This window comes from Peromyscus maniculatus, chromosome 22 (genome assembly GCF_049852395.1).
Source record: "Peromyscus maniculatus bairdii isolate BWxNUB_F1_BW_parent chromosome 22, HU_Pman_BW_mat_3.1, whole genome shotgun sequence".
NCBI classification, from domain to species: domain Eukaryota; kingdom Metazoa; phylum Chordata; class Mammalia; order Rodentia; family Cricetidae; genus Peromyscus; species Peromyscus maniculatus.
Window position 1 is genome coordinate 4,341,794 of NC_134873.1, and position 105,365 is coordinate 4,447,158.

Genomic DNA, 105,365 nt, shown 5'->3' on the forward strand with positions numbered 1-105,365 from the left:
GTGATTCAAACTTTTACAGTCGTTTTCTTTCCCTTCTTGAGTCACTCTCGCCCTGGAACTCGCGGCGGTTCTCCTGCCTCAGCTTCCTGCCTGCTGCGGTGACAACCGCGTGTCACCATGGCCAGCTTACTTTTTAAACTTTGTTTTAAGGCAAAAAATATAAACAACTGACCTTTATGCTTTATTTAGACCCAAGGAAATTAGTTACTGCTTGTAAGATCAGGCTGCACGCACACGTCTGGCCGGGGCGTCGCTCGTGGCGATTCAACGCTTACGGATCGACCCACGTCCTGTATCGATTTGCCTCCTCTTTGACCTTTCCTCTTTGGAGTCATAAATTTCAAATTTGTATTTGGTTCACTCGGTGCAGACCCAACAAGTCAATCTCTAGCCAAACAACCTTTAGCCTCGAGTCACAGCCTGCTGGCCACGGGCCAGATCTAAAACCAAGGGGTTTTGCTTTTCACCAGATGCGTTGTTAGCAAAGGACAATGGACGCAAGTGTTGAATCTTGCAGCCGCGGATGTGGCCGCCGGGAGCATTGCACCAGCCCGGGCTGCAGGGCTGGACGCCGGGTGAGGTTCTGAGCTGGGTCTAGGAGGGGACGAGGGAGGGAGGGAGGTGCACGCTTGGTGCCCGTGACAGGTAGTGGAGAGTGCCACTCGGTGTGGCCACCAGATGGCAGGCGCAGGCTGCGGGGACAGGGAGGGCGGCTGTAGAGAAGCACACACTTTGAACAAGAAAAGGGCACAGGCAGTGGTCCTGGGGCAGAGCAGAGGATGTGGAGCTCGGCTTGAAAGCATCGGAGGACACAGCCTGTTACTTTGTCATGGGAGGGAGGGAGTCCGTCTCCCAGGAATCGTGTGACCCAGGTCGTCCTTACTACACTCCAGATTCTCCCGCCTCAACTTCCTGAGACCTAGGTCACAGCTACTTTTAATGCTAAAGTGTGACTGAGAAACGGCAGGCTGCGGAGACTCGGTGGGTAATAGCTCTTGCTACTCTTGCTGAGGACCCAGGTTCAGTTCCCAGCACCCACACCAGCGTGGCTCACAATCACCAGTAACTCCAGCTCCAGGGATCTGACACCTTTGGCACTCAAAGGCACCTGCATGCAAGCAAATGTCACCCACACAGATACATGCAGATAAAATTAAAAATAATTAAAATAAGGGACACAGGACCGGGCTGGAGAGACGGCTCAGAGGTTGAGAGCACTGGCTGCTCTTCCAGAGGTCCTGAGTTCAATTCCCAGCAGCCGCATGATGGTTTACAGCCATCTGTAATGAGATCTGGTGCCCTCTTCTGTCCTGCAGGGATACAGACAGAACACTGTATACATAATAAATAAATAAAATTAAGAGAGAGAGAGAGAGAGAGAGAGAGAGAGAGAGAGAGAGAGAGAGACAGACAGGACCTGGGCTCAGAACAAGAGAAATGGGATTGGGGACAGTTGGTAGAGGGTTGGCCTCGCATGCACCAAGCCCTGGGGTCCACCCCTAGCACCCCAGAAAACAGGTATGGTGACCTGGGTGTCATCCCAAGCACATGGGATCTGGAGTTGGAGGTCATCCTGGGCTACTTGGTGAGCTCAAGGCCAGCCTGGGCTACATGAGACCCTGTGTCAAATTTTTTTAAAAAATTAAAAAAGAAATAGGTGATAATCTTAAAGCCTGGGTTCGGTCTTCAGCATGAAGGATGGGGTGCCAAGGGTCAACCTGGGGATTGAACTTGGTCGTGAGTCCCTCTTGTTAACTGTGAGCGGTGGGAGAGGCCTTTGTACAACTCCAGGCCTCTGTTTCCCTGATCCCTAAGGGGGTTGCTAGGAAGACCCATGGGTGACAGGTTCATGTGCCTCGGGCCCCATGTACAGCCTTATCTGGGTAGGTCAGGCCCAGAAGTTTCCTCAATCTCCATTCTCGGATGCCGGGCAGGGGCCAAGCCTGCTGGCCAGCAGCTGGGGCAGCCTCCCCCACAGCAGCCCAGCCCTGGAGACTTGGCCACTGTCCTTCCCTGGGGGTGGGGTTAGAGGTCAGCCCGCCCCCAGCGGCCCCTGGAATGAGGACAATCTAGTTGTGTCAGCCACACTTGGGCGTCCAGGACCACCCAGTTACTAGACCTCTGAGAAAGTGGAGGGTACAGCAGGATATGGGGGAGCCAGATCAGGGGAAACTGAGGCACAGATCGGGGGAACTGAGGCATCCCCCATATAGAAACTCCACTGTTCCAGTCTGTCAGTGCCCATTCAACTCCACTTTCTCCCCTGTGGAATCCACAAACCAGCCCACCATCTGGGAACTCCTCAGAGGCTGACAGTGGACCCCCAAGAGGAGGGAGGTCTTGCTGACTCCCCTCAAATTCTGTTCAGAACAGTTTTGTGGGTCACTGGGTGGGACCTTGCTGCAGGGACTCTGAGAAGCAGCGCAGGGCTGTGCAGCCTCAGGGCCACTCAGTTCCCTTCTGAGGCTCTTTGGCTAAGGAATGAAAAGAAACAGGACAGGCCAAGCCAGTTTGCCTGAAAGATGCCTTAAAAAAAAAAATGGCTGGTCTTTGCCCCCCCCCCCGCCCCCCCCCGTCCCCCGCAGTGTTGGGGCGAGTGGGTGACGTCCCTCCCTGGAGCAAGGTTGTTTTCAATTCTGTCAGTAACTTGGGGAGGGACCAGCCAGGGCCAGACTTGGCCAGAGCAGGCAGGACAGAGTCAGTGGCGGAGGACCGGGCCTGTCCACCTGGCCTCAATTACCTTGACTCATTCGGTCTCCTGAGTCCCCTGGGTGTGGGGCTGACATTGTTCAGGGATCCTCTCCACTCCAGTCCTTGAGCTGTCACTGCCCAGGATCCACCCAGCACCCTCTCTCTGGTGCCCACTGAGGCACACCACAGCACCAAGTGGTCAGGCTGGGGGCGGCGGCTGGGCCCACGCCTTGGATCCCAGTTTTCGGGAGGCTGAGCCCCCCCCCCCCCCAGTGCACCTGAGCCTGGGGGTGGGGGAGGGGTGTGTCTGTCTCCAGGACGCCGCCGCCACCGCTGCTGCTGCTGCTGCTGCTGCTGGAGCTCTGGTCCCTGGGGTGACAGGTGGGCAGGACACAGAGCTGGGGTGGGGGTGGGGAGCCCCAGGGAGTTAGCAGGCCTCCACCTGGCTGCTGGGGAGGGAGAGGTGTGAAGGTCACATGCAACTAGCCCAAGGAACAGAGATGGACGATAATGTCCCAGGGTGGGGACAGAGGGAATGAATGGTTCCCAGATGGGAGAGGGGATGGCCTGTGCAAAGGTCCTGGGGCAGGCCAGGCCTGCAGTTCACACCGTTCATCCCTGTGCCTCGGAGGTGTGAGCCACCACAGCCTGGCCTTTTTTTTTTTTTCCTTTTTCCTTTTTTTTCTAAAGCAAGAAAAGCAGCAGCAGCCAGGGAGACGGCTTGGCAGGCAGGACACTCATGCCCCAGTCTGACAACAACCTGAGTTCGATCCCCAGGACTCGCACCGTGGAAGGAGAGAGAACCAACTCCTAACTGTTGTCTTCGGAACCCCACTGGGGCGGCCCTGCACGCAACACACAGACCTGAAGCAGAAGGAAAAACGGACACTGACCGGAGCAGACCTCCTCCACACGCTCCGTGCCTGGGGTCCCCTCCACCCCCACCAGCCCCCCAGGAAACCCCAAGACCACCACAAAGCGGCTCGTCCACAGAAGTGTCTCAACTTTTTAATCTCACCGATTTACAGGGTTACAATCGCATTAAATATGTCTGAGGCTTAAATACAATCCACAATAAGGTCATAAAATGTAAACTTTCAGTGTATTTTTTTTTTAATTTCAAAAATCACACTTCTTTTTTTTTGTCGTTGTTGTGTTTGAGTTTTCCTGTTAGTAGCTGAACTTTCCTGAATATTCCGCACAGCTGTGACCGTTGCAGGCCACAGCCCGGCAGGAACTGACCATGAGGCCTGACCAGAGGTAGAAAGCAGTTTTTACTTTTTTATTGTTTTTTTTTAATCCACTTATTTTTTTCATTTTACCTGAGTTGGTGTGCGACCCACACACAGTCGGACAAGCCCCTCCCGCCCCAAGAAACTAAAAAGTTCACAGGTTCTGAACAAAACAGCTCAGCTCACCTTTACCCAGAAGGAAAAATAAAATCCACAAAAGCCAAAATTAAGTGGGGGTGGGGGAAAAAAGTGTGTAAAAACGATAAAAAAAGGAAAAAAAAAATCCTATAAGACTATACAGATGTGTAACTCTCAGAAAACACTAACTTAGCTGTCCCAAGCCCCAAGCCCACCCACCCACTGCAGCTGGACAGACAGACAGACAGACAGACAGACAGACAGATGGTCTGGTGGCCAGCAGAAGGGCCACCAGGAAGGTTATAGAGACAGCCTGTCCCTGGGAAGGTTCTAGAAGCAGCCTGTGCCTGCCCTTACACCCTCTTTGCCCTGAGTTTGGGGGTCTAACCTGCCCCCACCCCAAGCCCTGAGGTGCTGGGTGGACAGTGACCATGTCCAGCTCCCTCCTTGCTCTAGCTTGCATAACAAACGCCAACTGCACCCAATGCCAAGGGCCGGGTGGGGCAACTGAGGCACAGACAGGCCCGTGGAGGGTTACTGAGTACGTCCAGCAGAGGACAGCCCCCCCCCTTACAATCACAGAGCCCTGGTGGGCAAGGTCCCCTGAGTTAGGATCAGGTGCTTTCTGGCCACTCACAGAGCCCCAGACACAAGTGGACATCAGGACACCCCGCCCCCACCATGGACTCGAGCAGGTGACCAGAAAAATGGGTGACCGGGTGCATTTTTTTTTTTTCTTTTTTGGCATCAAAAGACCTGAGGTAGAAAGAAACGTGCCTTGGATGTGCCCACCAAGGCAACCCCCGTCTCCCCAAGCCAGGTACCCACGGAGGTTGACTTTACACGGGTTGCCAGAGGGGATGAAGACCCTCCACACCCGTGACCAGGAATGATTGTGCGGCTAAGACGGTGACCCCAAAACGGGGCAGGCAGAAGCTTCCAGAAGGAAAAGTTGAGATTCCACCTCCCCCCCAGTGAGCCTTCCCTCCTGGAAGGATGGGAGGGGGGTGTCCCTGAGAGGAAGGAAGAGGGTCTGCTCCCCACAGCCCAGACCGGGAAGTGGGGTGAGAGGGGTCTCAGGACTCCTGGGACCGAAGGACAAGCAGGTCCCCAAGTCCAGGACCGATCCCCCAATCCAGCGGGAGATTACGTCATTTCTGCCCTGGTGGCTCCAGCCAAAATGAAATGCAATTTTCTTTTTTCTTTCTTTTTCTGAGGCAGGGTCTCATGCAGCTTGGAATTGACTGTGTCACCCAGGCTGGCCTACTCACAGAGTGCTGGGATTAAAGGTGTGTGCTACGGCCCCCAGCCTCATCTTACTTTGCTTTGTTGAGACAGGGTTTCAAGTAGCCTAGGCTGGCCTCAACCTCCATAGGTAGCCAAGGATACATCCTCCTGCCTCATCCTCCCAAGAGCCAAGGTGACAGACGCATGCCACCATGCCCGGTTTGGCTGGACCGTGGTATGGAGACACAGACCAGGGACCAGGATCCTTCCTGGTCCTATGGAACTGCTGCCCCAGCAGGGCGTGGCACAAGCGCCAGGCATGTCTCGGTTCGAATCCTTGCCCCGAGGTAGACCTGGTGCACCCCGTGTCCCCTAGAAGCAACCCATCCAGGCAGAGAGTCCAGACCTTCATCCCTGAGACACACGGGGCCACTGTATTCCGTGTGCTGCTCCCCTACCCGTTTCTAGAACATTCCGTGTCCTGGGTAAGCAATCCAGGTCGCTGAACGATGGAGCCCGTGGGCAGAGCCCAGCGTGACAGAACTGTGGAATTTGCTGACAGCCAGCACCATCGGACCCTGTCGTGGTGCCAGGTCAGGGTCACCACGGGACAGGGACTGGGGACTGGGGCTGGTACTTTTGCTTCTTTAAAAACAAAAACAAAAACAAAACAAAACAAACCTGTTTCCCTGAATGAACACAAATATATAATATACAGACAGGACTCTTTCTAAGATCCTATCACCGCCCTCAAGGATAGAACAGAATATTTACAGAATCGGAAACCCCAAAAACTTAAAAAAATTGCATCTGAATGTTGAGATCTTGTTTAAAAAGAAAAAAAATTCATAACTTCCAAGAATGAACACAAAACAATGATCCTGGCTCTGGCGTGGTTGGTTTTCCCAGAAGGAACCACCGTGGTTAAGGACCGAGAACCAAAGAAAAAAAAAAAAGGAGAACACACAGTGCTGGGATTCATGAGGTAAATAGACGTGCTTGAACTGAGCTGCTCAAGCCGGACCCCCATGGAAGCCTCTGGAAAGGTGGCCTCCTTCTGCTTGGAGGTTGCCTTGGTGGCCCTTGTCAAATCCTTTTCTCGGAGTCTCCAAAACCTGAGAGATTCAAGTGTTCTTTGCCCTGATTTATTAAATCTGTTTCTCTATCTATCTATCTCTATATATATGTATATATATAAAATTTTCTCTCCTCGGCGTCAGTGTGGCTCCCTGGAATTCTGCCCGGCCCACTGGGATTCTTCCGACGTCCCAGGTCCTCGTGTGCCTGTGGTCCCTGTGGTGAGTGGGCAGCTATACGACTTGATTTCCTTTAAGGCAAGGAGTTATTTGAGGTAGAAGATGTAGGGGGCGCGGACACCCCGGCCAGCCCCACCTGGCCGCCGCCGGCCCCGCCGCTGGCTCCTGTCCGGCTACCCACGGTGTTGTTGGTACCGAGGCCGCTGATGCCACCTTTGCTGGGGGCGGAGGATGGCGTGGGGGGCGGTGGCTGAGCAAACAGCACTCCTGGGACAAGGACAAAGGGAAGGACGCGTCACAGGTCCGGGCTCGTCAACTGAACAGTAGGATGTGTGGGAGCCAAGCCCAGGCCCGTGACCCCAGCAACTCAGGAAACTGAGGCAGGAGATCACGGGGTGAGGCCAGCCCGGGCGACAGAGGGAGTTTAAGGCCCTGTCTCAGAACATCGGTACGAGGTCTGGCGAGACGGACGCTTGCTGCCAAGCTGGATACCCCGAGTGTGATCCCCGGGACCCGCCGTGGAGGAGAAACCTGAATCCCACAGTTGTCCTTTGACCCCGAGTCGCCCAGGACTTGACGCAGAGCCACCGTGGGGGCTGCGGTGGGGTGGGGGTGGGGACCCTCGTGCTCACCTGTGTACACGATGCCGTTCATCTCCACCGACATGCTAATACTGTTGCTGCCGTTGGCACTGTCCTGGCGGCTCTCGGAGGCTGTGGAAACAAGACTCAGGTCAGAGGTACCCCCGGGGACTGGCTTGCTTCCTGCCTCCTCTATGAGGCCATCTTTGGTGGGGTTATTTTATTTATTCATTTACTATTTATTTTTTATGACTGGGTATCACGACGTAGCCCAGGCTAGCCTTGAACTCACCATCCCCCTGCTTCAATCTCCTGCTGGGATAACAGGTACGCCCCACCATGTGTGATCTCAAGGACCCCATGTGAAACAAATTCTGATGAATGTTAACACCTCCTTGGAACTTGCAGATAGACTCAGTTTTTCACATGAACTAGCCCTGGATGGCCCTTTTCTGATTGATTTGCCAGCACTCTTTACATAGAATGGCTCCAAGGCACTTCTTTTTTGCCCTGCACACATGGAATGTGGGGGATTCCAAGCTCAGGGTACCTTGGCTATTGATCCGGATGTTCATGGGCAGCTGGGCTGTCATGGCCAGGAAGTTCTGCTGCAGAGCTCGCTGCATGAGGCGCTGTTGCTCATCGGCAACCAGGGCCATCTTTTTCTCTGGAGGCTCAGTGGATTCCAGCTTCTCCCGGAGCTGCTCCAGGGCAGCCGCCTGGGCCGCCACAGCCGCCTGGGCTGCGGCCGCTTGCACAGCAGCCGCCTGGGCTGCCACGACGGGATGGCCAGCCAGAGACACGGGCAGACGGCCTGGGACCGTGATGGGGATGGCGGAGTCTTCCTCTAGACAGAAGAAGAGCAGAGGGTCAGGAGGGTCCTGGGGAAACGCTGGCCACCACGGTGGGAGGCGCGCCTGCGAAAACGGTAAAGCCTGTACTCTTTGCTCCCCAGGTTTCTGTTTTAAAGTCTCATGTAGCCCAGGCTGGCCTCACACTCACTCTAAGGATGACTCTGAACTCCTGATCCACCTCCCTCCCACGTGCTGGGGTGACATGTACACCACCTCATCTCGCTCACACGGTGTTGGAGCGGCACCCAGGGCTTCTGGCTCACCGGGGAAGCACTCGCTATCCACTGGGCTGCCGCCTGAGCACCGTGTGTGTGAAGAGAAGAGCCTTGGCAGAGAAGAAGACTGCTGTCAACCCCACCAGGGACATCCACTCAAACGGGGACTTTCCTCTTAAGAACACACGCACCTGGGCCTCCCACTCTGACAGGCAAGCCAGCCTCAGAAAGAATTAACGAGTTGCCCAGGGGTACCCAGCATTGGATTTATGTGGTTCAGGGGTCAAAGCGTCGTGAGGGATACTCTGCCCATGTCTGGTATGAGCCAGAGGTCTCAAGAGCCCAGAAGGAAACAGAAGTGACCAGTTAGTAATGTTTGCCATGCACAAGAGACTGACGCTACATGGATAAGCAATGTTAGATTTAGAAAGGGGTACAGTGCTCAACTGGTAATGTGGCTGTGAAAACCTGGACTCAATTAGTAATGTCTGCTGCAGGCAGAAGAACAGACACATCATACTGCAGAGAGGGGACTGCAGAGCAGGAGTTGACTAGTAATGTCTGCCTTGGGAACAGACAGGGATGGATGGGAGAACTCCTTCCCCCCATAAACCACGTAGGTTTATCATGGTTACCCAGAGAAATAAGAGGATAGCCTCATTCCCTCACATGATTCACCTTTCTTGATCTTGGGTGCCGGGGTGATGGAGCTGCCGTTGGTGCTGGCGGCAAGGCCCAGGGAAGTCACTGGTAGCTTGGGTGAGGACAGCATGTTGTGGGCTCCACTGGGTGAGTAGGCGAAAAGCGAGCCCCCGAAGCTCTGGCGCCGGCCTTCCCTGCGGTTGCTGTCGATGGCGGCCTGGAGCTCATTGGGGCTGCTCAGGCCTCGCCGCTCACACTCGTAGGGGTAAAGATATTTCATGTACCTGTGCACGGGACAGGGTGGCATGGAGACAACCAGGGAGCGTCACCCTGCCGCGGGCATGCTCGGGGAGGGGATGCATTACCTCGGGAGGGAGGAGGTGCGTTATCTCAGGAGGGAGGAGGTGGGCTATCTCAGGAGGAGGCGGGCTATCTCAGGAGGAGATGGGGAGGAGGTGGGCTATCTCAGGAGGAGGTGTCAGGGCTATCTCAGGAGGAGGTGTCAGGCTATCTCAGGAGGAGGTGTCAGGCTATCTCAGGAGGAGATGGGGAGGAGGAGGGCTATCTCAGGAGGAGGCAGGCTATCTCAGGAGGGAAATGGGGAGGTGGTGGTCGATCTCAGGAGGGAGGAGGCAGGCTATCTCAGGAGGTGTCAGGCTATCTCAGAAGGTGGTGGGCTATCTCAGGAGGTGGTGGGCTATCTCAGGAGGAGGTGGGCTATCTCAGGAGGAGGTGGGCTATCTCAGGAGGGAGATGGGGAGGAGGTGAGCTATCTCAGGAGGAGGTGGGCTATCTCAGGAGGTGTCAGGCTATCTCAGGAGGAGGCGGGCTATCTCAGGAGGGAGATGGGGAGGAAGCGGGCTATCTCAGGGCAGCCCTGGCACTCACTGTGTCCGCAGCGTGAAGGCGGCGCTGGTGATGGAGGTGGGCAGGTTGAGCCCCTTGGTGATCTCCCGCCACAGCTTCTTGTTGATGACCTCCACGAGGCCACCCTTCTCGGTCACCAGCACGTACAGCATGAACAGGTCCAGGACCTGCTTGGCCATGATGGGGATCCGGTTCACGGGCGTGCCTGCGGGATGTCAGGGAGGAGCTGCTGAAAGGGGGTGGGGCGGGGGGTCATGGGAGTCATGCAGGGGTCACAGGGGTCAGGCGGGGGCTCTGGTGGCCACACCCTCACTCCCCCTAACATCTTCCAGAGCGGCATCACCCTGAGTGATACCCCTCCTTGCCTCAGTTTCCCCAAGATGTCAGGGCAGGGGAGGGGGTTGGAAGAGAGGCGGGCGGCCATCTTTGGGACACGGGAGGCGTCAGGGCCCTGGTTATTCCCACTCTGGGTCTCCAACAGCAGCGGCTAACAAACAACCGCAGTGCCTCCCTCCCCAGGGCCCTTCCGCTCAGCCCTGTCCTCCTGGCGTCCCTGGAGTGTGGCAGACTCCGGTGGGGGTGGGGACGGCTCACTAACAGGATTTTCAGTTTAAGAAGCAGGAACATCCATCTTGCATCGAGTGACACCCTGGCCTCCTCTTCGTCCCTCAAAACCTCGCCTCCTGTGACATCCACTTCCCAAGCCTGCTACAGATGGGGCCCTGCACCTTTCTGACAACTGGACTCCCGGAGTTTTGTTTTTGTTCTTTCGAGACAGGGTTTCTCTGTGTAGCCCTGGCTGTCCTGGATCTCACTCTGTAGCCCAGGCTGGCCTCGAACTCACAGAGATCCACCTGCCTCTGCCTCCCGAGGGCTGGGAATAGAAATGCCACCACCATGTGGTGACTCCCAGAGATTTTTCATATGTCCCCAACTCTAAGTCCTGTCTGTGAGGTTCTAGGTACGGAGGCCTTCCCCGCCATCCTCATCCTCACCATCAGCAAGCCCTCGACAGAGAAGGCCGGAGACTGCCTGGCCCCCACCCCGGCCACAGATACAGTGACCATTCATCTGTCTCCTGAGAGGGGACACCTCCCCCCTTTACTGATGGGCCTGGCTCCTCTGTCCCAGGGACTCCACGGCCCTAGAAAGCCGCACTGGGAGACCCTCCCCCTATCCCTGGCCACTTCCTGCCTCTCCCAAGTTGGAGTCAAGCGCGGAGCCCAGGGCAGCCGTGGGGTCTCAAACCCACCACCCTGTTCACCCAGCTCAGCCCTACAGGGAGACCAGGAGGTGGGCAGGCCAGCCTCAGCCAGCGGAGGAAGTTTACATGAAGTCTAGGAGCCCAGTGGAGGGCTGAGGCCGGGGTGAAGGAAGGGTGGGGGACCCGGCAGGGGCAGGGCACCTCCCCCCATTTCCCGTCTCCAGAGACTTCTGAGGGAACTTTGTTCCAAGGCCCTTGCTTTCCGATGCCAGGCGTCATCTGTCCACAAGAAGGGACCCAGCCGCGGGCGGTAGGTTGTGCCGGCTGGGCCAGCCTGGCGGTTTGAATACCAGCTCCGAAACACCAAAGACCTCGGGAGAAAGTGCCCGAGGGGGCAGCGGACCAGGGGTTTTGAGGGATACACAGGAGTCTGTTGGTCTGACTGACGGGGGGGGGGGAGGGGGGGAGGGAGGCAGGGTCCCAGGCGGACGGACGGTCCCAGCCCTTTGTGGTCAGCGGCTGCACCGCGGCATGGAGGGCCCTGGCCTCCTCGCTGACCCCATTACGGTGGGGGTGGTGAGCAGGATGGTCAGCTCTGTGGCTGGAGGCAGCTGGGAGCCTCCTGCTGTGGGAGGGACTCAGGCAGGTGGGGACCCCCGATAACAGAGGAGGGCAGATCTCTCCGGCCACGGTGGGGGGGGGCAGCAGGGCTGGACCTCACAGCTGGGCTCTGCGGATAGCACACGGCCACGCCCACAGGGACCCCGGCCCCAACCCGACACCGAGGGGTTAACCCAGAGGCCCCTGGGCTGGGCCGAGGGATCGGGAGGCCACAGTACCCCTTCTCTGTCCGCCTTCCGGTGGGCAGGCCTGGAGGCCTGTGTTTACAGAAGCTGGGCTCAGCCATGGCCGGGCTGGCCTCAGGTCCCCTCTCCGCCCCTTCCTGCTCCGGAGCCGAAGCCTCCACCCTCCTTGGGCCTCAGTTTCCTCCCTTAGAACACGGGATTGTAACCACCCAGGCGGCCCCACCCTGAGGGAGGGCTGGGGACAGTCACAGAGTCTGGGGAGCACTCTCTCACGGGAGGACCGTCCTGCCCCCCACAACCTCCGACCCTGGCAGGCGCTCACCCCGCTTCTGCATGAAGCTGAACAGGTCGTCTAGGAACTCCTTCCTCTTGGGGTCCGCGTCCAGTTCATAGAGCTGCAGACAGAGAGGGATGGGTCAGCGGGGGGCGGGGGGGAGCGCGTCCCCACTGCTGGGGACGGGGCAGCCACAGGCGCTCAGCCAACCCCACGCCGCAGACAAGGCTGACCCCCTCGACGGCACTCGGGGGTCACTAACCAATGCCCCCACCCAGAGGGTCAGAGGGGAGACAGGCATTCTCAGTCCGGGTCCCCAAGTCCCGGGAAGGGTCCTCCCCACCTCTCCCAGCATGAGCAGCTCTGGGTATTTGCCCCATAAGGAAACTGAGGCACAGTGTCACTGACAGCTGCTGACCCCTGAGCACCTGGAGTCCCGTCTCGTCTGCCCACCCAGGCTGCGGTGGTGGGTGATGCGGGCACCGCTGTCGGGGAGGGAGTCCTGGGGGCCCGGATCCTGGGGCTCACTGGCCGGGCCGGGGAAGTGGGGCGGAGATAATTAGAATGCTCAGCTGAATACCAGGCTTCAAATTAACCACCAGGAATGCAGCTGGCCGACGGCGGGGGGCCTCGAAACCACCAATTACACCTGGGTCTGCACAATCCATCATCCAGTCGCCAGGAGCTCGGGGCGCGGGCAGCTGGGCCCCCCAACAGCAGCGCCCCCCCCCAGGACTCAGCTTCTCCATCTGCTCAATGGAGACCTTGGACACCGTGGGCGGCCTTCCCAGACAGGAGCCCGAGTCCAGGCCTCTGCCCGGGTGGCCGTGGCTGTCAGCTGCCCGGCTGCCCGGCTGCCCGGCTTTGTCTGCGCCCCACCCCGGCCGGCCAGCGCCAGACTGGCCAGCCCACATTCCTGAGTCCGGGGAGGCCGCTCTCCCTCCCCAGGCCGCCTGAGGGGTGCGGGGCACTGCAGGTAGCCGGGCCGCCCTCCCTGCTCAGGGCCTCTGGGTGCCACACACAAGCGCCCGGGCCAGCCGAGTCCTCCACACCTTCCCAAGGGGGTCCTGAGTGTGTGCGCCCGGTACACAGCAATCACTTAATAAATGATCAAGGGGCTGCCTGGGCAGGGCATGGATGGGCAAATGATGGGCGGGCAGACGTGTGACCGGGGTGTGGTTAGAGCCCCCAACACTGGAGACACAGGAAGGAGCCCCACCCCTGAGAGGGCCTGAGGCCCTGTGCAGACTCCAGGCCTGGACCCTTTCCCTGACAAGGCGCAGTCTCCAGGGCCCACCCTCTTGGGCTTGGCCCCTCCACAAGACACCGTCAGAGCCTCCTTCCTCAGTTTCCCCATCTTCGTTGGAGAGCACAAGACCGCAGCGCAGCCGTCTGAGGGCCTGGCTCAGTGGGTGGAGCGCACGCCCAACACTCGGCACCCCATAAGCCAGGGATCTCTGTGGTACACACCGGTTATGGCAGCATTCAGGAGGTGGAGGCGGGAGGGTCAGGAGTTCAAAGCCAGCCTGGGTTACATGAGACCCTGCCTCAAAACAAAACTGTTACCCCCAAAACAACCGTTCTAGCTTGAGCTTCAAAGCGTTGGTGTCTTGGGGGAGGGGAAACTGAGGCTCACAAGGGCAGGGCACCGTGGATGCCGTTTTAAAAAAGGAGATGCTGAGGGACCAACCGGTTGGTGGCTCTGCCTGGTCAGACGTCTACAAGGACAGGACATCAATTCAAAGCCATAAATGGGGGACCCACGGGGATCCCCCAGCTGCCTGTGGGGGAGGGTCAACAATAAAGACAGGCCATAAAAGCCCCGTTTTATGGAAATCTGGCCCTCCTTCTGGCTGTCCTCCTCCGGGAGGGGTGCATCCCACCCTGAAGAACAGGCTCTGGGGACAGCGTCCCGCTTCAGCAGCCGCCACAGTGTCCAGGCCCCTTCTAGCCACAGGCCCAGCACCGCGAGAGGCTTTTCCTGCCCGTGTGTCTTGTCTGGAATCAGAGCACACAGCAGCTGTCTAATAAATGCTCGTTAAACACGCACGGCTTCTTCTCAGGCCTCGTGGAGGTGTTCCTCTCTCTGCCATGTGGTCCTGGCCCCCCACAAACACTTTGCTTCGTCTGCAAACTGGCTTCAGGTTGCCAGGACAGAGGCATTCAGCAGGCACTCACTAAGTGTACATTGCCCTTTCTCACCTCCCTCGGCCTCATCCAAACAGTTCCTTCTTAGGAATGTAAACATGTCTCCTGCTCTACAACCCTGTCCAGCCTCCTCTGCTCTCACTGGGGAGACCTTTCTGTTTGGTTTTTCGAGACAGTGTTTCTCTGTAGCCCTGGCTGTCCTGGATCTCGCTCTGTAGCCCAGGCTGGCCTCGAACTCAGAGATCCGCCTGCCTCTGCCTCCCGAGTGCCGGGATTAAAGGCGTGCTGCTGGCTCTTGTTTTTTCCTTCATAGGGACCTTTTGACTGTTTTTGTGGGTGAATTGTCTGCCAACGGTCAAACCTGGAACTCCCGGCGACGCTCTCGCTCCTGAGAGCGACAGGCCTGAGCGGCCACCACAAGCACCCCTTCCAAAGCTGGCTGGCCCTGGGGCCCGGGGGCCCATAGTCACATCCATCTGTAGGTTTCTGTTCTGACCACACCTGGGCAGCCAGGGCCGTTCCCACAAGGGCCCAGGGCGGTGTCCTCAGAGCCGAGGGGCCCCGGCTGTCCCCAGCCGTAAAAAAAAAAAAACCTGCTCTGTGTGTGTGTGCATGTGTGGGAGGCCCCTGAGAAAACCTTTGTCCCCCAGACTGGGGCAGCCCAGGCCCCCTGCTGGCTCCCCAGGGCTCCAAAGTCCACTGGGCCCCACCTGGGACGGGTGCCAGGCGGGGTGGACCCCAGAAACGAAGACTTTCTGGTAGGGCCTGGCCAGCCCCGGCCCCAGCATGGACACGCCCCACAGCCTCCCTGGGGCACAGCAGGAGACAGACAGACCGCCTGTGGCCTGGGTTTGGCACCCTGGGCTCGGTGAGGGGTGCCTGACTAGCTGATGGCGCAGTTGGGGCTTTTCTTTTTGATGGGGGCCCCTGAGCCCAGGCTGGCCTCACCTGAGGCCGTCCTGACTCATCTCTCCCCAGCAGTGCTGGGACCACCGCTCCAGAGCCCGCTGGGAAGGCTTTTTTCAAGGCCTCCACACCTGCTGGGGGGACTCACGCTGTTTTCCTCTCTGGTGCTCAGAAAATTTGGATGGGATTTGAGTCAGCACTCCCGCCCCCAGGTGAGGGGACAACCCAGAAAGCCATCTGGGGACACAGAGACCTTGAAGGCCTTGGGGCGTCTCGGCCGGACCGGCAGGAATGAATGAATGAGTCTCCCAGCACGCACCCTCTCTGTGTGTGTGCAGTTTGTAAAGGGCTTTCTTTGGCTGGGGCTGGGGGTGGTAGGAGGCCAGCACCTTCAATCCCAGAGCTCGGGAGGCAGAGGCAGGAGGATCTCTGTGAGTTCAAGGCCAGCCTGGTCTGCAGAACGAGATCCAGAACAGGCTCCAAAACTACACAGAAACCCTGTCTCAAAACAAACTGGCTGGAGAGATGGCTCAGGGGTTAAGAGCCCTGGCTGCTCTTCCAGAGGTCCTGGGGTTCAGTTCCCAGCACCACGTGGAGGGTCAAAACCACCTGTAACTCCAGTTCCAAGAGACCTGATGCCCTCTTCAGACTCTGGAGATCACACGCGCACACACACACAATTTTAAAAGCCTTTTTTTTGGAAAACGTTATGCATATGAATAAATCTGAGATCACATATACTCACACATCTCTATCTACTTCCAGAACATTCCACCACACGAAAGGAAACAGCCCGTTCCTTCTCTAGCCCCTAACACCCATGTGCCGACTTCTCCACTCCTATCGGCCTGTTTGGGTATTCTCACACACTGTAAGGCCCTCTGTGTCTGGGTCTCTCACTGAGTACAGTGTCCACATGTCCCTCCACACTGTCGTGTGCACTGGGGGGGCCTCGCTCCTGTTCCTGGCTGAGTAATATTCCAGCGTATGGATGGACCACACTGTGTGTCCATCACTCCCCCGTCTCTGGGCTGCAGGAGCCTTTACCCTTGCCACATTCTTTGAGGATCTTGATTATTTTGTGTCTTTTGGCCTCTGGATAAGACATGACTCATGTCTATAACCAACAATGGCCATGATCTGCCTCCCTGGCCTGCAGAAACTCCCAGCCTGGCCAGGACAGTCATTCAAACGCTTCCTTGTCCCAGCTGCCCATGGAAGAGGGGCTTGGACGAGCTTCGGCCCTGGGCCACAATGGACGAGCTTCGGCCCTGGGCCACAAGACTCCCCGCCTCCCCATCAGCCCAGTCCGTCCTGCTGCCCTCCATCCTGGGAGTCTCTTCTCTTGGAAGCCCACAGTACTTGGCCGCATGGGCCTCTTGGATGTTTCTGCACAGCCCTGCCCAGGTCCTCATCCTGTGTCCCTCCTCCCACCTCAGGGAGGCCCTGGCCACCAGGATGACTCATCCTTGGGGGGAGGGCTGTCCAAAGCCGCCCCTGGGCAGACACACCCATTCTGCCACCGAGGAGTGCTCAGGACTCACCAGGAACCTACTCTTCACTTGGGGAAACTGAGGCAAAGGTGATCTGTGAATGACAGGGTGCTAGGGACCAGCAGCACACTCCACCGGTCCTTGCCCACGGAGACCTGGGGTGTGGTGTGTGGAGGCCCACAGAGGTTTCCTAGTGAGATGTGAGCATGCTCTCCCCAGCAGGGCGCCTCAGGGGGCTGCCCGACCACGGGCGTGGCTACCAGGTGTTTGGAAGGGTCCCCACGTGGCTGTGCGGCATGCTTTGGTCTGGCGAGGGGGGGTCTTCTGTCCTGCCCCTTGGCATTCCTTCAAAAAGGCCTTCAGTGGCGACAGAAGGGTGGGTGGATAAGGATCCAGGCCCCCCTGAGCTATCCTGTGTTTCTATCAGAATGTTTCCCACTTCTTCCCTCGGGAGCAGCCTGGGGTAAAAGTGGGGTCTCCCACACATCTATCATCCTAGCACCTGGGAGGCGGAGGCAGGAGGATGGCCATGACTTCCAGGCCAGCCAGGACTACATAGGGAGACCCTGTCTCAAAACAAACTTGAGTCCATCCCAGCATGGAGAGGCCAAAGCTGGAGGGTCAGGAGTTCAAGGCTAGACCAAGCTCCAGTGAGTCTGGGGGTCAGCCTGTGCTCTATCAGGCCCCTGTACTTTATCTTGAAACACAAGATAAAGTAATAAACCGAAAGAAGGTGTCCGTCCAGTGGGAAAGGGCCGCACACATCCCGAGCGTCAGAGCCATGGAGGCGCCCGAGATAGACCTCACGGTCAGGAAATCAATGGACAAACGAAGAGAGAGCTCAGAGGGACCGAGAGACAGCAGTCGATGGGTGGCCATGACTCGGTAGCTACTCCCCACCTGCTTGTCTCTGCGTGCCTCAGTTTACCCACCATAGCATGGGTTCGCAGTGGCCAGGAGGTAGGGGGAGGCAGCCGGCCAGAGCACAGGGAAGTCAAGCTGGGGATCTGGGGATCTGGGGTTGCTATTTTCATATTTGGAAATCCCTGGGGTTTTGCTGCCATGATTGAACAGTTTCTGTATAGGAGGCCAATGATACATTTACAACCACACAAAAGGACCAGGCCAGCAGCAGCAGCAGAGGCAAATTACGACATTGGGAAGATGGGGTAACTAATGGTGGCAGAGGACTATCTCCCAGCTACGCAGAAGACCAAGGCAGGAGGATTGCAAGTTCAAGGCAACTGTAGGTAACTTTTGAGACCCTGTCTCAAAATGAAAAGAGAGGTTAACCATGGGGGGAGCCCCGCCTAGAATCCCCAGTGAGGGGCTGGGGGCGTGGTCAGGGTGGAGCCCCGCCTAGAATCCCCAGTGAGGGGCTGGGGGCGTGGTCAGGGTGGAGCCCCGCCCAGAACCCCCAGTGAGGGGGCTGGGGGCGTGGTCAGGGTGGAGCCCCGCCTAGAATCCCCCAGTGAGGGGCTGGGGGCGTGGTCATGGTCAGGGGTGAGTAGTTAGTTACCCAATGGGTATGAGACTCTGGGTCTCTTCCCAGAAACTGTGGGGGAGGGAGCACCAAGCACTGTGGGGGAGAACAGCCATCCCAGAAACTCCGAACATCATGAATGTGCCACCTCCCCTGTCCCAGCTCTTGGGCTCTTTGGCCCATATGGTGGCCTCGGGTGCACCTGAGGACTAGGGGCTTCCCCTCCACGCTGGCCACCCGGCTCTTTCATTTCCCGTCAGTTCTGTGGGCACCGGGGGCCACCTCTGGCTCTCAGGAAATTGGGGAAGTGATTCTGGGCTGGGCCAAACATCTGTCTGTTCAGCTGCCTCCTCGGGGGCTGGTCCCTCGCCCCTCAGAACACACCGGGTGCCCCACCCACGAGGCAGATATTAATAGCCCTTCTGAAATGACCACGCGGAGCCACGGGAGCGGCAGCCAGATGCTGGCCGCTGGGTCCCTGACTGCTGGGGAACTTGCAGACCTCCAACCCGCCTTTCTCTCCTGAGGAGATCACAGGTCTGGCCGGGGCCACCTTGGAACCCCAGCCTCTTCCTCTGTGAAGGGAGGGGGGCTGCGCCCAGAGTTTCCAGGTTGAAAACAAGACTCGTGCACACAGCAAAGGTCAGGAAGACGGCCAGGTGGGGAACAAACCGCTCAGGTCCTACCCTGCTTCACCCCTGGGACACAGACCCCGGGGTTAGGCAGCCCTGGGCCCACCATGAGGCAGTGGCCAGGACCGGCGCACCTGTCAGCAAGTGCAAAGACGCCTGTGTGGAAAAGCCCCAAGGTGACCTCCCTAAACCCCAATACAGAAGCAAAATAAACCAGGCAAGAGCCAAGATGGAGGCCTCCAGAGACTCAGTGGAACCTCACGGAGATCAGAGAAGGACAATGCCTGGCACTCGGGAGCACTCAGGAGGGCGATTCAAAGATCAGAAAGATGCCACGCACTGTGGCACAACTCGGTGATCCCAGCGACTGGGGAGGTTGAGGCAGGAGGATCACAGTAAGTCCAGGATGACCTAGGACACTTAGTGAGACCCTGTCTCAAAATGCAGAGTGAAAAAAATGTGTTGGGGCGTGGTCAGGGTGGAGCCCCGCCTAGAATCCCCCAGTGAGGGTCTGGGGGCGTGGTCAGGGTGGAGCCCCGCCTAGAATCCCCAGTGAGGGGCTGGGGGCGTGGTCAGGGCGGAGCCCCGCCCAGATGCCCTGGTTTCTCCAGCTATATCCTGCATAACCCTGGACATGCTGGAAGGGACTTCCCTGCTGGCCATCGTGTACTTGAGGGCCCCTGGCTGTCTCTGGATTCTCAGGACAGGACTTGGGGACAGGTGTCCCTTCCCTGGCTGCACAATAGCAGATCGACAGACTGCAGCTTATATCCTAAGACAGAAATGGGGGCCCCTCTTCCATTTAGAATTCCTGCTGGAGCCGGCAGCGGTGGGTGCACACCTTTAATCCCAGCACTCGGGAGGCAGAGCCAGGTGGATCTCTATGAGTTCGAGGCCAGCCTGGGCTACAGAGTGAGTTCCAGGACAGACACCAAAACTACACAGAGAAACCCTGTTTTGAAAAACAAACAAACAAAAAAGAATTCCTGCTGGAGTGTCCCCACAGAGTGAGCCAAGAGCAGGCGAAATCCAGCCCAAGGAGGTGGCTCCAAAGACCCACTTCCCGCTGCAGGGAGATCCCATCACACATTAGCAGCAGCATCACTGGAAAATGCGGGGTGGATAAACGCAGATGAATGCCGCCAGCACCCGCCCATTCCACGGCCCGCCCGTGCCTTTGCCATGGAGCCGGATGTGGAGCCAGACAAACACTCATTAACCAGATGCTGACCAAGTGTCAGCGGCCAGCGGTGCTCTGGACGGCAGTCCTGTCTGTTTTACAGAGGGGGAAACTGAGGCTGGGAGGAGGAAACGAGTGAGTGTTAGGGGAAGACGTGGCCTTGTGGACAGAGCAGGGCAGACAGACAAGATGGCAGGTGAGTGAGCCTCCTCCCAGCATGCCCTGGGGTGACTGGGTAAACGTCAGTCTCCATCCCCTGGCCCCCACCTGGCAACTCCGCAGGCCCAGGCTCCAGGGTTCTATCCACAGGACTGAACAAGCCACGCATCACGGCTACCCACAAGGTCACAGACCACCCAGCCCGGATGGAGATGCGGGGCACAGCTGGGCACACAGCAGACTCCCTCAGCCAGGCGTGAGAACACACCCATCTCCCCCAGACGGGAGACAGTGGCAGAGGGACCCATCCCGTCTGCCTGCCCCAGGGCACCCCCCAGGGTCCCCTACAGCAGGGCTCTTTTTTGTTGGTTTGTTTAGACAGGGTTTCTCTGTGTAGCCCTGATTGTCTTGGGATTTGATCCCCTAGAAGGGAAGTCCCTTCTGGATTCCGGGGGCTGTACAGGAATAGGGAAATCAGGCCCTGAGGGATTCTGGGCAGGCTGGCCTCGAACCCATAGTGACCCGCCTGCCTACCTATGCCTCCCGAGTGCTGGGATTAAAGGCGTGTGTCACCTTACAGCAGGGTTCTTGAATGTGACCCCACAGTATACAAAAGGTACTCCACTAATACTCATGGAGGCCGGCCAGGACGCAGACACACGAGACATGACTTATAAAAGACCTAGAAGGTCCACTCTGCCCAGAGTCACCCTCCTGCCTCCACCTCCCCGCTGCTGGGATGACACATGAGTTATCACCAGCATGCTGGCTGAGTGCTCCGCCCACTGAGCCCCAGCTCCTTATCTGTGGCATTTGGAGCTGAGAATCACTGTGTGGCCCAGCTTCAAAATGGCAATCCTTAGCCAGGCAGTGGTCATTAGTCCCAGCACTGGGGGGGGGGGGGGGCAGAGCCAGGCGGATCTCTGTGAGTTTGAGGCCAGCCTGGGCTACAGAGTGAGATCCGGGACAGCCAGGGCTACACAGAGAAACTCAGTTTTGAAAAACCAAAAGATAGACGAATGAACGAACGAATGAATGAATGAATGAATGAATGAATGAATGAATGGCAATCCTCTTTTCCTCAGCTGCCAGGAAAGTTCCAGGACAGGCAGGGCTACACAGAGAAACTTTCGAAAAATCAAAAGATAGACGAATAAATAAGTAAATGGCAGCCCTTAGTCCTCAGCTGCCTGAGGCAGAATGGCTGTGTGTGAAGTCGGCTCTGACAGGGGGGGGGGGGGAGGCGACTGTCGCAGCCCCTTGTCTGAGCGGCAGGCACAGTGCACCCCCGTCTACCAGGGCCTGGGACCAGAAGCAGGTCCCCAGGGGTGGCCGCAGGGCCAATTCCACCAGCCTCATCCACCCCCTTGAGGACCCACAGACCCAGGCCCGGCCCTGACCACGGGGCAAGGCCGTGTCCCCAGACCAGGCCCTTCAATGGACACATTAGTTACCGTTTAACCCTGTGACCCCCAATTGTCCCCTGGCCATGCGCAGCCAGGCGAGCCGGGAAGGGGCGGGCCGCCGCCACCCCAAACGTGCCACCCACCAGGCCACGCCGGGCTACTTCTGAGAATGGAAAGCTTGGTCATGCCTGACAGCCGTCAGGGGCCACTCGGGGGGCCGAGAGCCGTCTCTCCAAGTGACGCGTCTGCTACACCCTGTGGTCCCTCCCTGGCTAAAGACAACCGTCTGTACGAGTTGACAGGCCCCCCAAAAACAGGCCTTAGCGGCAAGGCCCGGCACTGGCTCCATCCACGCCTGTTACCACAGGCGCCGCCCTAGCCCGGCCGAGGCAGCGGCTGGCAGCTGACCTGCGTGTGCCCAGGGTTTTAGAACTAGTGACCAGAACCCGGAGCCCTGGGAGGTGATGGTTAACAGTATCTCACTACTGCCATGTTCGCACACAGACACACAGACTCACAGACACATGAACAGATGCACACACAGACACACAGACACATAGATACACAAACACACTCACTCACACACAGACACATGAACAGATGCACACAGACACACAACACACACAGACACACAAACAGATACACACAGAGACAGACACACAGATATACAAACACACACACTCACAGACACAGACACACAGACACACACCCTGACACATAATTGGCCCAGGAGACAGACATGCATGAAGATGCTAAGCTGGAGATTTGCCCGCCTGGCCCAGTGTGGTCCCCGCACCTACAGTCACAAAAGCCATGGATACCGCCCTCGAGGCCCATGGCCACCCGTCTCCACGTCCAGTGCTAACCCAGGCACCACACCCTCGGCTTCGGGATGGCAGCTTCGGGGACACCGCTCCCTCTGCCGTGGCGTGTATTATTAGAAAGCGTGGGGCGGGACAGCGCTTGGCAACGGGTCACAGGGTGGGGAGCCTAGCCGGTGGCGGTGACCCGGTGGCCGAGTTGGCGGCACAGGGACCAGATAAGGCTCTTCCGGCTGAGTCAGCGTGGTTCCCGGGGGTTGGCACGGGCCGGGGCGCGGTGCCAGGACCGGCGGGCGGGCACCCTCCTGGGCCTGCCACAGCTCGCTGGCTCGGCGCCAGCAGCCACAGCGACTTTGATGAGGCTGCCCCGGGGGCTTCCCGAAACCTCCCGTCTCTGAACCCCCGGCACGCGGGACTCCTGAGCCCCAGGAAGGCTCTGGGCTGGGGCCGGCCGCCAACACTGGATGTCAGCCCAGAGACAAACATGCCCCAGACATCGACGGCGACGACAGTTATGACAACCTCACCCTCGGAACCAGGAGCCTGACCTCCGCGCTGGGCCAGCACCCGGGTGTCTGGGGCCCCGGAAGATGCCCCGCTGGTCCCTGCCTCCGAGTCCACCTGGTACCCCTCCCCTTCTCCACTGCCCACCGAAGCTGGCTAATTCTGGTTCTCTAGAATGCTCTCCTACAAGGAGACCGTTTTTCTTGCCTGGTCAGTGAACTCTTAGGATACTCAACCAAGCCCAGCCACTGCGTCCCTTCCCCCACAGCCCTCTGTCCCCCAGGCAACCTACCCACCTCCTCCCCAGCCCTCACGCCTTGTGGCCCCAGAGGCTCCCAGTGTCACCTAGAAGAGGAGCACGTGTGAGCACTGGACACTATCAGTAGCCATGAAAGTCCCGCCTGGGGCAGCCGCCAGGTGACAGGGACAGCGTCACGTGAGGAGGCCTGAGACAGACCTGTCGGCCTCGCCCGAAGGTCCCACCTCTAACACCTGGCTGTCCGTCCATTTCCCTGTGGGAGGGAGGAGGGCGGGAGAAGCCACCCGGCTGCCCTCTGACCAGAGGCTCCCTGGACAGGCTCCACTTCCCTCTCTGCTGGAATGCTGTCCCCTGGCCTGAATTAGAAGGAGGCGGCGTTAGACCTGACTCCTTTAAACTGTCCTCTGGCCTCCACATGGCTGTGACACACGCCCCTGCCCACGCAAAAGGAAATAAAAAATGTTAAAAAAAAAAAATTAATGTGTTGCAGTTAGGAAGGGGGTGGGTGGAAGGGTGTGCCTGGGACCCCAGCTCTCTGGAGTCTGAGGTAGGGGGATGGAGAGTTCTGGGCCAGCCTGAGCTAAAGCACCAGGTCCCGGAGTCTAGATGTGAGAGCAATGCTTGACCCCCGACCTGCCAGGGACTCGCTGTTTCAGTGGGGAAAGCCGCCAGCTTTCTCTAGAACGCAGTACGTGTCCATCCATCCACCCTGGGCCAGATTCCGAAGAGGGCTGGGGCAGTGAGTCCTTCCTACACAGGACTATGACCATCCCGTGCCTCAGTTTCCCCTCCACGGTCCCTTCCTTGCGGAACGAATGAGGATCCCACTAACTTTTCTTTCTTTGCAACAGGGTCTGTCTCAGGAACCCACTCTATAGCTCAGGTATGAACGTCTGATCCTCCTGCCTCCAGCTCCCAATGCTGAAGGAGAGATGTGTACCACCATGCCTGGGGTGGGAACGCAGGGCCTCGTGCACACCGGGCCAGAGCTCTCCCGGTTGTTTATTTTTGAGACAGGGTTTTTGGCTCTGTAGCCCAGGCTGGCCTTGAACTGCCTGATGCCCCTGCTTCAACCTCCCCTGCGCTGGGGTGACAGGCCTGAGCTGCCGCAGTGGGCTTCCTTTCTGCAGAGCTGGGGTCAGGCGCGGGTTACCCGGCGAGCAGGAGGGGATGGGTGAGGACGTGGAAGAACCGGGCCTGTACACGGGGAACTTGGACTGACAGCCGCCGTCCACACAACTCCTAATAGGCACCTTCCCGTCACGGTTCTACCCAGCAATTTCACCCCAGGCACACACCCAAGAGGAACAAGAATAGACCCATGGAAAGCTGCGGAGCCCAAAGGTGGAAACAGCCCTGCATCCCGCACAGACGGGCACGCAGAGCAGTCCACGCACACGCCAGAGTACCTCACAGCCACGAACAGGAACCTGACACACCTCCGAGCGGTGTGGGTCTCTGCCACAGAAGTGTCCAGGACAGGGGACATAAACGTGGGAGCTGTGTGGGGGATCATGCTGTGGGTGGAGCTGGGGAGACTGAAACACTCTCAACTTGAGTTTTGTTTGTGATCTTGAATCGGTGAATTGAGCTAAAAGCCAGGCATGGTGCATGCCTGTTATCCCAGGACCCAGGAGACCGAGGCAGGGGAGCAGCCCTGGGCTACACAGCAAGACCCAGCCTCAAAAACACAAAAACAAAAAGCGAAACAAAAACCCAGGTGTGGTGGCGCACGCCTTTAGTCCCAGCACTCAGGAGGCAGAGGCGGGAGATCTCTGAGTTCGAGGCCAGCCTAGGCTACAGAGTGAGTTCCAGGACAGCCAGGGATACACAGAGAAACCCTGTCTCAGAGAAACAACAGAAATCCTCATAAAAGATTGCCAGCTTGAAAAATCCCAGCAAGGCCACTCGGAGCCCGGGTGTGGCCCTGGGGGGGACAGGAAAGCTGCAGGATGTGCGTCCAAATGCCAGGAGGCCCAGAGCCTAGTCACAGCCACTGGCCCTGCCCCCGCGTCCATCCGCAGACCCACAGTCCGGGGCGGATCCCAGCTGTCTCGGCTCAGCTGGTGGAAGCCAGCTGTGGCCAAGACTGGGAAGGAAGACAGGGAGACAGTGCCAAGTGGCCGGCCAGCCAGCACCGCCACGTGCCAGGAAGGGAGCCGGGCAGACGCCAGAGTCAACACAGGCCGGGCCTGGGGCTGCCATCTGTGGGGCTGGCTGGACCACTGTTGACACAGGCCGTACAGGTGCCAGCCAGCGGGCGGAAGGGGGAGCCCTCCATAGAGATGTGGAACCGGGGGCCTGGCTCCTGCTAACATCGCCCCCAACCCAGCCGTCATCCTGCCCTGCTCCCCGAAAGACCACTTGGCCCCTAACACAGGGTTCTCCAGGACCCTCGTCTGGCCGTTTTCTACCCAGAGATCCTCCTTCCTCGGCTTTCCCAGCCCTAGGGGTAACGGACGCAGGCCGGGCTGCCTGGCTTTTTTTTGTGGGCCTGTGGGATCCGAACGCAGGTCCAGCGAGCCCCTCCCCTCCCCTCCCCTCCCCACCCCCACCCTGTGCCCCGTGCACATTTCTCTGTATGTCTAAAGACCTTGGTGTTTTTCTCTCTTCGCACATGAGACCAACTACAAGCTGCGGCTCCCGGTCCCTCCGTCCTCAGTTTCCCCATCTCCAGCTGCACAAAAACCCCCTCACAGGCTCTGTCTCTGCATGACCCCTGACCCTGACCCAGGATGTCCCCGGAAAGGTCGGGACAATGGCTCCTCAGGTCCTCCTTTGTCTGGCTGCACTGGGGGCTGGGGTCGGGGCAGTCAACCCTGGTCCTCCTGCCCTTTTTATGGGAGCCGGAGGTCTGGGAGCGTGCAGGGGACACCCATGGATCTGTGACCCTACGCCGTGGCACGGTGGGACGGGGATGTCTCACTTGCTTGGCGCTGGGGTCTGCGGGGAGCTGTATCCAGGCACCGAGCAATGTCAGGAAGATGAACAAACTTAGCTTGCCGTCAGAGTGGCAGGCGATGCCAGGTCCAGGGCACAAACCTTGAGAACTCACAACCAGAGCCCCCCTGTGGGTGGCAAGACCTACCAACTCCTTTCTAAAATGAACACAGAATGGCCCAGGCTGCTTCTGTACAGACAGGGAAACCGAGGCACAGAGTGAGGTGGAGCCCACACACACCCAGCCAAACGCAAATACTTTTATGCCTGGTGTGCTTAGCGAGAACCCCCTGGGGGGTGGGAGGCACAGTCTTTAAGCCCACAGCCAGCTCCCGGGCCTAGGGTAGGAGGGTCACACCCAGGAGCAGTGACGTCCATTTGACAGGCCAGCTGGCAGGCTGCCCAACACACACCTAGCAAGCCAGGGCGAAAAGCAGAGACGGAGGGCGAGGCCGCCCCACCCAGCCCAGGCCCTGTCTCAGCAGGTCCCGCAAGGGCACAGAGGGTTAATCCTCCTCTCAGTTCCTCGAAACTAGTCTGTGCTCCAGGGCCTTCGCAAGGCTGTGCCCTGTGCCCCCAGAACGGCATCTGCCGTGTCTTGGCCACAAGCCCTCGACCCTAACCTAACCCGAGCCCCCTGGGCGCCTCAGCTCAGCGGCTTCCCAGGCACGCTTTTCCGTCTCAGCTGCTCTCCGAAGGGGACCCCAGGCCTGTTCCTCGAGGGCCCCCAACAGCAGAGCTCAGGTCACCTCCTGAAGCCATCCTGACCAGCTCAGTCACCCAGGGAACATCTGGAGTCCTCAGCCAACCTCTGGGGCTACCTCTTGGCTACTACACAAGACTTGGCCCTGGAGCCAGCCCGGGAGCTGGTTTCCACCCTGGCCACACACCCAGGGGTCGGCTGGGCCAGCTGGCCAGGCTAGAATGCAGGCCCCAGCCCGGCAGGCAGGCAGGCAGGCCGGCCAACCATCTGGTTTCCATCGGCCTGCGGACTTCAAAGGCTCCCTGCCGGCCACTTCCTCCAGCTTGGCCGCCTGCAGGGAAGGGCTAGGGCGGTCTGAGCTTCCTCCATGCCCCTCTGGGGCCCAGGAAACCCTATGTGGGGGTTCCACAGACACCCCCTGCTTAGCCAACCGACACAGCAGCACCCCTGGAACCGTCCGCCACGAGCCTCGACGCTCCAGCTCCTGCTGCTGGCTCCTGTACATTCACAATTCCCTCGGCACCACCCTGGACCAGCATGGCACCCTTAGCCCCCGGGCACCGCAGCCCAGGCCGCATGCCCCATGAACCCCACAGCTCTCCAGAGCCAACTCCACACCCTTGTTTCAGGTTGCCCAGCCACCCGACGTGTGCTGCGCATGAGCGCGTAAGCCAGAGACCAACGCCACCGCCGCCGCGTGCCTTCCTCTATGTTCTCCATGCTATTGTTTGAGGCAGCGTCTCTCCGTGGACCTGGAGCTCACTGCCTCGGCCAAGCTGCCTGCCAGCGAGCCCCATCTCCGGCACCGGGGCTGCAAACACACCCTGTACCTGGTGTTTTTCATGGGTGCTGGGGGTCGGAACTCAGTCTTCACGCTGGCACAGCTCTGAACCCACCAGGCCATCCCCCAGTACCAAGCCACCTTCCTACGGAGGAGGAGGAGGAGGACGCAGCAGCACCCCACACTGTCCTCAAAGTTCCTGGTGCCTGATGTCCCCCCCAGGGGGGGGGGCCTCGCCCTGGCCTGTGTACCTCAGCCACACACAGGATCTAAGCTGGGCCTCCCCAGGATCCTGCAGAGCCCGGCCCAGCAACAGGACGGGGGTGTGTGTTGCCGGGGTGGGCCATCAAAGGCCCCCGAGGGCTGGACCCGAGCGCATGGCCTACCTGTTTGAACTGCTCCTCGAACGTCCAGTCCCCGTGGTCTGGCGGTGGCATCTGGGACGCTGTGTGAGTGGGGTGGGCCGGGCCAGGTCCCAGGCGCTCAGGACCGCCCAGCATTCTGGGACCACCATCTCCACGGAAAGCCTGAGCAGGTTGGGCCTTGCGGGCGAACAGGCCTGCAGAGCCCAGGCTGGCAGACCCCGGGGGGCCCAGGCCCTCTTCCTCCTCCTCCTCTTCCTCGAAGTCATCCTCCTCTTCCTCCTCCTCCTCTTCCTCCTCCCCCAGCTCTTCCAGTTCTTGCTCTTCCCACTTGGGCTTCCTGCAAAGAATACAGAGCATCCTCAGCCAGGGGACGGGCAGGCACCACCTGATCTCAGTGGCAAGGCCAGCCCCACCCACTGCCCCTGCCTCAGTCTCTCTCTCTGGAAACAGGAAGAGCAGCCACAAGGCCTCTCAGGTGCCGGGTGCCCACATCCCAGTCTCCCCCTGAACAAGCTCTTACGAAGGGCCCAACACATCTCCTCAGCGGCTCTGCCCCCAGGATCTCTGCACATGTGGTTCCTAGCGCCAGACTCGCTGCAAACAGTTCCCCATCATTCTTCGGGTACCTTCTGTGAAAACTCATCCCCTCTCCAACACACACACACCGCAGCCCAATTTTCTTGGCAGCACGTGGCAGAACCCCAGAGCTGGCCGCGTCTCAGGATCCCCATGGGGCGGCCCCTCAAGGAACACAGGTGCGCTCCCCAAACACTTGCTCAGCCGCGCAGGGTCCCCTCGGTCACCCTCGCTGGCTCCCACTTTTCAAACGCATGGAAAACAAGGGGTGCTGCTGTCCCGGACCCCAACTCACATGTCGTCCTCGGAGCCCATGTCCAACAGATGTCCATCTCCTTCAGTGTGTCCTGGTCCCTGCTGGCCTCTTCCCTGCAGGGTGGGTGAGCTCAGGCTCCCTTCCCGGGCTGTGTCTTCGTCTTCAGAGCCGGGAGGTCCGTCCTCTGAGCCACCGGGCGAGGACGGGTGTCCCAGGCCGGCGGCCGCGGCCCGCATGGCGGCCAGCGCGGCCATCTGCGTCCTATGCATCCGGGCATTCTCAGGCTCCCTGTCCTCCTCGGTTATGGCCGTCCGAGCACGGACACCGGTGGGCTCAGGTGCTGGCGGCTGCCGGGCCTCCAGTTCCTGCCGGGCCCGCTGTTGCCTCTGAATGAGCGTCTCCATCACGGCCTGCAGCTTCATGGCCCTGCGGGTCGGGCCACCCCGGGCACCAGGGGTGGGCGGTGGGGGTGGCCCCTGCGGGGAAGGGTCTTGGCCGCACTGCAGCGTGGGGACCTCGGGGTTGCCGGGACAGTGCAGGGTGGCGGCGGGCAGGGGCAGGGGCCGCCGACTCAGGCTGAGGGCTGGTGGGGCATGCCAGGGAGGCCCAACGGGCTCCTTGTCGTCACGTCAGGCACCCGGGGGCAGAGGCTGGTGTCCGGCTCATTCAAGCGCTTGCAGACACCTGGGGAAACACAGCGAGAGATGAGGTCAGACCACACCTGCGCCCCACGGACACGGACACGTCCTCCTCCAGACGTCCGCAGCAAAGGCTGGTGGGAGAGTCCCTGACACCTGCGGCGGCGGCGTGCTCTTCCTAGCCACCTGTCTGCAGGTTCCTGGGGACCAGGGGCACTGCTGTGGAAGCCTAGGGAATCTCTGGTCCCCTCCGGTTAGGCCCACCAGGGACACCCTGGGTGATTGTCCCCCAAGCGGAACCGTGGGGGGAGGGGCCCGGTGTCCTTGCTTTCTGATTGGCTGTACCCCTGTTCTAGACCCTGGGGTGCCTCTGGGTTCTGGATTCTGACTCTATGTTCCGCATGCTGCTTAGCCGGAGAGCCCCGGCCAAGATTCCCCGTTTGCCCTATGCAAGGCCTGGGCGAAGGCCTCCCTCTCCCATGCCACCTTCCAGAGATCCCTCAGCCCCCCGTGGGCCTTGATCTGCCCCCCCTGGGCCTTGATCTGCCCCCCCACGTGGCACCAGTGCCCACCATGCACGCTTCGGAGAGCCAGCACAGGGTGGGCACCGTGCAGGTGGTGGGGGAGGGGGTACGGGGAGGAAACAAAGTTCAGGAGTTCACCCAGGCCGGGCTGGGCGGGGTATCAGTGTCCTGTGCCGCTCTCTGCAGAGGACATGGGTCTGGGGTCACCAGTTGACAGGGCTCCATGGGGAGGGGAGCGGTAAATGTCCCAGAGGATAGCACTCTGTCCCGGCCAGAGGGCCCTTCTGGGCCTCCCAGAAGCCAGCACCGGCATCCAGGTCCCACCTTGTCCCGGGCCACACCCTCCACCCCCCCCCCCATAAGTCACTAATAAAACAGTGGGAGGGACCAGAAGGCCTGAAATCAAGGGACCAGGGAGAAGGAGAAAGTTTAGTCCACCTCCCAGACAGAGTCTCAGGTCGCCCTCAGCCTAACCTGAACCCCCAAGTCCATACTGACCCCCTGAGATGTGAGGAGGGGGGGCAGCTGAGGGTCCTGGCTGCTGTCCAGGGACATTCTGGTCACCTGGCCCTCCATCCACGGGACCCCTGAAGTGCAAAGCCTCGAGGTCTTCATGGAAAATGGGAAGTCTGTGCTCCCCTTGCCTAGACATCCGGCCACCCAAACCTTGGGGTAGAACTGTGGCAGGTGGGCGGCCCCGGGGGACCCTGTCAGTCTAGGATTCCTAAGAGAGGACGATGTCGGAGGCGCAGGCTCCGGAGTGACCATCCCGGCCTACACACACACACACACACACACACACACACACACACACACACACACACACACGGTCCCCCCACACCCTGCGGCTGCCGGGCACCCTGTCCACCAGACCCAGGAACTGCTGAAGGGGGCATTTCTGGACGCTGTCTGGCTTGGCCCATCACCCTTCCCCCACCCCTGACAACTTGGAGCTGAGCACACCCCGCTACGGAAATGCTGAAAGCGATGCCCCCTCTTTGGGGTGGGGTGGGGGGACCCATAAGGAAAAGGCCAGAGGAAGGCCCTGTCCCAGACTCCCGTCCCCCCCTCCCAGGCCTGCCTGGTTTAATGACCCTTCCTGGTGGAGGGTGGGGGAGGGGAACAGGCAGGCCTCCACTGCTGGGGCTGGCAGTGGGTGGAGGGGGGTAGGTGGGAACCCCAGAGCCGCCCCAGGCCAGCCTGGACACCCCCCCCAGGGGTACCATCACCCCGAAGCTCCTGTGGCCATCCTTGGAGGGCCCTCCCGCCTAGCCTAGCTCTTTGTCCTTGGCCCCCAACCTCAATTTATGACGTTCTCACAGAGGGAGAGGGGCGACCAGGACTTGGTGGCTGGTGATGGTGGGGGATCTGGCTGGGGTGGGGACTGGGAGGAGACCCAGAGCCACACCCTCATCCCCCACCACCTCCAGGCTTCAGGGGAGAGGGAGAGAGAGAGAGAGAGAGAGAGAGAGAGAGAGAGAGAGAGAGAGAGAGAGAGAGAGAGAGAGAGGTCACTAGCTCGGCCAGGCCTTGCAAAACATGGTTATTTGGAGTTGTGCAAGGCCTGGGCCCGAGGGTGGCGAAAGGGCCCCTCTCTCCTCCCAGGGAGGTGGAGGGGGAAGGGCAGGGGCTGGGGAGGGGGCTGGTAAAGAGGGCGCCCGCCGTGGCCCCCGCGCACCAGGAGACGTGTGCAAAAACACATTCCAGTAAGTCCTAGCAGTCAGGGGACAAATATAAAACCACAACAAAACAAACAAACAGAAACCCGAACGTCGTCGGGATTTCAAAGGCTTCTTGGAAAGAGCGAGCTGGGGGGTGGGGGGGGAACCCCTGCTGCCCAAGTCGTAAAAAACGGAAGGTATTTGACAAACCCGCTGCGAGTTGACACACACGCGTGCACTCCAGCTTCCTGCTCCCTCCTTTTGTGTCGGGGGTGGGGAGGGCCCCGGGACGCTGCGGGCGGGATCCGGACGGGTGCACCCTGCGGGGGCAGAGGGGACCCCAGCGGTGCACTGGCGCTTGGGACCGAAGGGGGAGGGACGGCGGACCCCGCCGGGCACAGGTTTGGAGAAGAAATAGAACTGAAGGCACCGGGGCGTGGCGGCGCGCCCGGCCTGGGATTTCCCCCAAAGCACTTGGGAAGGAAAGCTGAGGCAGGGGGATGGCCTCGAGTTCCAGGCCGGTCTGCGCTTGAAGCGGAGCTCTAGGTCAGCCCGGACTACAGAGTGAGATCCTGCCTCCAAACATTACAAAAACATTTCTTTTTAAGAAGAAGAGGCAAAATGAAGTCCCCAGAGCGCAGCTCCCGGGCCCCGCGCGCGTACACACACGCGCACCCGCGCGCACACACACGCACACGCACACCCCGGGTCGTTTCCTTCCGCCAGGGGACAGCGCGCACTCGCGACCCCTGCGCGCCTGAACACTCGCGTACCGGATGAAGGTCTCCAAGGTCTACGGCCGCCGCGACAGCCGTCCCAAGCCTGATCCGGTCGAGTCACCTACCCAGCCCCACACCCCCCACACGCGTCTCTGCCTAACTTTGGAGACCCCGCAATTGTCGGTTTCCAGGGTGCCCTACGCTGGCACCCCTAGGGGGGATTGCCGGAGCCGCACTGCAGAGGGCCTTACCGGCCGCTCGGGGTGGCCCGGGGGGCGCATGCCCGGGTGCCCGGAGTCCAGCCCCGAGTCCAACCCCGCGGTGGCCTCCGGTGGCCTCTCTCCCACTTGGCCTCCCCCTGGTGCCCGGGGCGCGCTCCTGGCTCCGGGGTCACCCGCCTCACCGAGTCTCCAGGCCGCGTCTACACCTCCATCCGTCCGGATCGGATAGGGATGAGGTCTCCGCGCGCGACCGGCCCCCCGCCCCGCCCCTCCCCCACCCGGCAGACGAATCGCCGTGTGACAAATTGCTCTCAGATGCAAATACCTCGCCGGTGATTCAGCAGCCCCGGGGACGCAGGAGGAGGTGGTGGGTGTCTCTCCACGGTTCCCCTTTCCGAGCTTTCCCAGGACACCTCCCCGGGGTGCTCCCCTCTCCAACTCAATCTGAGGGCGTCCACGGTGGGAGGAGGCGGAGGGGAGCTGGAGAGCCGCGGCAGAGTGGACGGAAATTTTCAGGTCGCGGCCCCTTTAAATGATAATAAATAATAAAAGGAAGGGGGAACCGAACTGAGGGAGGCCCCGCCCCTAGCTTAGGGACTGTGCGCAAAGTGCTCGTCGCAGCTCGAGGCGCAGAGGCGCGAGCGGGAGGGCGGGCGTGCGAGCGCCCCATCGAGGGGCGTCCCAGGAGTTACCGAGGCCCCCCGTCCCGCCTCTGCGCAAAGCCGCCTGGGTCCGCGGTCCTTTCCCGGCCTCACCCGGCACGGGAGGTGGATCAGCCGGGCTTGGGGCTGGGCCTGCTGCCCACTACGTTACCCAGACCTCTCCAGCCGGGGGCTCCACGTCTCAGAAATGGGATCAAAAACCCGGGAGAGGCCCGAGCTGCGGGGGCGGGGACGCTGGGGGGGGGGTGCGCTGCGTGCGCAAAAGCACGGAGTTGGGCTGCGCGCGCGTTCGAGGAAATGCGAGGAACCGTGACGACCCCGCCTAGGAGCGGGGGACGGGAGGTCCCGCCTCCCCCATCGCGGGGCAGCGCCCGCTGGGGCCCGGCCGGTGCGGCTCGGCCGAGTGCAGGCTTCTGAGCCCCCGTTCTGCAGGACGGGAAACTGAGGCATGGTGTGAGCCCGGCTAAGAGTTGAGGCGACCCCAGTGGGTAACGCCGGTGCTCAGGGCGGCCCTCCGCCTCTGCAGGCCCCCCGTGGGTGGTGCTCGGGCCCCTAGCTGGACTGTTGCCCCCCAGAAGTCACTTTGAGGGAGGGGCGAGTCTGGTGAGGTTGGCGGCTGCGCACCGGTCCCCGGTCCCCCAGTCCTGCCCGGAACCCAGAGTGCAGCAGGTGCGCGGAACCTGGGCCCGCGAGGCCCGGGGGTGCGGGTGGCGGCGGCAAACGCCACCGTCAACCCTGGAGACACCTCGACCTGTCAGGGCGTGGCCCCGGGTGGGGCTGGGCCGCACGTGCCGCCCGGGTCCCTCTCCGCGTCACTCGGGCTCGCAGACATTTCTCTCTCTACCTGCGCCGTGAGCGCACGGACGCCAACCGAACATCTGTGGGTCCCTGTGAGTGGACAACCCCGACCCTAGTGCCTAGATAATGGGCGCAGCCAAAATCACACCGGCTACTTTGGATGTGTGTGTGTGACGTGTGTGACGTGTGTGACGTGTGTGTGTGTGTGTGTGTGTGTGTGTGAGAGAGAGAGAGAGAGAGATGTGTGTGTGTGTGTGTGTAACATGTGTGTGACGTGTATGTATGTGTGTGTGTGAGAGACGTGTGTGTGACGTGTGTGTGTGTGCGTGACGTGTGTGTATGTGTGTGTAACGTGTGTGTGATGTGTGTGTGACGTGTGTGTGTGATGTGTGTGTGTGACATGTGTGTGTATGTGAAAGGGAGAGAGAGATGTGTGTGTGACATGTGTGTGTGTGTGTGTGTGTGTGTGTGCGTGCGCGCGCGCCAACCCAGCTGTCTAGGTAGACCAGACTGGGCTTGAACTCACGGAGCTCTGCCTGCCTCTGCCTCCATGAGGGCTGGGATTCAAAAGCATGTGCTACCACGCCTGGCAAAATAATATTTTAATTAATTTTTATTTATTTGTGTGTCTGGGTGTCTGTGCGCACGGGGAGAGGAGCTAGCGCAGCGCATGCAGAGGTCAGAGGACAGCGGGGTGTTTTCGCCCCCCACCCTCTGTGGGTCCTGGGTCCCCAGCCCCGGAGGCCGCTTAGCGGTGCCCTTACCTGCAGAGCCGAGTCCCGGCCCCTGGAATCCCGTCCTCAGCATTTTCACAGCCTCTTTAAAGGCAAACGCCACGATCTGCCGCCTCCATTTACGGCGGGGATATATTTAGAGGTGCGAGCATGAGGACCGACTTCCTAGGACCAGCAGGATGCGACTCTGGGGTCCCGGACCGCATCAGGCCGGTTCCGTAAGGCGTGCGCGCCCCCTGCAGGGCACCAGAGGAACTGCGTCCAGGTAGAGCGCAGCGTTGCCGTGAGGGGCCGCCAGGTGGCGCCATTGCACCTAAAAAGCCGGTTCCCCAAGTTAGGTTTGGAGAAACCGAGGCCTGAAGTCATTTTCTCCTACATAGATTTTCTGTGCAGTCGAGGTGTCAACGTGTAGCCCATGATGGCTTTGAACTCATGATCCTCCTGCCTCTGTTTTTGTGTTTTGTTTTTTAAATATTATTTATTATTTCATGTGCGTTCATGTTTTGCCCGTGAAGGTGTCCGATCCTGGAAACTGGAGCTGTAGGCACTTATGAGTTGGGACTTGAACTCGCATCCTGTGCAAGAGCATCCAGTGCTCTTAACCGCTGAGCCATCTCTCCAGCCCCCTTCTGCACGAAGTTAAATTTCCTAAAGGGGCACTGCACGTGGCCACATCATTTTCCGTCCCTTCCTTCCTTCCTTCCTTTTTTTGTTTTTGTTTGTTTTTCAAAACAGGGTTTTCCTGTGCAGCCCTGGCTGACCTGGAACTCCCAGAGATCCGCCTGCCTCTGCCTCCCGAGTGCTAAGGTCAGAGGCCTGCACCTCCACTCATTTTCCAGTTTACTCACACTTTTAGATACGGGGCATGGAATCCGTGCTAGATGAGCACTCTACCTCCGACCATGCCCTAACCTAACGTGGGAGGATTTTAGGCCCGGTGTGAACTGTATGTCCAACTCCCCCAGCCCTCCCCTGCAGCCCTCTCCAGGGTTTCTAGCCAGGCGGTGGTGGCACACGCCTTTATCCCCGCACGGCAGAGGCAGGCGGATCTCAGAGTTCTGGGCCAGCCTGGTCTACAGAGGGAGTTCCAGGACAGCCTGGGCTACACTGAGATACCTTGCCTAGAAAAGCAACAAGCAAATAGAGGCAGGGCCTCACCGTGTGGCCCTGCCTGGCCTTGAACCCACAGAAGTCTGCCCACCACAGTCTCTAAGGTTCATTTCTCCTTCTGTCCTCACTCTGGGTGGGGGGGTTCGCTACAGAATTTTATATCTGAGGCTTTGGACTTTTCCTCTGTGTTTGGTTGGTTGGTTTGGTTTGGTTTTTGGAGACAGGGTTTCTCTGTGTAGCCCTGGCTGTCCTGGATCTCACTCTGTAGACCAGGCTGGCCCTGAACCCATAGAGATCCGCCTGATTCTGCCTCTCAAGTGCTGAGACCAAAGGTGTGTGCCAGCACCTCTGTTCTTGAATGTGGATTTGTGACCTTTCCCGTAGCCCCCCCCCCAAAAAAAAAAACCCTCCTTCCCAACAGGTGGCAGGATCTGGACCCTTGGGGATAGATTACTTTCAGAATGGATTTGTAATTTGGTGGTGGCTGTTTGGAGGTGATAAAGTTGGAAGCCGGGGCCTGATTGGAGGACGTGTTTCTGGGGGGTGAGGCAGATCTTGTCCCTTGCTTCCTTCTGCTTCCTGGCCACCCTGTGAGCGACTGCTCCGTTTCATTCTCCTTCGCGACGGTTGGTCAGCCCACCAGGGCCAGGCAGAGCCAAAATGACTTTCTCCTTCAGACTGTTTCCTCCCTGGGAAATGGCTCAGTTGATGGCATGCTTGCCTTGCAACTGTGAGGACTTTGGTTCAGTCCCCAGGACCCTGGCAGAAACCCAGGCCTGATGGGGTGCACTCGCAGCTCGGCACTGGATGTGGAGACGGGGATTCTGGGGGCTCCAGGCCAGCCAGTCTAGAGGAATCACTAAGTTCCGGTGCAGGGAGAGACCCTGCCTCCATAGCGAGGTGCAGCTTGATGGTGCATTCTCTCTCCTTTGGTCCCTGTGCGTTCCAGGACAACCTGAGGACTTCCCTGCCAGTCAGGGCTACAGGGTGGGACATGCTCTCAGAACTAACAACCATAAGTGGTTAAGAACACTGGCTGCACTTTGAGATCTTTGGCAGCAATTAACCATGCAGCTCACACACGATTGAGCCGGTATGATAATGAGTATTCAGAGACGGGTAATGCCTGGGGGGCGCTCACCAACCTAAGACAGAGCGCCTGTGTGGCCTGGGCAGGAGTCTCCATGATGTGACCTGCTGACATCCCACACAACCTAAGTCAGAAGCTCATTTTTTAGTAAAAGGGGGGACCTGTAGGTCCCTGGCCCCCGTTCTGGGTAACTGTTGCCTTGCTTGCTGACCTTGACCTTGATATCCTCCCTATGCTAATTCCCTGCTGGGTTCCATCCTCCTGAATGCTAAAGGGAAGTTCCTTGTCTGTGTATCCTGCATAATGGGCTTTAACAGCTTAGATGCAAGATTGTAAAACATCCAAGAACTTCTGCCCTCCAGGGTTCTCCCATTGTGCTGTAAGCCTGTATTCAAGACCTCCTCCCTCCTTCAATAAACAGCATTCGGCATTTAAAAAAGAAAAAAAAAAAAAAAAAGAACCCTGGCTGCTCTCAAAGAGGAGCCAGGTTTGATTCCCAGCACCCACATGGAGGCTCACAACCATTTCTAACTCCAGTCACAGGGGACCCCACATCTGGCCTTTGTGAGCAACCTGATGGGGGTGCTGGGGATGGAACGTGGGTGCTCTAGAAGAATAGGATGAACCCTTAACTGCTGAGGGGCTCTCTCTCTCTCTCTCTCTCTCTCTCTCAATATATATATTTTTGAGACAGGGTTTCTCTGTGCAGTCCTGACTGTCCTGGAACTCACTCTGTAGACCAGGCTGGCCTCAGATTTTGAGATCTCTCTGCCTCCCGAGTGCTGGTGCTGTGGGACGGTCTGTATGTCAAATTGCTCTGATTGGTCAATAAATAAAACACTGATTGGCCAGTGGCCAGGCAGGAAGTAGGTGGGACAAGGAAAGAGGAGAATTATGGGAAGCAGAAGGTGGAGGCGGAGAGACACTGCAGCCGCCGCCATGACCAGCAGCATGTGAAGACGCCGGTAAGCCACCAGCCACGTGGCAAGGTATAGATTTATGGAAATGGTTAATTTAAGATAAAAGAACAGTTAGCAAGAAGCCTGCCACGGCCATACAGTTTGTAAGCAATATAAGTCTCTGTGTTTACTTGGTTGGGTCTGAGCGGCTGTGGGACTGGCAGGTGACAGAGATTTGTCCTAACTGTGGGCAAAGCAGGAAAACTCTAGCTACATGCTGGGGTTAAAAGTGTGTGCCACCACACAGGGTCCTGCTTTTTGATTTTGGTACCCTGTCTCATCAAGCGAGGCTGCCCTGGAACACTGTGGAGCTGAGGATGACCACTCCAGTCCTTCTGTGGTGTGACGGTTGTGGGGTATCATAACCGGTGTGTGTGGTTTTTTTTAAAATTTAAATATCATGAGAAGTACACATAATCTTACATCCTTTATTTTTTATTTTTTCTGATGTTAGGACCTTGTCTCAAAATAGAAAAAGAAAGCTGGGCTTGGTGGCTTAGGTCCCAAGGTCGTGGCCAGAGGATCAGGGTCAGCCTTACCTACACAGAGTTGGAGGCCAGCCTGGGCTACTTGCGACCCTGTTTTACAATGGGTAGGGGAAAGGAAAAAGAGGCTGGGTATTTAGCTTAGTGGTCCAGCACTTGCCTATTAAGCACAAAGTCCTGAAGTAGATGCGGAAAGTGGGGACATTAATCTTCAAACGCTGTAGAGTACAGAGTAGTATCACAACCACGGCAAAAACCACGGCCCACGGTGCCAACCCGAAGAAGAGAAGGCGGTTTACACGGGTTACCAGGGACACAAACTAAGCCATTAACTACTGAACACGGGCTGGATTGTCCCCGGAGGGATTAGCTCAGCGTGGAGCAGCCTGTTCACGCAGGACGCATGGCGAGCGCGCTGCAGGGTTCCCAGGCTCCGGCGTCCTGACGCCAGCCTGTTGCCGGGCCAGGCAGTGCGGCGCTGTGTGGGTCTGGGCTCGGTCGGAGAGTGCAGAGCCGAGGGGCCGGCGCTGGCGTCGTCGGGGGCCGCACGGGCACACTCGGCAGAAGGCCTGTCTGAAGTGTGAGCCCAGGAAGGCGTAGAGCAGCGGATTGAGTGCCGAGTTGCTGTAGGACATGCAGTGAGCCCAGATCTTGAGCGCGTAGGCGGCGTAGCTGCGAGGGTGCCAGGCCCCCGCGGGGCCCAGGGCTTGGAGCACCAGGAACAACTGGATCGGGCCCCAGCAGGCGGCGAAGAGCAGGACCACAGCGGCCACCAGCCGGGAGACCTTGGTGCGCACCGCTCCGGCGCGCTGTGCCAGCAGCTGTCCCTGGTGACCCCGGGGTATTAATGGGAAGGGACAGGACCCCCTCCGAGATCCCTCCAGGGTCCCACTACCACATGCATACGCAGTCCCGGCTCTGATTCCCCCACTGCCGCCCCTCCAACCTCGCCTGGGTTCCCCCACGCGCACACGTATACCCCAGGCTCCGATTTCACCCAGCAGCCCCTCCACCCTACCCCGGGTCCCTCCCAACACACATGCACGCACAGTCCGGGCTCCGAAATGCCCCCCTGGTACCCCTCCACCCCCACATGGGTCCCCCCACACATACAGTCAGGACTCCAATCCCCTCCAGCAGCCCCTCCATCTGCACCATGGGTCTCCCCCTCCCCCGCCAACCCCCTCCCCGCGCGCGCGCGCGCGCGCACACACACATACACCAGGCTCCGACTGCCCCCCTCATGCCCCCCTCCACCCTGAGTCTCCCGCACCTGCAGGGCGCCGTCAGTGGGCGCGGGGCGCACAGCAGCTCGGCCCAGGTGGCGCAGCATGGCACCGTAGCAGGCGCAGGTAGCGAGCAGGGGCAGCAGGTAGAGAGCCAGCAGGTTGTAGAGCGCGAAGGCGCGCTCCAGGGCGCGGCTGGGAAAGGCCTCGCTGCAGTAGGTGCGAGGCCCCTGCGACAGGCGGTGCAGGGCCAGCACCGGGGCGGACACGGCTGCAGAACCTGTGCCACCCGGCCGCCCAGGACAAGCACCGTGGCCGGAGAGTGGGGACACGTCCCACTCAGGAGCCAGGGTCTCCCCGCCACCCACCCCCGGCCTCCCGACAACCAATGCCCTCCCCCGCCCTGGTTCCCGCTCCAAACCGCACTCACCCACCCAGATGCTGAGGCTGACGGCCAGGGCCAGGCGCGGGGTGCGGCGGTGCAGGGCGCGCAGCGGGAAGACAGTCACGTACCAGCGGTCCACGCTCATGGCCGTCAAGGTGGCGCATGTGGCTTGCACTGACACCTGGAAAAGCCAAGGACTGAGTGTGGGCCCTGCCAGCCCCAGGACGTATCTGACCCCTCAGGGGTACACGAACATGTTCCGGGAGGAGCAGGCAGTTGAAGGGACCGGGAGGGCTGAGGGGGGGGACGGGACACTGGGGTTTGTTAGGCCCCCCGAACACACCCCGGAACAGGCCCACCTAGACCCGCCAACGTCCAGTCTCAGGTCTTTCGCACAGAGGCCCACGGTGCGCCTGCATTCTGGGGGTGTCCATGCCCGACCACCCCTCCCTGCCCACACCAGCTCTGATCTCTACCCTGCAAGATCGAGCCCTTTGGTGCTTGGACAGACGGCTCAGCGGTTAGCACACCGGCTGCCCCTGCAGAGGACCCGGTTCGGTTCCCAGCTCCCGTAAAGGGCTCACAACCGCCCGTGACTCCAGTTCTGGGGACACGACGCCCCCTTCCGTCCCCTGCAGGTACTGCACACCCACACGTGAAATAAAAGTTTATTTAGAGGGCGCACGCCTGTAATCCCCGCACTCGGGAGGCAGAGACAGGCGGGTCTCTGAGTTCTAGGCCAGCCTGGGCTACAGAGACTCTGATTCGGAAACCTAAATAAATAAATAAAGACCATGCCTCATTTCTGATCATGACCCCACCCTGTGCACCGCAGACCCTGGCCATCCCTCCTACACCCCCATCCAGTCTCCGATGCTGCCCACGCCCTGCCCAGTATCCCCCCCCAGAGCACACGCCCAGCTCTCGGCCCCACCCGCACCAGACTCTGCCCCAGCGGACCCCATTTCTGCTCCCCAGCTTCTTACTTCCTGCTCCCCCGCTCGCCCCCCACCGCAGCCGGCGCACCTGCTGGATGTAGTTGACGAATTTGCACATGAAGTCTCCCAGCACCCAGGCGGGCAGCGGATAGAGCAGCGCCGTGAAGGGGACGCAGCACAGCAGGAAGGTGACGTCCGTGGCCGCCAGGTTGGCTACAGGTGGGGGACACGCGGACGCTGGAAGGTTGGGCACCCAGAGCTCCTGACCCGGGCCCCTGACCTCTCCATCCCGGTTGGAGGGACCCCCGCGCCCCCGGCGCGCACACGCGCACACACACACACACACACACACACACACTCACACACACTCACACTCTCACACACACACACTCACTCTCTCTCTCTCTCACACACACACACACACACACACACGCACACGCGCGCGCACACACACACGCTCCACCAGAAAACCGGGGGGGGGGGGGCGCCCTCCACCTTCATCGCGCTCTTTCCCGCAGCCCTGGGTGTCTTTGGCCTCAGCTTCCCCATCTCTGACTTAGAGACCCCGGGTAGCCCCGGGCTACGTTAGGGCGTCCCACACACCGTCCCCCTCTTTGGAGGGGACAGGCACCTGTGGAAGCGGCCGCGTCTCCGTGCCTCGCCGCCAACCCCCCCCCTTCAGCACTTTGCCAGATGTGACAGCAGCCTTCCCGGGCCAGGGTGAGGCGCGGGGAGTCTGGGGGGTGCGGGCCCCGCGCCCACCCGGGAGGGAACCCCAGGAAGGCGCGCACTCACCGATGTAGAAGTTGGTCACCGTCCGCATGTGCTTGTGGCGGCAGATGACGTAGATGACCAGCGAGTTCCCCACCAGCCCGAGCAACATGAGCGCGGCGAAGAACAGGGGGACCAGCCAGGCATCCAGGGGCCTGGGCGCCGCGCCCGGGCCGTCCGAGGCGTTGGCACCGCACCCTGGGCATCCCGACGCGTTGGCCGGAGCCCACCAGGTCGCGTTGGGACCCAAGGGCGCCTCGGTAGCCATGCCCGGCCGCCCTCCTCCTCCAGGCAGCCTTCGCGGGTTGAGTCCCCGGACTGCGGGGACTGGGGAAGGACCCCGCTCCTCCTCCTCCTCCTCCTCCTCCGGGCCGCCCTCCCGGGGTGCCGGCGCCCGGGGCTCTGCTGCCGGCGGCGCAGGGGGCTGGGGCGCGGCTCCTGTGCCAGCGGCCACTCTTATACCGCGCGCCCCCCCTGTCCCCGCCTTCCCGTCTCCCTGCGCAGTCACCACTCCAGAGCCTTGCGCTCGCCCTCCCCAGAGCTGTGCCCGGATGAGGAGGAGGAGGGAGGGCGCTGGGCACCGAGCAGGGGAGGGGTCGCCGCCCTCCCTCGCGGGGGAGGCTGCAGCCAGGCGAGTGGCCCAGGCCCGCCTTCTGGAGAAGCCCTAGGGGAGGCTCCCCGGGACATGGGAGCCATAGGAGGCCTCGGGACAGGGGAGGGACCCTCGGTTCCATTGGGCTGACTCTGGTGGTTACAAGGCTCCCCCTCTATTTTTTTATTTTTATTTTTATTTTTTGTTTTCCGAGACAGGGTTTCTCTGTGTAGCTTTGCGCCTTTCCTGGGACTCACTCTGTAGACCAGGCTGGCCTCGAACTCAGAGATATCCTCCTGCCTCTGCCTCCTGAGTGCTGGGATTAAAGGCGTGCGCCACCACCACCCGGCTAAGGCTCCCCCTCTAACTGGCACCCAGTGGCCTGTTCCTGGTGGGAGAGTGGGCATGGGCACTGTGGCAGCTGTCAGCGGGAGCCGTGGGGACCGGGCCTCAGCCACACCGTGACACCCCTGCCCAAGGTATCTCAGAAGCTCCCTCGGGGCCCTGAGATGGTGTCCCTGGCAAGCCACCGGAATACTATGCAGCAGGGAAAAATAAAACGGGTTGAAAGAGGGGACCGAAGGTGTGACTCGGTGGCGGTGTGTCTACCGCGTGTGTATAGGGTCCCCCCACACTGAGGGGCGGGCTCAAAGGAGGCGGGGAGCAAACAGGAAGCAGCCCTGGAGACCCCGAACAATCCCCGACCGAGCGAGCTGCAGGCCAGGGGTTCCAGGATGCACCCCTTCTCCGCCCCACCCCGGGACTCAAGCCGCTCGCAGCCCCGCGCCCCTTCCCTCTGTGCCGGCTTCCCCCGAAGCCTCGGGGCGGACGCTGACTTTGGCTTTAATTCACTGAGTCGTTTATTTTTGGTGGACCAAAGGCGCGCGCCTCTCCCCTAGCCCAGGCTGGCCCGGAACTTGCTGTCAGCCGATGACTTTCAACATCTGCTCCTCCTGCCCCTGCTAACCAGTGCCGGGGGTCAGGTGTGCGCCGCACCTGCCCTGCCCCCCGGCCAATCCCGTAGCCCAGGCTGGCCCGGAACTCTCCTGATTCTCCCGCCTCGGGCCCCGGAGTGCTGGGGCGTGCACCGCGGCGGGGCTCCTCCACCAGGCTGGCTCAGACCGGCTGGGGTCGGCTTCCTTCTCCACCTCGGTCCCCGCCGAGCCCATCACCCCGGGCCGTGCGCCCGGGCGCGCGCCCCTTCCCGCACCCGCGCCCCGGGAGCCGGCCGCGGCTCCGCAGTCGCCTCCCGGCCGCGGTGCCGCCCCCTCTGCCCCCGGGCGGCCCGGACTGCGTCCTCGGCCCGGCGGGTGACATCGCTCGGCGGCGTCTGCGGAGGGGGAAACCGAGGCAGGGCGTCCGGGCCGCCGAGGCTGCTCCGGGGCCGTCCCCGCCCCGACCGCGGCAGACTCCGCCCCGCGCGTCACTTCCTCCGCGGCCTCGGGCCGGGCTGCGACTGCGGCTGCAGGCCATGGTGGCTCTGGACGACCCCAACGGCGGCCCGGAGGCGACCCCCGGCGCGGAGAGCAGGCTGTGAGCAGGGCCGGGGGCCGGGCCTCTTCCTGGGCTCCCTCCCGGGCTGGGGTCTCCTCCTCCTCCTCCTCCCGGGCTGGGGTCTCCTCCTCCTCCTCCTCCTCCCGGGCTGGGGTCTCCTCCTCCTCCTCCTCCTCCCGGGCTGGGATCTCCTCCTCCTCCTCCTCCTCCTCCTCCTCCTCCTCCTCCTCCTCCTCCTCCTCCCCATCCTGGGGTCTCCTCCTCCTCCTCCTCCTCCCCATCCTGGGGTCTCCTCCTCCTCCTCCTCCCGGAGCTGGGGTCTCCTCCTCCTCCTCCTCCTCCTCCTCCCCATCCTGGGGTCTCCTCCTCCTCCTCCTCCTCCTCCTCCTCCCGGGCTGGGGTCTCCTCCTCCTCCTCCTCCTCCTCCTCCTCCTCCTCCTCCCCAGGCTGGGGTCTCCTCCTCCTCCTCCTCCTCCTCCCTCCCCGGCTGGGGTCTCCTCCTCCTCCTCCTCTTCCTCCTCCTCCTCCTACCCCCCCCAGGCTGGGGTCTCCTCCTCCTCCTCCTCCTCCTCCTCCTCCTCCTCCTCCCCCCCCAGGCTGGGGTCTCCTCCTCCCCCCCCAGGCTGGGGTCTCTTCCTCCTCCTCCCCCCCAGGCTGGGGTCTCCTCCTCCTCCTCCTCCCCCCACCCAGGCTGGGGTCTCCTCCTCCTCCTCCCCCCACCCAGGCTGGGGTCTCCTCCTCCTCCTCCCCCCGGGCTGGGGTCCCCTCCTCTTGTCCCTCCTCCCTCTCTTCCTCCTCTCCCCCGCTGCAGACTCTCCCCACCCACACCCCTTTCTCTGGCTGCTCACCACAGACCACACCCATCCCCACCCCTGATCTATGGAGACCCCACTATATGGGACCCCGCTCTGTGGGACCCCGCCCTATGGGGACCCCACTCTATGGGACCCCGCTCTATGGGGACCCCCGCTCTGTGGGACCCCCACTCTGTGGGGACCCCATTCTATGGGGACCTCGCTCTCTGGGACCCCCGCTCTATGGGGACCCCGCTCTGTGGGGACCCCTGCTCTGTGGGACCCCCGCTCTATGGGGACCCCGCTGTATGGGGACCCCGCTCTGTGGACCCCCGCTCTAGGGGGGCCCCACTCTATGGGGACCCCGATCTGTGGGACCCTGCCCTATGGGAACCCCGCTCTATGGGGACCCCGCTCTATGGGGGCCCCCACTCTATGGGGACCCTGCTCTGAGGACCCCGCTCTGTGGGACCCCATTCTATGGGGGACCCCGCTCTATGGGGGACCCTGCTCTATGGGGACCCCGCTCTATGGGGACCCCGCTCTGTGCCACACCGCTCTATGGGGACCCCGCTCTATGGGGACCCCGCTCTGTGCCACACCGCTCTATGGGGACCCCGCTCTATGGGGACCCCGCTCTGTGCCACACCGCTCTATGGGGACCCTGCTCTATGGGGACCCCCACTCTATGGGGACCCCGCTCTGTGCGACACTGCTCTATGGGGACCTCACTCTGTGCGACACCGCTCTATGGCCCACAGGCGTCTGGGCATTTTCCCGGTCCCTCCCTCCCTGCCCGGTGGCTGAGGTGGAATGGCCCTGGAGAGCCACCGCTGCCCGCCACCCTGAGGGTCCCCATCCCCTCCGCTGCGCTGGCAGCGATCACTGTGTCTCTGGGAAGTGGTCTAGCCTGGAGCAGCGGGTGTGGCACCCTGGCTTATGTGGGTACTCAGGAATCCGGGTCCTGTGACCCCGGGCCTTGTGTGAGGAGAGCTGGCTTGGCCTCCCGCTCGGCTGCTGAGCCTTTCTCTGCCTTGGTTTCCCCCGTCTGTGCCTTGGTTTCCCCTTTCTGTGCCTTGGTTTGCCCCGTCTGTGAATGTGGACAGAGGCCTCTTCTGAGTCGTGGGGAGGGAGAGGGGGCGCACAGGTCGGGTTGGGACCCACAAAGCTCTGCTCCCGTGGAGTCCAGCAGTCTGGGGTCCTGTTTGGTTCCACCGTTGCCTGTTGGATTTAATTTTTAACTCATTCAATAGCTATATTTATGATATTCATTAATTACATTAACTGTATTGATTTACATTCATGATGTCATGTCCTGATACTGCTTTCCATTTGTGGGGCTTTTCCATCCCAGGAAACAGATTCTGTTCTCAGGAAGTCATTGCTCTATATTCCTTTCTTCTCTGTCTTGAGATAAGGTCTAATCTTTCTGTCTCTATGAATTTGTGTATTCTATATATTTCATGTAATACAATTCTATAGCATTTTCCTCCCCTTTTTTTAAATGTAAAAACATTTTATGTACAATTGCAAGGAAAATAATACTCAGACAGCTTGAACATAAAAACAGGTTATAATTCAAAAGTCCAGGGTTATTTTAAACCCTGAAATATTTTCTCTGTAGAAAATAGTATAAATGATAACATTTCCCAATAAGCCCTTTTGAGCCAAATAGTAGCTGAATTATAGATATAAATATTGATTAGATCCCGGGATACAGAAGAGACCTGTCTTCATCTGTTCAGAGAGCTGTGTTTTATTAAGTTGTGTAGGTGAGATTCCTATTCATCTTCCCCTTCACGGTTTGATTTACGGCAGACGTTTTTCTATAGGCTAATCTATAATCTAAAAAGCTCTGCTCCTGTGGAGCCCAGCAGTCTGGGGTCCTGTTTGGTTCCACCGTTGCCTGTTGGATTTATTTTAATTTTTTAAAAATGTTTTTTCATGTGTGGGCATTTTGTGTGCACACAGAGTATGTATATATGTGCGCCTTGTATACAGTACCCGCAGAGGCCATAATGGGCGTCGGGAATCCAGAACTGGAGTCCCCCGGCAGTTGTGAGCCCGGTGTGGGTCCTCCTCAGGGCCAGCCGGTGCGCTAACCACTGAGCTCACCGCTGAACAGCGTCTCTCCAGGCCTTGTTCTGTTTTGTTTGTTTGACTCAGGGTCCCAGGTAGCCCAGGCTGGCCTCAGGCCCTCTGTGCCGCAGAGGATGACCTTCAGCTCCTGATCCTCCCTGCCTCAGCCTTCTGTGACCGCGCCTAGCTACCTTGCTGTGGCTCTGGTGTAAATAAGTCTATGTTTTGGTGAATTACTTCCCATCAGGGCCTCACCCAGGTGTCCACCTGCCTGCTGGGCGTTGGGGGCAGGCGCTGAGTCACCTCCGCCCTGCTTCCTGTTGGGGAACTGGGTTCTCTGCCGTTCGTTCCGGGAGCATTTGCCAGAGGAGGTGTGCTGTACCCGGGTGTGTCTTGGCCAGCCAGTGCCATTGCCCAACCAGCAGGATGCAAAAAAGGCTGTGTTTCCCAAACCCCGCTGACCTAGCGCCTCTGCCCTGTGCTCTGGCCACCCTCCCAGGTACTGGTCACACTCTGAGGGGTCTGACACCTCTGGGTTCCCAGCTTCAGTCTCTGTGAAGTGGCCTGGTTATGGGGAAAGGAATATTCACTCCACAAACTGCAGGAGTTCATTGGTTCACTCCGTCCGCCCTGTGGCTTGTGGGCTGCCTGCTGGACACGGGTGAGGGCGTGAGGGGCATCTGCTTGACCTAGCAGGAAGAAGTGCTCATTGGTCTGGCCTGGCCGCCGTCTGGGAGGTGGCATCTGGACAGAAACCAGAGTCCGGCAGGACCAGGAGAGGCCAAGGCTTGCAGGCTTCACAAGTTTGAATCCGGGGGACAATCCTGTCCCCGGGAGCCCTTGGGGCCCACAGGAGGTGGTGACGTCCCCACGGCCCTTAGAACTGAGCACTGACCCGAGCTGCAGGCCGAGAGCATGGGGGGCTTGCCCTAGCAGGACTGAGGTTCACATCCGTCCTTCTGTCCGAGCGCCGCATCAGTCTGTCCTGTCCGTGCGCCGCCGCGTCAGTCAGTCCCTCCTTCCTGCAGCGGTTTGTTATCAGCCTGCGCCAGCTGCCGGGGTGCGGCTTTAAAGGCCTGGGGGTGCAGCCAGGGCCGAAGTGGCCCAGCCTCAGACCTCAGAGTTGACCTCAGGGGCCGGCAGGAAGTTGGAAGCTGGGCTGGCGGTCCCTCCTCCGGAGGGTGGGCTCACCCTGCTCAGGGGGGACCCAAGCAGGCGGGAGGGCGTCCCCCCCAGCCCCCAGGTCCACGGGGACCCCTGCAGTGAAGCCACTGGTGGCCTGGCGATGGGGTCCCCACCAGAGCTGAAGTTCCAGGCTCCAGCCCTGCAAGGCCCCCTGGATGCATGCGCCCCAGGCTGAGCCTGCCACGCTCTCTGCTCTCTGTGCGGTCCTCCCGGCTGGTCCTCCCACCCCGCCTGTCTCCCCGTGGCTCTGGCCCTGCCCTGCTGAGTAGAGCCAAGGCTGCTGAGTGCCAGGCTAATCCCTTCGCAGGATTAGCACCGTCTTCAAGAGTTAGCTCTGGGGGGGGGGGGGGGCGTCATGGCCCCTGGAGACCCTGCGGCTCTTTCTGGTTTACAGGCCGAGGAGGAGAGTGTCCACTTCCAGGGGGAAGGTGGAAGGGGCCACCTCTGCTCTGGGTGCCGAGGGTTCGGGCCTTGCCTTCTCGGAGCCTCAGTTTACCCCTCTTGCGTAATAATAACCCGTGTCCTGGATTCCATGGGCCCCGGGTCCCACGCACAGGGGCCTGGGGTGGGAGGGGACACGGAGCAGGCCCGCCTGGGCCCTGATGCCCCCTCCCCCGGCCCGCAGGCCCCTCCCCGGCTGCCTGCCCACGCTCGGCGGCTCACAGGTGAAGAGGGTCTCGGCCTCCAGGCGCAAGCAACATTTTATCAACCAGGCGGTGCGGAACTCGGACCTGGTGCCCAAGGCCAAGGGACGGAAGAGTCTGCAGCGCCTGGAGAACAGTAAGCGGGGAGCGGGGGTGTGGGTCGGCCTGAGGCTTCCCTTGCCGGGCATCGCCCACTGGCCAGGCATTAGAACAAGGGCTTCAGAGGGTTGCCTAGGAGTTCGGTAAGGCAAGGAGAGCAAGATGGGGTGCTGGAGACCGGCTGGGTAAAACAGGAAACAGCAGAACTTCCTGGGACAGTGGGAGTGAGTGGGGACCCCAGACCCCGCCTCAGCCCACGGACCTTGGTTCCGTTCAGCCCGGTACCTCCTCACACTGCTGGAGACGGCTGGGGGTCCGCCGGGCCCGGAAGACGGGGACGGGACTCCGCCCGCGGCACCTGGCATCTTCGCAGAGGCCTGCAGCAATGCCACCTACGTGGAGGTGAGACCTGGGGTGTGCCCGCCCCTCCCGGGGTCGCCCGCCCCTCCCCGGGGTCGCCCGGCCCTCCCCGGGGTCGCCCGCCCCTCCCCGGGGTCCCTGCCCCTCCCTGGGGTCATCTGCTCCTCCCTGGGGTCGCCCGCCCCTCCGTGAGGTCGCGTGCCCCTCCCTGGGGTCCCCTGCCCCTTCCTGGGGTCGCCCGCCCCTCCGTGAGGTCGCGTGCCCCTCCCTGGGGTCCCCTGCCCCTCCCTGGGGTCGCCCGCCCCTCCCCGGGGTCGCCCGCCCCTCCCCGGGGTCGTCCGCCCCTCCCTGGGGTCATCTGCCTCTCCCCGGGGTCGCCCGCCCCTCCCCGGGGTCGCCCGCCCCTCCCCGGGGTCGTCCGCCCCCTTGGACCAGGGGACCCGTCTGGAGACTGTGTGGTGCGCATGAGCGCGCGTCGCTGGTGGTGCGCCCCACCCTGGCCTCCCCGGAGTTAGTGGCCGTGCCTGCTGAGCTCTTGTGCATCCCTTGACACCCCAGCTCCAGAATCCGCCTCGGGCCCCACTCGTGTGGGACATGCGCAGATGGGCTCCCGTGTGCCCGGGGCCCTGTGTGTGCGCGTTTGTCAAGGCGGAAGCAGACCCCGGCCTCAGGGCTGGCCTGCGTCCCTGTCTTCCAGGTCTGGAATGATTTCATGAACCGCTCAGGAGAGGAGCAAGAGCGAGTGCTCCGCTACCTGGAGGATGAGGGTCAGGGCAAGCGGAGGCGCGCGCCTGGCCGTGGGGAGGACCGGCGGAGAGGTGGGGCGCGGCTGGGGGCGGGGCCTGGTGGAGGGGCGGGGCCTGGCCTGGGGCGGACCGGCGGAGAGGTGGGGACCGGCTGGGGGCGGGGCCTGGTGGAGGGGCGGGGCCTGGCTGTGGGGAGGACCGGCGGAGAGGTGGGGCCCGGTGGGGGCGGGGCCTGTCTGGGGGCGGGGCCTGGTGGAGGGGCAGGGCCTGCCATGGGGAGGATCGGCGGAGAGGTGGGGCCTGGTGGAGGGGCGGGGCCTGGCCGTGGGGAGGACCGGCGGAGAGGTGGGGCCTGGCTGGGGGCGGGGCCTGCCGTGGGGAGGACCGGCATAGAGGTGGGGCCTGGTGGGGGCGGGGCCTGGCCGTGGGGAGGACCGGCGGAGAGGTGGGGCCTGGTGGGGGCGGGGCCTGGCCGTGGGGAGGACCGGCGGAGAGGTGGGGCCTGGTGGGGGCGGGGCCTGGCCGTGGGGAGGACTTGAGATGTGGGATCCCGGCTGGGGGCGGGGCCCATCTGGGGGCGGGGCCTGGTGGAGAGGTGGGGCTTGGCTGGGGGCGGGGCCAGGTCAGGGTGTGCCGTGTGGGTGGGGTCGGGACTCAGAGGCGGAGCTATGGCTCCGGGGTGTGGTGTGGGCGGTGCCAAACCACAGAGGGGCGGGGCCTTGTGGCTGTGAGGCTCTTTGGTCACCTCGGTGGGCCCAGGTTCCCTGGTGGGTGTGGCCAGGCTCGGGTGTGTCGCATGGGGCTGGGTCAGCACAGGGTGTGGCCAGGCAGGGGCGGAGCCTATCTCACCTGGCCCCGCCCCTTGCTCCTTTACAGAGGACCCCGCCTTCACCCCTCACGAGTGTTTCCAGCGCATCAGCCGTCGCCTGCGGTCTGTGCTCAAGCGCAGCCGCATCCCGATGGTGAGTGGCGCCGTCCTCGGCCTTTCCGGTTGTTGTTGGAATCTAGATGGTGCTTTAATAGAAACCCTGAGCAGGTGCCAGGGGGAAGCTGAAAGGTCAGGGAAGCAGAACAGCAGCCACCAGTGTTTACGCCATGCTCAGCTGAAGAGAGCGGGCTCCTGTCTCCTGGCTTCTGTCTCGTGCGCCTTGCTCTGCGCAGACATCGCTCCCGGGATTACAGGCGCGTGCGCTTCCCGAGCTCTGCGCCTTGCTCTGCGCAGACACCGCTCCCGGGATTACAGGCGCGTGCGCTTCCCAAGCTGTGCACCTTGCTCTGTGCAGACACCGCTCCCGGATTACAGGCGCGTGCGCTTCCCGAGCAAAGGCACAGATCTCGAGTGACAGGATTACGGGTGTGCGCCACCACCGCCTGACCTTATGTCTAATCTCATGGCTGGCTGGCTGATCCTCGGGCAAGATGACTAGGGTGCAGAGTCCATCACCACCATGTCGCCTTCTGACTTGAGGAGGTGACAGGAGCCCTCCCGGTGGTGGTGTGGTTAGGAGGAGGAGAGTGGTCCAATGCAGTGGGGTGCTGCAGAGCGTATAGGAGTTTGAGGGACACATGTCGGGGAGGGCCAGCTAGGTGACGCTCAGCTCTCCCCCCCCCCCCAGGAAACCCTGGAGAGTTGGGAGGAGCGGCTGCTGGCCTTCTTCTCGGTGTCTCCCCAGGCTGTGTACACCGCCATGCTGGACAACAGGTACCGGGCTGGGGAGAGGGGGCAGTGTGCTCTGCTCCCCCCACGCCCCTCAGCCGCTCACTCCCTTCCTCCCCAGCTTCGAGAGGCTCCTGCTCCACGCCGTCTGCCAGTACATGGACCTCATCTCAGCCAGTGAGTGCCAGTTCCCCCTGCCCCCTCCCCCAGCCCTCCTGAGGGAGCAGAGGCCCAGCCGGAGCCCCCGGGGCGTGCCATGCAGGTTTATAGCAGAACTGTGGCCGTGGAGCCTGGTCGTTATTTAACTCGTGAAGAGTGCATTCCGGTGTCCAGTGGGCAGACACCGTCCCTCCCCAGCTCCAGGGAAGAGGGACCGAGGTGGGGTTGTTAAAGCCTGGAGCTGAGGTCTATCCCAGACCTGGAGAAGAGACGGAGGGTCCCAGGACACAGCCTTTGCCCTCCGTTTTCTCGTGTGCTGTCAAGAGCCTGGGTGGTGGTTCCAGGTGCCTTCTGGTCCTTCCCTTTCCTCCTACCTGTCCCTGCCTCCTGCCTGGAGTTGCTGTGGTGACAGTTGCTATGGCAACCCTGGGACTTGGTTCCCCTGGTTTCTCTCTGTAGGAGGATGCTGCGGCCTCCACACCTGCCTCTTCTCACAGACTGAGGCAGGGGCTGGGGCTGGGGGGACTTCTCTGTGGGGATTGAGCTGTGCCCTGGATGAAGAGGGATGCCTCTAGACGGAGTGGATAGAGTCGCAGCTCCTGGCTGGCCACATATCCCCCTCCAACCACCCAGTTTCTTTTGTTGTTTATGGAGATAGGGTCTTGAGTGTAGCCCAGGCTAGCCTCCAGTGCATTATGTATCTAGCCATATGCACACCTCTGGCCTGCAGGGCTTCCTTTGTGCTAGGGGAGCCCTCTGGCCCAGCTGCTCCAGCCCTCCCGTGTTTGTCCTCAGGTGCTGACCTGGAGGGCCGGAGGCAGATGAAGGTCAGCAACCGCCACCTGGACTTCCTGCCCCCGGAGCTGCTGCTGTCCGCCTACCTGGACCAGCAATGATGGCGGAGCCCCGCGGGCCGACTCGCCCGGCCCAGACCTCCGGCGTCTGCTAATGTCTTGCATACTTTCAGAATCAGAACACCCCCCTTCCCTTGGGGAGTCCCCTGTGCCCCGCCCGCCCCTCCATGGCCCAGCTCGGGCCCCGTGCTCTGGTACTGGTATCTGGGTGGGGAGACCTGAGCTGGCCGTTTCTGTGCTCTTTCCTGTTTGGCTTTTCTTTGGTGCAGTCTGCGGCTCAGGCGAGGAGACCAGACTCTTTTATTTCCCCACTGATCAGTTTTTATGAATTTGGCACGTTTGGGATGGGTCTGTTTTAATTTCTCTTTTGAAATAGAGACACAACCAAAACACCTAGCGCCAGCCGGTAGTGGGTTCTGTTGTGACCCCTGCCTGACCCCTCCAGGTTTCAGCTCTGATGGGGTGTCTGGTCCGCTCGCTTCCCAGGGCACCTTGTCGTGTGTGTGTGTGTGTGTGTGTGTGTGTGTGTGTACCTGTGTACGTGTACGTACGTGTGCACGCCATGCGCCCGGTGAGTCTGGACAAGCTTTGTCTCAAGGGCTGATTTTATGCTTTTTTTGTTTTGGTGATGTGTGTATCCTGCCCCGACTCCCCGGGCTCTGCCTGCCCGTCCGCCCCTCCTGTCTCTCCTTACACCGAGGGTGCAGAACTTCCAGCCAGAAGCCTCTGACCTTGCGTGCCCTGCCCCCCTGCCCCCTCTGCGCCCAGCAGAGCTGTGCTCCCCGCAGAGGCCTGACATGATCCCAGGCCCGCCCCGCCCGCCTTCGTGTGGTTCTTCGTGCTTGTGGGAAAGGGACACTTTTAATAAAGCCTTGGTGCTCGGCGGCTGTGCCTGTCTTTGGGTTTGGCGGGGGTGGGGGTCACAGAAGGCCGCAGGCGGAAGTCGGGACACGGGAGATCCTCCGGTCTGGATGCTGTATTTCATTTTAAAATGTGTAAAATGCTTAAAGGTGGGGCGCCAGGCTGAGGCTCTGCACAGAGCGATCGCCTGGACCCCTCCCCAGCACCATGTAAGCCACGTGGTCGTCCTCAGCTACACGAGCGTTTGGGGCTAGCCTGGGCTCCATGAGATGCAGAGGTCTGATGTTGGTCCTTTCATCCCAGCCCTCGGGAGGCAGAGGCAGGGGGATCTCTGTGAGTTCAAGGCCAGCCTGGGCTACAGAGTTCCAGGACAGCCAGGGCTGCACAGAGAAGCCCTGTTGAGGAAAAACCAAAAAGGGAAAACACAGTTACTCCACTCACGTGGGCCCGAATTTCCCCATCAGTGAAGGTGCGGAAGATTATACATAACACCTGTCGGGGTTGAGGAAAGGATGCAGGGCGAGCCTCAGTTTCTCTGTCGGAGGGAGGGCGGGCGGGCGCAAAAGGAGGAAAATATGGAACGCTTCACGAATTTGCGTGTCATCCTTGCGCAGGGGCCATGCTAATCTTCTCTGTATCGTTCCAATTTTAGTATATGTGCTGCCGAAGCGAGCACGAACTGGGATGGCCCGACTCAGCTATTTAAAGGCTCGAAACTTAATATCTTCTAACTTAGGGTGAAAGTAGTTCGGAGCAGGTCTAGAACTTTTGAAAGCTTTCCTCTTACATAAAACTAACTCTATCGTGTAAGATGCAGCCCGTGATCAGAAATGAGAAATTATTTTTCTTTTATCGCACATAGAGCCGCAAATTGTTACTAGGAACTATCGTATGCAAATTAACCGGGTAGGGGCGGAGCCGCCGTCCTCCCAGAAGTCTGTGCGAGGGGCCGGCGCGGGCCGAGAGATGGCGGCGCCGGATTCCGGGCGTTGGGGCGAGTGTGGACCGCGGCCGCCGGGCCGACTGGGCGTCCGGGGAGCACAGGTCAGTGCGGGACGCGGGACCGGCGCCGTCAGGGCGAGGCCCTGGAGCGCAAGGCTGGGGGCGGAGCCTGCGGGGTCAGAGGGCGGGCCTGGAGCAAAGCTTGCTGGGTAGGAGACGGTGTGGGAGGGGCGTGGTCAGCACCGGTGCTTGAGGTGAAGCCTGCGGCTGCTAGGCTGAGGAGGGGGCGTGGTCTGAGGGGCTCAGCCTGGCCGGAGGGGCGTGGCCTGAGGGGCTCAGCCTGGCCGGAGGGGGCGTGGCCTGAGGGGCTCAGCCTGGCCGAGGGGCGTGGCCGGAGGGGCTCAGCCTGGCCGGAGGGGCGTGGCCTGAGGAAACGAGCCCGCCAGAGAGGGGCGTGGCCTAAGGAGCGGCGTCTAAGCGGGGGTGGGGGCGTGGCCTGAGGCTCTGGGGCCAGCCAATCACGAGCCGAGGAGGGGCGGAAGCTGGTAGCGGGTTTGCACAGGGTCTTAGGACGCGTGGGTGGAGCTTAACGATTGGGCGGAGCGTGGGTGGAGGCGCCGGTGTATCTGGCTCAGCGTTTGGGTCCTGGGACCTGGGAGGCGGACTTGTTGGGAGCGTGGCGTGGGGATTGAACTTGCAGCGTGGCCCGAGGCCCAGACTTGGAGGGGTCGGGTGGGGCCGGCTGTGGGGCTGAGCTCAGGCTGAGGTCTGGGTGAGTGGTAGGTGGGTCGGGAGGACACTTGGCCCGGGATTAGGGAACTTACAGCAGGGCTCGGGCTTCGGGCCTGGAGAACAGTCTAGGCCCGCTGTAGCTGGGGTCTTGGGATCTGCCTGTTCCCCAGGAGCCCGGGACCGTGCTGGGCGCAGTGGGCATGATGGACCTGGCCTACGTGTGCGAGTGGGAGAAATGGACCAAGAGCACGTACTGCCCGTCGCTGCCCCTGGCCTGTGCCTGGTCCTGCAGGAACCTCATTGCCTTCACCACAGACCTTCGCAACGACGACCAGGGTGAGCGTCCGGCCCTCAGCGGGCCGGGACCGGGGACCCACACCGTGGCTGTGCCCGGGGTGGCTCCGCCGTGCCTCGGATTCCCACACACAGCGAGTCCCCGCTGGAGAGGCTCCTGGTGGCAGAGCAGGCGCTGTGGCCAGTTAGAGATTTAGAGAAGCCGGGAGAAGCAGTCACTGCCCTCCAGCCGTTAGTGCCTCTGGGAGGAGCAGGGAGGGGTGAGACGGGAATCTGGGGCGCTGTGAGCCACACCACCCTCACCCGCTCCCCTCCGTTGCAGACATGACACATATGATCCATATCCTGGACACGGAACATCCCTGGGAAGTGCACTCGGTCAGCTCTGGCCACAGCGAGGCCATCACCTGCCTGGAATGGGACCAGTCAGGTGAGGCCGCGAGGTTGACTCTCAGTCTCTGAGCAGTACTAAGTCGGGGGTGGGGGGGTGGGTGGGGGGTGGGGAGGGGGGGGGTGCCGCTCCTGTCCATTGGGAGGGCTCCTGATGCGCCCCTGCCGCCACAGGCTCCCGGCTGCTGTCGGCCGACGCTGATGGGCAGATCAAGTGTTGGAGCATGGCTGACCACCTGGCCAACAGCTGGGAGAGCTCCGTGGGCAGCCAGGTGGAGGGGGACCCCATCGTGGCTCTGTCCTGGCTGCACAACGGTGTAAAGCTGGCCCTGCACGTGGAGAAGGTGAGTGCCCCGGTGCTGAGGGGCTGCTGGGGTGGAGCTGGGTGGCTAGCCTGCTCTTCTCACGGCCATCAGCCAGCGCTCTCTGTCTGCTGCGGCCCAGCTCACCGTTGCGCCTGTTTGCACGTTGCGCCTGTTTGCAGTTCCTGTCAGTAACTGCCGTCCCTGAGCGCCTGTCCCCATAAACATACTGAACTACGGCGGCTGTTGTCCCCCAGCCTCCCCTTTCGCTGATGGTCCCGTACAGTGACCCTGTTTCACAGACGCCAGCGTCTAGTGGCATCCTGTTTCACAGATGGCTGCTCTGTGATCCTCGGACCCCAGTCCACTTTGATTTAATGACAACCCAGAGTTCCCATCTATGTATATTCTAGAGTTCAGCCAGTGAGGAGTGAGTACCCTGAGTTAGACTCAGGACATCTGAGAGTCCATTTCCTTGATAATGGAGGGGAGCTGGCAGCCTGGGAGGAAGGGGACATGGCCAGGCCTCGGTTCCATGATTGTTCAGGTCCTTGGGGCCCAGCAGCTTCCACTTGCCTGCTGAGGCCACTCCCACCTGGAGCAGGCTTTCCTGGGCCACCAACCAGCCCCCAAATCATGACAAGGGGCTTGTTATTAGTTACTGATGCTCGGCCTTAGCTTCTGCTCGTCCCACTGGCTCTTAGGACTCAATTTACCCCGCTTCTCCTCATCTGCGCTTTGCCTCGGGGCTTTTTGCCTTTCCTTCATTCTGTGTGTCCTGCTCTGCATGGCTGGCGGCTGCCGGCCCTGGGCGTCGTCTCCTCTCCCTCTTTTCCCTTTCTCTCTCTCTTTTTTTTTTTTTTTTTTTTTTTTTTTTTTTTTTTTTTTGGTTTCCCATCATGCTCTCTCCTGGGTTTGGTTTGGTTTAGTTGTTTTTTTTTTCTTTTTGAGACAGGGATTCTCTGTGCAGCCCTGGCTGTCCTGGAGCTCACTCTGTAGCCCAGGCTGGCCTCGAACTCACAGAGATCCACCTACCTCTGCCTCCCGAGTGCTGGGATTAAAGGCGTGCGCCACCACCGCCTGGCTCTCTCATTCTTGCCTAGATTCCTCCTCCTATTTATTCTCTCTGCCCGCCAGCCCCACCTGTCCCTCCTCTGCCAAGCTGTTGGCCATTCAGCTTTTTATTAGACCAATCAGGTGCCTTAGTCAGGCAAGGTGAAACAGTAACACATCTTTACATAGTTAAGGTAATATTCCACAACACCCACCCAATACAACTCTTTAAAAAAAGGCAGATGCCGGGCAGTGGTGGTGCACGCCTTTAATCCCAGCACTCGGGAGGCAGAGCCAGGCGGATCTCTGTGAGTTCGAGGTCAGCCTGGGCTACAGAGTGAGATCCAGGACAGCCAGGGCTACACAGAGAAACCCTGTCTCGAAAAACCAAAAACAAAAAATAGTTTTATTGAGCTAGTCATGGTAGTGCATGCTTGTCCTCTCAGCACTTGGAAGGCTGAGGCAGGAGGATCGTAACTTTGAGTCCAGCCTGGGCCACGTACCCTGTCTGAGACAAGGTGTGTTTTGTATGTAATTACACCGGTTGGGAACACAGACTACAAGACCCAGAGTGGCCGGTGCTGAGGGCACTCCACAGGAGATGCATGCCGCCCCACCCGCTCCTCAGTGAAGTTCCGGTGGCGCCACAGCCTAGCGCCATCTGCATCCCACGGCCTCTGCTGCCAAGGCAGGGACCGTGGGGTCAGACAGAGTGAAGTACCAAGCTCCATCCCCTGAGAAAAATGTCACCGCTTGCGCATCACAGAAGAGGAGACTGAGCGTCAGGGCCGTCTGCAGTTCTGCCACGCTGGTGCTGTGCTCCTGGGGGCCTAGGAGGGGGACCCCCGGGAGCTGAGCAAGCCACGCTGGTGCTGCGCTCCTGGGGGCCTAGGAGGGGGACCCCCGGGAGCTGAGCAAGCCACGCTGGTGCTGCGCTCCTGGGGGCCTAGGAGGGGGACCCCCGGGAGCTGAGCAAGCCCCTCCTCCCACCCCCCTTCCTGCAGTCGGGTGCCTCCAGCTTCGGGGAGAAGTTCTCCCGAGTGAAGTTCTCGCCTTCGCTCACACTGTTTGGCGGCAAGCCCATGGAAGGTTGGATCGCGGTGACGGTCAGCGGCCTGGTGACTGTGTCCCTGCTGAAGCCGAGCGGGCAGGTGCTGACGTCCACCGAGAGCCTGTGTCGGCTGCGTGGCCGGGTGGCGCTGGCCGACATCGCCTTCACGGGCGGCGGGAACATCGTGGTAGCTGCGGCGGACGGCAGCAGCGCGTCGCCCGTCAAGTTCTACAAGGTGTGCGTGAGCGTGGTGAGCGAGAAGTGCCGCATCGACACCGAGATCCTGCCCTCCTTGTTCATGCGCTGTACCACCGACCCCAACCGCAAGGACAGGTTCCCCGCCATCACACACCTCAAGTTCCTGGCCCGGGACATGTCTGAGCAGGTCAGTGGGGCCGCGTCCCTAGCTCAGCCAGCCATGGCTTGTCCTGGGCAGAATCTGACGGCCTGGTGGGCCAGGGAAGGTCCCTCCTGGTGGCCCACTGGTGCCGGCATCCAGAGGCCCTGCATCCCTTGGCTTGTGGCCTCTTCCTGTGCCTTCAGAGCTGGCACGGTGTCTCACATTCATTCTGCTTCTCACTGTCCTACCTCACAATCCCACAGTGAAACCAGGCTCGGGATGGTCCAGGCCATTCCCCAGCTCAGGTCCTCAGCTCGAGTCCCTGTCCTGGGTCCCTTCTGCCTGTCTGGGGATACATCCTGACCTGTCTTTGGGACTCTCGTCCCCCTGGTTAGGGTTCACCTGGGTTCCTACTGCACTGGTGAATTCCCGAGGCCCCGAGCGTCCTGAAGGCCCTGGCATCCTGTGCCGATAGCGCTGGAGGATGCAGCTGAGGCGTGGGAGGCAGGTGCCCGGCACAGCCGTTCCACCCTGCCCTTCCACCCGGTCCTCACCGAGTCCTGCCCCCAGGTGCTCCTGTGTGCATCCAGCCAGAGCAGCAGCCTGGTGGAGTGCTGGTCTCTGCGGAAGGAGGGTCTGCCTGTGAACAACATCTTCCAGCAGATCTCGCCTGTGGGTGAGTCGGCCAGGGGTCGGGAGCCGCCAGGGGTCCGTTAGCTTGTGGGATTTGGGGGTTTGTTTTGAGAAGGGGGTCACTGTGTGTCCCTGGCTGGCCTTGAATGCACAGAACTCTGCCCTCTCTGCCTCCTGAGCCCGGAGTTTAAAGGTGTGGCCTGTTAATTTACTCAGATTAACTTCTTCCACAGTCCCAGGAGGCTGTTGTCTTCCTGGCTAGAGTGGGATGCTAAGGCTCCCTAGGCAGGATAGCCTGGAAACCCCCAGGATTGAAGAAGTGACCTATGCAAAGGCCCTGGGGCAGGGGCCAGTGAACAGGGGCTGAGCTGTCGAGGCACGAACAGCCACGGGAGGCATTTTACTTCAAAAGCCACGGGATCCTCTAGAAATCCCCGTTCAGAGCGGAGGCTGGAGCTGAGTGCAGTGCACTGGCCTTCGCAGCTCACCTCTGCAGAGCGTCCCTGTGACCCTCCTGGGTCTCCCAGACCCCCACCACTCTCCCTTACCAGTGGGGACCTTGCTTCCCTAAAGCTGCCCTGCCGCCACAGCCGCAGCCTGGCTCAGCCCTGGCATGACCTTCCCTACCACAGAGAGGAGAGGGAGACGAGGCGGGAGCGCTAATGGACCCGGTGGCTGTGGAGGTGGCCAGCGGACCTAATTGGCGGCATAATGGAGCTGTGTCAAGAGGCCTCTCCCTGCAGTTACAGCAAGCTGCCCTTTGTGGCCAGCGAGTAATTAAATGTGAATAGGGTCCCCGCTGGGCTTCCTGCAGATAGATGGCTCTGAGTCACCGGGCAGTGGGGCTGGCTGGCGGGCAGGGCTGGCGCACCAGGCCTGCGCCTGCCACACATGCCCACTGGCCCTTCTGTGCGCATCCCCGCCTGGCCCAGGGTGGATGGGCCTAGTTCTCCTGCCCAGTGGGTGGTGCCTGGCCGTGAGGCTGAGGCACGGTAACCATGGTGACAGAAGCTGGCTGTGGTCAAGGCAGGGATATGGCCAACCAGTGGCTGGCTACCATTGGCCACTGACTTCCGGGTTTTGTTGGTTTGAATTTTGAGAAAAGTCCTGGACTCTGTAGCTCCATCCTCCTGCCTCTGCCTCTGGAGCTGGGATGACCGGCTGCTTGTCCCGCCTCCACCTCTGCTTTTTGCGTCCCTGTGAGAACGCAGCCTTCAGTGTAGGGAGCCCTGACTGCTCCAGACAGAGGGTTACAGCCACTCCGGCCTCAGTTTCCCCTTGGGAGGGGGACTTGCTCTCTGGGTTCAGGACTGGTTTCAAAGATGGGGACCAGAGCTCAGAGGGGCGGGGCTCCCTCCCTGGGCCTAAGGTCATCGCAGCACCAGTGGAGGAGGAGGAGGTTAAGAGTTCAAGGCCAGGGCAGGGTCCGTGAGACCCTCTTTCAAAAAATATGAGAAAAGTCCTTGGACTGGATCCTGCTGGTCCTCAGGTCATGTGACCCTCAGGCCAGCAGGCTGAGGTGCTCTGATTGGCCATGCTGAGTCCTCTCCCTGAGTTGGGACCGGAGGGGCCCTGCCGCCCTGAGGTGGAGCTCAGCTTTCTGTGCCCCCCCACACCCTCCTTTTCCTGTCCCCAACTCTCCAGTTGGTGACAAACAGCCCATGATTCTCAAGTGGCGGATCCTGTCAGCCACCAACGACCTGGACCGCGTCTCGGCGGTGGCACTGCCTAAACTGCCCATCTCCCTCACCAACACTGACCTCAAGGTGGCCAGTGACACCCAGTTCTACCCCGGCCTCGGTACGTTCAGCCTGGGAGCGGCCAGCACAGCGCCTGGACCTGTGGGGTGGGAAGTGGGTTCTGAGAGCTGTGGGTTCCCGATCTCATGTGACGAGTGTGGGCTGTCCCCCAGAACCAGGGGTCCTGCCGAGGAGCTGTGCTCCTTAATATATAAAGTGCTATGGCTAGTTAACACAGAGCTGCATCCCTTAATATGTAAAGAGTTGTAGCTGACTAACGAAAAGTTAGAGTTTCTAAGGTGTGCACACCTGTAGCCCATCAGTAGGAAGCTGTGCTCCTTACCATGTAAGGGGCTATGGCTAAGTGGCGGTGAGTTGGGAACGCGGGGAGAAATCCTTTTGAAAGTGTATGTATGGTCCAGGGTTCGAGCCCTCAGGTCCCTGCCTGTACGTCAGCCAGGTGCCTTCCCAGCTGCTCGGCGGTGAGGTGGCCTTGCCCCTGTATTTCTGGGTCCTTATTTTCCTGGCTGTCCTTATGATGGGGAGAATGCATTCAGGGTGGGGGCCGTAGCCAAGCCGGAGGACCCAGGGATGGAGCTTGGGCTCTCGTTCCTGAGGTCGGGAAGGGAGCCAGGGAAGGCAGCCGCTGCCCACCCTGCCCTGACCGCACTCCCTACCCCCAGGCCTGGCGCTGGCCTTCCAGGATGGCAGCGTGCACATGGTACACCGGCTGTCACTGCAGACCATGGCCGTCCTCTACAGCTCAGCCCCGCGCTCACTGGACGAGCCGGCCCTGAAGCGCCCGCGCACCGCAGGCCCGGCCGTCCACTTCAAAGCCATGCAGCTGTCCTGGACGTCCCTGGCCCTGGTGGGCATCGACAACCATGGGAAGGTGAGTGCTCAGACCAGATCGGGAGGCGGGCGGACGTTGGGGGCGGATGTTGGGGAGCGGAGGGAGGTTTGGGTCGGCGGCCACCCCCCCCTCTGCTCAGCCCAGCCTCCCTGCAGCTCAGCATGCTGCGCATCTCTCCCTCCCTGGGCCACCCGCTGGAGCCCAAGCTGGCCCTGCAGCACCTGTTGTTTCTGCTGGAGTACTGCATGGTGACCGGCTACGACTGGTGGGACATCCTGCTGCACGTGCAGCCCGGCATGGTGCAGAGCCTGGTGGAGCGGCTGCATGAGGAGTACACGCGGCAGAAGCCCGCCCTGCAGCAGGTGGGCGGGGCTCACACACGCCCCTCCCCTCTGGTGTGGGTGGAGCCCAGGGCCCCGCGGGTGCCGGGAGCGCCCTGCAGTGACCCTGGTGGGTAGCTGGGATCCACACTGCAAATCCTCACTTCTGCCCCCAGCTCAGGGGCTCTCTAGACTCTTCTAGAATAGAACCGGCCCGAGGGGTGCGTCATGTGGCCCACATGGGCTGCCAGAGGCCTTGGCCACTGGCTACCAGGGCCGAGGGGAGTAGGGACTGCTCTTCACAGAGGGTGACCCCGATCCTGACTCGCCTGCAAGAATCTGGGGGGGCGGTGCAAGCTTGTGGGCCCTGCGTTCCAGAAGCTGAGGCAGGAGGATCACAATTGTGGGGTCAGTCTGGGTGCAGAGCAAGACATTGCCTCAGAACAAAGCAGCCAGGGAGGGCTGGGGCGCACAGCCAAGTGTGGGGACTCACCACTGGCCACTGCCACCCTTGCTAGTGGGCGTCCTCACTGCCCATTGAGTCACAAAGAGGGAAGCCCAAAGAGTGACCCGCCTGCCTCTGGTGGCCTGGCAATTGTCCCAGCCAAGTGGCTCCTTCCCATCATCCCCTGCTCTGGGCACTGGGTGTGAGCCCAAACCTGCCGGGCCTTCCGCTCACGCCTGTGCCCCCCAGGTCCTCTCCACCCGGATCCTGGCCATGAAGGCCTCGCTGTGCAAGCTGTCACCCTGCACGGTGGCCCGCGTGTGCGACTACCACACGAAGCTCTTCCTCATGGCCATCACGTCCACGCTCAAGTCCCTGCTGCGCCCACACTTCCTCAACACCCCTGACAAGAGCCCCGGGGACCGCCTGGCCGAGATCTGCGCCAAGATCACTGACGTGGGTGGGTGTGGGGCCTTCCCCATCTGTAAAGGGCGAGGCTCGTGAGGACCCTTGAATCCAGCACCAGCCCTTGGGGTGGGTGCTGGGGGGCCGGGCACAAGAACTGTGCAGCCTTCGTAGCCTTGATGTTGGTTGGGTTTGAGGCATGGCCAGGTGGCAGATCACCTCTCCGGGGTAAACCAGATGTGGTGCTGCCTAAACGTGAGGGTCCAGCGCCATCCTGGGCCACATAGCAGGTTGAGGGCCGTGGCTGTGCCACGCAGTCTCACACAGCCCTCGGGGCCGGCAGGGCGCGACCTCGTGGTAGATCGCCTGCTTTTCACGGCTGTGAGATATTCCTTCCGCACAGCTGTGGTAGTGGCGCCAGCTGTTGTGGATGCAGGTGGTCGAGGTCCACTTCCACACCCTGGGACCTGGGGGGATCCAGAGCCAGGTTCCCCATGTCCCCTGACCGCCCTCCCCTGTCCCCACAGACATTGACAAGGTCATGATCAACCTGAAGACGGAGGAGTTTGTCCTGGACATGAACACTCTGCAGGCGCTGCAGCAGCTGCTCCAGTGGGTGGGGGACTTCGTGCTCTACCTCCTGGCCAGCCTGCCCAACCAGGTGAGCCCCACCCCACCTCCCACCCCCCACCCCGCGTCGGCGTCCCCCCTTCGCGCCCCCCCCCCCCCCGCGTCGGCCCCGCCCCCTCACTTTCCCTGGGTCTTCCAGCCCCGGCCTCTGTCTTGGTGGGCGCTGGTGCGTCCTTGCCTTCTGCCGAGGCGCACTCCTTGGCTCCTGTCTGCCTAGGGCGCGCTCCTGGCCCCCCAAGCGGTGACTCCGCCTCCCCGCCTATCCCACGCTATCTGAGGCTTCTAGCCCTCCAGGGCCTCCAGGCCTCAGGGTCACAGGTCAAGCCCGGCTTCCTGGGTTCTGTGGGAGGCCAAGACAGCCCCGCTGGGCTGGGTTGGCGTCCTCCAGGCCCTGGCAGCACCGCAGACACTGGACTGGTCGGTTCTGACCGCTCTGGTCTGTAGGGCACAGTTCTGTCCTCTCCGCGCCAACTGTGCCCTGCGGTGAAGGCCGCACTGCCCCAGACCTCACCCAGGCTCCAAGGTTAGCTGGGGACCGGCACCCACCCACCCACAGCGGCTGCTCACTCCGTGTCCCCACCACAGGGCTCCCCGCTGAGGCCAGGGCACAGCTTCCTGCGGGACGGCACCTCCCTGGGCATGCTGCGGGAGCTGATGGTTGTCATCCGCATCTGGGGCCTGCTGAAGCCCAGCTGCCTGCCGGTCTACACAGCCACCTCGGACACCCAGGACAGCATGTCCCTGCTCTTCCGGCTGCTCACCAAGCTGTGGATCTGCTGTGAGACACTGTGCCCTCTGCTTACAGCTTCCCAACAAAATACAGTTGTAGGCCCAGCACATGGCCAGAGTTGAGGCTTCTCACCATTTCCCCAGCACGCGGCGTGGGCCTCACTCGCCAGTTGAGATGTCAGAGGGCAGAGCCCCAGGGGGGCTCAGCGGGTGCCCTGTGGGTGCCGTGTGGGTGAGGAAGGCTGTGGGTGCAGTGACCTCCTTCCCCTCCCCAGGCCGTGACGAGGGCCCAGCCAGTGAACCTGACGAGGGCTTGGTGGATGAGTGCTGCCTGCTGCCCAGCCAGCTGCTGGTCCCCAACCTGGACTGGCTTCCTGCCAGCGACGGCCTGGTCAGCCGCCTGCAGCCCAAGCAGCCCCTGCGCCTGCGCTTTGGCAGGGCGCCCACTCTGCCAAGCAGTGCCTCCACCCTGCAGCTGGACGGCCTCGCCAGGTGTGCGCGTCGCCCGTCCCTCCCTCCCTGACATCTCCACACCACAGGTTCTGGGGGGGGGGGTCCCCGCACCGTCTGCAGCCCCTGTGTCTGTGGACCAAGTTCTGTGTCACCAGGTCTCTGCCGTGGGGGAACTGGGTGGCATTCCAGCCGCGGCTGTGTGCATAGAGGTGTTTGGGTTTTGTCTCATGTAGCCCAGGCTTGCCCCAGACTCCCTGTGTGGGAGGAGGATGGCCTTGAACTCTGATCCTCCTGCCCCCGGCTCTGAGTGCACAGCTTTGGGTGTAGGATTTGTGGCCAGGCCAAGCCAGGCCAGGCCTCGCCCCCGCAGTGAGCAATGCCCTGGTCTCACGGTGAGGCCTCCGCCCCCTCCTGTGTGTACGCCGTCCCCTTGGCCCATATTCAGCCATGTTTGGAAGGTTCTAGAAACTCTGGTCCTATCTCACCAGGAAAAGGCCATCGGCTGTTGTTTTTTATGGTTGAGCCCTGGGGTCACACACCAGAAGCCACGCTTTGCTGGTAGACACAGCCCCCCACATCCCCTCACTCCCTCTCCCCCCAGGGCCCCTGGCCAGCCCAAGATCGACCACCTGCGGAGGCTGCACCTGGGTGCCTACCCGACTGAGGAGTGCAAAGCCTGCACCAGGTGAGCGCTGCCGGCCAGGCCCAGGGTGGCCTCTGCTTCCGGAGCCCAGGGTGTGGTTTGGGGTGCCCAGGGTTTGCCGCTGGCACCACTGCAGGCAGCAGTATTTCTGGAGGCCGGCGCGTGCGGGGCAGAGGCAGGTGGGGTCGTGGGAGGGTCAGTGAGTGTCGCTGCTCCCCAGGTGTGGCTGTGTCACCATGCTCAAGTCTCCCAACAAGACCACGGCCGTGAAGCAGTGGGAGCAGCGGTGGATCAAGAACTGCCTCTGTGGGGGGCTGTGGCGGAGGGTGCCCCTTGCCCGTCCCTGAGACACGGCGCCCCTTGCCGGTCCCCAAGACGACAGCGCCCGACAGCCTTGCTCTGAGCAGACGCAGGGGGCCTTCTGTGATGGAACCTTGTGTCCTCAGCCAGCCACCCCGGGTCTGTCCCTCGGGACACAAGGCATGTGCCACCTCCAGGGCCTGAAGTCCCATGGCCACACGCAGGCCATCTTGAAGGAGCTGGGCTGTGCGTCCATCCTTCAAGGGCCGCAGTCCATATGCCCCTGTCCAGGCTGGGGTTGTCTCCCTCAGTGTCCCTTTGGGGACTGTGGGCGTGGAGGGCGGGCCCAGTGAAGCTCTAACCCTGCCTCCAGGCCCGTGCTGTCCCCATGGCCCCCCCACTGCTGCCCGCCAGGTCAGGCTCTGCTGAGGTTGCGTGCGGCCTCGGCCCTCCCCCTGCCTCCCACACCCCGGTTTCTAGCAGCCTTTGCTGTGGTCCCCAGGGGTCCTGCCTTCAAGCTTCCTCCTCTGCCCCCTGCAGTCACAGGCAGCCAGGCCCAGGATCACAGTAATTGGCTTTTGTTATTTTCTCCCCGGAACCCTGTGGAGCAGAGGACAGGGCAGTGGCCACACATGACCCAGCCTGGGGAGGGCTCGCTGCAGAGGACAGACCGTGCTCTGACGCAGCCTGTGGGGGGCCGTAGCCAGGGAAGGTACCGGGGCCGGGCGGGGTCCCCCGACGCGGAGCCCCCTCTACTCCCCCACGTTTTGGTGTGTAGCTGGGGATGACTTTGAACTCGTGATTCTCCTGTCTACTTCCTGAGTGCTGGGATGGCAGGCGCGTGTGCCTGTTCCCAGTTCCCTTCTGGAACATTCTGCACATCCGAGGAGCCTGGGGGACTTGCGTGTGCCCTTCAGGGTTTTGTGACTTCCCGTGATGCCCTCTGCTGGCCTTAGGTACTGCCTCCGCCAGCAGAAGCCACCAGTGCGGTGTGGGGCATCCTGGCCTTGCTCAAGCCATCTTGACTTCCTGTGGCCGGAGCATGGCCCCTGGGGTGACGGGGCCACCCCCTGCACAGGCTCCCTTCCCCTTCCTGGGCCTGCAGGGCTGCTCCCACCCACTCTCTGCAGAGTGCCCACCATGTGTGTTAGTGAATGCAGGCCACCTGGGGGAGGTGTGAGGAGCCACTGGATGGTGTCTCCAGAGTTTGTTCAGATGTTTACATGCGATGCACCCTGGGACTGGGGCACAGATGGCGTTGATGTAGGAGTGTCCCTTCTCAGACCCTCAGTGCCCCTGCCCTCCGGCTAGAAAGGCAGGCACAGGGTTTGGGTCTAGGTTCTGCCCGTTGTCGCCAGGAGGGGACCTGGGGTGTTGACTCCACAGCTCTCCAACCCGTGTGGCGCTGGAGACATCACCAACTCCCTCCTCAGTGAACCAGCCTTTGTTCATGGCCTCTCTGTGCCTCAGTTTCCCCTTTTAGTATTTATGTCAGCTTCGGAGCGTCTTGGCAATCCTGTCTGAGCCCAGAGGATGGTCCTGGGTGCAGCAGGACCTCTGTGGGGTAGGAGTGGGCCCCACCCCACGGTTCCCCGAAAGAGTACGTGCGCCCCCGTGTGGCCGAGTGCGGAACTACCTGCCCTCAGTCTCCCGGGTGTGTGTGCAGCAGGCGCTCAATAAAGACGCACAGGGCTCAGATGCGTGCATTTATTGTGAGTCACGTGTCTCCGGGAATCCCCTCAGCCCATCAAGTCTTCATTGATGACATTTCTGATCCAGGCTATGTAAGACGCCACGCTGGTATAGACGCCCGGCTTCCTGCGGTTTCCGCAGACCCGCGAGCCCCACGCGACAATGCCCTCGACCACGTTCCCGCACACCAGAGGACCTCCGGAGTCGCCCTGTGGGGCGGGGCCACAAATGACGTGCCCACTCTTCCTGCAAGCCACGCCCCTAGCTGGCCTCTGCAGACCGCGGGCCCGCCCCCCCCCCACGCCACTTGACCCGGCTGCGTCACTCACCCTGCAGCTGTCCCTGCGGTGGCTCTCTGTACAGATCATGTCCTGGGTGACTGCCCCGTCGTGATGCACCCGCAGATTGCAGGTGTTCCGGTCCATGATGGGCACTGTCAGCCTCTGCAGGACGTCGGGCCTGCGCCCCGCGTGGCTGACCACACCCCAGCCGGCCACGTCGCAGAGCGTTCCGGGGGCCAGCTCTCGGACTTCGTCTTGCAAGGGCAGGGGTTGCACATAGGGGCCCAACGAGGCATTCTGGGTCAGCTAGCAGTGAGAGGAGGGTAAAGTCACAGAAGGGGGCAGCGCTGGGACACTGGGGTGGCGGTGCCGAAGGAAGTGGCGAGGCTAGACCCTGAGTGGAACCCAGCGGGTAGGAAGGACCCAGCCTCCTTACCTTCAAGAGGGCGATGTCGTTCGCAATGCGGTCGGGCCCACTGCCCGGGTGACGCACTGCCCTTTGCACGTCGTGCAGCTGCTTGGAGGGTTCGGGCTTCGACAGGGAGTGGGCACCCAGGAGCACTTGCACAGCGTCATCCGCGGTCCTGGGGACAGGGCGAGGGCCCACCTCACATCCACGTCCCGCCCACCCCCGGGGCCCCACTCCCTCCGCTCCCCACCCCGCCGCCCCGCCACTCACACTCCGTCCATGCAGTGCGCGGCGCTCAGCACCCACTGCTCATCCACCAGGGCGCCACCGCACACGTGTGTGCCGTTCACTTGCACCGAAGCCATGTAGGGGTAAGAATGAGGCGTGGCCTCCTGGCCACCCAGGATCCGGCCTCGGGGCTGCGCAGCTGAGGAGGGTGGGTGCACTGTAAGGATCAGGGTGGGCTGCACCCAGAGAGGCCCCAGACACCTCCCTGCCCCGGCCCGCCCCCCCCCCGTTTGCTCGAGACCCAGAACCCCATCACTGTAAAATGCGCTTCTGAGGGGCTGCAATCTCAGAAGCCTGGTGGGTGGTGCACGCTCAAGACCACGGTGAACCTGCCGCAGCAGCCGGAAGACATCCTGCAGCGAAAAACTTCTCTTCCTTCACCACACGGGTCCAGGGGATCAGACTCGGGCCTTCAGGCTTGGCCACAAGCCCCTTCACCAGGTAGCCCTTCTTGCTGGCCCCGGTGCGAATTCTATAGTCTACAGGTTTCAAATCCGGAGTCTTGCTGTTGGTAAAAGCTCAGAGTCCGGGAGCCTCAGATCGCAGATTCCGAGTTTGGAGACCCCCGGCGCCGGCTGCGGTATCCAGCTGCCCCTCCCGGCCCACTCACCACATACAGCCGCCCCCAGGAGCACCAGAGCCACGGGGCACACACAGCCGCGCATTTTGACGCCGATGAGTCCAGACACTGACCCAGGCGAGTCCTGGAGCTCTTTTTATGGGGCAGGTGCCTCCCGCCCCCTCCCTTTCTCGTGGCAGAGACCCAACTAGGGCCTGGGGATCTGCGCTTTCAGATTTGAGTGTGTCGGCCCTTCTGGGACGGATTATGTAAACCTGCCAGGCCCACCGGGACCCTTCCTCTCCCTCCCGCCTGGGACCCTGGCCAGTGCCCACCCTGAAGGTCACAGCACGTGGCCTGGGTGAGAGGCTGGACCGCCCAGCGCCCTGGCCCAGTAAGTGTCCTTCCAAGTGATGTCTGTCGCAATCGCTTCAGCAGGAGGCCCACGGGCAAACATCCCCCCATCTTTTCACCCTCCCATACTTCCTCCTCCCACTCGCAGAGGTTGTTTGCCAGTGGGGGGAGGTAACCCGACTCCTCACACTTCCTCCTCCCATACGGAGCAAAGGTTGTTTGCTAGTAGGAGAGAACCCCCCCGTCCTCACTCCCGTGGCTGTGGGGGTCTGACACCCTTCAGAGTGTGGCCATGAGGAAATGAAAAGGAAAGCCTGTGGATTTTGCCTTCAGGTGTGGCTCGATCCAGGCGCAGCCTTGTCTTCCCCAGGCTGTTCCCTGTTGTGGTTCAGGGACCCTCACAGTAAAATCTGACCCCCATGTTAATCAATGCCTTGACTGACTGAGCCTAGGTCAGTGGCTCCCCCGAGCTAATCCATAGGGTGGGTTCTGGAGGGGAGGGGTTGGGACGGGGGGGGGGGGGAGGGAGCTCAGCACACCCCTGTTGGAGCATTAGGTTCTCTCTTTGGGGATGACCTGACGTTGCAGATGTGATGTCAGAACCCCAGGAGTCTCCTTATGAAAATCAGAAGCCACCTGGGCAGCTGAGGCTTTCAACCCCAGCACTTAGGAGGCAGAGGCAGAAGAAGAATCTCTGTGAGTTCAAGACCAGCCTGGGCTACAGAGTGAGGCCCTGTCTCAAAAACAAAACAAAACAAAAATCAGAAGCCCTTTAGGACAGAATCCAGATTGTGCAAAAAGGAACCCGAGAACTTGTGAAAAATAAAAATAAAAATTTGGTGACCACCCAGGGTCAGGACACTTCAGCAAACAACTTTGAACTTCCACAGACTTGGAACCCTGTCCCGGCGGCGGGGGGGGGGGGGGGGGGGGGGGTATGGCTGGAGGAGGGTGGATAGGGAGAGGGGGGGGTGGCTGAGATAGAGGAGGCCATGTAGGGGCCGTCTGGGACAGAGCTATGGCGTCTGCTGCTCCAATCCAACGGGAAAGTGGACCATTTCTGGTTTTATTACATTTATCTGCATGCTTTATTTATTTCCTTGTGTCTGTGTCCTATGTGGTGGCTCTCTGGGGAACATTCCCGCGTCTCCTCCTTGTCCTTCCACTGTGCGGTTCCAGGGATTGAACTCAGCTCCTCAGGCTTCGGGGCAAGCACCTTCCCCATGGTGCCGCCTCATGAGCCTTGAGCTGTTAGTTCATTCGATTTAAAGACAGGGTTTCTCTGTGCAGCCCCGGCTGTCCTGGAACTCACTCTGTAGACCAGGCTGGCCTCGAACTTACAGAGATCCGCCTGGCTCTGCCTCCCCAGTGCTGGGATTAAAGGTGTGCGCCACCACCGCCCAGCAGAGTACTCAATCTTAAAATCAGACAGATTATAAGATACAGAGCATGGGAAGGACTCCTGCAAATTATTCTTAATTATGTGCATGGGGGGGGGGTTTCATGTGCATGCCTGGTGCCCAGAGTCCAGAGGAGGGCATCGAGTCCCCTGGAATATGGGAGCTATAGGTAGTTGTGAGCCGCCATGTGGGAACCCAGGTCCCCTACAGGAGCAGCAGACGCTTGCTCTTAGGCCAGGCTGTCGTCAACTCATGGCAATCCCGCTGCCTCAGTCTCCTGAGGGCTGAAACCCAGCTGAACGTGGGTTTTGGGGAACAGAAACCAAAAAGGGCCATCTCAGTGACGTCCCTTTGTACAAAGTGGGGAGCATTGTCTCCTGCTGTGACTTTGCCCCCCACTCGGCAGTGACCAAGTCCACAGGTGCCCCTCACACAAGGCAGTGGTAGCATTCTACATCCTTGGCACAGTTCACAAACACTAGACCCAGTGTACGAAGGAAATGTTGCTTTTATTGGGGGCTGCCACAAGCAGCTTAGGCTGGAGGCCTCAGGGGGGCAGGCGGGTCCTAGACAGTCCTGCTGTCAGGGTCTCTGGGTGGGTATGGGGGCGGTCGTCTTGCCTGCGGATAATGGAATTGATCCAGTCTGCGAACTCAGCCACAGGCGCGAAGGCGTCTGGGTACAGTCCAGACCCGCAGCCTCCGCGGATGAAGGAGTCGATGCCTTGGACAAGCCCGTTACAGACCAAGGGTCCTCCAGAGTCCCCCTGTGAAGGTGTCAAGGTCAGAGACGGGACCTCTAGGCTCCCCCTTGCCCGTGTTCCAGCACTGGGAAGTCCTCCCTCGGTCTGACCACCTCTGCTGCAAACGGGTACTTACGAAGCAGATGCCCGCTCTCCGCCTGGGCACCAGCGTGCACACATTCACACGGCGGCGGCAGAAGTTCGTCACCACGGTCACATTGAGCTCTTGGAGCACATTCGGTGACCGTTGGTTCGTGCCCAGCCTGCCCCAGCCCATGGCCAGGCATGAAGTTCCATTACCCACACCACGGCCCTGGGCAGGCAGCTGGGCCACCTGCACGTTGGTGTTAATGGTGGCTGAGCCATTGAGCTGCGGGGAGGGGTGGCGGGTGAGGGGGAGACTTAGAACACGAAGGAGTCACAGGGCGCGTTCCACAAGGACCGTCACCACGTCCTGAATACCCTGCCACCAAGCGGTGGGAAAGCTGAGGACCCGGAGGAAGAAATGAGTATTTCCTCGGGTTCCGCAGAGGGGCAGGGTCAGTGTGGGGAGAGCACAGACAAGAGGAGTTTGTTGACTGAATACTGCCCGGAGCGGTCGGTCTGTACATTAGCTCACAGCCCTCGCCATGGGGCCCACAGGACGGCTGTTCTCCACTGTGCCGAGCTGGAAACGGGATCGGGTGATAACCGCAGCCGCCCCAGGGTGTCCCTGTCTCCCCCACCCCCAGACCCTTCTGCACGGCATCTTCCTCCAGCCCGGACCTCACGGCTCCCGGACTCCCGAGCCCACCTGGAGGATCACGATGTCGTTCAACAGACGCGTGGGGTCGAAGCCGTTCTCGAAGATCCGCTGCACAGAGAAGGTCTGTCTTGTGGGCTCCCGTCGCTGCAGGTTGTGGGCCCCCAGCACCACCTCCACGGACTGGAAGTTCCTACGGACAGCCGAGAGGCGAGGGCCATGGGTGGGAGTCCCCACCCGGCCGCCCACTCTGGCCCACGTGGACGCTCAGGGCTGCGAGGGGAAGGACAGGGAGGGGACTCACAGGCCGTTCACGCAGTGGGCTGCGGACATGACGAAGTTCCTGGCGATGAGCGAGGCACCACAGAAGTGACCTCCACGCCGTTGCAGGGACACCATGAAGGGCCAAGCGTGGGCCTGGGCTGGCCGGCCACCCACAATCTCGGAGGCCAGCACTGGGCCTAGGGACACACGGGGAGGAAGAGTGAGCCCCAGCCACCAAGCTGTTCGAATCCTCAGTGAGAACTCACAAGGTTAGTGAGGGAAACTGAGGCTGAGAGGACAAGGGGCCCGCCCAGGGTGCTCCTGGACATGAGACCCAAGTGCCTCCTCCGGCTCGGAATCCCCGTTTCCTGGTAGTGGCCTCGCCGCCAGAAACCTCTGTGTCTTTTTCTAAGGTCCTGGCGGAAGCAGGGGAGGACAGTGGAGATGGACAGGTGGTCGGTGGGGTGGATGTGTGTCCGTCTGCACTCACCACCCAGGAGCACGGCCAGCAGCAGGGGAGTCAGAGTCGGGCTGGGTGACGGGCGGAGGGTCATGGTGGGGCTCTGCTCCGGTGGTTCCCCACGCCCCTACATAACAGTCATACTTATATACATATATAACGGCAGAGGCCGTTGTATTGCCCCATGCCAGCCACAGCCCCACTTCCTCCCTGGGGACGGGACGATGGGGGTGGCATGGAGAGGTGTGTGCCCCCCAGGGTCCCCACTTCAACGCCTCTCATGCTGCTCCATACCAGTGAAAACTCAGCACGCCATCCTTCTGTCCTTTCTTAAAAAATAGGACCTCAGGGCTGAGTGGTGGCAGCGCACGCCTTTGGTCCCAGCACTCCGGAGGCAGAGGCAGGGGGATCTCCGTGAGTTCGAGGTCAGCCTGGTCTACAGAGCGAGTTCCATGACAGCCAGGGCTACACAGAGAAACCCTCTCTCTAAAACGCCAAAAATAAAGTAAAACAGAGTCTCAGGTAGCCGGGGCTGGTCTCAAACCCTTAATTCCTCTGACTGTACCTCCCGAGTGCTCAGAGGACAGGTATGCACAGCCAGGCCCAGCTTGCTGCCCTGTATCCAGCCACTTATATCTGAGGGCCGATCCATCTGCCTCAGTTTACCTCACGCATAGTAATAACAACAACACATAAGTGTATTGAGTTGTCAAAGGGTCTGGTACCAGCCTGAGTTTTTCCTGGGGTGACAGAAAATGGCTGGCTGGATCCTTACTTAAGTCAGAAAAATTGAGGGACATGGATGCTCTGCCCACCCAGTGACAGGTGAGCGTATGTGTGTTTGAGACAGGGTCTCACTCTGTAGCCCAGGCTGGCTGGAACTCACAGAGATCCACCTGCCTCTGCCTCCTCAGCTCTGGGACTAAAGGTGGGTGCCGCCATGCCCGGCACAACAGGTCATTTTTTTGAGAGGGGGGTGGTTCTAGACAGGGTTTCTCTGTGTAGTTTTGGAGCCTGTCCTGGATCTCACTCTGTAGACCAAGCTGGCTTCGAACTCACAGAGATCCGCCTGCTCTGCCTCCCGAGGGCTGGGATTAAAGGCGCGTGTCAGAGCCACCAGGCTACAACAGGCCATTCTAGCCTGGGGTTCACACTGCAGCAGCTCGGCCCTAGTGTGCTGGTTGCTCCTCACAGTGGGGAACTCGGTCCCACCTGACCCCACCCCTGCATGGGCAGCCATGAGAAGGAGCTGCTGTCCTCGACAGTGGCCAGAGTGTGAGTTCCCGTCTGGAACCACACAGGGGGAGCGCTCTTCTCCCACAGTGGAGACAGGCTCGGGGGCCAGTCCCCACCCCCTCTGTGGCCAGCTCCCCTCCCATCTCTTCCCGGAGCCACAGCCAAGGCTGTTTGTTGCAAAACCAATGTCTCAACTCCAGGACAGGGCATAGGGGTGCAACCCAACGGACACGGGCAGGTGGCCAGGGTGCCGGGGCTCAACACCCGCTAGGCTGGAGACCTCTGTCCCTGGGACCCCAGTGGGGACCCCACACCAGCTGGGCACTCCCTGACTCACTCAGACACACGCTAACTGAACTCCCTTCCTTCCGCACAGTGAGCACCTACTGTATACATCGTCCCTCGTCACATGGCAGCAGGTGCAGGGCAAACAATCTCAGATTAGGAGACCAGACTTCACCACGGCTACACTTATTGAGCACCACCTGTATACATGCTCACCCATGCTGTGCGGGTTAAGTTTGCCTTCGAGTTCATAGTCCCAGTGCCCTGCTGTGGAATGTTGGGCCCTGAAGTTTCTTCCCTGACCCCCGTTTAGTGTCCTCAGGTCCCCAGATGCCCAGCAGCATCTCCACAAGAAACAGTCCCTGTACAGTGCTGAGACATCGGGGACCACTCTGCGGGTGCTGAGGGGGCATTGAAAAGAGGCCGGCCGGGCGGTGGTGGCACTCAGCACTCGGGAGGCAGAGACAGGCAGATCTCTGTGAGTTCGAGGCCAGCCTGGTCTACAGAGTGAGTTCCAGGACAGCCAGGGCTACACAGAGAAACCCTGTCTCAAAAAACAAAAAAGGGAAAAGGAACGAGGCAGAGTCTGGGGTTCAGTGGGCAGCAGCTCTCCTGGGGTGCACACCTGTCAGCCCAGCACTCTGGAGAGTTCGAGGTCGTCTTCAGCTACATAGGGAGCTAGAGGCTAGCCTGGGCTACGTGAGACTGTCTCCCAAAACTAAAGCAACATTAGAGAAGGAATAATCCTGTGGACTCTGGTGCCTGTGGACCGGGCACCAAAATAAGTCAAAGAGCAGCCACCTCCCACTTCTGAAGGCCCCGTGGGGACACCGCCCGCCTCTCGCCCCTCCAGGGCTGGCTCCTGACCGGCTCCCCCTCTCCCTGTGCTGGCCCAGGCTCACTTCTCTGTCGATGGGGAAAACCGCATGCTTCCATGTCTGACCCTTGCTCTTCTGGCCTCGCTGTGCCCTGCCCCCGGGTCCCTCCTCCTTGCTCCTGGATTTCCCAACGCTGTCCACCCTGCCTCCTCCACCAGGAAGCCCTCCTGTCTGCTTTGACTGGACCACAACCATCAGGCCCCGAGAAGCCCAGTGGGCGCCTGGAGCTGGGGACCTTCACCAAACCCCACAAGCCATGCCTCCTCATCCCAGTTCCAGTTGGGGAAACCGAGGCAAAGAGGTGAGAAGTGGTGCTGAATCCAGCCCCTGTGGTTCGGGAATGAGCCTTGCCCTCCACGCCTTTCTTTCCTGCATAGTGGATCCCCCCACCTCCGACACGGAGGCTCTGACCACACCCCAGGTCCGCATGGGCAAGACAGACAGGAGACAGCTTTTACAGACTTCTCAGATTTATTAAGGTCACATGGAAGAGAGGACGGAGCTGTCTCCACTCCAGGGGGTGCGTGGGTGGTCTAGCTGGAGGAAAATCCCGGAGAGGACCACGCACTCCAGATTTTCCTGCTAGAGCTTGCAGGTCGCCCCAGGGTAGGCTTCTGGGGCGCAGAAGGGCGGCTCAGGGCTCTGCGCCCCGCAGCACCGTGTGAATCCAATCCACGTACGTGGACACCCGCGCGAAGAAGTCGGGGAACTGGAGGGAGGCGCATTCCCGGATCACGAAGGAGTCGACTCCATGAAGAATGCCGTCGCAGATCAGGGGGCCGCCCGAGTCTCCCTGCGGTAGAAAAGGGATCAATCCCCAAGCTGACAGGAGTCAGCCGGGATCAGGCGACGTGGGGAAGAGTCCCAGGGGATGACCAGCAGGCATTGAGTAGCTTCCGGTTGGATTCAGTCTGCCTGGGTCCAAAAGAGGAGACACACACAGGTGCCAAGTACAAAACAGCGTCTGCTCCGTCGCAGGGGCCTCGGCTTCCCACAACCGTGCTTGCAAGGGGTAGAGACCGAGGGTCAGAACGAACAGGCCGGCAGCGGGGCCACATTCAGACCCCCAACTTCCTCCCTCACCCGCCTATCCTCCAGACCCCGGCTCCCCCTCCAGCCCACCCGCCTGGGAACAAAGCCCTCCCGTAGCCTAGGCATCCCCATCTCCGGGACAGCCACGTCCTTCCCCGAGCCCCGTCCCCCGGCGCCAGAGGTCCGGGGAACCAGAGACGCTCTATCAGAGACTCCGCCCCAGGCCCCGCCCCACAGGCCCGCCCCGCCCCACCAAGGCCCCGCCTCACCATAGGCTCCACCACAGGCTCCGCCCCGCCCCAGGTCCCGCCCCATCACAGACTCCGCCCCCAGCTCCCGCCCCACACGCCCGCCCCGCCCAGGCCCCGCCCCCACCATAGACTCCGCCGCAGGCCCCGCCCCCCCCCAGGCCCCGCCCCCACCATAGACTCCGCCGCAGGTTCCGCCCCACCATAGACTCCACCGCAGGCTCCGCCCCGCCTCACCATAGACTCCATCGCAGGCCCCGCCCCACCATAGACTCCGCCCCACCATAGACTCCGCCCCACCATAGACTCCGCCGCAGGCCCCGCCCCTCCCCGGGCCCCGCCCCCACGAGCCAGCCCCGCACTCACGAAGCAAATGCCCGCCGCCCGCCGCGGCACCAGCGTGCACACGTTGTGATCCCGGCACAGGAAGGTGACCACCGTGACGTTCAGCTCCTGCAGCACGCGTGGCGTGGGCGCGCGGGTGCCCAGGCGGCCCCAGCCCATGGCCAGGCACTGGGTGCCCTGGGACAGCGACTGGCCCTGCTGGGGCAGGGAGGCCACCGCCACCGCCTCGCCCAGGGAGGCTGGCCGGTTCAGCTGCGGAAAAGAAGAGGGAACCTGACATCTCATACCGGCCTTGGCACTTGGAGAGCCGCCACTTCCGGCCGAGCGCACAGGCAGCAACAAACGGAACACCGCACTCTGGGCGGAACTTCAAAGCGAGCTTGGCCAAACTCTCCGGGGAGCTGTCGATTTGTACAGCACGGGGACAGGGGAGGTACCAGGTGACCCTGACCCAGGCCCTACCTCGGCCTCAGTTTCCCCTTTCATGAAAAGCCTGGCCATAGCCCTGACCCTGACATTAACCCGTGGCCCTAACAGTAACCAAAACTCAGCCCCAACCCTAACCCCCGCCCGAAAGCGCACCAGACCGGAAGCACAGCTCGGGCAGGAGCTGAGGGACAGACCCCAGCCCCACACTATGACAGACAGCTCCATGGTCCCAGCGTGGCACGCGGGAGGTGCACCTCCCGTGTCTTCCGCAGGACCGAATCCCCAGGCCTACCTGAACGAGCAGCACGTCATTGAGACTCTCCTCAGGGTTGTAGTTGTTCTGGAAGACCTGAGTGATGGTGAATTTCTGCTGCTCAGGCTCCTGGCTTTGCAGGTCGTGGGCACCGAGCACCACCGTCACCAGCTGCCAGGGGCTGCGGGCCGGGTCGTGGGATTGTGTTTGTGGCAGGGACCCAGACCCTCTTACACTCTACCAGCTGCTCCACCCTGACCACGCCCACCCCTCACTGGGGATTCTAGGCGGGGCTCCACCCTGACCACGCCCCCAGCCCTTACTGGGGATTCTGGGCGGGGCTCCACCCTGACCACGCCCCCAGCCCCTCACTGGAGATTCTGGGCGGGGCTCCACCCCGACCACGCCCCCAGCCCCTCACTGGGGATTCTAGGCGGGGCTCCACCCTGACCACGCCCCCAGCCCTCACTGGGGATTCTGGGTGAGAGGAATGCATTGTTGTGGTCTCCTAGAGAAGAAATTGGGGAAGAGCTGAGGCTGGTATAGAAGGAGGGGGTTGGAAGGGGAAGCGACGACGGCACCCAGCCCGGTCCCGGCAGACCTAAGCCCCTCACTGGCTGCTGTATACTCACATGTCTTGCAGGCAGTGGGCAGCCGTCAGCACGAATCTCGGGTGGATCAGCGTGCCCCCACAGAAGTGGCTCCCAGGGGACCTGATAAGCTGCAGGGACGCCACATAAGGCCGAGAATGGGGCTGAGCCTCGCGCCCACCCACGATCTTGGAGGCCTGGACTGGGCCTGGGGGAGGAAAGAGTCAGGACCACAGCCTGAAGGTTCCTGGGAGCCGCAGTCTGAGGAGTTGGGGGGCCTGGCTTGAATCTATGGTTATCATTTTGTATTGAGACAGTGTCTCGCTCTGTAGCCCAGGCTGGCCTCGAACTCGCCTCCCGAGTGCTGGGATCAAAGGTGTGCGCCACTAAACCCGGCTTCTGTAATTCTGCATTCCCTAGAAATCCCTCCCCTACAGTGAGGGCCTCTGGGTGGCACAGCAATAGAGATTTCTAAGAAAAACCGGTCAAGGAGCTGACGCTGGGTAGCGGCTCAGTGGGCAGCGCTCTCCTCTCAGCGTGCACAAAGCTGTGGGATCCATCTCCAGCACCACAGAAACCCAGCCTAGTTGCGGAAGCCTGCCACCCTAGTACTGGGGAGGCGAGACACGAGAATGGGCAGTTCAAAGTCATCATCGATAGGCTGTAAAGTGAGCTTAAGGCCAGTCTGGGCTGCATGAGGCCCTGTCTGGAAAAGAACCATAGAATGGAAGGGAAACTGAGTCAGAATGCCTAGGGTTCTCCTTCTTCATCTTTCCCCTCCCAAGCATTTATCCAGGGGGTGCCTTGGTCTTCCCAGCTGTGCCAGGAGGATGCTGGTTGAGGAACAGGGCCCCACTCACCACCAAAGACCAGGGCGAGCAGGAGGAAGGGATGGACCCGGCGGGGGGATCGGTGCCTTCCGGCCATGGCCAGGCTCCTGGCCCCCTGCTTGCTGGGTCCCTCTTATAGGCCAGCTCTGTGGGGAGCCGTTGAACGGTGGCTGAAGGCCAGGCTGGGTGCCCCACTTCCTCCTTCCAGTGTGGGGGCCCAGGAGAGTCTGCAGTGAGGCAGGATGCAGGGGTGTCTCTGGAGGAATGGGAGGCCAGCTGCCACCCACTGCATGCTGAGGGTCCTGGAAGAGGCCTGAGTGACACCACCAGGCTGTGACCCGATCCATTATTTCCTGCCTGGGTTTTCTCTTGGGAGTTCATTATTTCTCCTTAATGTAGGTGTGTGTGTGTGTGTGTGTGTGTGTGTGTGTGTGTGTGCGTGCGTTCACTTGAAGCAGTCTCTCATGCATCCCAGGTTGCCCTGAACTCACCACATAGCCAAGGCTGACCTCCTGCCTCAGCCTCCTGTGTGCTGGGATGACAGGTGTGTGCTTTCGTACTGGAATAATTTCCTATTCTTTTCTTTCTTTATTTAAATAAGTTTAACTTTTTCCTCTTTGTTTCTCTCTATATATATAAATTTATTTTTATTTTTTTGCACAGGCATGAATATAGACGCCTGAGGTCCACACAAGCTGTTTTCCTCACCTTATATCCCGAGGCAGGGCTCTCCCTTGGTTCCAGTCACACAGCTCAGCAGCTTGCTGGTTGTGGGGGTAGGGGTCCCTGTCTTTGCCTGGCCCTCCTCCCACACACACTTGGGAATACAAGCAGACGGCCTCACTGTAGGGCTTTTCATCTGGTGTGGGGGGCAGGTTCTGGGGACCAGAACTCCAGCCATGGCCACAAGCACTTCACCCCCCCCCCCCAGCCATCTCCTAGCCCTCTCTTCCCATCCACTCCCCTTTAGTAAAACCCAGAACTCATAGCAATCCTCCTGTCTCCACTTCCCATGTGCTAGGATCGCAGGCCCAATCTATTTATTTATTATAAGATAGTCCAAACCCATAGAGCACTGGATATAGCTAATGGTGTGTTTGCCTATCATGTGAGAGGCCCTGGGTTCCACCCCAGTACTACCAACATTCATACTTCCCTCATGCATTTCTCTGCGTGTGTGTGAGTGTCTGTCTGTGTGTGAGTGTGTGAGTGTGTGTGTGTGTGAGTTCGTGAGTGTGTGTGTGTGTGAGTGTGAGTTGTGTGAGAGTGAGTGTGTGTGTGAGTGTGTGTGTGTGAGTGTGTGAGTTCGTGAATGTGTGTGTGAGTGTCTGTCTGTGAGTGTGTGTGTGAGTGTGTGTGTGTGTGAGTTCGTGAGTGTGTGTGTCTGTGTGAGTGTGAGTTGTGTGAGAGTGAGTGTGTGTGTGAGTGTGTGTGTGTGAGTGTGAGTTGTGTGAGAGTGTGTGTGAGTGAGTGTGTGTGAGTGTGAGTTGTGTGAGAGTGTGTGTGTGAGTGTGTGTGAGTGAGTGTGTGTGTGTGTGAGTGTGTGTGTGTGAGTGAGTGTGTGTGAGTGAGTGTGTGTGTGAGTGTGTGTGTGTGAGTGTGTGTGTGAGTTCGTGAGTGTGTGTGTGTGAGTTCGTGAGTGTGTGTGAGTGTGAGTGTGTGTGAGTGTGAGTGTGTGTAAGTGTGTGTGAGTGAGTGTGAGTGTGTGTGTCAGTGAGTGTGTTGTGAGTGTGTGTGAGTGTGAGTGTGTGTGTCGGTCTGTGTGTGCAGGTCAGAGGACATCTCTCAGAAGTCAGTTCTCTCCTCCCACCATGTGAGTCCCCGGTAGTGAACTGAGGTCACAGGTTTGGCGGCAAGCGCCTTTGCCACTGAGCCATCTCGACGGCCCATAAATAAAGAAGTGAATTCATTAAATTAAGTTAAAAGAATCAACCACACGGAGAGAAAGAAACCACAGACCTGGCAGACTAGGGGGGGGGGAGGAAAGGTTGTGTGGTTTCATTTTGAAACGCAGCCTGGCTGGCAGAGGTCGGCAGGCTTCCGGGACTTGCCTGTCTGTTCCCAGACCTCTTACACAACACAGAGGCTGGGATGACGCCCGGCCCAGCGCTGCTGAGAGCAATGGCACCCTCTGCAGCTCCTCCGGGGTCTCGGCCCACTTGGGCTCAGGACCCGGAGCCGCCACCAGCATCCTCTGCTCTTCAGGGGGCGCGCCTGGTGACCCTCCATCTGGTTCTGTCTCATGCCAGGCTCAGGAGCCACGAAGTGTCATGTCCTGGGGAGGGCTGAGTGGACCTCTGAGATCTGTCTATTCCATTCTCTGACCATTTTGAGACGGGGTCTCATGTAGACCAGGCTGGCCCCGAACTTACAGAGAGATGCTTGCCTCTGTCTCCTGAGTGCTGGGGTTAGGACTTATGGACTTGGGTCCTCCGGTTTCCACCTCCCGGATGTAGGAATCACAGCAGAGGTCTAAGGTGTCACACCCAGCCGCCTGTCCCTGATCTTAAGCCACCCATGGCTCCCCAGTCCCTGCTGACATTCTGACTGACTCCTCAGCTAGGCCATAGGTCCACCGGGGGCCGCCTTCCCCATCTCCACGTGGAGATCCCGCTCTGGAAGACCCGACGTACCCCTCCCAGCTCATGCCCTGCAGGCCACAGTGGTTGCCACACCTTCCTCCTTCTCCCCCGACCGTCAGTTAGGGGCCTCCTTTCAACACTAGAATTCCGCAAAGGTCACCCCAGCTCCTCCCCTACTGCCGGGGAAACTGAGGCCCAGGGCTTGTCTAGGTCTCTGTGCCCCTCTTTGGGCTTCTCCCCCCTCGGTCCCTGAAGCTGGGACAGCGTCACAACTGAATGGGACTTACCTGTGCCCTGTGACCAAGGAACTGTGGACAAGGGCTGCCCCCAGGGGATTCGTCCACCCCTCTCCCTGGACATGGGTGGACGGTGATGCCCTAGACCCTGCGTGGACCACTTTTACCATCGTCTCTGTCTTTATTTGTTTGCCTTTTTTGAAAAAAGAACTGACCTGGAACTCACTCTGTAGCCCAGGCTGGCCTTGAACTCAGAGATCCGCCTGCCGCTGCCTCCGGAGAGGACTCGGCAGTCCAGGCTGACCTGAGACTATGTAGCCCAGGCTAGCCTGGAACTCACAGTAATCCTGCTTTGTCTTCCTGAGTGTGGGAACGACAGGCTTGGACCACCACACCAATTTTTTTTTTTTTTTTTGAGATAGGGTCTAGCTCTGCAGCCCAGGATATACTGAAGCTCACAGCAATTCTCCTGCCTCATCTGCCCAGGAGTGGCACACCACCACGCTGGCATGCCGGGCTTCGTACAGGGCCTCTCTGTGGGGCAGGAGCATTTGCTGTGTGTGGCCACCAGGCCTGGAGAGCTTGCTGTTTCCACAGGGAAACTCTGAGAACGTGGGTCCAGGTTGAGTCTGAGAAAACAGGAGTCAGTCTGGCAGGGGCGTGCAGGAGCAGGAGTGGGAAGGGCTGTGTGGGAGCGGAGCAGGGTGCATACAGTAGGTGCTCAGTGGATGCAGCCCTCCATGCCCCATTCAAATGAGCCTTGGGCTTATTTTCCTTGTCTTACATTGTGCATGGGTGCCTGTGGGGTGCTGTAAGCTCACGAGTCCTTTGAGCTGTCTGTCCACGTTAGTTTTGTTTTTTGAAACAGAGTCTGAAGATGTAGCGCTGGCTGGCCCGGAACTCATGGAATCCCTCTGCCTCTGTCCCACAAGTTTCACCTTGTGTTTGGAGACAGCCTCTTAGGCTTGCTGACGAGGGGAGAATCGGGGATCAGCCACGCTGCGCTGGGGTTAGATATGACACCATGGCTGGCTTTTTGTGCGGGCGCTGGGGATTCAAACCTGGGTCCTCGTGTGTACCACACCCACTTTACAGACTGAGCTGTCTCCCCAGCTGCCTCCCCCAACCCTCCTCTTTTAAGACAAGGTCTTACTGTGTAGCCAGGGGGTCACAAGTGTCTGTGAAAGGTCTGGTATACAGTAAGCACTCAGTAGATAGCTTACTCACTATACCGATAGAGTGATTTCCTAGCTTCTCTGGGCCTCAGTTTGCCCATCGGGGATGGGGTGGGGTCAGCCAGTGGCCACCTTACAGGGCTGTCTCGGCAGAGCGGGAAACGTTTGCAAACAGCAAGCGCTGCGTTAAGTGCACATTGCAATCATTTATCCTCAAGGCACTGGCTGTGAGGGGTCTGGAGGGTGAGGCGGGCCTGGAGGTTGGACAGAGGAGAGGAGGGGCGGGAACGAGGGCAGAGGGGGAGGCGGAGGGCAGCCCCTCCACCCCGGTGTCTTTGTCTCTTTTCGCTCAGGCGCCCAGGGACCTCACCATGGAAACCGACTCCAGCGAGCCGCGGGCACGGCAGACGTGGGGGCCAAGGACTCGGCGGCCGTGAGAAGCGGGGAGACGACTGGGGGCCGCGGGACCTCGCCTTCCCCACACTCCGCCGCACATCCCTAGGTCCCCGAGACTGACCGTGCGCGCTCAAGGCGCACAGAGGGCGCGCGCAAGGGGCAAGGTAGGGACCCGGATCGCCGTCCCCGGCGGGGCCGGAGACCCTGGGACCCGCAGAACCGGAGGCGGAGGCGCCCGAGCCGGGGGCGGGGCCGGGGCGGGGCCCGAGCGGTTTGCCCGGCGAGCAGACAAAGAGCCCGCGCCCCGCGCCCCGCGCCCGGGCCTCGCGTCCCTCCCACGCGGGGGCCCCGGCTTTGTGTCCGCGCTCTGCAGCGGACTCCGCCCTCCCTGCAGTCGCCAGGTGAGCGAGCCGCGTGCGCGCGCGGGGGCTCCCGCATCCCCCTTCCCCAGCACCCCTCCTCCGCTCCAGCCTCAGTTTCCAGAACCACCTTGTCCAGCCCCTGGCTCCCCACCTGCGGACTCGATCTGCGCACCTCCTGGTCTCCAGCGCGCCTTTGTCCCCCTGCAGCCTCGGCCTACAGCGCCCGCGTCATCATGATTGCTATGAAGGAGAAGAATAAAACGCCGAAGGACAGCATGACGCTCTTGCCTTGCTTTTATTTCGTGGAGGTGAGTGGGGGGCAGGCAGAGAGGGCTTCATGGCGTGGAGCCTCCGAGACAATCCCCTCCGCGCTGCGGGGACCGGAGCCTGCACCGCGGAACCAGGGCACCTGGAGCTGGGATGGGGATAAGGCTGGGTCCAAGGACCGGGGCTCTGCAGGTCGAGTAGGAGTTCCAGAGACCCAGAAGGGTTCTCTAGACTGTGGGAACAGACCAGGGGAATGCTAGGACGGTGGGTTTCCTTTCAAGGACGTGGGTGAGAAGCTGGACCGGAGGGGCTGGAAATTGGGGCATTGGTGGTGAACAAGCCCCAGCTAGAGAGGGTGGGTGCTGGGCGCTTGGCCTTACAGCACCGTGGGTGCATCTAAGCCCCCTTTTGCTAATGGCACGGCTGTGTCACCCCCACCCCCACCCACCCCCGGGCCGCAGCTCCCCAAGGCTAGCCAGCTGTGGTGGAGAACTGAGGGGTCTAAAAATAGAAGACAATAAATGCATTCACTTGGTGCATACTAAGTGTGGAGGGCGGCGTTTTAATCGGAATGACGGGATTCCGGTGGGTACGGGAGCTGTAAGCCAGGCCGAGTCCCACAGGCCCAGGTCCCACTGCAGCCCACGTCCCCGGAGAGGATGCCTCCCCCGGGTGACCCAGTGTGGGCCGCAGAGCAGTTGGGGGTGCTTAAGTCCCGAGGTGGCACTGAACTGTGACGATAGTTAGCCCGGTCCAAGGCTCTGCCCAGCCCCTCCGGCGGACTCACCAGAACCCCCGAAATCCTGCCAGACATTGCTTACAGCCATTTTTGTCTCACTTATTTGGAATTATTGTCATGAACGTCTTTAGCGTCAGCAATAGAATCCAGGGCCTGGACCTTCTAGGACCTGGCTCCACCCTGGCCACGCCCCCAGCCCCCTCTGTGGGATTCTAGGCGGGGCTCCACCCTGACCACGCCCCCAGCCCCTCACTGGGGATTCTAGGCGGGGCTCCACCCTGACCACGCCCCCAGCCCCCTCTGTGGGATTCTAGGCGGGGCTCCACCCTGACCACGCCCCCAGCCCCTCACTGGGGATTCTAGGCGGGGCTCTACCCTGACCACGCCCCCAGCCCCTCACTGGGGATTCTAGGCGGGGCTCCACCCTGGCCACGCCCCCAGCCCCCTCTGTGGGATTCTAGGCGGGGCTCCACCCTGACCACGCTCCCAGTCCCTCACTGGGGATTCTAGGCGGGGCTCTACCCTGACCACGCCCCCAGTCCCTCACGGGGGATTCTAGGTGGGGCTCCACTGACCACGCCCCCAGCCCCTCACTGGGGATTCGGGGCGGGGCTCCACCCTGACCACGCCCCCAGCCCCTCACTGGGGATTCTGGGCGGGGCTCCACCCTGACCACGCCCCCAGCCCCTCACTGGGGATTCTGGGCGGGGCTCCACACTGACCACGCCCCCAGCCCCTCACTGGGGGATTCTGGGCGGGGCTCCACACTGACCACGCCCCCAGCCCCTCACTGGGGATTCTGGGCGGGGCTCCACACTGACCACGCCCCCAGCCCCTCACTGGGGGATTCTGGGTCTCCTCCACCCGTGAGCCCCGCCTCAGCTCCAGTTCAGGCTTTGACTTTGTAGCCCAGGCTGGACTGGGATTGTGTTCCAGGTTAGGCTCCCGTCTTCTGTCTCTGCCTCCCCGATCCTGGGGTGAGGAGCACAGACCGCCACGCGGAGCTGAGGTTGTGTGGTGCGAGCCTGTCGGGCCTCGGAGCTCCCCGCAGCTCGATGGACAGACGCGTGTGTCTTCCTCCAGGGCCTCACTGGTGGGAGGCTTGCGGGTTATCCCTGTCCTCGCCCTGCATACCCGAGCGGCACGCGCACCAGCTGTGCCCGCCTTGCTCTGTGGTGCTGGGAACTTGAACTTGATTTCCTCTTTTTTGGGTGGGGGCGGTTCGGGACAGGGTTCCTCTGTGCAGTCCTGGCTGTCCTGGATCTCACTCTGTAGCCCAGGCTGGCCTCGAACTCACAGAGATCTGCTGCCTCTGCCTCCCGAGGGCTGGGATTACAGGTGTGCGCCGCCGCCACCGCCTGGCTCAGATTTCCTCTTAATTTATTATTTTAAGGTTTTCCTCTTCAACATAAGGTCTTTTTGTTTGTTTGTTTGTTTAAAAACATTTAATGTGTGTGTGTGCTGTGGCTAGAGTGGGAGGTCGGAGGACAGCATTCAGTTATTCACTTCCACTGTGTGATTCAGTTACTCACTTCCACCGTGTGGGTCCAGGATTTCGATCACACTCAAGTGCTTATACTTAGCAGCAAGCACCTTTCCATGCTGAGCCATCTTGAGGGCCTATCCAAGTCCTTCTTTATCCAGGGAGGACTTGACTGGGCAATGCCCACAAGGTGCCCGGGCCCTTTTCCCTACAGTGTAGTACTCCACCGCCCACAGCAGGACACTACCTCGTTTCTGAACCTTCGTTTTCACACAGAGCTGCCTTGTTCACCCCGGTGGCGGGGACAGGTTGAGGAACCCTAGGAGAACAGACGTTGGGAAAAGGGTAGTTTCGTTTTGTTTCTTTGGGGACTGGTTTTCTTTAAATAGCCCGGGTTGATTCAGAACTCAGAGCCATTCTCCTGCCGCAGCCTCCCCAGTGCCAGGGCGGCAGGTGTGCGCCACCAGTGCAGGCAGAGGGAAGTGCAGCGTTTCACACCCCCTGCTGTGTTTGCCCACATTGGCACCGGCACCCCGTGTGAGCAGCAGATCTTACCCAAGCGTGGGCCTGACTGAGGCTGTCTTCGCTCGGCTGCTGCTGTATTTCCAGTGCAGACGCTTGTCGCCTTCTGTTGGGGCCGCGGCTCCAACAAACCCCTATAAATGGAAAATCCGACGTGGAGAGGGCGCAGAGGGCCTGATGGGGCAGCTGTGGTGAGGCTGCAACCTGAGTTCTGTCCCCGGGACCGGCACAGTGCAGAGCCAGGACGGCATTTCCTCACCCACAAATAAAGATGAGTAACTGAGGGAGAGAGGCTGGACGTGGTGGCGCCCGCCTTTAATCCCAGCCCTCAGGAGGCAGAGGCAGGGGGATCTGTGAGTTCCAGGTCAGCCTGGGCTACAGAGCGAGTCCTGGGTCTCAGAAGGAAAGAGAGGAAGGGAGAAGGGGATTTATTACCTCACCTGACACAGGCTGGCCACAGCCGGCCACCCAGCCTAGCTGGGGTATCACCCGCATGAGCTGTTTTAAATCGAAGGGGCACACGCTTCGTGTAACTCGCTGAGCACTGAAAGGCGGCGCAGTCCTGAACAGTCCTGTGTGGCCAGCGCCATTAGACACCGCGATGTGGCCGGCTCCCCAGTGATGGCATGGAGACCTTGTGTTGGTTAGGAGTGCCCGGCCTCGGCTTGGGCTGGCCCCACCAGCTCTCATGACTTAGTCTGAGTGTTCCTCTTCATCATGCTTTGCCTCGGGCTCTTTGTCTTTCTTTCCTTCTGTATGTTCTACTTTTCCTGCTTCGTGTGTCTGTCTGTCTGTCTGGCCAGCCCGGGGTGTGTCCCTCTCTCTCTCCTCCTATTTATTCTCGATGTCGGCCAGCCCTGCCTGTGCCCCGACTGCCCGGCTGTCAGCCGCTCAGCTATGTATCAGACCAATCAGGTGTCTCAGGCAGGCAAGGGGAAATAGCAACACATCTGTACACTGAGACATCATGGTCTCAGGTAGCCCAGGCTGGCCCTGGCTTCTCTATGCAGCTGAAGCTGGCCTTGGACCCCTGGTGCTCCTGCTTCCCACCCCTCAGGGCGGGGACTTCCTACGTGCCAACCTACCTAGCACTTTGCCACCAAGACCAAGTCCAATATTTGTTTATTTACTGAAGCAGGGTTTCAGTATGTAGCCCTGACGGAGGTTTCCTCTGTGTGCCTCCACCGCCCTGGCCTGCCGATGTAATTTTTATTTATGTTTATGGCTGTTTGCCACGAGCGCTATGTGCGTGCGGAAGCCTGTGGAGGCCGGAAGCCTGTGGAGGCCGGAAGAGGACACAGAAGCCCCTCCCTGGAACTGGAGTTACAGAACGCTGTGAGCTGCCCTGTGGGTGCTGGGAATTGAACCCCGATCCTCTGGAAAAGGAGGCAGCCCTCTTAACCATTGCTCCAGCCCTTGGCTTTCACACACACACACACACTTGTTGTTATTTATTTGTTTCTTTTGAAAGGTTTGTCTGTGTAGCCCTGGCTGTCCTGGATCTCACTCTGTAGCCCAGGCTGGCCTCGAACTCACAGAGATCCGCCTGCCTCTGCCTCCCGAGTGCGTGCGCCGCCGCCACCGCCTGGCACGGATGTCCCTTTTGTTAACCCCGTTCCCTCCATCCACCGTTCCAGGGTACCTTCAATGACAGTTACTCCCCTGCCTGAGCCCCCAGGGCTCCCTGTTCTTTGGAAGGGAGTATGACCCTGGTGTCGTACTCCAGGGGGTGAGGACATCCGTCTGGTTAGTACAGAGGACTCAGGCGTGAAGGAGGGGCCTCCGCACCAGCCACACACTGGGTGCCATTGGAGGCTGCATGGTGAACGGGTGATGGAGGAAGGGACAGGAGCTGCCGCCAGGGAAGCAGCTCTCGGGAGGCTGGCAAGGACTGATTAAAGCTGGGCGGTGGTGGCGCTCGCCTTTAACCCCAGCCCTCGGAGGCAGAGGCAGGCGGATCTCTGTGAGTTCGAGGCCAGCCTGGGCTACAGAGTGAGATCCAGGACAGCCAGGGCTGCACAGAGAAACCCTGTCTCAAAAACAACAACAACAAAAAGGACTGATTAAGTAAGCCTGATTAAAGAGGACCAGAAAGGAGAGGCTTCGAGGAGAAGCCGGGGGAGCCTAGAGAGAGAATGTGTGTGTGTGTGTGTGTGTGTGTGTGTGTGTGATGGATGCATGAATAGATAGGTGGATAGATGGGAGACAGATGAGTGGGTGATGGGGGGATGGATGGATGGACAGATGGGTGGATGGATGGATGGATGGGTAGGTGGATGGGTGGGTGGACAGATGGGTGGGTGACAGATGGATCTGACTGTTGAGGAAGGCCTTGTGTGGCTGAACCATTTCCTGGGTGTGAAATGGCTCTTTCCTCTTGCTGTGAGGCTGGGCTGCAGAAATGGGTGTGTGAATCTGTGTGCCATGCTCAGGCCATGGTGGGATCGTCAGTGACCCAGACCACCATCTGCCCCCCTCCCCAAAGCTGCCTATTGTGGCCTCCTCCATTGTGTCCCTGTACTTCCTGGAGCTGACCGACCTGTTCAAGCCGGCCAAGGTGGGCTTCCAGTGCTACGACCGCTCGCTGTCCATGCCCTACGTGGAGACCAATGAGGAGCTGATCCCGCTGCTCATGCTCCTGAGTCTGGCCTTCGCGGCACCTGCGGCCTCCGTGAGTAGCCTGCGCCAGGGCCCCGGGTGCTTGGGTCCCTCGCTGTGACCCCGCCTGACCTGCCTGTTCCTGGGGGGGTGCACACACAGATCATGGTTGGCGAAGGCATGGTCTACTGCCTGCAGTCCCGGCTGTGGGGCCGCAGCCCAGGGGGCACAGAGGGCACCATCAACGCCGGCGGATGCAACTTCAATTCCTTCCTCAGGCGCACGGTGCGCTTTGTAGGTGAGTGACTGTGGGCTCCCTGGTCCTGCCTTAATGTCCATTCCTGGGGGGCGTGACGGAGTGGACAGGCTTTCGGGAGACCCCCCCCTCCCTTCCCCTGGCCTGCCTCTCGCCCTCAGGTGTGCACGTGTTTGGCCTGTGTGCCACGGCTCTGGTGACGGACGTCATCCAGCTGGCCACCGGCTACCACACGCCTTTCTTCCTAACCGTCTGCAAACCCAATTACACTCTGCTGGGCACCTCCTGTGAGGCCAACCCTTACATCACGCAGGACATCTGTTCTGGCCATGACACTCACGCCATCCTGTCGGCACGGTGAGCTGGACCCCAAGCCCTGCAGGGGGACGGTCGCTCTGCCTGCTGCAGCGACCTTGGGGCCTGCCCGCCCGCCCCCAGGGCAGCGGGGCTGACACCGTGCCTCTTGCAGGAAGACCTTCCCGTCTCAGCACGCCACCCTGTCTGCCTTTGCCGCTGTCTACGTCTCGGTGAGTGACGGCCCCCAGTGCTGTTCCCTGTGCCCATCTGTGGGCGGTGGCCTAGACCTGACCCTGCCTCCCTGTTGGCCCAGATGTACTTCAACTCGGTCATCTCGGATACCACGAAGCTGCTCAAGCCCATCCTCGTGTTCGCTTTTGCCATCGCCGCCGGCGTCTGCGGCCTCACGCAGATCACCCAGTACCGAAGCCACCCCGTGGATGTCTACGCCGGCTTTCTTATTGGAGCTGGGATCGCTGCCTACCTGGTGGGTGAGGGCTCACGGGAAGGAGGTCTGGGGGAGGAGGCTGCCCGGTCACCTGTGGGATTTGAGCAGGGAGGCTGAGTGGCGAGGGTTCCCCGTAGCGGCCTGGGGTCTGAGGGAAGAAGGCCTCTCCCACTGATTCTGCACGCTCTCATCAGCCGCAGAACGCCGGTGCCCCCCTGTGGCCGGCAGGCACCGCCGCTGCTGGATAGCAGGCCTCACCAGTCCCTATCCTCCCTAGGCCTGCCATGCGGTGGGCAACTTCCAGGCACCAAGTGCCGAGAAGGTGCCCACGCCGGCTCCTGCCAAGGACGGCCTGCGGGCGCTGACGCAGCGGGGCCATGAGTCCATGTATCAGCAGAACAAGGCTGTCAGCACGGACGAGCTGGGCCCTCCGGGCAGGCTGGAGGGTGTGCCGCGGCCCGTGGCTCGGGAGAAGACGTCTCTCGGCAGCCTGAAGCGAGCCAGCGTGGATGTGGACCTGCTGGCCCCACGCAGCCCCATGGGCAAGGAGGGTATGGTCACCTTCAGCAACACGCTGCCCCGGGTCAACACGCCCTCGCTGGATGACCCCGCGCGGCGTCACATGACCATCCACGTGCCCCTCGATGCCTCCCGTTCCAAGCAGCTCATCAGTGAGTGGAAGCAGAAATCACTGGAAGGCCGCGGCCTAGGCCTGCCCGATGAGGGTAGCCCTGTGCACCTGCGGGCCCCGGCAGAGCCCATGGCAGAGGAAGAGGAGGAGGAGGAAGAGGAGGAGGAGGAAGAGGAAGAGGAGGAGGAGGAGGAAGGGCCAGTGCCACCTTCACTCTACCCCACCGTCCAGGCTCGGCCAGGGCTTGGGCCCCGAGTCATCCTGCCTCCCAGGCCAGGGCCCCAAGGCCTTGTGCACATCCCCGAGGAAGGGGCGCAGGCTGGAGCTGGCCTGTCTCCCAAGAGCGGCTCATCAGTGCGGGCCAAGTGGCTGTCCATGGCAGAGAAGGGCGGGGCCCCCGTGGCTGTGGCTCCGTCACAGCCCCGAGTGGCCAACCCGCCTAGGCTACTGCAGGTCATCGCCATGTCCAAGGCTGCAGGGGGCCCCAAGGCTGAGACGGCCTCGTCATCCAGTGCCAGCTCCGACTCTTCCCAGTACCGCTCCCCATCCGACCGGGACTCTGCCAGCATCGTCACCATCGACGCTCACGCGCCCCACCACCCTGTCGTACACCTGTCTGCCGGCAGCACGCCCTGGGAGTGGAAAGCCAAGGTGGTGGAGGGCGATGGCTCCTACGAGCTGGGGGACCTGGCACCCCGCGGCTTCCGAAGCGGCTGCAAACAGCCTGGCATAGGCCCGGGGTCCCCAGTCAGTGACGTGGACCAGGAGGAGCCCCGGTTTGGAGGTGTGGCCACTGTCAACCTGGCCACTGGAGAGGGCCTGCCCCCACCAGGTGCAGGTGACGGGGCCATGGGCGCAGGCAGCCGCGAGTCCACCCTAAGGCGCCAGGTGGGCGGGCTGGGGGATCGGGAAGTGGAGGCAGAGGCCGAGAGCTACTACAGGAGGATGCAGGCCCGCAGGTACCAGGACTAAGCCTGGCAGGCCTGATGGGGTGGAGAGGCTGGGAGCGTCTACAGCACCAATAAAGAGGTTGTGACGATATCCTGTGGTCCGCATGGTCCTTAACCCATGGGAAGACACATGCTGAGGTCGGGCCCTCAGGAACCCCATCCTTTCTGTTCTCTGTGAATTGACCCCCAAGATCCCACGCCAAGCCCTCTAGTCCCCAGTCCCCAATGACAGGCAGAGGCGCAAGACACAGGCATTTATTGAGTCCAGGCCCAGCCCGGCCGTACCTCTACACTTAGAATGAAGGGCTCAGGGAAGGCACAGGTTAGAAAATTGCTTTAATGGAAACTCCCCCAACACACCATCTTGGGCGGGGTGGAATGTGGCCAGGGTTGGCCCCGGGACAATACTGAGCCTGTAGTTGTTACCAAAATATACATCTGTCACCATAAAAAAACTGCTGCACCGCCTCAGCCCCACATAGGTATAAAAATCATAAATATTTACACTCTTGACGCTCCTTCACAGAACCAAGGTCCAGGGAACCCCTCCCACAGAGACGGGCTAGGCACAATGGGGGCACTTGGGAGGGGCGTTAAGGCCTAGAGGTCAGCCCCTCACCCGGGCCTAGTCAGAGGCGGGCAAAAAAGAAAACTTTGGTCCAAAATTTGAAGGTAGGAGCCCGCTGGTCTCAGAGCGTTTGCCCCAGGCAGAGGCGGCACTGGCTTGGGCTCCCCCTGCAAGTTGGTCACCGGGAAGGAGGGGAGGAGCGCAGGGACACAGAAGCTTCGAGTACACACATACCATTGTATCATTGCTATAAAAAGTTACTTAAAACTATATCTCTTGCATATAAATGGAAAAAGATTCGGGTATTTGGTCAAGTGGAAATATTGCTAGGCACAGGTGTCTGCGACCACACAGAATAGAATACAAAGGTCACATGAGGCTCGGCAGCTAAGGATGGCCTGGGCCCCCTGGGCTGGCCAGGGACATGGGAGAATCATGTCACTTGATTATAAGGGTGGGGGCGGTGGCCCCAGCTCCTGCACAGCATAGGGAGTCTGTGGTGCAGGCCGCTGGCTCACCTGCAGGTCTAAAGACAGACTGGTGGCCTGAGAGGGTGGGTGTGCGGCCACAAGGCGGGCTGGTTTTGTAAGGCACGAGAAAGCGGCTGTGTTGGGGCACAGCTGTGGCCTCACGCCTGGGCCCCTCAAGGCATGGTGCTGGGCCTGACTGAGCCTCTGTGGCCCGAGCCATTTCCTGCCACACCAAGGTGGACTAGATTTAATTTTTTTAAAAACAGGTAAACTGATCTCTCTTTAAAAAAATAAAATCTCTGGTCTGTAAGGTCACTTCAGCTGCTTCTTAAAGTGGCTTTTTTTTCTGGAATGGTGGAAGCTGTCGCCGGCCCTCGGGCATCTAGATGGTGGACTTTGAGAAGGACACACGCAGGTGGTGGTTCTCGCCCAGGTCATGGTTGTGCAGCTCAATCAGCGCCTGCACCGCCTCCTCCACAGAGCCCATCTGGATCAGTGCCATCTTGCGGTCCTTCCTGCAGGGGTGGGTGCGGGGTGGTCAGAGGGGCTGGGGCAGGGCGAGGGCAGAGGGCAGGGGGAGGGCAGAGGACAGGGCTGTACTTACTGGAAGAACTTGAAGCCTTTGACCACACCACCATTGCTGGAGAAGAGGCTCTTGAGGTCGTCCTCTGACACCGAGGGCCTACGGAGAGACAGGAGACATCTGGCTGGGGCCCACACATCCTGGGCCCCGGAGTAGGGGGACGACGACCCAGCAGACACAGGCACCCGGAGCCCTTTAGAGCCCACAAAGGTCTGACGAACTCACGGGATATTAGAAAGGTGGAGAGTGGCCGAGGGCGGGAAGATGTTCTGGAAGTTCTTGGAGCCCGGCTTCTTGAAGCGATGCAGCGGTGAGCTCCCGTAGTCCTTGGTCAGGCCCTGGTCCTCCTGGCCCTCGCGGGGCAGCTGCACACTCTGGTGCTTTGACAGTGTGATGCGCACCGACTTCCCGTGCAGCTTGTGCCCATTCAGGTGGCTCATGGCTGGGCAGAGGGTTAGGGTTAGGTGGAGCACATGAGCAGCGGGCCCCACGCTCGCCCGCTCGCCTCCCCCCAGGTAGAGTCCGAGCCCGTGTAGGCCCGTGCCCTCCAGTGCCCTCCAATGGCGCTCACCCAGCTGGGCCTGGCTGCCATCCGCCATCTGTACCAGTGCGTTCTCCTTCTTGTTGAACAGAATCTTCACCCGCTGCACATCACCGTAGACGCCTTTGAAACCCAGGGACAGAGTCTGAGACACCGGGCCTCCTCACCTCTCCCACCCTCCCCGGCCCACCCCGCACACCCCACGCTCCCGGCAGGCCAGGTTTGTTTAGTGGGCGCCGGGAGCCCCAAGGCCTGCTAACGGGCGCTGCGCTCGGCAGCCTCGGACTCCAGACAGCTGTCGGGACAGCCACGTACACATGCTACTGACACGCTTAGCTCTGGAAGCATGCAGGGTGTAACCATGCGTGTCTACTCAGTACAATCCGCAAACCGGAAACAAACCACGGACCGAGGCAGAAGGCCAAACACAAACTCAATGGTACATCGCAGGGCGTCAAATAACCAAATAAATGAAACCAAGGTAATAAAAGTGAGAATAACATACCGAAGAGAATAAAGAGGCTTTGGGGTGTGACTCTCTTTAGAGACAGCAGAGGAAGGCAGCAGGGGACAGGGAGAGGGAGAGGTCAAGGGGGCGAGTGCCAATCGTCCACGAGGAAGACAGTCCCCGCAGGCGAGCAGGTTCATGATGATGAAGTTGTCAGGATGTTAATATTCAAGGGCAGGTTGGTTTCCGGAGAGCGGGTTTGAGAGGGGAGTTTGTTTTTATTGATTTATGTTTTGTTTGTTTCAAGCAACAACAGGAAGCAGAAGAACCGTGCAGTCAGTTGGCAAAGAAATTCCGGATCAGGCAAGAAAAAAAATTGGGAGGGGAGGGGAGGAAAGAAAAAAGTAGCAAAACACAGGTCAGTAAATACGTAGGAAACGAGGCAGTGTTCCTTCCACGCGCACTCTCGCACACGCACACACTTGCACACGGTCACGCATGTGAGAGAGGCACTGCCCGCAGGCCCGAGGACGTGGGCGGGCACTGCGGCCGGCCGAGACCAAGGCAAGGAGCGGAGCCTGGCAGTTCCCGGGCGGCGTGGAGCTCAGAGCGAGAACTGGCTGGAGCAGGCCGGCCTGAGAGGCAGGCACAGGGCCAGAGAGCGGCCTGAGGCCCCGCCACGCCCAGCCCCGGGCCTGGAAAAGCGGTACTGAGCCCCGAGGGCCACCTGGGCTCCAGGTCCCGAGCTCCAGCCGCAGGGACAAGCCGGCCGGCACTGGCCTGAGCCACCTCCCTTCCAGCAGGCACTCCCAGGCCCCAAATTAACTCAGACGGCCTTGTGCAGAAGGAAAGCACCCCGGCTGAGCGCTGAGGGCCTGAGGGCCGGGGTGCGAGTGGAGCTGAGAGGAAACAGAAAACCTGCTCAGAGCGGCCGGGAAGGAGCAGAGGCCAACAGCAGCAGACAGAGGGCAGCTCGCCTGTGCCCGCGGCGCCTGGGACACCCTGACCCCTTGCCTGCCGTCCAGTGCGCCCCCCAGGACCTGTCTGGTCATCAGCACCCCACCACTATTCCAGGGACAGGCAGAGCAGAGCAACACCCACATACCTCAGGGTTCAGGTTGCTGACCAGAAGGACGGAATTCCCGGTACCCGCCAGGCCTGGGATGGCAATGCGGCCAGCTGCAGCCGCCGCAGCGGCAGAAGGTATGGCCAGGGGGGCCAGCGCTCCGTGGACGTTAGGGACAGAGAGGCCTGCAAGGGAAGGGAGTGTGGATGTGAGCCTGGAGGGCTGTGCCAAGAGGGGGCAGGCACGCAGCCTCGTCCCGCACACGGCCACAAGGTGTCACCTGGCTGTGGCCTGCACAGAGGCCACACACACCGCCCGACACCGCGGCCAGTCTGGGTGTGTTCAGACTGCATGCGCCCGACAGCACAAAAGCTCTGATTGACACGGGCCCTCTGCAAGCAGGGCCTGCCAGACACGCCCGCTGTGCACGCATGCGGCGCCCATTCCTCCATGCAGGCCCGGGCGGCACGCGGAGGCCGAGGCCCATGCTCCTCAGCCCTGGAGGCCACTTGCTTACCAGGCCATTAAATTCAATCTACTAGGGACACTGCGTCCTCGTCCTCGCCCAAGGTGCTTGAAGGGAACCAGACCAAAGACTGAGTGATTAGTGGCTTGCTGCTAACGCCGACACAGGGCGCCTGGCCCAGCCTCGCCTGAGACTACCCTGCCCTAGCTGCCTGTGGATGCTGCCAGAGGCCCCTTCCCCTCTCCCCGGAAGGGGGCCCGGACCTGACACTCGGGGCCTCTCTGGGGCTGTGTGGGCATGCAGGCGCCGGGGTCAGGATGAGCGTGAATACCTGCGGCCTGCGGGATGGCAAAGGTGGGAGGGAACCCGGCTCCTGCATACGGAGAGGCCGACATAATGCCGGGCGCACCTAGAAACAAACAGACACTAATCACTGCACCTCACCTCACGGCTGGCCGGGCACGGGCACGACTGCTGAGGGGCCGGGCTGGGCAGGGCCAGGGCGCCGGGGAGCCTGACAGAGCTAGGTGGCCTGTCCCACCCCGCTGACTTGGTACAATCAGCACACACAGTGCCTTACCGAAGGCTGCAGCCATGGTCTGGTCCAGCGAGGGCTGGCTGTCCCCGGAGGGCAGGTCGGGCCGCGTGTAGTCTCTGCTCTTATCGTTGTTGTACTTGACGTTGAGACTGGTGAGCTTGGAGAAGTCGATGCGCAGCGTGCAGCAGGCGTTGTAGATGTTCTGGCCGTCCAGCGACTGTGGGGAGACAAAGGTGAGCGAGCGCCGGCCAGGCACGGGGCTGCCCACCCCCGGAGTCCTACTCACCAGCTTGGCGTGCTGGGCGCTCACAGGGTCAGCATACTGCAGCAGCGCCTGGAACTGGTTATTCTTGGTGAATGTGATGATCTTCAGGACTGTGCCAAACTTAGAGAAGATCTGCAGCAGAGAGGTGTGGGTCAGCTCCAGCTGTGTGTGGGCAGACGGGGACCCACCCAGCGGGGCAGGGCAGGGCATGCACCCACCCACCCACCTGGTGCAGCACGTCCAGGGTCACTGGGTAGAAGAGGTTCTCCACGATGATCCTGAGCACCGGGCTCTGGCCCGCCATTGCCATTCCCGCATCCACAGCAGCAGCAGAGGCTGCCAAGGCCAGGTTTCCGGACTGCACAGAGTTTACGGCCTGCAGGGCTGCCTGGGCACGCTGTGGAGGAACCATCATGAGCCGTGACCCAGGGCTGAGGCAAGGAGCCAGGCCGCCCGCCCGCCCGCCCGCCCGCCCTGCAGACGCACTGCCTGGTTGGGTGAGCTGTCAGTTTTGAGCTCCTTGTGGTTAGAAAACTGGATGTAGATGGGCTGTCCACGCAGCACAGGGGCCACCGACGTGTAGTAGTTGACCATGGTGTTGGCAGCCTCCTCTGTGTTCATTTCAATGAAGGCCTGGTTCTTCCCCTTCAGCATAAGGAGGTTGGTGACCTTCCCAAAGGGCAGCCCCAGGGAGATGACCTCGCCCTCAGTGACGTCACTGGGCAGCTTGCGCACGTGGATGACTCGGGAAGGGACCCCCGTGCTCCTGTTGTCCCCTTTGAACTTCTTGCTGTCATTTCCATTAGCTGAAAAAGGGACAGGGCACATCTGGGAGACTGCAAGCCCCCCTCCTGCCTCTGGCAGGGTCTTTCTCCTCACCCGTCCCGTTCCCGAGCCAGGCTTCCCTGGGCACAAGCACTCCTTGATGGAGAGAGAAGAGCGCCCCCGGCATCCACCTCACCTGCCGAGGCCGAGCTGCTCATGATGAAGGGGCCGTTGCTGACACAGGTGGAGAAGAGCTCGTCGGATCCCCGCTGAGAAGAGAGCATGGATGGACCTCAGCTCCAGCTGATCCACCCCTTCCCTACCTCTCCATCCCATCACAGCAGCCCAGGGACGTCACACTGCCCACGCCTGCCTGCACTGCTGTGCTCACTACTAGCAGCGGCCTTCACTGGTCACTGGGGCCTGTGCCAGCAGCCATGTGGGAGGCCCCGCCTGGCGGGTCGTCTGCCCAGAGTGCACAGCTGCCAGCCTCGCGGTACCCTCCTGGCAGAGCTGTCAGCAGCTTCTGGAGAAACAAAGCCCAGCCTTGCTGCTACCCGAGCCCCGCTGTCCTGGCTACACTCCAGGACAAGGGACCGTAGCTGTACCTGGTGAGGAGGACCATCGGGTGATGGAAGCCACTCACTGGGGAACCCCCAAGCTGACCCACAGTGGGGGATCCCTTCTCGCCAGAAGCAAGAAAGAAGCAATTTGTTTGCTGATTAGCTTGGCTGAGCCATCCCGAGAAGCACAGGAGACCTAGACCCGGGACAGCGAGAACCCGCCTGCTGTCCAAAGCGAGCCTCAGACCAGAGCTCCCACCCTAGGGTAGAGCCCCCTGAAGCTGACCACCCAGGGACTCTGGGGACCACCACCTTGTCCATGTCTTGTTTCATCTTCATTCAACAAGGAACAGCCTAACTCCCTCCCCAGGAAACTGCCCAAGCCAGCATCTTCAAGGGCACTGTCCTTCATCTTCCATCAACACTTGCACTGACCCTGATAATGAAGGCCCAGGGCACTGAGCAAACAGGTCTAGAGACCAGAGGCCAGCACCGGCCAGGCTCACCCCCTCTTCGGAGAAAGGGGAACCTCAGGCCCCTCATGACCTGCACCCACCTGAAGCCTGCATCAGGAAACGTGGCCACACTAATGTTTTAGGAGCAAGGGCTGCAGAGGGACTTGGCCCTGCCCAGCCTGGGAGGCAAGACCCTGACATGCAAAGCCCAGAACCCTCATATCCACATCTGAGCGGCAGGAAGTCACTTCCTGTTGGCAGCCAGTCTCCCATGAGGTCCCTCCGGCTGACCCTAGTGGGAGGGTGGCTTCCGTCTGGCCTGGGCGGGGGGGAGCAGTACTTCCTGCAGCTCTGCTCCTGGCAGGCTGCCGGGCCCTACGTCTCCCCACAGAGGCTCAGGAGCCCACGACTGTCAGAGGAAACTCCAGGCACCTGGGCCAATAGCCCCAGGCCGCTAGGCAGACAAAGGCACGTGAGAACCCAGCACAGGGAAGCCATGGTCAGCCTGGCCTTCCCCAATGCTTGCCATGGTGACAGTCCAAAACAAGGCAGGCCTGGTCTCTCTCCACCCAGAGCTCCCTGCTCCTAACTCGTCCAGCATGCCCTCTGTGGCTAGCTGGAATTGAGTATTGTGCAGACAAGTGGCCGAGGCAATCCAGGTTAACAGCACCTTCACCCAGACATACGCTGTCACCTGCAGACCTGTACCTTAAGAGGGCCTCCCTCCCCCACCTCTGAACACACGGGTTATCTGAGGGAAGATCAGCAGGCAGGTGGAGACAGCGTCCACCCAGGAAAGAATGAAACTCGTCCGGACAGCAGCCTGGTAGCAAATCAGGGGCTGAGGTGGCCCTCGGGGACTCACCTGCAGGGCCTTTTGAGGGGAGGAAACCACTGCCTACCCCAGCTTAACAGGCAGTCTAAATAGCCCGTCCACAGAAGCAAGACCGGTCCCGACAGACCGTTGCTCTCACTGCAAAGGGCAGGCCCCGCCCTCCAGTGCCTGCCAGCGGAGCTACAGGTAAGCTCTCTGTTGTCTCCCCAGCTATTTGGGAAGCTGAGGCCTGCCTGGCCAGTAGAGGCTCAACTGCCCATTTTCACCCCAGAACATGCCATAGACTTCCAAACCAAACCCTCGCGGGCAACGTCAACTAAGTGCCCACGTGTCCGGAACACTTCTTAGATGAAAGCAGAAGAGCCACCAGTCACAGGACAGGGTCCTAGGCCCCGATCACTCGGGTGGCAACTGTGTGCCGCTCTGCCACCCTCTGCCTACTGGTCCAGGTGGCTGGACCAGCGTCCGCCACCCTGCAGCAGGCACCATCCAGCCTTGACTAGAGCAGGGCTGGGTGCAGTGCCAAGCAAGAGACACCTACCTTTGTACCGACTGCTATGTCTGGGACGATGCTGTGGAGAGAAAAGAGACGTCAGCACTGGGGCTGCAGGGCCCGCTGCCAGCCCGGCTCGGAAGGAAGGGCAGGGGAGTGAACCACCCATTGACTCTCAATTGAAAGGTGGCCACCATTGTCCTCGGGCCCTCCCTCCTTCCATGCAGGACCCCGGCCCGTCTCGAACATATCTAGAGGTCCACTTTCTACCAAGTCCACAGTGATCTGGGCCCACTACTCAACTCCCGGGCAGCCGGGAAAGCAGGTAGAGGCAGAACCCAAGGACAGTGCTTCCCGAGTGGGGGCAGGGAGCTCAGGGCCAGGCTGCTGGTGGCAGTCAAAGTGGCCTTGTTACCATTTACAAACCAACAGCGCTGCCCGGATCCACCCTGGGTTACTGATCAACCCCAGCCCCTCGTGACTGCGCTCGGCCTCACCTGCTGCACCTAGCCTGCTCACAGGCTGCAGCAAGCCCGCCACGGCTGGCCGGGTTCCCGGGCCAGGAAGTGGTGGCCGGGTTGTGCGACACTGACCCTTGGTGGGCACCTCTCTGCTTTATTTCAGGTCTTCCAAATTTCTGGGACAGTTTCTCTACAAAGCCCTGGCTGACCTGGAACTCACAGCGACCCGCCTGTCTCTGCCAGGATTAAAGGTGTGACCACCACGCCCGGCTCAAAGATCCCGAGTAAGTTGCTGAAAGCCTGCATCTGAAGGCTCTCCGTCACTTCAGCACTCAGGAGGCTGCTGCGGGAGGACCGCAACAGGTTCCCGTTCGCGGCTGGAGGCTAGGGCTGATCCTTCAAAGAGGATTCACAGCGCGAGGGAGGCCAGGGCGGGAGATCAGGATAAGGAGTCAGCCTGTCTCCAAAACCCCAGACGAGTTTCAAGAAAAAAGCCGGGCGGTGCTGGCTGGCGCACGCCTTCCGTCCCGGCACTCGGGAGGCAGAGGCGGGCGGATCTTTGGGTCTGAGGCCAGCCCGGGCTACGGAGAGACCCCGTCTCCAAAACAAACCCCAAAGTGCAAACAAAAAGTGGCCGGGTGGAGTGGCACCTCCCGGAAGCGAGCAGGAGGCCGGGAGGCCAGGCCGGCGCCCGCCCCGCACCCGACTGCAGCCCCTCGGCCCTGGGCCGGGGGTCTCCGCAAGCGTCCCACCCCCCGGTCCCGGCCCCTCCCCTCCCCACAAGGCGGGCTGGGCCCGCGCCTTCCTCCGGAGGGCCCCCCCCACCGCGCAGGCGTGCACGCGCGGCGGAGACGCGCGCCCCCGCTACGCACGCGCACGAGGAGCCGCGGCGGGGAGCGCGGAGGCCCACACTCCCCGGGCAGGCGGAGCGCCGGCCCGGACGGGAGGCCGGAGGCCGGGCAGGGCCACCGTGCCCGCCGCCCGATTCGGGGGAGCGCGTGTCCCCGGGGGAGCGCGCACGCGCGCGGCGGGCCGGCGGACGGGCGGGGAGGGAGGGGGCGCCGGGCCGCGGCGGGCGGAGCGCGCGGGCGCCGGAAGTGCGCGGGGCGAGAGGGGTGCAGTGCGGGGCCGCCGGGGCGAGGGTGCGGCCACCCTACACCGGCCGGGCTCCTCGCTGGCCTGCGGCGCCCGAGGTTCCGAGCGCGCCATGCGGACCGAGGCCGCGCACGCGCGCCGCGGCGGGGCCGGCGGGGGCCGGCGGGACCCCCGCGCGCGGCGGCGGCGCAGCCCGGGGTGCGGAGCGGGGAGCGGCGGGCGAGGGACGCGGCGCTACTCACCCGTCCATGGCACACGGAGCAGACCCGCGGGAGACGGAGCGGAGGCGCAGGAATAGCAGGAACCGACCCAACGGCTCCGAGTTATAGACTCACAAGATGGCGGAGACGCCCGCACACGTCCCCCGCGCGCGCTGCTCATTGGCTCCCGCCGCGGCCTGTGGGCGTGGCCGGCCCTGCCTGCCCCCGCCAACGCCTCCCATTGGCCAGGGGGCGACCTGGAGGGCGGAACCCGGACAGACCGCAGACGGCTATTGGGCGGCTCTTCCGTCAGTCAAGGCGGAAGGCGGAAGCCGCCGGTGGGGGAGGGGGAGGGCGTGAGTGCGGAGGCGAACGTGACGGCGTCGGAGCCAATAAGTGAGCCTCCGGCCGGCCGCGCGGAGCCATCTTGAGAGTGGGTACGTGGCGGGTCCGACGCGGGGAAGCGTGCTAGCGGGGGGCTGCCGCCATGTTGCAAGCGGGCAGTGGGAGCCGTCGGCCTTCAACGTTGAGGGCAGAGCGCGGTGCGTCGCCATCTTGAAAGCGGGCAAGGATCGCTTGGCCGCCCGGGCTTGCTCGCCTTCACGTGACCCAAACTTCGCCGGGAAGCCGGGTTTCTCCGCGGCTGGCGAGCGGGGAGGTGGAGGCCACGTGCCTCGCCGACGCGGCCCCGACGGGACCCCGCGTCCTGCCTTTCCGCCTTTTGTCCACCCCGAAGCCATAGAGTGGGCCGTAGTGTAGCCGGCTGTGCCGACAGCCGGGGAAACTGAGGCCGCGGTGTCCAGTTAGGCCCCGGCCCGACACGCAAAGCCGATACCCCGGGGGTCCGCGTCCCGGCCCCGGGCGGGAGGGGCGGGAGCGGGCACGGCTTCCCCGGAGCCCAGCGCGGGGTGCACAGATCGGGCAGTGCCTTGATGTGGCTCCCAAAGACGCAAACTCCTCGCATTCCCGCCGGCCTAGTTGTCAGCTGAAAGAGCCCAGGGAAGGGGAGAGGAAGCCCCTCCTTCGCCTCTCGCAGAGGGGAGCCCGGCTCCCGGCTCCCCCTTCTGCAGTCCCGGGCGCCGAGGGCCTGGCGGCCAGGCTGGTTTCTTGCAGGCCTGGCCCAGGGCCCAACAGCCTTGGAGCCCCAACGCGGGCCTGGTGCCAGAGGATTCCAGCATGGATTAGGGGCGGCTGCCGATTCCACGGGGGCCCCGCCGGGAGAGGCCTTTCAGGCCCCAGCCAGCCCGCAGAGCAGTGAGGGCCCGGAATCGCTAATCAGGACCGTCCCGCGGATTTAGAAGCCTCACGACGAGGCGGAGGATTTGAGCCCTCTGGGACTCCCATCGGGTCCATCAGGGCCGAGGTTGGCCGCCAGGCTTTGTTCTCTGGGTGGCCGGTGCCAAGCGTGGGCCCCACCCTCAGAAGCCAGCCTGCATGGGTGGCTGCCCATGAGCGGATGGGCAAAGGTGGAGACTGCTGGTCTCCGAGCACAGGTCTGCATGCAGAGTGTATGGAAAGCTACTTCGGAGCCCTCCCAGAACTCCTGAAATGGCCTTGCTCACCTTCCTGTCTGGTTTCTGACCAGACCTCTAACTATTCAACAAAGAGTCTCTAACCTGCCTGACTGCCTTTCAAGGCCGGCCTCAGGGCCTTTGCACAGCAGTTCCCTGGGCCAGGTTGACTGAAACCCCAGCTGACTCCCTCCCTCAAATCTTTCCTCAGGGCCTGGGTACCAGCATTCAGGAAAAGTGTCCCCTGACCTCTGAAACAGACAGAACCCCTACTGCAGAGATCAGCCTTAGGGAGAGAGTGAGCCAGAGACCGGAGGAAGCTGGTCCTGGGGAGCCTATGTGTGAATGATTTCCAGTGCAGGTCTTCCTTAACAGCCGGCAGTGGCCAGCAAGCCAGGTCAGGTGAGTTGAGGCTGGGCTGGCCCCAAGTAGGAGGCCTGCAGAGAGGAACAGAGCCTCAGTTCAGCAAGACCCTCACCAAACTAGGAAAAGAGTAAGAACACTGCTGGGCAGTGGTGCCGCACGCCTTTAATCCCAGCACTCGGGAGGCAGAGCCAAGCGGATCTCTGTGAGTTCAAGGCCAGCCTGGGCTACCAAGTGAGTTCCAGGAAAGGCGCAAAGCTACACAGAGAAACCCTGTCTCGAAAAACCAAAAAAAAAGAAAAAAGAAAAAAAAATTAATAGTTTCGTGTTGTTGTTGTAATGCAGTCCCCACACGGGCCTGCTTCTGTCACAGATGTGAGCCCTGCATCTGGAGCCCAGAAGTATGAGATCGTGCTCTGTAGGAAATGTCTTTCCTGCCTCTCTCTACTGGACTCTGGAGTCGCCTCATCCCTGTGTCTGTGCTCACACTGCTTCCTCCTAAGTCTGTTCTGTACTTATCCACCTGGATAGTTTCAGACTGTCTCAGGACCTGAATTGTATGAACACCCCCATCCATCCAGACCAGTGTCTTCTAATGATTCACATCCTCAGCCCCAGGCCACACTCTTGGGCTCGGGGATCAAGACATGGATATATGTTTGCGGAGGCCACCTCTGGTCACGATAAGCTGCTGAAGGTTGTGAATGGCCTTTCATCCTTGCATAAGAGCCTGGCTTGGGGAACCTCCACCCCAGGTCACCAGAGCCTTAGATGTCCTCCTCAGGTGGGGCTGGCTCAGTGACCGGCCATTTTACAGTGTCTCTGGCCTTGTGCAGAACATCTGTTAGGGAAGATGCCCCAGGCTTCTGTATTATTTATTTATCCTGACTTGGTGCCCGGCCAGCCCAGCGCCCACCCCAGCCTTGCCAGCTGCTGTCTTCATGAATGATTGAGGCGAGGAGAGACACTCACCTGGCCTTTGTCTGAGAGGCACACTAGCCTGCTTGTTACCAGGGAAAGTGATACTCCCCTGCAGGAGGAGATGGAGGCCAGGGTGAGGGGCCCTCAGAGCCAGTGCCAAGTGAAACTCAGAACAACACAAGGAGGACAGGGACGAGCCTCAGTTTACTCCTCTGTTCAAAAGAAAGCAAGGCCAGCGTCTCCACCAGAGGACATTTTTGTGCTTGTTATTTCTTGTTTCCTGTTTGTTTGCCTCGCTGGGGTTGGAGCCCAGGGCTTCAAACCTGCTAGCCAGGCTCCACCCCTGAGCCACACCCCTGCCTGTCACTGGGGTTTCTAGGGAGAGCCTTGGAGACTGAGACCCTCCTGTCTCAGCCTCTCAGAAACCTGATGTGACTAGCCCCGGGCCACCATACCCAGCCGCTGGTGTGTGAATTATAAATATTTCTTTTCTTTTTAAACACAATTTGTTTAGCTGGGTATGGTGGCAGAGATCTCTGTGACTTCTAGACTAGCCTGGTCTGCATGGGGAGCTCCAGGTCAGCCTGGACTACTCAGAGAGACTCTCAAAAAAACAAACAAAAAAAAACCATTTTTTAAATTATATGTACATGTGTGTTTCACCCACATAGATGTCTCTGTAACATGTGTGTCTGTTGCCAGAGAAGGCCAAAGAGAATGCTGGATCCCCTGGACTGCAGTTACAGATGGTTTTGAGTCATCATGTGAGTCTTCTGCAAGAGCAGCCAGTGTTCTAACCACTGGGCCATCCCTCCAGCCCTTGTAAATAGTTTTTTAATCTATTACTTCAATAAAAATCAATAAAGCAGGAACTCATGCCCCATTTCCCAGATTTCTTTCTCCCTCACCCCAAGATAGGGTTTCTCTGCAGCCCTGGCTGTCCTGGAACTCACTCTGTAGACCAGGCTGGCCTTGAACTCACAGAGATCCGCCTGCCTCCGCCTCCCGAGTGCTGGGGTTAAAGGCGTGCGCCACCACCGCCATTGCCACAGGCTGTTTCTCAGATTTCTATTGGCCAGTTTAGTCCAGGGCCGGGGGTCTGGGTCTGGGGAGAGCCACTGAAGGGCAGTTACCTCAGGGTTCCAGGAAAGGGTGCCGGTGACCAAGCCAAGTCTGAGTTCAGTCCCTGGGTCACAGGGGT

At 60.9% G+C, this 105,365-nt stretch overlaps 9 protein-coding genes, 2 long non-coding RNA genes and 1 other non-coding gene across 21 annotated transcripts; 5 read left to right on the forward strand and 7 right to left on the reverse strand.

Moving 5' to 3' along the window:
- Positions 1-453: 453 nt before the first annotated feature.
- On the forward strand, positions 454-3,779 carry LOC143270093 (uncharacterized). Its single transcript, XR_013047020.1, has 2 exons — positions 454-575; positions 3,382-3,779. It is a non-coding gene; the product is annotated as an uncharacterized LOC143270093 (long non-coding RNA).
- On the reverse strand, positions 3,678-33,185 carry Arid3a (AT-rich interaction domain 3A). Of its 3 annotated transcripts, none has more exons than XM_042266736.2 (9): positions 32,688-33,185; positions 28,639-29,283; positions 27,789-28,104; positions 12,036-12,108; positions 9,725-9,908; positions 8,873-9,120; positions 7,676-7,972; positions 7,177-7,257; positions 3,678-6,811 (listed from the first exon to the last, which is right to left on the reverse strand). In XM_042266736.2, exons 2-9 carry the CDS (start codon positions 29,019-29,021, stop codon positions 6,618-6,620), a joined length of 1,776 nt encoding a protein of 591 aa, XP_042122670.1. In that variant the 5' UTR covers positions 29,022-29,283; positions 32,688-33,185; the 3' UTR covers positions 3,678-6,617. The 3 variants fall into 3 exon arrangements, with proteins under 3 accessions (XP_042122670.1, XP_006978277.1, XP_042122669.1); XM_006978215.4 differs by lacking the exon at positions 32,688-33,185 and adding an exon at positions 32,545-32,624; XM_042266735.2 differs by lacking the exon at positions 32,688-33,185 and adding an exon at positions 29,394-29,629.
- On the forward strand, positions 11,109-13,106 carry LOC143270094 (uncharacterized). The gene is made up of 2 exons (XR_013047021.1): positions 11,109-11,217; positions 12,590-13,106. It is a non-coding gene; the product is annotated as an uncharacterized LOC143270094 (long non-coding RNA).
- Positions 33,186-38,134: 4,949 nt separating the features above from the next.
- On the reverse strand, positions 38,135-43,491 carry Kiss1r (KISS1 receptor). Of its 3 annotated transcripts, none has more exons than XM_076558806.1 (5): positions 41,545-43,491; positions 40,838-40,986; positions 39,861-39,992; positions 39,474-39,706; positions 38,135-39,027 (listed from the first exon to the last, which is right to left on the reverse strand). In XM_076558806.1, exons 1-5 carry the CDS (start codon positions 42,252-42,254, stop codon positions 38,572-38,574), a joined length of 1,680 nt encoding a protein of 559 aa, XP_076414921.1. In that variant the 5' UTR covers positions 42,255-43,491; the 3' UTR covers positions 38,135-38,571. The 3 variants fall into 3 exon arrangements, with proteins under 3 accessions (XP_076414921.1, XP_006978279.1, XP_042123224.1); XM_006978217.4 differs by having other exon boundaries at positions 39,857-39,992; positions 40,838-40,962; positions 41,545-41,920; XM_042267290.2 differs by having other exon boundaries at positions 39,857-39,992; positions 41,545-41,920.
- Positions 43,492-43,496: 5 nt separating this feature from the next.
- R3hdm4 (R3H domain containing 4) lies at positions 43,497-53,068 on the forward strand. The gene is made up of 8 exons (XM_076558813.1): positions 43,497-43,645; positions 48,290-48,444; positions 48,685-48,809; positions 49,465-49,585; positions 50,390-50,475; positions 51,130-51,215; positions 51,292-51,347; positions 52,125-53,068. Exons 1-8 carry the CDS (start codon positions 43,584-43,586, stop codon positions 52,223-52,225), a joined length of 792 nt encoding a protein of 263 aa, XP_076414928.1. The 5' UTR covers positions 43,497-43,583; the 3' UTR covers positions 52,226-53,068.
- A 545-nt stretch (positions 53,069-53,613) lies between these two features.
- LOC121825218 (U6 spliceosomal RNA) lies at positions 53,614-53,720 on the reverse strand. The gene has a single exon (XR_006067347.1). It is a non-coding gene; the product is annotated as a U6 spliceosomal RNA (small nuclear RNA).
- Positions 53,721-53,944: 224 nt separating this feature from the next.
- On the forward strand, positions 53,945-66,994 carry Med16 (mediator complex subunit 16). Of its 2 annotated transcripts, none has more exons than XM_006978219.4 (15): positions 53,945-54,088; positions 54,889-55,054; positions 55,335-55,442; positions 55,577-55,746; positions 57,762-58,193; positions 58,719-58,824; positions 60,426-60,581; positions 61,204-61,412; positions 61,529-61,735; positions 62,388-62,598; positions 63,071-63,204; positions 63,759-63,951; positions 64,178-64,394; positions 64,957-65,040; positions 65,219-66,994. In XM_006978219.4, the coding sequence occupies exons 1-15, from the start codon at positions 54,011-54,013 to the stop codon at positions 65,343-65,345; spliced, it is 2,598 nt and encodes an 865-aa protein (XP_006978281.1). In that variant the 5' UTR covers positions 53,945-54,010; the 3' UTR covers positions 65,346-66,994. The 2 variants fall into 2 exon arrangements, with proteins under 2 accessions (XP_006978281.1, XP_015852436.1); XM_015996950.3 differs by lacking the exon at positions 53,945-54,088 and adding an exon at positions 54,575-54,758.
- Cfd (complement factor D) lies at positions 66,992-68,737 on the reverse strand. The gene is made up of 5 exons (XM_006978221.4): positions 68,579-68,737; positions 67,951-68,107; positions 67,708-67,855; positions 67,320-67,577; positions 66,992-67,199 (listed from the first exon to the last, which is right to left on the reverse strand). The coding sequence occupies exons 1-5, from the start codon at positions 68,631-68,633 to the stop codon at positions 67,038-67,040; spliced, it is 780 nt and encodes a 259-aa protein (XP_006978283.1). The 5' UTR covers positions 68,634-68,737; the 3' UTR covers positions 66,992-67,037.
- Positions 68,738-70,777: 2,040 nt separating this feature from the next.
- On the reverse strand, positions 70,778-72,583 carry LOC102907326 (neutrophil elastase). The gene is made up of 5 exons (XM_076558934.1): positions 72,520-72,583; positions 72,070-72,268; positions 71,817-71,958; positions 71,160-71,393; positions 70,778-71,047 (listed from the first exon to the last, which is right to left on the reverse strand). Exons 1-5 carry the CDS (start codon positions 72,581-72,583, stop codon positions 70,829-70,831), a joined length of 858 nt encoding a protein of 285 aa, XP_076415049.1. The 3' UTR covers positions 70,778-70,828.
- A 2,757-nt stretch (positions 72,584-75,340) lies between these two features.
- LOC102912560 (myeloblastin) lies at positions 75,341-78,793 on the reverse strand. 2 transcript variants are annotated; one of them, XM_006978220.4, is made up of 5 exons: positions 78,646-78,788; positions 77,828-77,993; positions 77,235-77,376; positions 76,535-76,765; positions 75,341-75,681 (listed from the first exon to the last, which is right to left on the reverse strand). In XM_006978220.4, the coding sequence occupies exons 1-5, from the start codon at positions 78,710-78,712 to the stop codon at positions 75,523-75,525; spliced, it is 765 nt and encodes a 254-aa protein (XP_006978282.1). In that variant the 5' UTR covers positions 78,713-78,788; the 3' UTR covers positions 75,341-75,522. The 2 variants fall into 2 exon arrangements, with proteins under 2 accessions (XP_006978282.1, XP_076414930.1); XM_076558815.1 differs by having other exon boundaries at positions 75,546-75,803; positions 78,646-78,793.
- Positions 78,794-82,957: 4,164 nt separating this feature from the next.
- On the forward strand, positions 82,958-91,642 carry Plppr3 (phospholipid phosphatase related 3). Of its 2 annotated transcripts, none has more exons than XM_076558796.1 (8): positions 82,958-83,168; positions 83,574-83,674; positions 88,863-89,048; positions 89,138-89,273; positions 89,393-89,588; positions 89,701-89,758; positions 89,842-90,015; positions 90,254-91,642. In XM_076558796.1, exons 2-8 carry the CDS (start codon positions 83,600-83,602, stop codon positions 91,577-91,579), a joined length of 2,151 nt encoding a protein of 716 aa, XP_076414911.1. In that variant the 5' UTR covers positions 82,958-83,168; positions 83,574-83,599; the 3' UTR covers positions 91,580-91,642. The 2 variants fall into 2 exon arrangements, with proteins under 2 accessions (XP_076414911.1, XP_076414910.1); XM_076558795.1 differs by lacking the exon at positions 82,958-83,168 and adding an exon at positions 83,228-83,405.
- A 154-nt stretch (positions 91,643-91,796) lies between these two features.
- Positions 91,797-101,679, reverse strand: Ptbp1 (polypyrimidine tract binding protein 1). 3 transcript variants are annotated; one of them, XM_076558802.1, is made up of 14 exons: positions 101,412-101,565; positions 99,662-99,692; positions 97,464-97,536; positions 96,989-97,308; positions 96,729-96,899; positions 96,524-96,634; positions 96,280-96,454; positions 96,031-96,108; positions 95,273-95,418; positions 94,225-94,258; positions 93,750-93,842; positions 93,404-93,620; positions 93,200-93,277; positions 91,797-93,110 (listed from the first exon to the last, which is right to left on the reverse strand). In XM_076558802.1, exons 1-14 carry the CDS (start codon positions 101,417-101,419, stop codon positions 92,978-92,980), a joined length of 1,668 nt encoding a protein of 555 aa, XP_076414917.1. In that variant the 5' UTR covers positions 101,420-101,565; the 3' UTR covers positions 91,797-92,977. The 3 variants fall into 3 exon arrangements, with proteins under 3 accessions (XP_076414917.1, XP_076414919.1, XP_076414918.1); XM_076558804.1 differs by lacking the exon at positions 101,412-101,565 and adding an exon at positions 100,111-100,258; XM_076558803.1 differs by lacking the exon at positions 96,031-96,108 and having other exon boundaries at positions 101,412-101,679.
- Positions 101,680-105,365: the final 3,686 nt, after the last annotated feature.

What these genes read in the sequence shown, in the direction of transcription:
- Arid3a (XM_042266736.2), bottom strand. Translation starts at nt 29,021, where the DNA reads ATGAAGCTGCAGGCCGTGATGGAGACGCTCATTCAGAGGCAACAGCGG. An exon ending in ATGGGCTCCGAGGACGACAT is followed by an intron (nt 28,105 to 28,638) that starts GTGAGTTGGGGT and finishes TATTCTTTGCAG; the next exon opens with GAAGCCCAAGTGGGAAGAGC. An exon ending in GCCTTCACGCTGCGGACACA is followed by an intron (nt 9,121 to 9,724) that starts GTGAGTGCCAGG and finishes TCCCGTGCACAG; the next exon opens with GTACATGAAATATCTTTACC.
- Kiss1r (XM_076558806.1), bottom strand. Translation starts at nt 42,254, where the DNA reads ATGGAACCGAGGGTCCCTCCCCTGTCCCGAGGCCTCCTATGGCTCCCA. An exon ending in GGTGACCAACTTCTACATCG is followed by an intron (nt 40,987 to 41,544) that starts GTGAGTGCGCGC and finishes CCAACCTTCCAG; the next exon opens with CGTCCGCGTGTCCCCCACCT. An exon ending in CCGTCAGCCTCAGCATCTGG is followed by an intron (nt 39,707 to 39,860) that starts GTGGGTGAGTGC and finishes CGGGTGGCACAG; the next exon opens with GTTCTGCAGCCGTGTCCGCC.
- R3hdm4 (XM_076558813.1), top strand. Translation starts at nt 43,584, where the DNA reads ATGGTGGCTCTGGACGACCCCAACGGCGGCCCGGAGGCGACCCCCGGC. An exon ending in GCAATGCCACCTACGTGGAG is followed by an intron (nt 48,810 to 49,464) that starts GTGAGACCTGGG and finishes CCTGTCTTCCAG; the next exon opens with GTCTGGAATGATTTCATGAA. An exon ending in AGCGCAGCCGCATCCCGATG is followed by an intron (nt 50,476 to 51,129) that starts GTGAGTGGCGCC and finishes CCCCCCCCCCAG; the next exon opens with GAAACCCTGGAGAGTTGGGA.
- Med16 (XM_006978219.4), top strand. Translation starts at nt 54,011, where the DNA reads ATGGCGGCGCCGGATTCCGGGCGTTGGGGCGAGTGTGGACCGCGGCCG. An exon ending in CCAGCAGATCTCGCCTGTGG is followed by an intron (nt 58,825 to 60,425) that starts GTGAGTCGGCCA and finishes CCAACTCTCCAG; the next exon opens with TTGGTGACAAACAGCCCATG. An exon ending in GCATCGACAACCATGGGAAG is followed by an intron (nt 61,413 to 61,528) that starts GTGAGTGCTCAG and finishes GCCTCCCTGCAG; the next exon opens with CTCAGCATGCTGCGCATCTC.
- Cfd (XM_006978221.4), bottom strand. Translation starts at nt 68,633, where the DNA reads ATGCGCGGCTGTGTGTGCCCCGTGGCTCTGGTGCTCCTGGGGGCGGCT. An exon ending in CCTGGGGGCGGCTGTATGTG is followed by an intron (nt 68,108 to 68,578) that starts GTGAGTGGGCCG and finishes CACCCTCCTCAG; the next exon opens with CTGCGCAGCCCCGAGGCCGG. An exon ending in GCGCACTGCATGGACGGAGT is followed by an intron (nt 67,856 to 67,950) that starts GTGAGTGGCGGG and finishes CCCTGTCCCCAG; the next exon opens with GACCGCGGATGACGCTGTGC.
- LOC102907326 (XM_076558934.1), bottom strand. Translation starts at nt 72,583, where the DNA reads ATGACCCTCCGCCCGTCACCCAGCCCGACTCTGACTCCCCTGCTGCTG. An exon ending in GCCCACTGCGTGAACGGCCT is followed by an intron (nt 71,959 to 72,069) that starts GTGAGTCCCCTC and finishes GGCTGTCCGTAG; the next exon opens with GAACTTCCAGTCCGTGGAGG. An exon ending in ACGACATCGTGATCCTCCAG is followed by an intron (nt 71,394 to 71,816) that starts GTGGGCTCGGGA and finishes CCCTCCCCGCAG; the next exon opens with CTCAATGGCTCAGCCACCAT.
- LOC102912560 (XM_006978220.4), bottom strand. Translation starts at nt 78,712, where the DNA reads ATGGCCGGAAGGCACCGATCCCCCCGCCGGGTCCATCCCTTCCTCCTG. An exon ending in GCTCGCCCTGGTCTTTGGTG is followed by an intron (nt 77,994 to 78,645) that starts GTGAGTGGGGCC and finishes TTCCTCCCCCAG; the next exon opens with GCCCAGTCCAGGCCTCCAAG. An exon ending in GCCCACTGCCTGCAAGACAT is followed by an intron (nt 77,377 to 77,827) that starts GTGAGTATACAG and finishes CCCGGCCCGCAG; the next exon opens with CCCCTGGCAGCTGGTGACGG.
- Plppr3 (XM_076558796.1), top strand. Translation starts at nt 83,600, where the DNA reads ATGATTGCTATGAAGGAGAAGAATAAAACGCCGAAGGACAGCATGACG. An exon ending in TTGCCGCTGTCTACGTCTCG is followed by an intron (nt 89,759 to 89,841) that starts GTGAGTGACGGC and finishes CTGTTGGCCCAG; the next exon opens with ATGTACTTCAACTCGGTCAT. An exon ending in CTGGGATCGCTGCCTACCTG is followed by an intron (nt 90,016 to 90,253) that starts GTGGGTGAGGGC and finishes TATCCTCCCTAG; the next exon opens with GCCTGCCATGCGGTGGGCAA.
- Ptbp1 (XM_076558802.1), bottom strand. An exon ending in GCGCCCAGCACGCCAAGCTG is followed by an intron (nt 96,455 to 96,523) that starts GTGAGTAGGACT and finishes GTCTCCCCACAG; the next exon opens with TCGCTGGACGGCCAGAACAT. An exon ending in TGCCATCCCGCAGGCCGCAG is followed by an intron (nt 95,419 to 96,030) that starts GTATTCACGCTC and finishes CTTCCCTTGCAG; the next exon opens with GCCTCTCTGTCCCTAACGTC.